Source organism: Catharus ustulatus, chromosome 26 (assembly GCF_009819885.2).
Source record: "Catharus ustulatus isolate bCatUst1 chromosome 26, bCatUst1.pri.v2, whole genome shotgun sequence".
NCBI classification, from domain to species: Eukaryota; Metazoa; Chordata; class Aves; order Passeriformes; family Turdidae; genus Catharus; species Catharus ustulatus.
The window spans coordinates 6911847-7042080 of NC_046246.1; the positions used below are offsets into that span (position 1 = coordinate 6911847).

The 130234-nt window shown below is 60.0% G+C and overlaps 15 protein-coding genes and 1 long non-coding RNA gene across 18 annotated transcripts in view; 11 read left to right on the forward strand and 5 right to left on the reverse strand.

Moving 5' to 3' along the window:
* Positions 1-1631: 1631 nt before the first annotated feature.
* On the forward strand, positions 1632-10184 carry EXTL1 (exostosin like glycosyltransferase 1). The gene is made up of 11 exons (XM_033080654.1): positions 1632-2167; positions 2360-3595; positions 6278-6371; positions 6452-6559; positions 7161-7280; positions 7360-7492; positions 7579-7697; positions 7961-8056; positions 8151-8237; positions 9306-9466; positions 9607-10184. The coding sequence occupies exons 2-11, from the start codon at positions 2661-2663 to the stop codon at positions 10034-10036; spliced, it is 2283 nt and encodes a 760-aa protein (XP_032936545.1). The 5' UTR covers positions 1632-2167; positions 2360-2660; the 3' UTR covers positions 10037-10184.
* Positions 10185-11142: 958 nt separating this feature from the next.
* SLC30A2 (solute carrier family 30 member 2) lies at positions 11143-14945 on the reverse strand. The gene is made up of 8 exons (XM_033081030.1): positions 14896-14945; positions 14554-14753; positions 13831-13977; positions 13483-13636; positions 12863-13019; positions 12619-12724; positions 12394-12528; positions 11143-11362 (listed from the first exon to the last, which is right to left on the reverse strand). The coding sequence occupies exons 1-8, from the start codon at positions 14943-14945 to the stop codon at positions 11217-11219; spliced, it is 1095 nt and encodes a 364-aa protein (XP_032936921.1). The 3' UTR covers positions 11143-11216.
* Positions 14946-16021: 1076 nt separating this feature from the next.
* TRIM63 (tripartite motif containing 63) lies at positions 16022-21165 on the reverse strand. Its single transcript, XM_033080798.1, has 9 exons — positions 20988-21165; positions 20720-20886; positions 19425-19593; positions 19082-19177; positions 18727-18960; positions 18577-18599; positions 16483-16607; positions 16305-16382; positions 16022-16198 (listed from the first exon to the last, which is right to left on the reverse strand). Exons 1-9 carry the CDS (start codon positions 21144-21146, stop codon positions 16185-16187), a joined length of 1065 nt encoding a protein of 354 aa, XP_032936689.1. The 5' UTR covers positions 21147-21165; the 3' UTR covers positions 16022-16184.
* Positions 21166-23209: 2044 nt separating this feature from the next.
* On the forward strand, positions 23210-28666 carry PDIK1L (PDLIM1 interacting kinase 1 like). The gene is made up of 3 exons (XM_033080927.2): positions 23210-23262; positions 25000-25301; positions 27763-28666. The coding sequence occupies exons 2-3, from the start codon at positions 25017-25019 to the stop codon at positions 28501-28503; spliced, it is 1026 nt and encodes a 341-aa protein (XP_032936818.1). The 5' UTR covers positions 23210-23262; positions 25000-25016; the 3' UTR covers positions 28504-28666.
* A 9038-nt stretch (positions 28667-37704) lies between these two features.
* FAM110D (family with sequence similarity 110 member D) lies at positions 37705-40003 on the forward strand. Its single transcript, XM_033080767.1, has 2 exons — positions 37705-37827; positions 38484-40003. The coding sequence occupies exon 2, from the start codon at positions 38589-38591 to the stop codon at positions 39606-39608; it is 1020 nt and encodes a 339-aa protein (XP_032936658.1). The 5' UTR covers positions 37705-37827; positions 38484-38588; the 3' UTR covers positions 39609-40003.
* Positions 40004-40333: 330 nt separating this feature from the next.
* C26H1orf232 (chromosome 26 C1orf232 homolog) lies at positions 40334-41207 on the reverse strand. The gene is made up of 4 exons (XM_033080469.1): positions 41106-41207; positions 40940-41026; positions 40763-40860; positions 40334-40592 (listed from the first exon to the last, which is right to left on the reverse strand). Exons 1-4 carry the CDS (start codon positions 41190-41192, stop codon positions 40334-40336), a joined length of 531 nt encoding a protein of 176 aa, XP_032936360.1. The 5' UTR covers positions 41193-41207.
* A 641-nt stretch (positions 41208-41848) lies between these two features.
* ZNF593 (zinc finger protein 593) lies at positions 41849-43146 on the forward strand. The gene is made up of 3 exons (XM_033080674.1): positions 41849-42067; positions 42497-42559; positions 42674-43146. Exons 1-3 carry the CDS (start codon positions 41871-41873, stop codon positions 42813-42815), a joined length of 402 nt encoding a protein of 133 aa, XP_032936565.1. The 5' UTR covers positions 41849-41870; the 3' UTR covers positions 42816-43146.
* Positions 43147-45427: 2281 nt separating this feature from the next.
* CNKSR1 (connector enhancer of kinase suppressor of Ras 1) lies at positions 45428-52609 on the forward strand. Its single transcript, XM_042780009.1, has 21 exons — positions 45428-45511; positions 45611-45811; positions 46106-46305; positions 46381-46465; positions 46628-46669; positions 46747-47046; positions 47127-47186; positions 47488-47556; positions 48118-48237; positions 48400-48485; positions 48924-49063; positions 49141-49295; positions 49486-49516; positions 49720-49892; positions 49975-50048; positions 50727-50798; positions 50892-50965; positions 51149-51213; positions 51292-51382; positions 51845-52026; positions 52110-52609. The coding sequence occupies exons 1-21, from the start codon at positions 45428-45430 to the stop codon at positions 52299-52301; spliced, it is 2496 nt and encodes an 831-aa protein (XP_042635943.1). The 3' UTR covers positions 52302-52609.
* A 453-nt stretch (positions 52610-53062) lies between these two features.
* On the forward strand, positions 53063-64505 carry CEP85 (centrosomal protein 85). 2 transcript variants are annotated; one of them, XM_033080935.1, is made up of 14 exons: positions 53063-53088; positions 54288-54359; positions 54885-55037; positions 56950-57644; positions 58265-58398; positions 59164-59281; positions 59568-59753; positions 59999-60151; positions 60240-60394; positions 60611-60731; positions 61119-61169; positions 61255-61362; positions 61937-62165; positions 62428-64505. In XM_033080935.1, the coding sequence occupies exons 2-14, from the start codon at positions 54305-54307 to the stop codon at positions 62589-62591; spliced, it is 2322 nt and encodes a 773-aa protein (XP_032936826.1). In that variant the 5' UTR covers positions 53063-53088; positions 54288-54304; the 3' UTR covers positions 62592-64505. The 2 variants fall into 2 exon arrangements, with proteins under 2 accessions (XP_032936826.1, XP_032936825.1); XM_033080934.1 differs by lacking the exon at positions 53063-53088 and adding an exon at positions 53099-53140.
* A 394-nt stretch (positions 64506-64899) lies between these two features.
* Positions 64900-66652, forward strand: SH3BGRL3 (SH3 domain binding glutamate rich protein like 3). Its single transcript, XM_033080973.1, has 3 exons — positions 64900-65082; positions 65303-65470; positions 65762-66652. The coding sequence occupies exons 1-3, from the start codon at positions 64900-64902 to the stop codon at positions 65825-65827; spliced, it is 417 nt and encodes a 138-aa protein (XP_032936864.1). The 3' UTR covers positions 65828-66652.
* A 1116-nt stretch (positions 66653-67768) lies between these two features.
* On the reverse strand, positions 67769-79221 carry UBXN11 (UBX domain protein 11). 2 transcript variants are annotated; one of them, XM_033080972.1, is made up of 13 exons: positions 79091-79221; positions 77205-77295; positions 76891-76991; positions 76125-76176; positions 75187-75263; positions 74641-74755; positions 73138-73355; positions 72085-72162; positions 71204-71318; positions 70007-70110; positions 69777-69850; positions 68941-69084; positions 67769-68320 (listed from the first exon to the last, which is right to left on the reverse strand). In XM_033080972.1, the coding sequence occupies exons 2-13, from the start codon at positions 77290-77292 to the stop codon at positions 68173-68175; spliced, it is 1314 nt and encodes a 437-aa protein (XP_032936863.1). In that variant the 5' UTR covers positions 77293-77295; positions 79091-79221; the 3' UTR covers positions 67769-68172. The 2 variants fall into 2 exon arrangements, with proteins under 2 accessions (XP_032936863.1, XP_032936862.1); XM_033080971.1 differs by lacking the exon at positions 79091-79221 and adding an exon at positions 78371-78404.
* A 658-nt stretch (positions 79222-79879) lies between these two features.
* On the forward strand, positions 79880-81522 carry LOC117007588. The gene is made up of 2 exons (XR_004420174.2): positions 79880-80002; positions 81163-81522. It is a non-coding gene; the product is annotated as an uncharacterized LOC117007588 (long non-coding RNA).
* A 1759-nt stretch (positions 81523-83281) lies between these two features.
* Positions 83282-91880, reverse strand: CRYBG2 (crystallin beta-gamma domain containing 2). Its single transcript, XM_042780010.1, has 19 exons — positions 89907-91880; positions 88981-89028; positions 88782-88900; positions 88343-88520; positions 88123-88262; positions 87918-88044; positions 87609-87644; positions 87397-87524; positions 87094-87220; positions 86675-86817; positions 86469-86595; positions 86348-86380; positions 86140-86252; positions 85898-86027; positions 85033-85172; positions 84825-84948; positions 83956-84114; positions 83488-83647; positions 83282-83370 (listed from the first exon to the last, which is right to left on the reverse strand). The coding sequence occupies exons 1-19, from the start codon at positions 91878-91880 to the stop codon at positions 83282-83284; spliced, it is 4095 nt and encodes a 1364-aa protein (XP_042635944.1).
* Positions 91881-100632: 8752 nt separating this feature from the next.
* LIN28A (lin-28 homolog A) lies at positions 100633-112682 on the forward strand. The gene is made up of 4 exons (XM_033080881.1): positions 100633-100663; positions 101433-101611; positions 110486-110670; positions 112406-112682. Exons 1-4 carry the CDS (start codon positions 100633-100635, stop codon positions 112617-112619), a joined length of 609 nt encoding a protein of 202 aa, XP_032936772.1. The 3' UTR covers positions 112620-112682.
* Positions 112683-117572: 4890 nt separating this feature from the next.
* Positions 117573-127538, forward strand: DHDDS (dehydrodolichyl diphosphate synthase subunit). Its single transcript, XM_033080878.2, has 9 exons — positions 117573-117657; positions 118572-118655; positions 119244-119360; positions 119983-120125; positions 120717-120833; positions 121008-121109; positions 121769-121883; positions 122939-123046; positions 126773-127538. The coding sequence occupies exons 2-9, from the start codon at positions 118593-118595 to the stop codon at positions 127007-127009; spliced, it is 1002 nt and encodes a 333-aa protein (XP_032936769.1). The 5' UTR covers positions 117573-117657; positions 118572-118592; the 3' UTR covers positions 127010-127538.
* A 2164-nt stretch (positions 127539-129702) lies between these two features.
* HMGN2 (high mobility group nucleosomal binding domain 2) overlaps positions 129703-130234 on the forward strand; it is a 3913-nt gene continuing 3381 nt past the window's right edge. Inside the window, exon 1 of the mRNA XM_033080883.1 lies at positions 129703-130000. Coding sequence (XP_032936774.1) covers positions 129986-130000 — 15 coding nt within the window. The 5' untranslated portion in view covers positions 129703-129985. The remainder of the gene's footprint in view (positions 130001-130234) is intronic.

The following is a 130234-nucleotide window of genomic DNA, read 5'->3' on the forward strand; positions in this document are numbered from 1 at the left end:
CGGAGCCCTGGCATCGCCACTGTCGGTGTCCCTGGGGCTGGCACGGGGACAGGGGACCCGCAGGCTGGGGCTGGCCGGGCTGTCACACCCGTGGCCGGGATCCAGCGCTCCGGTCCCGGCTTGCCCGGCCGGCGGGGCAGGGCGAGGGCGAGGGCGGCTCTGCCGTGGCCGCGGATGCCGGGACGGGGTGGGAGAGGCGAGCCCCGACCTGTCGGTGCTGCCGGGCCCAGCCCATGCCCGGAACGGGGTCAGCCCCCCCAGCACCCCCGAATCACCCTGGGAGAGAGTCCTGCACGGAGGTGGTGGGGACAGCTCGGCTGTTTGGGGCCATCTCTTGTTTCAAACAGCCCAGCGGGACTGTGGGGCTCGCCGGTGACCCCCGGGGGTCCCGGTTCTGTGCCTGTCACCAGAGACCCCCGCACTGGGCTCACGGTGCTCACGGGGACCGTCCTTAACGGGGTTCACTGGGCACACGTTCCTGCTTGGGTCCTGCTCCTGTCACCCCCAGACCTCACTGATTTGGGGTCAGGTCAGGCTGGGACCCCCTCTGTGCCCCCGGAGGGTGAACCCCACGGGCTCGTCCCTCCTAACCCTGCCTGGGGTCACCTGCGAGCCCGGGGGTGGCCTTGGAGCCCGGGGGTGTCACCGGGGGAGGTGGCCCCAGCTGTGTTTCTGTCCCTGCTCCACATCGCTGCCCCCGTCCCTTCGGGGGTCCCCCGGGGCACCGAGGGGCTGAGATCTGGGGGTCAGGGTGGTCAGGAGGGATGGACAGAGGGACACAGGGGACACAGGGGGACACAAGGACAGGGGTCTGTGGGGACAGGCGGCACAGGAGACAGGAGGATAGAGGGGACACAGGGACACGGGACGAGACAGGGGGGCACGGGGGGACACGACACGAGGGGGCACAGGGCGTCATGGGGACACGGGGACAGGGAGACACAACGGGGACACAGAGGGACACGGGGGGACACAGAGGGGACACGGGGGGACACGACACGAGGGGACACAGGGGGACACAGAGGGGACACAGAGGGACACAGAGGGACACAGGGGAACACAGGGGGGACACGGGGGGACACGGGGGGACACAGAGGGGACACAGAAGGACACGGGGGGACACAAGGGGGACACAGAGGGGACACAGGGGGGACACAGAGGGGACACAGAGGGGACACAGAGGGGACACAGTGGGGACACAGAGGGGACACAGAGGGACACAGAGGGACACGGGGGGACACAGAGGGGACACAAGAGGGACACAGGGGGACACGGGGGGACACAGAGGGACACGGGGGGACACAGAGGGGACACAGAGGGACACAGAGGGGACACAGAGGGGACACGGGGGGACACGGAGGGATACAGAGGGACACGGGGGGGCACAGAGGGGACACAGAGGGACACGGGGGGACACGGGCAGGGGTCAATCCCCCCCCGGGACCCCCCCGTCCCACGTGGGCGCGGCCACCCCCGTGGGGGGAGAGCCAATGGAGAGCGGGGGCGGGGCAAAGCGGGGAGGGGGCGGGGCTGGAACAGATGCGGGACGGGGGGGGCACGTGGAGGGCGGGGGGGACGCGGGACCACCGGGACCGGCGGGACAGCGGGGACACGGACACGGACACGGACACGGACACGGACACACGGACACACGGACAGCCAGCCCCGCGGGGACTGACAGGCACAGCCAGCTCCGGGAGGGAACAGGGCACAGCCAGCGCTGGGCGGGACAGACACACGGACCGACCAGGGACAGACAGATCTGGGAGGGGACAGGGGACAGACAGTCCCGGGGGGACAGACGGACGGGGAACAGCCAGCTCTGAGAGGGACAGGGGACAGCGGGACAGTTAGCTCCGGAGGGGACAGACAGACGGACAGGGGACAGCCCGGAGAGGGACAGGAGGACAGGGGAGCGCAGCTCGGGTCTTGGGCTGGCATCCGAGGACACACGGGAACAGAGAGCCCAGCGCAGGGACAGACGGACACGGTGACAAGGGGGACGCACCCTCCCGGCCCCCCAGTCCCAGGAGCGGCTCCTCCGCCCGGCGGAGCACCGGGAGCCCGGCCGAGCACCGGGGATGCAACCCGGAGCCGCGGGCAGGCGGCGATCGGGGCTCCGGGACACGGCGGCCCGGCACCCACCCGGGGCCGCGACTGCCCGAAGGTAACGGGGGACGGGCAGGGAAGGAGCGGCGGAGGGAGGGGGCTCCCCGGGCTGCGGGAGGGTTCATTCCCAGCGTTTTATTCCCAAGGGAGCTGGGGAGCGGGGTCCCGCCGCAGGCATGTGTGGAGCCACTTGTGGTGACACGGCTGGCGGCGACAGGACGGTGACGACGCGACCTCTCCCTTTCTCCAGGGATTTGAAGCTGGGTCAAGCGATGGAAATGTCATTGTGGCGGCTCGGGGGCCCGGAGAAGTGAGCGGCCGGGACAGCGAGGCACCGGGCTCTGCTCTGCAGGCGGACACGAAAAACCAGCCCAGCCCTGGGCAGAGCGGGCACAAGTCGGGCTTGTCACAGACCGCGAGGGGACAGGACAATCAATACCTGGGGGCCAGGAGCCGTCCCAACACCCACCCGGGGCTGGGAACATCGGCCTCTTCACCGGCCTCTGGCACCCATCTGAGCCCGATGAGGAGCTGGGGCTGCGTGTGAACCTATGCAGACCAGGAAGAAATATATTTTCCTGACTTTCCTGGCCTCTTGGCTCCTGCTTTTCTTCTTCGGAGGGGATCAGCTGCGCCGTTTCGCTTTCCTTTCCGTGAGGAAGGCAGAGGCCCGGAGGAACTGGCCCCGCTGGACGGATCGCTCCCTCCTCAAAAGCTTTGCGGACCCCGAGGAGCTGCAGAGGGATGGGGACCCCTCCCTGCTGTCCCCCCGGGAGCGGCGGGCGGCGTGGCTGAGCGTCCACAGGAGCGGCAGATGCCGGATGGAAACCTGCTTCGACTTCTCTAGGTGCGAGAGGCACGGCTTCAAAGTGTTCACCTACCCCCAGGAGCGGGGCCAGCCCGTCTCGGAGACCTACAGCAAAATCCTCAGCTCCATCGAGCGCTCCCGCTACCACACGCCGAACCCCGAGGAAGCGTGTCTGTTCATCCTCAGCATCGACACGCTGGACCGCGACCACCTCTCGGGCCAGTACGTGCGGGACGTGGATGAGAAAATCCGCGGATTTGCGCTCTGGAATGGAGGCAGGAACCACCTCATCTTCAACCTGTACTCGGGCACCTGGCCCGGCTACACCGGGGAGTTGGGCTTCGACATCGGGCAGGCCATGCTGGCCAGAGCCAGCTCCGACACGCAGAGCTTCCGACCCGGCTTCGACGTCTCCATCCCTCTGTTCTCCAAGGAACACCCTCAGCGCGGTGGGGACAGGGGCTGGCTGCACCAGGACTCGGTGCCCCCCAAAAAGAAATACCTGCTGGTGTTCAAGGGGAAGCGCTACCTGACCGGCATCGGCTCGGGCACGCGGAACGCGCTGCACCACATCCACAACGGCAAGGACATCATCTCCCTGACCACCTGCAAGCACGGCAAGGACTGGGAGAAGCACAAGGACACGCGCTGCGACAAGGACAACGTGGACTACGAGAGGTGAGGCAGGGATGGGCTGGGAAAGGAGGGGATGCGGCCGTGGGACATCCCAAAATGTTCCTGCCTCTCTCCGGGAGCGTCTGTGGAGGCTGGAGCTCCAGAGAGGGAAGTTTTGGGCTCTCCTGAGATGGAAGAGGTTTCACTGCACAGCGGGGAGCGAGGCGCTGACTGCTCAGGGCTTTCCTGCTCTGAATTAAAGTTGGAGTAATCTGGCGAGAGCGGCTCTTATCTGCAATCGCTGCCACCGCCTCTAATACGATTTCCCTTTTTCCGAACGCTGATGAATGACGCTTTTCTTCTCCCCCCTCCCGCTCTCCCCCAACATAAACGTTTCTCTTGGAGATGAGCCCGAAACGTCCCCCCCTCACTGGCTCCACTGAAAATCCCACAAAACCGGCGGGTCTGTGGGCGTCCCAGTGTGGGCAGCCCCCAGTTTAATTGGTGGTGGTGGGTGGGGGTCCCCCCTCTCCCCTCATGACAAACAGATGTGGTGGCAGCGTTGTGTGGTAGAAAAATTGGGGGTACAAAGTTCTCTGTGAGTTTGGGGGGCTCCGTTCTGTCAGCTCCTCACCTCCCCATCCAACCCACCACCAGTCAGCTGCCCAGTCCAGGGCTGATAAACACAGACCCCATCCCACAGACAACGGGCAGGTCCCCATCCCACTGCCTGGGGACATCCTGGGGACATCCCCGAGGCGCCCGGCTGGAGAGCAGATGGGGAGAGGCCGCGTTGGGCATCATCCTCAAAGCGTCTTAGGAGGTGCTGGGAGGTAAAAGTGGAGCTGGGGTGCTGGCCCTGGGATTAGCCGGGGCTTTGGGATGGGTCAGGCACCGCATGGCCCTGTCTGGAGGGTGTCACCAGCCCGGCAGGGTCAGCACTTGCAGCAAAGTCTGTTTGGGATGGGGCACCGCAGGACAGCGGGGTTGGCAGCCCCGGGCTGTGCCAAGGGACAGCGGGATGAGAATTCCCCCAATCCGCCCCCCCAGGTAATCCCCTAATGCTGTTTGCAAATACAGGGAGATTTGCACCTCTCCCGGGATGGCTCTGGGCAGGATCCATGGGGAACACGTGGCACAGGGCAGCGTGCTCGTGTGTGACCCCGCGCCACCGCCACCCTGCTCGTCCCTGTGGGACACCGGGCAAAAAACCACCGGCACCTCCCCAGAGCCGGCTGTGCCCGACCTCCGGCGGGGATTGATGCCCTCCTGCCCGGAGAGATGTTCCCAGACTCGGACAGGGGCCAGGCCAGCGGGGAGGGGACAAAGTGACACCGTTCACCCGGTGTGCCGGGTGCTGGCACCGTGCAGGCAGCTCGGGGAGCAGAGGAAGGTCCTGCCGGGGGTTCCATCATCCTCCTCACTCCCCAGGGGCTGCCCCAAACAATCCGGGGCTGTTCTGGGATAAAGGGCGGCTTGTGGCAGCGCTGCGGAGCTGCCCCGCGATCGGAGCGGGCCGGGAGAGGCTCCGCGGGGCCGGTGGCTCCGTGCCCGGCCGGAGCCGCGGAGGGGCCGGGCACGGGGAGCGCGGCGGGCGCCGGTCCCGGCTCTGACAAAACAAGGAAGCCCTGACGGCGATTGCCCGGAAACCGCAGCGCGTCAGGAGCCGAGTATTTCCATCGGGAGGTTCGGCCCCGCAGCCCGGCCGGCGCCAGCCTCCCCAGCGCTCCGGAGAGGGCAAAACCGCCCCTCGGGATGGCCCCGCTGCCCACCCAGCCCTGGCAGCGGGAATGGCCCCCCGGAGCTGCCGGGGTCCCCGAGGAGAGGTGACAGCCAGGTCTGGCCCCGGGGATGTGGCTGTCGCTGTCTGAGCCGCTGTCACCCCCCCGGTTTCCCGAGCAGGGGTTTGAGTGTTAACGGGTCAAGGGTTTTGCATCCTTTGGAGGCACTGGGGAGGTTCATCCAGAAGCAGATGTTATTGTAAAACTCTGTGCCTTGGCGTTGGGGCTGATTTCCCACATCCCAGAGCGCCAGAGTGCTCCAGCACCCAGGGAGGTGACACAGCCTCAGCTCCCAGCCTGGCACCACAGGGACACCCTTTCCTTCCTCCTGGCGACAAACACATTCCAAGGGCTTTTTTCGGCCTCCCACCCACCCGGCAGGACCATGCGAGTCCCCCCCAGCCCATCCAGGAGCGGCTGCCCCTCCCCGCGGGCAGGAACAGACGGGGTCTGTCCCGACCTAAAGTCAATATTGGATTTTCCGGCGCGGCCGCAGGGACCCGGCAGCGGCCGAGCCTCTCCCCACACGGCACAGAAGGGGCTTTGACAGCCCCAGGGGCGAGCCCGGGCCGGGGGGGCCGCGCTGCTGGCACCCACTGCCCCCCCCGAACGCTGCCAGGGCAGGCAGGGCTGGTCCTGCCCAGCAAGTCCGGGCACGGCCCAGGAGTCGCTGCAGTTTCGGGCTCGGGGGTTCGGGTGGTGGCTTTGCGTGGGCTGGCATTGCTGGGGGGTGGCAGGAGCTGGGTCGTGCCCTCCAAGGGCGCTGGGGTCCTATCCTGACCCCCCTTCTTTAAGGGATGCCCAGGTGCATCCCTGCATCACTCAGGAGATCTCTGCTCCCACAGAACCAGGGATGCTCAGATCCAAAATGAGTCCAAACGATCCTAACGCTGCCCTGGGTTGGCTCCACACCTCCCAGGAGGGGAAGGGGCCGTGCCTGACCCCCACCCATCTCCCACGCCAGGTTTGACTACCAGGAGCTGCTGCACAACTCCACCTTCTGCATCGTGCCCCGGGGCCGGCGCTTGGGCTCCTTCCGCTTCCTCGAGGCTCTGCAGGTACAGGGTGGGCAGGGGGATGAGGGACCCCCTCACCGGGGTCTGGGGGCTCTGTCCCAGCCTGCGGGGTCCCTCCACAGGCTGCCTGCATCCCGGTGCTGCTGAGTGACGGCTGGGAGCTGCCCTTCGCCGAGGTCATCGACTGGGGCAGAGCTGCTGTCGTGGGCAGCGAGCGGCTCCTGCTGCAGGTACCGGGTCCAAACCCTGCCCCGAACCCCAGCCGAGCCCGGCAGCGCTCCTGGGGGGTCTGACCCAGCCTGGAATGGGGGTCCCGCTCCAGCTGCAGTCCTGAGGCACTGTTCATGGCGGGGGGAAGGTGGGAAGCGTCTTCCCAGGCACAAACCCTTGGGAATGCTGGCTCCATCCTGCCCCAGGGAGAGGAGCAACCCCAGGGGGAGGGTGGCACCAAATCCTCGGGCAGTGGGATGGTTGGGATGGTTGGAGGGGACAGAGGCAAGGAGCCCAGCTGGGGGAAGCTGAGGTGAGGGTCCTGGTGGAGGAAGCTGAGGTGAGGATCCCAGCAGGGGGAAGCTGAGGTGAGGATCCCAGCCGGGGGAAGCTGAGGTGAGGATCCCAGCTGGGGGAAGCTGAGGTGAGGGTCCCAGCTGGGGGAAGCTGAGGTGAAGGATCCCAGCCGAGGGAAGCTGAGGTGAGGGTCCCAGCTGGGGGAAGCTGAGGTGAGGGTCCCAGTTGGGGGAAGCTGAGGTGAGGATCCTGGTGGGGGAAGCTGAGGTGAAGATCCCAGCTGGGGGAAGCTGAGGTGAAGACCCCACTCCTCCCCTGGCTCAGATCCCCTCGGCCGTGCGCTGCATCCACCCGGAGCGTGTGTTGGCTTTCCAGCAGCAGACCCAGTTCCTGTGGGATGCCTACTTCTCCTCGGTGGATAAGATCGTGCACACCACGCTGGAGGTGAGCCCCCCACCCCAAACCCCCCTCCCCAGCTGCCAGGCTCACAGCCGGGTGCTGGGAGCTTCTCGGGCCTCCTCAGATCATCAAGGACCGGCTGGCTCCGCACCGCTCCCGCTCCCGATTCCTCTGGAACTCGCTGCCCGGGGGGCTCCTGGTCCTGCCTGACTTCTCCACCCACCTCGGGGATTTTCCCTTCTACTACCTGCAGCACGGTAGGATCCTGCCTGCCCCGGCTGAGCACGGCAAACTCGGGATGTGCCACAACACCTCAGTTTTCCCTTTCCCACCCTTTCCCCAGGCTACAGCCCCTCCCAGAAGTTCACGGCTTTCATCCGGGTGGTCTCACAAGCAGGGTCGCTGTCCCAGCCCATCCTCAGGCTCATCCAAGCGGTCTCTGGATCCCAGTACTGCGCCCAGGTGGGAGGAGCTGGGTCCCGTGTCCACCCCTGCAGCTCCCAGGGGTCCAGCGGGATGATGGGGCTGGGTCGGAGAGGGGATGGGTGGGTTCAGGGGTGGAGGGGGTGGCTGATGGTGTCACCTTGGGGTGGGCAGAGCTGTGTCCCCAGCCCTCTGGGGGAGGCGGGACCACCTGGGAGTTTATGTAGCTCCAAACCACCATGAGATGGTTTTGGGATGCTCTGGGCTGGAGCAGAGAACCCACCACACCCCTCCCCCGGCAGATCGTGGTCCTGTGGAGCTGCGAGAAGCCGCCGCCCCCGAGCGGGAAGTGGCCCCAGAGCTCCGTGCCTCTGACCATCGTCCAGGGCAGCAGGAAGGTGAGAGGGGCGGGAGGAGGGAAGGATCTGGGGCACGGGCAGGGATCCGGAGCAGCCACCCCACGGCACCGACCCGTCCTTCCTCCCCCCACAGCTCAGCCAGCGCTTCTTCCCCTTCGAGGCCATCCAGACGGACGCGGTGCTGAGCCTGGACGAGGACACCAGCCTGTCCACCAGCGAGGTGCGGCCCCGGGCCCCTCGGGTGCTCGGCTGGGCTGTCCCCGTGTCCCTGCGTCCTGCAGGGGCAGCGGTGACCCCCTCCCGCAGGTCCCCGCGGCGGTGACACCACAGTGGGTGACACGGCAGTGGGTGACACTGCAGGGGGTGACACTGGAGTGGGTGACACCACAGTGGGTGACACTGCAGGGGGTGACACTGGAGAGGGTGACACCAGAGTGGGTGACACAGCAGAGGGTGACACTGGAGTGGGTGACACTGGAGTGGGTGACACCAGAGTGGGTGACACAGCAGAGGGTGACACTGGAGTGGGTGACACTGCAGTGGGTGACACTCCAGAGGGTGACACCACAGTGGGTGACACTGGAGTGGGTGACACCACAGTGGGTGACACCGGAGTGGGTGATGCAGCACTGGGTGACACAGCAGGGGGTGACACTGGAGTGGGTGACACCGCAGGGGGTGACACAGCAGTGGGTGACACAGCAGTGGGTGACACTCCAGAGGGTGACACCTCAGTGGGTGACACCACAGTGGGTGACACTGCAGGGGGTGACACTGGAGAGGGTGACACCAGAGTGGGTGACACAGCAGAGGGTGACACTGGAGTGGGTGACACTGGAGTGGGTGACACCAGAGTGGGTGACACAGCAGAGGGTGACACTCCAGAGGGTGACACTGGAGTGGGTGACACTGGAGTGGGTGACACCAGAGTGGGTGACACAGCAGAGGGTGACACTGGAGTGGGTGACACTGCAGTGGGTGACACTCCAGAGGGTGACACCACAGTGGGTGACACTGGAGTGGGTGACACCGCAGTGGGTGACACCGGAGTGGGTGATGCAGCACTGGGTGACACAGCAGGGGGTGACACTGGAGTGGGTGACACCGCAGGGGGTGACACAGCAGTGGGTGACACAGCAGTGGGTGACACTCCAGAGGGTGACACCTCAGTGGGTGACACCACAGTGGGTGACACAGCAGGGGGTGACACCGCAGGGGGTGACACTGCAGCAGGTGACACCTCAGTGGGTGACACCGCAGTGGTGACACCGTGCCCATCCCGTGCCAGGTGGATTTTGCCTTCCTGGTGTGGCGCAGCTTCCCCGAGCGCATCGTGGGCTTCCCCACGCAGAGCCACTTCTGGGACCCCGAGCAGGGGCGCTGGGGCTACACCTCCAAATGGACCAACGAGCTCTCCATCGTCCTCACCGCCGCCGCCTTCTACCACAGGTACCGGGCCGGGAGGGGCTGCAGGGGCCGGGAGGGGCTGTAGGGGCTGGGGGCCGCAGGGGCCGGGAGGGGCTGAGAGGCCGGAAGGGGCTGCAGGGGCCGGGGGTCTCGGTCACATCCTCACCCCGTTCTCCCCCCAGGTACTACCACAGCCTCTTCACCGAGTACCTGCCCGCGGGGCTGCGGGAGCTGGTGGACGGGCTGGCGGCCTGCGAGGACATCCTGATGAACGTCCTGGTGGCCGCTGTCACCAAGCTGCCGCCCATCAAGGTGACCCAGCGGAAGCAGCACAAGGAGGGGGTGGCCCAGCAGATGGAGTGTGGGGAGGGGGCTGCGGGGACCCCCCCGGGCGGGCAGGGGAGCCCCTCGGCCCCGCGCTCTGCCCCTGCCAGGGCGGAGGGCACGGCTGGCAGCCGGCGTTTCTCCCAGCGCCAGGACTGCCTCAACCAGTTGGCAGACTGGTTCGGCTACATGCCCCTGGTGTCCTCCCGGCTGCGCCTCGACCCCGTCCTCTTCAAGGACCAGGTCTCCGTCCTGCGCAAGAAATACCCGAGCTTGGAGAAGCCGTGAGGCTGCGGGGGTGGCTCCGGGAATCCCGGTCCCGGTGCACGGAGCCCTCCCGGTGCACGGAGCCCTCCCGGTGCACGGAGCCCTCCGGGGCCAGGCGGGCGCTGCTGACGGGGTTTTACTCGTTATTGTGTTTTACCAGTGCAATAAAGGAGGGTGGAGAGGTATGGTGGCTGTGGGATTGGGGGAAGCACTGGGAGCACCGGGAGCACTGGCAGCATTGGCAGCACTGGGAGCTCTGGCAGCACTGGGAGCTCTGGCAGCACTGGGAGCACTGGGAGCACTGGGAGCACTGGCAGCACTGGGAGCACTGACAGCACTGGGAGCACGGGGAGCACTGGGAGCACTGGGAGCACTGGGAGCTCTGGGGGAGCACTGGGAGCTCTGGGAGCTCTGGGAGCACTGGGGGAGCACTGGGAGCACTGGGAGCACTGGGAGCTCTGGCAGCACTGGGGGAGCACTGGGAGCACTGGGAGCACTGGGAGCTCTGGGAGCACTGGCAGCACTGGGACCTCTGGCAGCACTGGGAGCACTGGCAGCACTGGCAGCACTGGGAGCACGGGGAGCACTGGCAGCTCTGGCAGCACTGGGAGCTCTGGCAGCACTGGCAGTTCTGGGAGCTCTGGGAGCACTGGGAGCACTGGGAGCACTGGGAGCACTGGCAGCACTGGGAGCTCTGGCAGCACTGGGAGCACTGGCAGCACTGGGAGCTCTGGGAGCACTGGCAGCACTGGTGGCACTGGGAGCACTGGCAGCACTGGCAGCACCAGTTTTTGGGTGCTCCAACCCTTCCGCTGGGAATGACCCGGGCAGCCCCCCCAGCCCTGCGGGGAGGGAGAGTCCTTCACCTTCCCGAGGGCAAACAGAGGCGCGATAAGAGATGTGTGTGACCTCCCTGCCTCCCTCCAGCTGCGTTCCCCACAGTCCCTCGGCAGCTCAGCACTGCACTGCCTCCCCGGAGAAAGGAAAAGGGTGTTTCAGCTCTTTCCTCCCAGTTCCATAGAAATAGAGATTAGGCTGCTGGCCTCCAACAGGCGCTCTCAGGCTGGCACAGCCCTGGGCCTGCCCTTGGCTGCTGCAGATAGCAGAGATAAAACCCAGACCCAACATCCCCCACACACCCCCGTGTGCTCGGCTTTATTTTTCCACACACGCAAAGTCCCCCGGGACGCGAGGGCAGGAGTCAGTCGCGGAGGAGTTGGCATTCCCGGCAGTCCCGCATCTCCTCGGAGAAGCTCTCCACCTGGATGGTGGTGGTGTGGAAGTGGAAGGCGCCCTGCAGCCGGGAGCTGGCCTCCTCCAGCACCTCCTGCGCGCTGGCAGCCGCGTCTGTGAGAGGAAATCGGGGAATGTCGGGGTGGGGGAAACTGCGACCCTCCCTGCCCGACACTGTGACACTCAGCGATGGCAGTGTGCCCCTGTCCGCTCCTGTGACACTGTGTGCCCCTGTCCCCACTGTGACTCTGTGTGCCCCTGTCCCCTCTGTGACACTGTGTGCCCCTGTCCCCTCCTGTGACACTGTGTGCCCCTGTCCCTGCTGTGACACTCACTGATGGCGATGTGGCCCTGTCCCTCATACTGTGACACTGTGTTCCCCTGTCCCCCTGTGACACTGTGTGCCCCTGTCCCTGCTGTGACACTGTGTGCCCCTGTCCCCGCTGTGACACTGTGTGCCCCTGTCCCTGCGACACTGATGCCGATGTCCCCCTGTCCCTGTGACACTCACTGATGGGGATGTCCCCCTCTTCCCCCTGTGACACTCACTGATGCCGATGTGCCCCTGTCCCTGTGACACTGTGTCCCCCCGTGACACTCACTGATGGCGATGTCCCCCTGTCCCTGTGACACTGTGTCCCCCCGTGACACTCACTGATGGCAATGTCCCCCTGTCCCTGTGACACTGTGTCCCCCTGTGACACTCACTGATGGCGATGTCCCCCTGTCCCTGTGACACTCACTGATGGCATCGTGCCCCTGTCCCCCTGTCCCTGTGACACTCAGTGATGCCCATGTCCCCCTCTCCCCGCTGTGACACTCACTGATGCCGATGTGCCCCTGTCCCCGCTGTGACACTGTGTCCCCCTGTCCCTGTGACACTGTGTGCCCCTGTCCCCCTGTGACGCTCACTGATGCCGGTGTGCCCCTGTCCCCCTGTGACACTGTGTCCCCATCCCCTCCCTGTGACATTGATGCCCATGTCCCCCTGTCCCCGCTGTGACACTCACTGATGGCATTGTGCCCCTGTCCCCCTGTCCCTGCTGTGACACTCACTGATGGCATTGTGCCCCTGTCCCCCTGTCCCTGCTGTGACACTCACTGATGGCATTGTGCCCATGTCCCCCTGTCCCCGTGACACTCACTGATGGCGATGTGCACCGAGAGCAGCGGCTGTGCAGCTGTCAGCGCCCAGATGTGCAGGCTGTGCACGGCCTCCACGCCCCGCACCGCCAGCAGCATCTCCCGCACCGCGCTGAAATCCATCCCTCTGGGGGTCCCTGCGGGGACACAGCCGTGACAGCGCCAGGGACGGGCACTGGGCACCCGTGGGTGTCCGCGCTGCCCAGCACCCCCTCGGGTGTCCCTACCCTCCATGAGGACCAGGAGGACGTCACGGAGGATGGTCAGCGTTGTCCCCAGCACCAGCGCGGAGAACAGGAAAGTGCAGATGGGATCCACGTACTTGTACTCGGGCTGGGAGGGGTGGGACGGGGTGAGGCACTGTCACCTCACCCAGATCCCCATCTGGGGACTCTCTGTGTCACCCTGTGTCTGCCTGGACCCGCTGTCCCCGTGTCCCCAGCACCCCGTTTGCCCCCTCAGCGCGCAGACCTTGAAGAAGATGATGTAGGAGGCGATGAGGACGCCGACGCTCTGCAGCAGGTCCCCCACGACGTGGACAAAGGCGGCGCGGACGCTGGCGTTGGGTTGGTCACCCCCTGCCCCGTGGCTGTGACCGTGGCCAGTCTGGTGCAGAGCCACCCCCATCCTGCGGGCAGGGCACGGGTGACACGGCAGGGCACGGGTGACACGGCAGGGCACGGGTGACACGGCAGGACACAGGTGACACAGCAGGGCACGGGTGACACGGCAGGGCACGGGTGACACGGCAGGGCACGGGTGACACGGCAGGGCCCCGCAGGCTCAGGGAGGTGACACGGCAGGGCATGGGTGACACGGCAGGGCCCCGCAGGCTCAGGGAGGTGACACGGCAGGGCATGGGTGACACGGCAGGGTCCAGGTGACACGGTAGGGCACGGGTGACACGGCAGGGCATGGGTGACACGGCAGGGCACGGGTGACACGGCAGGGCCCAGGTGACACGGCAGGGCCCCGCAGGCTCAGGGAGGTGACACGGCAGGGCCCCGCAGGCTCAGGGAGGTGACACGGCAGGGCCCCGCAGGCTCAGGGAGGGGACAGCCCGGGACAAGGGCCGTGTGGCCCGTACTTACACGATGTTGACGGCCACGGCGCAGGCGGAGGTGATGAGCATCACCCCGCCCTCGATGTCGTAGTCACCCGAGAGCAGGCGCTGGGCCCCCAGGTAGACCAGGACCCCCGTGACCACCCAGATGGAGAGCACGGAGAGCAGAGCCCCCAGGATCTCTGCAGAGAGACCCCCCCGGCATTGCTGCTTCACCCTGAGCACCATCCCCGGCTCCCCGGGGCACAGGGGGGGCACTCAGCGCTCATTCATGGTGCCAGGACCTCGCCAGGGCTCCCCAGGGCACCCCAAACCCCCTGTCCCACACAGGAGGGCACCTCGGGGTGCTCCCACGGCATCCCCAGGGTGGCGTTACCTGCTCGGTGCCACCCGAAATTCATGGTTTTGGTGGGGGGCCGTGAGGACACCCAGAGTGCAAAGAGGCTGATCATGATGCTGGCAAAGTCCGTCAGGAGGTGAGCGGCGTCCGTCAGGATGGCCAGGCTGTGTGCCAGGTACCCGCCTGCGGGGGGACATCGGGGGACATCGGGGGCAAAATCGGGGGGACATCGGGGGGAAAATCGGGGGGCATCGGGGGGACATGGGGGGACATCGGGGGGACATCGGGGGACATCGGGGGGCATCGGGGGGACATCGGGGGACATCGGGGGACATCGAGGGGATATCAGGGGACAGCGGGGGATATCGAGGGACATCGGGGGACATCGGGGGGAAAATCGGGGGGCATCCGGGGGGATATCGGGGGGGAAAATCGGGGGGCATCAGGGAGACATTGGGGGACATCGGGGGACATCGGGGGGACATCGGGGGGACATCGGGGGACATCGGGGGGATATCAGGAGACATCGGGGGACATCGGGGGGATATCAGGAGACATCGGGGGGCATCGGGGGGACATGGCAGGGGTCTGGGCACAGATCAGCTCACTCCCCGCCGCAGTGGGGTCCCGCTGGCTGTTCTGACCCACAGAAAGCAGCAGGGAGCCCTGGAAGCCCCCCCAGCAGGGATTCAGGACAAGAGGGGCTCCGGGCATGGCTCGGGGTGACCCCACGGGGACCAGCCGGCCCCCAGCACTCACCCACGGCTTCCCCCACCATGAAGAACAGGCAGATGCCCGCGGCCAGGTAAAGCTTCCTGCGCGCCCGCTGCTGCTGGCCGCGGTGACCATCGGCCCCCCGCGTGTGGCAGTGCTGGCCACGCCGTGTCCCCAGCTCCAGGGCGGGCTCCTGTCCCCGCTCCGCCTTGTGCCCGTCCTTCAGCGCAGCCCCCACGTAGGACCTGCCGGGGAAAGGGGTGCTTGGGGCTGGGGGGGACTTTGGGGGGCGGGCTGGGCTCTGAACGCTCCCCGGGCTGACCCCACTCGGGAGCCGCACAGCAAAGAGGGGACCCGGCATCCCCGTCCCCCCGGGCACCCCCGTACCCGCCCGTGCCCTCGCTCAGGAGGTGCCGCTTCTCTTCGCCGGGTGCCATCCTCCTCCTCCTCCTCCTCCTCCTCCTCCTCCTCCTGCTGCTGCTGCGGGTCGGCGCGGGTGACCCCGGCGTGTGGCCGGCGCTGGTGGCAGCCGGTGGCCTCGGCCCGTGTGAAGAGCCGGGATTCGTGTGCAAATCCCGGCTGGAGGAGGGACGGCCAAGCCGGCTGCAAAGCGCCCGCGGAGCCTGCCCCAGGCTGGGCCCCCGCTGGGGAAGGGGGAATCGCTCTGGGACCCCCCCAGAGCGTCCCCAGGAGCTGCACACCCGGCCTGGGTGGATGGAACACCCCCAGGTCCCCTCCAAAGGCACACGGTGACCCCAAATCCCTGTTTTGGGGACCCCTCGGAACCCCCCAGTTTAGACCCAACCATGTGATGCATAAACCGGGACCCCTCCTCCTCCTTTCCCCCCGCCCTGGGTGAGCAGAGTTAATTATCCTGGGGCTAATTGCACTTGTGGCTCAGCTCTGGGGGCTGCCTCAGTTTCCCCTCGGCCCTCGCCGAGCAGGACTTACGATTTTGCAGGAGGAAAGCATTTATGGGGTATGTATGCATTTAGGATGTATATTTGCATTTATGGGGTATTTTCTCATCCCAGGTGTATTTTTGAGCTCAGTCAGCAGCAAACCAGCAGCTCGATGCCAAAACCATCCCCATGTTGGGGGCTGGCCCAGCCTGGAGCATCCTCAGCCCCCTCTGTGCCGCATCTCCAGCCCAGGGCGAGCTCTGGACCGGGCATCCCATGCCCAGGAGATAAATCGTGCCGGGTGCCGACCTGTTACATCCCGGGCAGGCGGCCAGGAGCGGCGGCCAGCACTGCCAGAGGTGCTAATGAGGCTGGAAATTAAGAGCTGCACGGGAGGTGTCCCTCTGCCACGCCAGGTGCTGGCAGGGACATCCGTGATGGCACCAGCCTGGCAAACCCATCCCCAGTGCCCACCGCGGGGCTGCAGAGCCGAGAGCGAGAGGCGAGGAAGAAAACAACCACCCTAGGCACCAGTTTTCTTTATAAAATACACAAATTTCAAATCCGTGACAATTATATACAAAAGAAGGGAATTACAAAACGTGCGGAATTTGTCCTGTTTGCACCCGTATAGAAAAGTGTCGTGTGCTGGAGCGGGCAGGGCTCGGAGGCTGCCGGGCCCTGCCCTGTGTCCCTGTGTCCCCCCCATCCCAAATCGTCGCCGGACATCCTGTGCCCGGGGGCGTTTCTCCACCGCCGGCAACGTTGCTGTGGCTACAGGGAAGCTGCTGAGGGAGAGGATGGGGTGGTCAAGGAGGGTTCAAGCTCCCAAAACTCCCCCCTGGGTGCTGGAGGGTCCTGGGGAGTTGGGTTCAGCCGTGCTCTGCCCCTTACCCATCATTGTCCTCTCGGGCGCTGCGTTCTCTTCCACCTCTTCCTCCTCCCCATCGAAGTACTCCTCATCTTCATCTGCTGCAAACGAGAGGTCAAAGGTCAGCAGGAGGCGGCAGGAGCAGCAGTGGGTGTCACCAGCGGGTGGGGGTCGGTGCAGGGGCGTTGGGGGCTCGGTTACCGGGGTCGAAGTCCAGGGCGTGCACGGCCTCGGTGAGGTGCTCCAGGCTGACGGACAGGTGCTCCATGCTCTCATAGCCCTGCTCGATCTTCTCCAGCCGACCGCCCTTGGAGGCCTCCACGATCCTGGGCAGGGAGGGCACGGATGTGTGTGTGTCCCTGTGTGTCCCTGTGTGTCCCTGTGTGTCCCTGTGTGTCCCTGTGTGTGCCTGTGTGTGCCTGTGTGTCCCTGTGTGTGCCTGTGTGTGTCCCTGTGTGTCCCTGTGTGTGCCTGTGTGTCCCTGTGTGTCCCTGTGTGTGCATGTGTGTCCCTGTGTGTGTCCCTGTGTGTGCCTGTGTGTGTCTGTGTGTGTCTGTGTGTGTCCCTGTGTGTCCCTGTGTGTCCCCGTGTGTGTCCCTGTGTGTCCCTGTGTGTGCCTGTGTGTGCCTGTGTGTCCCTGTGTGTCCCTGTGTGTGCCTGTGTGTGTCCCTGTGTGTCCCTGTGTGTGCCTGTGTGTGCCTGTGTGTCCCTGTGTGTCCCTGTGTGTGTCCCTGTGTGTCCCTGTGTGTGCCTGTGTGTGCCTGTGTGTGCCTGTGTGTCCCTCTGTGTCCCTGTGTGTCCCTGTGTGTGTCCCTGTGTGTCCCTGTGTGTGCCTGTGTGTGCCTGTGTGTCCCTGTGTGTCCCTGTGTGTGTCCCTGTGTGTGCCTGTGTGTGTCCCTGTGTGTCCCTGTGTGTCCCTGTGTGTGTCTGTGTGTGTCCCTGTGTGTCCCTGTGTGTGTCTGTGTGTGTCTGTGTGTGTCCCTGTGTGTCCCTGTGTGTCCCCGTGTGTGTCCCTGTGTGTCCCTGTGTGTGCCTGTGTGTGCCTGTGTGTCCCTGTGTGTCCCTGTGTGTGCCTGTGTGTGTCCCTGTGTGTCCCTGTGTGTGCCTGTGTGTGCCTGTGTGTCCCTGTGTGTCCCTGTGTGTGTCCCTGTGTGTCCCTGTGTGTGCCTGTGTGTGCCTGTGTGTGCCTGTGTGTCCCTCTGTGTCCCTGTGTGTCCCTGTGTGTGTCCCTGTGTGTCCCTGTGTGTGCCTGTGTGTGCCTGTGTGTCCCTGTGTGTCCCTGTGTGTGTCCCTGTGTGTGCCTGTGTGTGTCCCTGTGTGTCCCTGTGTGTCCCTGTGTGTGCCTGTGTGTCCCTGTGTGTCCCTGTGTGTGTCCCTGTGTGTCCCTCTGTGTCCCTGTGTGTCCCTGTGTGTGTCCCTGTGTGTGTCCCTGTGTGTCCCTGTGTGTGCCTGTGTGTCCCTGTGTGTCCCTGTGTGTGTCCCTGTGTGTCCCTCTGTGTCCCTGTGTGTCCCTGTGTGTGTCCCTGTGTGTCCCTGTGTGTGTCCCTGTGTGTCCCTCTGTGTCCCTCTGTGTCCCTGTGTGTCCCTCTGTGTGCCTGTGTGTCCCTGTGTGTCCCTGTGTGTGCCTGTGTGTCCCTGTGTGTCCCTGTGTGTGTCCCTGTGTGTGTCCCTGTGTGTCCCTGTGTGTGCCTGTGTGTCCCTGTGTGTCCCTGTGTGTCCCTGTGTGTGTCCCTGTGTGTCCCTGTGTGTGCCTGTGTGTCCCTGTGTGTCCCTGTGTGTCCCTGTGTGTGTCCCTGTGTGTCCCTGTGTGTCCCTCTGTGTCCCTGTGTGTGTCCCTGTGTGTGTCCCTGTGTCCCTGTGTGTGTCCCTGTGTGTCCCTGTGTGTTCCTGTGTGTCCCTGTGTGTCCCTGTGTGTCCCTGTGTGTGCCTGTGTGTGTCCCTGTGTGTCCCTGTGTGTCCCTGTGTGTGCCTGTGTGTGTCCCTGTGTGTGCCTGTGTGTGTCCCTGTGTGTGCCTGTGTGTCCCTGTGTGTCCCTGTGTGTCCCTGTGTGTGTCCCTGTGTGTGCCTGTGTGTCCCTGTGTGTGCCTGTGTGTCCCTGTGTGTGTGTCCCTGTGTGTCCCGGTGTGTCCCGGTGTGTCCCTGTGTGTGTCCCTGTGTGTCCCGGTGTGTCCCGGTGTGTCCCTGTGTGTCCCTGTCCCCTGGCTGAGCTGGGGCACCAGGGCAGGGCATCCCCCCACCCCCCAAACCCTGCCCAAGGGCTTGGATCGGGGAGATTTCCCCAGTTTGAGCACTTACGTTTTTATGAGCTGCTTGGCATTCTGTGCAGAGAGAGGAGGGGAAGGAGGAGGAGGAGAAGAGGGAGAAGGAGGTGAGTGAAGCCACAGCAGCCAGCAGGTTGTCCCAGCAGTGGGACCCCGTGGATGGGGGCAGGTTTGGGGGTCTCACCATGAGGAAAGCGGCCCCCCCGGTCTCCTCGGCCGCCTGGATCGCTGTCTCCACCAGGCGGCTCGACCTCTCCAGCTGCTCTTTGTACTGGCAGATGAGGCTCTGGATGAAGGAGGTCTTGTCCGCCTGCTCCTGCGAGATGCGCTGCAGCAGCTCCGCCTTCTTCTCCTCCAGCAGCGCTGCCAGGGCGTCAAAGCGAGCGCACAGCTCCCTCTTGGCCGCCTCGCTGTTCTCCTGCGGGGACAAGGGACAGGGGATGCCACCTCTGCGTCCCTCCGGCACCTGCAGCATCCCAAGGCTTTCCCTGCCGTGCCCTGCCGGGTTTTTGGGGGGCTCCTTTCCCCCCTTTCCTCACCTCGGTGCTGTGGCAGGAGTCCTCCAGCTGGGAGATGATGGTCTGGATCCGGTCATTCCCCGCCACCAGCATGGAGATGCAGTTGTTCAGCTCAGTCTGGTGAGGCACAGAGAGAAGAAGTTGGAACTCCTGAGGAGACGGGAACTTCTCCCATCCCAACACGGGGACGGGCTGGGCATTGCCTGTCCCCAGCTCTGCTCCCCCACATCCCCCAGCTGCTCTAAATATAGTCTGTGTCCTGGCCAAGTCACCCGGGGGCTATTAATACCCCGTGAGCCAGTCCCGGTGTTATTTGTCACTGTCCCAGCTCAGCACAGCCCCCACCGGGTCCCCCCCACGGCACCTTCTGTCCCTGGAACACGGTTTGCAGAGGGGCCACCTCGCAGTCCTTGTGGGCGCCGAACACCTTGCACATGGAGCAGGTGGGCACCTCGCAGGTGACGCAGTAGATGTTGATCCGCTCGTCCTCGTGCTCCTTGCACATGGGGTGCTCCCCCTTCTTCAGGGGCCTGCTGGAGAGGGTGGCACGGCCACGGTGAGGTCCCCATCACAGTGACATCCACAGCAGGGTGTCCCCACTGCGGTGTCACCCCCATTGCCACCCCAAAATCAGGTCCCCAGGAAAGAGGCTGGATCCTGATGTAACCCCACAGCTGCTGCTTTGGGAGCCCCCAGCTGCTGTGCCCCTGCAAACCCCAGTGTGTCCCAGTTTAAGCCACTGTGGCACTGGGGACGGGGGGGCTGCGATCCAGAGGCGCTGCACCAGTGCCTAATTTTAGCCTCGTGCTGCCTGGATTTATTGTCACCCATCGTGTGACCAGGGTGGGGACACCCAGAAACCCCCGGGGGGGGGTCCCAGACAGGGGCTGCAGCTCAGCCATCCCATCACAGCAAGGAGGGACATGGGGACAAGCCAAGGCTCTGAAACAGGGACAGGCCTGTGCCCCCCGGCCCCCCCGGCCACCTGCCACGTGCCATCGTCCCCGTCCCCATGGTTCTCACACAATATTTACAGCGGTCCAGGCAACTTGGCCGGGGCCTCAGCTCTGCCTCGAGAGCCTGTGACCCCTCTGTCCCCCCCCAGCTCCATGCCTGTCCCCACTGGGGCCCCCCCAAACTGTCCCTCTGTCCCTTATCAGCCTCAGTGCCTGTTGTCACCAGCAGAGCCTGGATTCGTCCCCCACACCTCTTATCTCCCACCGAATGTTCCAGCAACAGCCCTGGGGGGGCAGCAGGACGTGCCCAGCTGTCACCACCCCCCAGGGACCCGCCATCCCCCCCTGGGGACAAACTGCTCTGGACAGAGGGGACAACTGGGCTGGGGGAGGAAGTTTTGGGTGTGGGGAGGAAGTTTTGAGTGGTAGGAGGAAGATTTTGATTGAGGGAGGAAGACTGGAGTCAGGAAAAGATTTGAACTGGGGATCACTTGTGGGAAATGGTTTTCCCACTATTCCCAAAAAAATAGTTTTTTGGGGTCAGAAAAGGGCAAAACCCGACAATCACTGAGCAGAAAGACCCCCAGTGCAATCCCCTGGGGTCTCTGTGCTGGTGCTGGGGCATGAGAGGGGCCATCCCTGTGTCCCTGTGTCCCCGTGTCCCCACATCCCCGTGTCCCCCAGCCACGGCCGCTGTCCCCACCTGGAGCACTCCTGCTTGTAGATGTCGATGATGTTCTCCACGAGCAGGTTCCTCTGCAGCCCGTACACGCCGTGCCGGTCCAGCATCACCTCGTGGCGGCACGAGGGGCACCGGAACCGGCCCCCCGAAATCAAACTGCCCCGGCTCTGCCAGTACGGGTTGGCGGCCTGCGAGGGGGAGACGAACATGGGTGGGGGGTCCATCGGTGTCCCCACGACATCCCAGTGCCCCCCAGGCCGGCGTGGGGACGGAGCGGACCCCGCCTCACCTGGAAGACGTCGTTGGCGCACTTGCGGCAGAGGTTGTGCTGGCAGGGCAGGATCACCACGGGCTTGCTGAACATCTCCAGGCAGATGGGGCAGATGAGCTGCTTCTCCAGGCTCTCCATGGGGCTGCCATCCTGCAGGATACCGGCTTGGAAGTCCATGGGCTCCTCGGTGCTGTCGTCTCAGCGCTCTCGCTGCCGGCGCCCCTCGCCCCGCTATTTATAAATCGCTGCGCGTCACGCGGATCGCGATCGCGCCGCGGTGTCGGGTGTCGGGGACAGCACCGCACCTGTCACACGGCCCTGAGACATCGGCCATCGGTAAACAAGATGGGCACAGACTGTCCAGGAGGCGCTGCCCGCCCGTGCCGGGCTCAGCCCAAACCGGAGCTGCGGGGTAAACAGGGCCACGCGATGTCCCCGACAAAGGGATGGCACATCCTGAACACCAGCACTGCCCCAAAACATCGGAGTGGGGGCACCAGGGCAGCCCCGTGGTCATCAGGACATTGTGATGGTTCCAGTTGCAGAGGGGGTGGCTTGTACAGTTTGTCCCTTTCCCCACCCAAACCAAAACGCGACAACTGCGGTGCAAACGCCTCTCCCTGCGTGCCTGGAGGGGAGAGGCAGCTCTGCGGAGATGTGTCCCCCATGCCAGCGGGGTGTCCCCTCCCCAGGCAGGATCAGGGGCTGGGGGGCTCCTCTGTGACCCCAACACAGCCGTGACCCAGCTGGCTCCGCTGCTGGGGGGCTCCTCTGTGACCCCAAACACAGCCGTGACCCAGCTGGCTCCGCTGCTGGGGTTCAGAGCTGACCCAGAAACGGCCGGAGGGGCAGAGGGTGAGCAACGCTCGCTGAAAACAGTCCCAGACACGATGCCCAGCTGGCTGGCCAGGGGCCAGTGCTGGCCACAGGGAGAGCTGTCAGCACGGGCAGCCGTGCCAGCAGAGGGTAACCCTACCCTGGGCACAGACGGGACGGGCTGGGGGGACAGGGCAGGGCAGGGCGCTGCTGGAGGGGTGCGGGGGGTGCCTGGGTGTGCAGATGTGCAGGTGTGCAGGGGTACACGGACAAACGGGTGCACAGGTACATGGATGTGACACACGGACACCTGGGCAGGCACACGGGGTCGGGGTGCACTGACCCCCTCTCCCCCAGCCAGGGCAGCCCCACAGCTGTCTCGGGGCTCCTTCCGCCCCGGCTCACGTGTGCAGCGAGTGACTGTGCCGGGACCCGCCAGGCACATCTTGCAAAATCGTTCCCGTTCCGGCACTTGGGGCTCTGCCAGAGAGGCCTGGCAGGAGAGCAGGGCTGGCTGGGCACCCGGGAGGGCAGCGCAGCGCTCGGACACTGCCCGGACCCAGACACGACCTGGCCCTGCCCTGGGTGACATTGATTAACTAATTGCTTCTGGACTCGATTAAGGGGATTCACAGGAACGGAGGGGTGGTAATGCCCTAAGCAGCTTTCCGAACCCACAAGGGGCTCGTTGGTCCCTAATTGGCTTGGGACAGCTTAGGCAGGACCCAGGCCACTAATCACCCCGGGATCCATCCCAATTAACCCTGGGGAGTCCAGTACAGGAATGAATCTCCCTCTGCTTGGTCTTCGCAGCGCTCTGAGCAGTAGGTGGCCCTGGCTTCTCCCCAAATATCCCTGTGAGGGCTCTGCAATGGTTGAGGAGACAGCAAGGCCAGTGACAGGAGCCCTGCGCCCCCAGTTCCCGGGCATGGGGGGCACTTCCAGCCCCGCAGCCTGGGGAGGAAAGGGGAACATGGCACAGAACAGGGCACAGAGAGGGGCGACAGCTCTTGTGTCACCGTCACACAAATCCAGAGCACAACCAAGAGCGAGATGGGCTGTACCGATTTTTTCTGGACACCAAGCAATAAATGGCAGAGTCCTGGAATTGTTTGTTTTGGAAGGACCTCAAAGCCCCTCCGGTGCCACCCGTGCCATGGCAGGGACACCTCCCAGCCCCAGCGTCCAGCCTGGCCTTGGGCACTGCCAGGAATCCGAGGCAAAACTGCCAGGGCCTCACAGGCAACAATTCCTTCCTGATTAATAATCAGAAATTTTATTAATAAATTATTAATTAATAGAATTAACATCCACCTCTCTCGCCACGCCCCCTCCACCGACCAATCACAGGGCGCGGTGCCCGGAGTGGGCGTGGTCACGCAATGGGCGTGGTTACGCAATGGGCGTGGCCGCGCTGAGGGGCGGGCGGAGCGCAGCGCTAAGATGGCGGCCGGGCGGCGGCGGCGGCGGCGCTGAGGTAACGCGGATTTCCCGGCCCGGTTCAGCCCGGCTCGGCCCCACATCCTCCCCGGTCCCCGCGGGGGGTTGTAGCGGGGCGGGATCCGCGCTGCAGGTTCGGGGGAAGGGGCCCGGTACCCGCTGCGGCGGGCAGGGCCCAGCGGGCCGGCATCGTCCCCCACTGTGGGGTGAGCAGTGCGCCGGTGCTTCCCTCACAAGCGCAGGTGCGGCAGCCCCGAGCAGGAGGGGTGCATTTATACCGTCCATAATATCCATTATATATTTGTATTATCCCATCATTGCCGCCGTTGCGGCCCAGTGTGGGCTCGGAGCGGGGCCGGGGCTCGGCCCAGTGCTCCCGGCTCGGCCCGGTGCTCCCGGCTCGGTGCCCGCTCGGTGCCCGCTCGCAGCCCGGTGTGCCCGTGTCTGAGAACGCAGCGCGCTGTTTTGCCCTGAGCTGTTTGGGAATTGCGGCTCCTGCCCCTGTTGGGATCTCGGTCCCGGGCTCTGCTCTGCAGCCTCGGCCCGTGCACTCTCCTGGCAGCGCGTTTCTCACACACGTCACATCTCGGTTCAAAACCTTGCTGCAAATGCCCGTCACAGCTTTGCTGAAAGGTTAAATATCTCTGTAGCATTGCCTGAGACTGATGATACCTTTTTTCTCTCTCTTTTTCCTTTTTTTTCCTTTTTTTTTTCTTTAAATTGCCTAAAGCAGTGGAAATACTTGAAAGCTTCCTACCAATAACAGGCCCTTTCAATGTGGTCTTTATTGCTTGACATAAAGAGAATTACCTTTATCCCTGGCTGTCTTAAAGCTATTGTAGTTCTGATCTATCAGTGTGATTTTATTTATTTACTTACTTTGGTTTTGCGTTTCATTCTGTTTGACCAGTGATCCTTGGCTAGCCAAGCGTTTATTTTTTATTTAAATTTATTGCTGTCTGTAGTCAGTGTCCCATTTTGGTTTGGTTGTGTGAAGGTGGTGCTGGTGTTTGGTTTGTAATCTTGTAGGGCAGCGTGCAGGGAGGGTCACAAATCTGCAGCAGGGTTTGGTGGCTTTATTTTTTTTCCCTTTCTTTTTGTGTGTTATGTGTGTCTTGCTCTACATTCAGAGCAATAACTTAACTTTTGTCCTTGCTCTGCTGAGCAAAAGTGAAAGTTAGATGCTGGGTGCAAACTTCTGCAATCAGTTATCCTCTTTAACCTTTCATAGCTGTAGATTCCTCACGCACAGGAGGCTTGGTGAAAAATCCAAAATAAATCGGGAGCGATTGAAGCTTTCTCTTCTCTAAGTAAAACAACTATAACAGAAACATTTGCTCCTGCAGTCACCTCCAGAAAAAGGGCAGCTGATTAAAATCTGTTGCTGGATCAGCTGGGACCTGCTGTGCTCTCCAGGCTGGATGGGGAGCATGCCAGCCTCCTGTTATTCCTGCAGATGCTCGTGGAAGACGCTGAGGCAGAGGAGCAGGAGCGTTCTCTGTAGCCCTGCCTCGGCACCAGACCAGAATAGGTTTGAATTGTTGCCACCTTGAGCACGCTGGGCTGTGTTTGAAATCTTTAAGGAAAAGATGTAATTTCACTTCCCAGCTGGCCCTGGTGAGCAGGTGCAGGTTCATGGAGGAGCTCCTGGAATGTTCTAGCACTGGACCCCCGTTAACGGCGGGGTCTGGGCAGGCCAGCCCCTAGGGGGGGAAAAATCAGCCTGGTTCCTGTGCCTAAGTTTTAGTTGTGTGGGTTTTTCCCCCTTCCCCAGAACCTTTGCTCTTGAAGATGGTGAGTAGCCAGCCTAAGTACGATCTAATTCGGGAGGTTGGTCGTGGCAGTTATGGTGTGGTGTACGAAGCGCTCGTCAGGAGGACCTGTGCCCGCGTGGCCGTGAAAAAGATCCGGTGCCACGCTCCCGAGAACGTGGAACTGGCTCTGCGCGAGTTCTGGGCCCTTAGCAGCATCAAGAGCCAGCACCCCAACGTCATTCACCTGGAGGAGTGCATCTTGCAGAAAGATGGCATGGTGCAGAAGATGTCCCATGGCTCCGGCTCCTCCCTGTATCTGCAGGTACTCCAGGAGGGAGCGGGGTGGAAGGAGGTGGGGCAGCTCCTGGGCTTGAGCTGGGCTTAGTTAGGCCAGGGGGTTGTTTTGCGTTGCTGGCACCCAGAATGTCACAGATCTTTAAAAAAGTGAAAACAGAACGGTCACCCAGATGTTGGGTTTGAAGCTGTGCTGCTCTGAAAGACTCCAGAATTTGTGTTTAATGCAAATCTGCTTTGATAATTTGAGGAAGCCCAGGGGAGTGCAGGCTGTGGAGTTGTTGGCAGCTGCAGGTTAAAGAGTGCTCCTGTGCTTGGAGGAATTCCATCCTGGCTGTTCTTGGAAGAGGAGATCAGTGTCTTGATTTATAGGAAGCCAACACTTGAAATTCTTTGAGAAACAAGAATCAATTGGTAGCACATCCTGGGCTGCTTTTATTTTTCAATAAATAACTATTACTCTCTTCAAGGAGTGGTAAAGGTATAAATAAAGGAATACATACCACTCTAAAAGTGCCCTTTAAGTTTGAAGATGTGTATGTTTGAAGAATAACTAGCTCTGGAAAGACAATCTGATGAATTCCCTTGTCAAGAAGCAGCCCCAAGTATAAATCACCAGGGGTGAAATTTGTGTTTCTGGTTTAAGAAGACAGCTGGGTGTTTGCTGTGTTACCCTTTTCCAACTGGTTTTATTTCAGTTTTCAGTCCCTTCTGTGGTGCTGAACAGCCCTGCAGGTGCTGGGTGCTGTCTGAGCCCCAGATCTTGGCTTTGGGAGCTGCTCCTGGCTTGTTTTCATGGCAGGATTAGGCTGAAATAATACTGGAGAGCTCAGAGCCTTCACCTTGCTGGGTTTGGGGAGCAGCTGGAGGGCAGATGTGCAGGGAGGAGCAGCCAGGCAGGGCTGGGGGTGCTGGGGAGCAGCTGGGCCCTGCCAGGTGCAGACAGGATTGTTGTGCTGCTGCTGCTGCAGGGGAAGGGCAAAGGGCAGAGCTGAGCTCAGTGCTGGGCTCACTTAGAACCAGGCACAGCCAAACCCTCCCCCTGGGCTCAGCCTCTCCTCCTCCTCCAGGTGGAATTGCAGAGCTGAGCTGCTGTGTGTGTGAGGAGGGGCTGCTCCCTCTCCTCATGGGGCTGATGCTCAGTGCCAAATGAACCAAATCTGTGGGGTTTGAGTCCTGCCTCAGCCCTGTCTGGTGTTCTGGCACTGTCAGGGATGTGGGGGTGGATTTTGTTGCCTTAACTCTCACACACCTGCAGGTGCAGCTCCTGTGACTCTGTGCTGCTGCCCTCTTGGCAGAGGAGACTCCCTGCTCTCCTGTTAATCTCACCATTGCTGACTACAAACCCTAAAGAAGGCATTTTTTTAGCTCTAAAATAGATTTACTGTTTAAATTGGTCTGTGATGATAGCTGTAAATTACTGCCATTTTTTCTCTTGGAAAGGTCACTTTTTAAAAGCATTTCAAAATGCCTCTCTGGATATTAACACCCCCCTTCATTTTTGAAAAGCAGTTTGATTTAGTATCCATTGGTTTACTACTAACAGAAATAATTGCAGGACTTTCCTTACAGAGCCACCTCAGAGGAGCTGAAGAGGCAAATGCAGTTGTGTAAACAGGATTAGCAAAAGTGATTGCAGGCTCTGCTTTGCTCTCTGTGTGAAGCAGCTGTAAGAACTGGCTGTTCAACTTGTGCTCCTGGAAATTCCACGTGGATGATGGTGGTGGGAAGGGTGTTCTGTGCTCAGCTGTGCAGATCAGCGTTCTCCTGAGTTCAGGGATCCTGTGTTAATTTGCTGGAATCCATTAACGTGTCAGGAACGGAGGGCAGGCTGTAAAAATCTCTCCTGGATAAACACAGCAGCGTGGCGTTACTTGTGGGACTTTGTTTATCCCGAGAAGCTGTTGGCAAAGTGGGTGGGACAGGCTTTGTCAGGGTGGGACTGTGTCCAGCTGGGACAGATGGGAGGCCAATGGCCACTGGGTATCTTGAAAAATTCTGTTATCAGGGTCGAGCTCTGCTGCTGGGCAGGAGCCTGAGCTTGATATGCTCCACACCAGTGAAGATAAGGAGGCTGGCAAATATATTGTGATTTTTGTTTTTTTTCTCTTTTGCATAAAAACATTTGCATAATGTTTTCTTTCCCCTCTTGCAGTGTCTTGCTGTCTGGATTGTTGGGAGGAGGGTCAAACAGTTCTAGAATGGTCTGGGTTGGAAGGGATCTTAAACCCCATCTCATTTCCATGGGCCAGGGACACTTTCCACCATCCCAGGCTGCTCCAGCCCGGCCTTGGCTGGATCCAGGGGCAGCCACAGCTTCTCTGGGCACCTCTGCCAGGGCCTCACCAGCCCCAGAGGCAGGAATTCCTTCTGTGGAACTAACCCAAACTTCCCCTCTCCTCAAGATCCTGATTTCATTCGTTTTTCCATCACAGCCTTTCCTTCTCAGGCTCACCAGGTAGTTACCACCATCCTTTTCCTCCTTGCAGCTCGTAGAAACCTCATTAAAAGGAGAAATAGCCTTTGACCCCAAAAGTGCTTATTACCTGTGGTTTGTGATGGATTTCTGCGACGGGGGAGACATGAACGAGTACCTGCTGTCGCGCAAGCCCAGCCGCAGGACCAACACCAGCTTCATGCTGCAGCTCAGCAGCGCCCTGGCCTTCCTGCACAAGAACCAGATCATCCACAGGGACCTCAAACCCGACAACATCCTCATCTCCCGCGGCCGGCCGGACGCCAGCGACCCCGAGCCCACCCTGAAGGTGGCGGATTTCGGGCTGAGCAAGGTGTGCTCGGCGGCGGGGCACAACCCCGAGGAGCCCGTCAACGTCAACAAGTGTTTCCTGTCCACCGCCTGCGGCACCGACTTCTACATGGCCCCCGAGGTGTGGGAGGGCCACTACACGGCCAAGGCCGACATCTTCGCCCTGGGCATCATCATCTGGGCCATGCTGGAGAGGATCACCTTCGTGGACACCGAGACCAAGAAGGAGCTGCTGGGCAGCTACGTGCGCCAGGGCACGGCCATCGTGCCCGTGGGCGAGGCGCTGCTGGAGAACCCCAAGATGGAGCTGCTGATCCCCGTCAAGAAGAAGTCCATGAACGCGCGCATGAAGCAGCTGCTCAAGGAGATGCTGGCGGCCAACCCGCAGGACAGGCCCGACGCCTTCGAGCTGGAGCTCAGGCTGGTCAACATCGCCTTCAAGGACAGCAGCTGGGACACGTGAGGGGCTGGGCCACCTCAGGGGGAGCTGCTCGCCTGCCTGGGGCTGAGCCCACAGCAGACTTGAGTTGGCCGGGGTGGGAGACCCCAGGGTGATCCCATGGTGGTCCCAGAGTAGCCCCAGGATGGTCCCAGAGTGATCCTAGGGTGGCTTCAGGGTGTTCCCATGGTGGTCCCAGGGTGTTCCCATGGTGGTCCCAGGGTGGCCCCAGAGTGATCCCAGGGTGGTCCCAGAGTGATCCCAGGGTGGTCCCAGAGTGATCCTAGGGTGGCTTCAGGGTGGCCCCATGGTGGTCCCAGGGTGGCCCCAGGGTGTTCCCAGAGTGTCCCCAGGATGGTCCCACCTAGGGTGATCCCAGGGTGGTCTCAGAGTGATCCCAGGATGGCCCCATGGTGATCCCAGAGTGGTCCCACCCAAGGTGGTCCCAGGATGATCCCAGGGAGATCCCAGGATGGCCCCAGGGTGATCCCATGGTGATCCCAGAGTGGTCCCACCCAAGGTGGTCCCAGGGTGATCCCAGAGTGACCCCAGGGAGATCCCAGGGTGATCCCATGGTGATCCCAGAGTGGTCCCACCCAAGGTGGCCCCAGGATGATCCCAGGCTGATCCCAGAGTGACCCCATGGTGGTCCCAGGGTGTTCCCATGGTGATCCCAGGATGGTCCCAGAGTTGACCCCACCCAGGGTGGCCCCAGAGTGTCCCCAGGATGATCCCAGGGTGATCCCATGGTGATCCCAGAGTGGTCCCAGGGAGACCCCAGGATGGTCCCAGTGTGGCCCCAGGGTGATCCCAGAGTGGTCCCACCCAGGGTGACCCCATGGTGGTCCTAGGGTGGCCTCAGGGTGATCCCAGGATGGTCCCAGGGTGGCCCCAGGGTGATCCCAGAATGGTCCCAGGGAGATTCCAGGTGGTCCCAGTGTGGTCTCGCCCAGGGTGATCCCAGAGTGACCCCATGGTGATCCCAAGGTGGCTCCAGGATGGTCCCAGAGTGACCCCATGGTGATCCCAAAGTGGCCCCAGGGTGGTCCCAGAGTGATCTCACCCAGAGTGACCCCAGGGAGATCCCAGGATGGTCCCAGAGTGATCCCTCCCAGGGTGGTCCCATGGTGTCCCCAGGGTGTCCCCAGGGTGTTCCTGGCTCTGCACTGGCAGGGGGATGTTGCAAGGAGCCAACACTACTTGATTTCCAGCACTCTGCCTCAGAGTGTCTCACACATTCCAGTTTCCTATGTCAGTATTAGGAGCTCTCATGAAAAAGAAAAAAAAAAAAAAAAGATTTGCATGCTGGCAGTGCAAATCGTGAGGCTGTGTAATGTAATCTGTGTAAATATTTATGTAGATGAGTGACTGGGAGTGTGTGGCACTGAAATTGTTTGCTGTGGGTCTGGATGATTGGGGTCTGCTAGAAATCTGGGTGAGGAAGGCTGAGAAAAACCTTCTTCCCCAGGCCTGAATGACTTTATTATTTATTTTTGTTATCTAATTTCAAAGACTTGACTTTGTAAACAAAATTTAAAAAAAGCAATGCAAGGGGATCAGCTGCTTTCAAAGTGCTAACCTGGCTGATCTCAGCACTTGGAGCTTCATGAGCTCATCACTGAGGGAGTCAAATTCAAAATGTGCAGTCAGGTGCTGGCAGGGCAGCTGGCTCATTGATCATTTGATTTTTGCTTTTATTAATCAATTAATCTGCCTTTTCTCAGCGTGCTCCCTGCCCTGTCCACAGTCCCACAGCACCCTGAGGATTTATCACAGAATTGTTTCACTCAGTTTCTGGGAGCGTGGATGAGGGAATGCAGCAGCAGATTCTGAACTCTTCAAAGCTCCCAGCTGGTGCCAGAGCTGGCACAAAGCTCTGGGAAAGTGCCAGCCTGGCTTGACTTTTCCTTAAATTAATTATTATTTTACTTTTCCTCCTCTGAGAGAAGTGATGTTTATTTAAAGGCACAGATGGGAGGATGGGGAGCACAGAGCAGGGTGAGGCTGGGACAGGCTCCTCTGAGCCACCTGACACTACAGCTCTTTGTACCAGCACAACACTTTGTTCTTTTGCAGGGCTGACCTTTCCCATCCAGCCTGACCCTTTGGAAAAAAAAGCAGAGTCTTAAAATTGCCTTTAAAGCTGCAGGAAAGGCTATTTTTCTTTTTAAAAATTCAATTTAATTCCCCCCCTCTTTCAAATCTTAGCTGCAAATGGCTGTAAGTATTTCCTGTTACAATTTTCTTTTTGAATGCTGTTCCCTCTTAGTGCTGGGCAGCAGTTCTGGGCACTCAGTGTTTATTCTTTGAGTGCAGATAAACAAAACTTTTTTTTTTTGTTATTCCTAAAGCAAAGGATTCTGATTCCACCCAACTTGAGGCTTTAGAGGCCACAGGTGGTTCTTACCTGGTGCTGTGTGAGCTGGTGGCTGTCACCCAGCTGCCCTTGGTTTATAATTCTTGTTCTTTTCTTTCACTTCATCATTTTAGGGAGCAATCCTCAGACACACTCACTTTGTTTGTGCCAACTCTGCCTCCCACTCCTCACACTCAGCAGGGCCATTGGATGAGGAAAAAATCTGTTTATAATTCAAATTAAACTTGAGGAAAATCTGTTTATAATTAAAATTAAACCTGGGAGCTTGTCAAAAATCAAGGGGTTCCCCAGGCAGGAGTGATAACCAGGATAACTCTGCTCCCCTCTCAATTTTGGGGTTTTTGACTCCCAAAGTGTTTTCTCTGCACTGATTTTGCCACTTTACAGGTTGGGGGTGCCTGAAAATCCCTCCTTGGTGCTTGTCCTCGCTGTGGGGTGACACTGGTAGTCCTTGAGCTCTGTGTTCTCTTTGATTTTTTTTGTTGTCTGAGGTTTTTTTGGTTTTATTTAGAAAATAAATCCAGCTGTGGTAGCAGCTGCAGGGTCCTTCACCAGCCTGACACGAAGTCAAGACACTTCTCAGCACTTGGGAAAGATTGTTTTTTTGTTTTTCTTTGAAAAACTGTAAAATATATTTTATGGAGAATTTATAATGAGGAAAATTATTGTGTAATTTATTAAGTTCATGACTGTTTTTCAAATAAAATCTTGAATTTCGATGAAGTTTTAGGATTTTTGGAGTGCTGCCCTCCAGGGACAGAGTCCTGAGAAACCCTAGGAGTGAAGGTAAGGAAACATCATTATTTATCCATGACAGGAAAGTGTAACCCTCATTTGCATGTTTTAATTAGCAGTGCTCTGGAAATGCTGTAAATGAGTTTCTCTGGAATTTCTGGCACCCTGTGGGGTCCTGGTGCCAGGAAAGGGGAGATTTTCCCCCCAGGAATGGAAAGATTTTCCCCCCTGGAGATTCTCACCTGGCACTTGTGCTTAAGTCAATGCAGTTTGGATTTAAATTCATTTTTTTTAGGGGATAATTCATTTTTTTTTTTTTAGTAAAGGAGAAAATCCAAAAGTGGGACTGGTTCTGAGAGTGATTTTAAATACAGACAAGCTGAATTTCTTACCCACAAAATGAAGAAAAACAAACTTGATATAGATATATACATATATATATGTGTATGTATATATATAAAATATATGTACTGTACTCCAATATATTTAGCCCAGAGGGAGGGTGGGGAAATCTGCAGGGAAATGGTGCAGAAATTCGATTTAATTAAAGCCCCATCTGGGCAGGGAGAAGCCAAGCTCGGAGCATTCAGGCTCCAGCTTGCCCACCCTCCTTCCCAGGGCTGGGAACTGGGATTTTCTGAACAAACCAAGTGCTCCAGCAGTGTCCTGGGCTGGGAGGGGCAGCCCCAGGAGTTTGGTGTCCTTTGGGCTCGGGTGGCTTCACAAACACCCCGAGCACCTGAGGGGCACGGGGACACCGAGCTGAGCTCTGCAAATGCTGCTCAGGGGCTCTGCAAGTGTTTTGGGGGGATCTAAACCCAATTTTAGGAGCAGGGAGGTGTTAAATGACCTGAGGGTGGGCTGGGAAGAGGAGCCCCAGCCCAGCTCTTCGTTTCAGAGCTCCTTTGCTGTTTTTTGGGATAGAACCAGATGGAATCATGAGTTCAGACCTCTGTCCTGACCCTGGGCTCGCTTCTCTCAATTTTTCTGTCTTTCCTGGCTCTGCCTGTGGTCCCAGCACTGCCCAGCCCTCTCTTGGGGGTCTGGAGTCTTTTTGGGGTTTGGAACATTCACAGGAGCCCCTCCCAGGGACCTGGAGCACTTTTGGGGTTTGGAACATCCAGGGGAGCCTCTCCTGTGAGTCTGGAGCCCTTTTGGGGTTTGGAACATCCATGGGAGCCTCTCTTGGGGGTCTGGAGTCTTTTTGGGGTTTGGAACATTCACAGGAGCCTCTCCTGTGGGTCTGGAACCCTTTGGGGTTTGGAACATCCAGGGGAGCCTCTCCCAGGGGTCTGGAGCACTTTTGGGGTTTGGAACATCCAGGGGAGCCTCTCCTGTGAGTCTGGAGCCCTTTTGGGGTTTGGAACATCCATGGGAGCCTCTCTTGGGGGTCTGGAGTCTTTTTGGGGTTTGGAACATCCATGGGAGCCTCTCCCAGGGATCTGGAGCCCTTTTGGGGTTTGGAACATCCATGGGAACCTCTCCTGTGGGGTTTGGAGCCCTTTTGGGGTTTGGAGCATCCAGGGGAGCCTCTCCTGTGAGTCTGGAGCCTTTTGGGGTTTGGAACATTCACAGGAGCCTCTCCTGTGGGTCTGGAGCCCTTTTGGGGTTTGGAACATCCCCGGGAGCTGCTCCAGGTCCGACCTGCACTGACACGCGGGTGCCTGCCCCGGATTAGGTGCTGGTTTCAGATTTATTTGTGCCCGTTTGAACCCTCGGTATTTTTAAACTCGCCGGACAAGCTCCCAGCCCTGCCCTCTCCCGGAGGAAAGCCCGAGCTCTGTCTGGCTCCTCCCCAGCTCCAGCGTTTGCCCGGAGCTCCGGCCAGGGGAGCTGCTGTGCGCTGGGAGTGGAAGCAGAGAGAGCTGCTGGGGCAGCGGCTGCTGCAGCCCTGCCTGTCCCGAGTGAATTTTTAAATTATTTTTTGAAAGGAGAAATGCATCTGGAAAGAACTCAGCGGGACACGGTGGCTTCTGCTCACCTGGAGCTGTCAGAGCAGGGCTGGTTCAGCAGGAGAGAAAATGGGAGGAGGATCTGGGGCTTGGGGACTTTGGGGACCTTTTCTCACTCTGGAAGTTTCCACACCTGGCCCCAGCTGTGCTGGGTTTCACCCGGGGTTGTTTTGCATGATCAGCTCTGTGCTCCCTTCCAGCCCCACAGAAGAGAGCTCTGAGTAACCTTAAATAAAACCAAGGGACTTGGAGCACCCACAGACTCCAAAAAGGCCCTTGGTGCATCCACAGGAGGCTGAAAATGAGGGAAATCCCTTGCTGGGAGTCACAGGGAAAGCAGGATCTGCCTGGGAGTTTGATGCCAGGAAGGGCCCCTGAAATCATCCCTTTTTATCCCAAAGGGAATCTGCCTTGTCCAAATATTGCAGTTGAACAGCAAGTGCCTGGCAGGTGCTGCAGGGAGGGAGATCACTGGGGCAGGGGTTTGGGAAGAGCATCCCTTGGGAACACCTGGCAGGGAAAGGTGATTCCCAGGCTGCTCTTACTCACCCTGACTTTACCAGAAGAGCTGCTGGGATTCCAGCTTGGGAAATCAAACATTTCCTAATGAACATTTCCTAATGATTCATGCTGCCTGGAGTTAAAATTAAGATCTGTGAGGGAACCCAGGGGCACATCCCTGAGCTGCCAAGGGTTGGCCTGATCCTATTCCCTGCCTTCCACCAGATGCAGCCACAGAGCCCAAAGTTTCCTGCTTTGCTCCTCTCCACGTTTTTTAGAGCTGGTCTGTCCCTTCCTTGCTGTCACTGGGAATTTTTTCCAGTGCCTGCAGAGCTCAAACAAGACCTGGCCCCTCTCATCCTGCCCAGCTTCCACTTTAGCCCCGTTTTCGTCAGCACAGGAGTCCTGGCCCAGCCCCTTCCTGCCCTGCTGCCACTGCTGGGAAGGTTCTGGACACAGCCCCAGGTCCTGTTCCCAGCACTGGAAGGTTCTGGACACAGCCCCAGGTCCCTTTCCTGGCACTGGAAGGTTCTGGACACAGCCCCAGGTCCTGTTCCCATCACTGGAAGGTTCTGGACACAGCCCCAGGTCCTGTTCCCAGCACTGGAAGGTTCTGGACACAGCCCCAGGTCCCATTCCTGGCACTGGAAGGTTCTGGACACAGCCCCAGGTCCCATTCCCATCACTGGAAGGTTCTGGACACAGCCCCAGGTGCCATTCCTGGATCTGGAAGGTTCTGGACACAGCCCCAGGTCCCATTCCTGGATCTGGAAGGTTCTGGACACAGCCCCAGGTCCTGTTCCCAGCACTGGAAGGTTCTGGACACAGCCCCAGGTGCCATTCCTGGATCTGGAAGGTTCTGGACACAGCCCCAGGCCCCATTCCTGGATCTGGACGGTTCTGGACACAGCCCCAGGTCCTGTTCCCGGCACTGGAAGGTTCTGGACACAGCCCCAGGTCCCATTCCCAGCACTGGAAGGTTCTGGACACAGCCCCAGGTCCCATTCCCAGCACTGGAAGGTTCTGGACACAGCCCCAGGTCCCATTCCCAGCACTGGAAGGTTCTGGACACAGCCCCAGGTCCCTTTCCTGGCACTGGAAGGTTCTGGACACAGCCCCGGGTGCCATTCCTGGATCTGGAAGGTTCTGGACACAGCCCCAGGCCCCATTCCTGGCACTGGAAGGTTCTGGACACAGCCCCAACCCGGCTGCCAGAGGGGTGCAGGGGCTGGGGGCTCCCTGGGGGTTTCCTCTGGCCCCTCTCCGAGGGTCTGGGGGCCCAGCAGGGGCAGCAGCTCCTTCCCCCTCCGCTCCAGTGCCACGTTCGCAGCCCCCCGGGCTGGAGCTGGGGATGGAGGGGCCGGGATTGTCCTTGTGGGAGCACTCGGCCCTCGGGAAGGGAAGAGGGCAGCGGTAAAAATAACCCCTGGGCCAGCTCCAGCCCATTGTGGCTTCCTGCGATTTCCAGCCCTTCCCGGGGGGAAGAGGCAGGAACCGGCCGGCTCGGGGCTGCCTCTGACCCTTTCACGGCCACCGGAGAAGGTGCCACAAGGACTTTTCCTCCTTTCCTGCCTGGCAGGACCCTGGCGAGGGGGACTCTTCCTCTTCCTCATCCTCTATATGAGGCTGCTCCCGGCTCTGGGCTGAGTTTGCTGCGGCAGCCAGAGGAGCAGTGAGACTGGAGCATCTTTTCTATAGAAGCTCTTTTCTATAGAAGCCCATAAGCTCTTTTCTATAGAAGAAAGCACCTGGAATTTAACTGCAAAGTGGGTGAAAAATGCTTGAACAGTGGTAGTTAAGAGCCCTTTTTACTTCTTAACCCAGTCAAAGGGCCAGAACATTTGCCTGTAGGGAAAAAGGCTGGCAGTTGCTGGGATTGTATCATAGGGAGCCGTAAGTACCTGCAGGCACTGCAAAGTTGTTAAGTCCCAGTTCAGCCCAAAGACTCCCAAAATACACAAAGCCTGTGTTCTGATTGTGGCCTTTGAAAAGTGATGTGTGAGAAAGGAGGATGCTCTTGGGGGATCCTTTGATGAGTCAGTTGTGGTGTGGCTGGGGAAGTCATTCCCACATCAACCCCCGTGCAGGTTCCTATCAGTGGTGTCTGTCCTTTTCCTTAGGGTACTGAGAATTTAAAACCCCTGGCAAAGGCAGAAGCTTACAGAATCTGAGCAGCAAGGAAGAACACAAAATGTCCTTATTTTCCTGCGGATGGGTCGGGCTCGCTCAGTAAAACCAAATGCCCTCCACGGTTGGTGCAGCTGCTGTGGGACCGGCTCTGGGGTTTTTATTCTTAGGGGGAGTGTAAGACAACGCGTGTTTGTCTGCTCTTGGTTCTCGTCGTGGGTCTCCAGCAGCGACCGGGACACACGGGGGGGTCACCGCGGTGTCCCGCGGGCTGCCACGCGACCGCCACGCGACCGCCACGCGACTGCCACGCGCCCGGCACGCGACGGGCACGCGACTGCCACGCGACCGGCACGCGACTGCCACGCGACCGGCACGCGACCGGCACGCGACTGCCACGCGACCGACACGCGACCGACACGCGACCGCCACGCGACCGGCACGCGACCGACACGCGACCGACACGCGACCGCCACGCGACCGGCACGCGACCGGCACGCGACTGCCACGTGACCGGCACGCGACCGCCACGCGACCGACACGCGACTGCCACGCGACCGGCACGCGACTGCCACGTGACCGGCACGCGACCGGCACGCGACACGCACGAGACCCCCACGCGTGTTTTTTCCACGCGTGTTTTTTCCACGCGTGTTTTTTCCACGCGAGTTTTTTCCACGCGTGTTTTTTTCCACGCGAGATTTTTCCACGCGTGTTTTTTCCACGCGAGTTTTTCCACGCGAGTTTTTTCCACGCGAGTTTTTTCCACGCGTGTTTTTTCCACGCGAGTTTTTTCCACGCGAGATTTTTCCACGCGAGTTTTTTCCACGCGAGTTTTTTCCACTCGAGTTTTTTCCACACGAGATTTTACACGCGAGATTATTCCACGCGAGATTATTATCTTTTTTTGGGTGTTTTCCCTGCTCCCTGTCCATGACTCCAGCGCAGTATTTATGGACCTCCGTGCCGCCTCCACGGGGCCGTGGGGTGCCTCTGGAGGGGCGGCTCCGCCTGCACGGGGCCAGGGCCAGCTCCAGCCCATTGTGGCTTCCTGCGATTTCCAGCCCTTCCCGGGGGGAAGAGGCAGGAACGGCCGGCTCGGGGCTGCCTCTGACCCTTTCACGGCCACCGCAGAAGGTGCCACAAGGACTTTTCCTGCTTTCCTGCCTGGCAGGACCCTGGGGAGGGGACTGCGGTGGGCTCTGCTCCCGAGCTGCCCGCAGCACCCTGGGTGGGTGTGGGAGGAGAAGCTGCTGGAGAGAATCCCGGCCCCATTCCTGACCCGCCTGTGCAGGGGGACAGAGGCAAAAATCTCCGCTGCAGATCCCGAAATCCCGGCCGGCTTCCCGTAAGGAAGAGGAGGGGGAAGAGGAGCTGGCAGGGGCGAGCTGGGGGTGCGGGAGGAGAGGGGTTAATGCTGGGCAGGGCTCTGAAGGGGAATCACGCGGGGCTGGGCCGGCAGGGGTTAATGGGTGGCTCTTCCTCTTCCTCATCCTCTATATGAGGCTGCTCCCGGCTCTGGGCTGGGTTTGCTGCGGCAGCCAGAGGAGCAGTGAGACTGGAGCACCCCTGCATCCCATCCCTGCACCCCATCCCTGCGTCCCATCCCTGCATCCCATCCCTGCATCCCATCCCTGCATCCCTGCGTGGGCTCAGGTGAGCGAGGGCATCCCCACCTGCCTGGCACAGGTCCTGGCACAGGTCCTGCCCTCGGGGCCGGGCTGGGGAGGGTGAGGGTCCCGCGGCTCGGGCGGTCCCAGCCTGGGCTGGGGCTCATCTCTGGGGAGCCCAGGGCCGGACACACCGCGTGCCTCAGTTTCCCCGTCTGTTCTCCAGGGTGGGTGCGGTGTGGAGCCCGTGGGCTGCGTGTGGAGCTGCGTGGCCGAAAGTTCCGGGGCTTTTTGAGCTCTGCTCTGCCCAGCCCCGTGTCCCGCTGTCACCCAGGGCTGGTTCCGTGCTCTCTGCACACGGAGAAAGGGAAAATCTTCCCCCCCAGCCCAGCCCGGCCGTGTGGGGCACAGCTCGGGGACCCCCAAACCCCCCCGCCAGCTCTCCTGGGCTTTGTTCCGCCGCTCGGGAAGACGAGGCGGCTCCGCTGTTTTTTCCTGTTGGAAGCCGCTGCTGGGATGCGGGTGAAGCCGGCGGATGCTCGGCGCTTCTCCCTTCCTGCCCAGGAGCTGCTCCTGCCTGGGCTGCCAGGACTCGCTGCTCGTGTGGCATTGAGGGGACCCTGAGCTCTGCTTCAGCCCCATCCTCCTCCTCCTCACCGCTGCACCCGCGGGGCTGACCCCGACTCTGCTCTCTCCTCCCAGGGCTGAATCCCGGAGTGAAGATCCAGGAGCCTCCCCAGCGGCCCCAGCAGAGCTGCCCGGGCACTCCGAGGGGCACAGGGGGATCAGCAGCGCCGTGCCGGGGCCATGGTGCCCTTGGGCAGCCCCGCTCTCGCCGTCTGCGCCTCCAGCAACCTTCGCCTCGTGGCCCCCGGGCGCGGCTCCCCCCTGGCCTGGCTGAACCGGGGTCCCGAGTGCCCGCAGGGCCCGGGGGGCAGCGGGGGCCGCAGACCCAGCGCCGTGGAGCGCCTGGAGGCCGACAAGGCCAAGTACGTGAAGTCGCAGCAGGTGATCAGCAGGCGGCAGGAGCCGGCGCTGCGGGGCTCGCCCCGCCTGTCCCCGCACGGCCGCCGCCTGCTCGCCCGCCAGCAGTGCGGGGAGCTGTGCCCGGGCTCGGAGCTGGCCCGGGAGGGGCCGCGTGTCCCCCAGTCCCCCGTGTCCCGCCGCAGCGGCAGCCGGCGCCTGCTGAGACCCGACTCGCTCATCATCTACCGGCAGAAACGGGACTGCCTGGGCGGGGACAAGGAGAACACCAAGGGCTCGGGGCTGGTGCGGCGCCTCTTCCAGGGACCCCTCAGACCGCCCAGCTCGCCCCCGGCCAGGGCGCTGGGCGAGGGGCCCCGAGCCCCCCCGAGCCCCGAGCCCCCCATGCTGTGGGCGCCCGCGGAGAAGGACGAGTCGCGGACACCGGGAGGTGACAGTGGCGGTGACAGCGGTGGCATCTTCGCCGCGCCCGGCAGCCCCGCGGAGCAGAACCCCGGTGTCCCCGGGAAGGAGCCGCTGGCTCTGCGGGTGTCGCTGCCGCTGTCGGAGCAGGAGCGATTCTTCAACTACTGCGGGCTGGACCGGGCTCTCGTGGAGCTGCTGGGCCGGGAGCGCTTCGGGCCGGCGGGCTGGGACAGCGCCTCGGTCCGACCCCCCGGATCCTGCGAGTCCGAGCCCGGCAGGGCCTCGGGGGGCAGCGAGGGGGACGCGGGGCCGGGCGAGGAGGAGCCGGACACCCGGCCGGGCTCCGCCGTCTCGGTGGTGGAACGCAACGCCCGAGTCATCAAGTGGCTCTACGGCTGCCAGAGAGCCTGGGCGGCCGCCAAGGAGTCCACGGTGTGAGCGGGGACAGCCGGGCCGGCACCGGGACCGGGACCGGGACACCCGCGTGGCTCCCGCTGGCTGCGCGTGGCCCCTCGCCCTCGCTGGATGTGGCCATGGGCTGGTGGCACCCACGGCCCTGGTGTTGGGGGGATGCTGAAGGCTGGGAGAGCCACCAGACCCTCAGGCTGAGAGTGGTGGGGGCACCTGAGGGGTCGGTGAGCCCATAGCCTCAGGGCTGGCACGCTGCTGTGCCCCTGCTGTCACCCATCTTCTCTGTCCCCACCCGGGGGTGTGGGAGGGACCTGCGGCCCCCACTGACCACTCGTGTCCTGCTGCGGCCGCAGGCTGGGGGTGGGCAGGGCCTGAGACCCCTGTCGTGGGCAGTGCCCACCCCACAGCCCCCTCCTCCCCAGAACAGGGGCTGCTCAATAAATCAATAAATCTGTTTGGGGCTTTTTCCTAGCCTGGCGGTGTGTGTGGTTGTGGGGGATGCCCCAGGGCTGGGGGGCAGCTCCCCCTCCCCACCTTTGGGGTTGTGCAGCTTCAGGGGCCGTGGGGCTGTTGGGGGGTGAGGGCAGGGAGAGCTCCGGGCAGAGCCCAGAGAAAAGGGGAACCTTGGGGGTCTTTTAGTGCAGAAGTGACACCCAAACCCACGGCAGAGCCTCGGGCATGGGTGGGGCGCTGCCCATCAGCAATGGGGGGCCGAAAATAACTTCTGGAGAGTCCGGCTGGTGCATCCTGCTCTAGTTACCCTTGGGGGCGGTTTTATTCCGGATTTCGGCCAGTTTGCCAGCCAGGAAGCCCCAGTGGAAGGCCCCTTCCTCCGGCTCCCGCAGGTCGCTGCCGTCCTCACCCGGCGGCTCCCCCGGGCTCTCATCCGGCTCCGGCGGGGACTCCCCCTGCTCCGGCCCCGACGCCTGCTGCCATTTGGAAGCAAAGAGATCCCAAAATCCGGGTGCCTTCTCGGCGTGGGGCACCTCGGAGGGCTCAGCGGCCAGAGGGCTGCGGAGAGAGCGGGCACGGAAAGGTCGGTGCGGGAACCCTCCCCGTGCGCCCCCTCCGTGCCGGGATCAGGCCGGGGAGGGGGCTGCAGTGATGGGGCGGGGGGCTCGGCAGTTCCCAGGGGTTGGATCCGCGTTCTGGGGTGTCCCCCCCAGCGATCTGTGACTTACTGGTCCGGGCGGGGCTCCGGGCTGAGCAGCTGGTGCTCGTCCTCGCGGGTGAACAGCGATGAGAGCGTCCGCCAGCCCCGGGCACCCACACCCTGCACCTGCGGGGGCAGCGCCGGTGAACCGGGGACCCCCCGGCTCTCAGAGACCCCCGCCCCTCTGCCCCAGCCCCCTCCTCACCTTCCTGGCCAGCTGGGACACGGGGCTGGCTCCCTCCTCCATCAGCGCGGGGGGCTCGGCCGTCTCCATCAGCTCGGGGGGGTCTCCCTGCAAGGAACCCGCGGTGAGGGCAGGGGGAGGGCACGGAGGTTGGACACCCCATTTTGGGGACCCCCCCCCACCCTACCTCGTCCTGCAGGGCTCCGTCCGGCCGCGGCCCCCCCAGGGTCTGCAGCACTTTGGCCTTGTAGAGCCGCCAGAAGCCCTGGGCCATGGCGAGGGGCTCAGCGGGGCCGGAGCCGGCGGGAGCCGCGGGCAGCGGGGCGGGCCGGGCGGGTGACCCGGCGATCCGGTGGCTTCATTAAAGTTTCAGCGGCCGCTTGCACCGCACAAAAGGAATCTGAGCCCGGGCTGAGCCGGGGGCAGCTCGGGGCCGGCGGTTCTGGATACCCCCAAAACCCATCCTGACCCCTCCGCCCCGGCCCCCCGGAGCCCCTCGCCCACGTGGGACCCCCAGGGCTGGGACACCCCCCCATGGTGCCGAGGAGCAGCCGGAGCTCCGCGCTCCCCCCGCCGCGTGTCCCCATCTATAATTGATCACGGACGAAACACGATCAGCGCCGGGACGCGGCGCGCTGAGCCCTGCCCGGCCACCGCAGCCGTGACCGGGGCAGCACGGGGGACACGGGAGGGACACGGCGGGGACACGGGGGGGACAGGGTGACAAATCCCGGACGGTGACACAGCGGGCTGGGGGGATCGCGGGGACACCGGGACCGTCCCGGGGACACCGGGCGGGGGCGTGGCTTGGTTTGAGTATGGGCGTGGCTCTGTGAGGTGGGCGTGGTCACGATCCCGCGTTCGCGGGGTGTGGGCGGGGCGTGCGGCACTGTGGGCGTGGCCCGCAGCCCATCACGCATGCGCAGTGCTGTGTGCGCGGCGTGCGGCCGCCATGTCCCCGCGGAACGGGCGCCGCACCGGAGCGCACCGGGCGCACTCGCTCGCCCGGCAGCTCAAGACGAAGCGGCGCCGGCGCGACCTGGATGAGATCCACGCGGACCTGAAGCCCGAGAACGCCGCGCGGCTGCTGCGGCAGGAGATCGACCCCGACCTGCCGGGCTGCGCCCAGTTCTACTGCCTGCACTGCGCGTGCGTGCCGCGGGGTCCCGGGACGAGGCGGGGGCTCCAGCCTTGGGGTGCGCTTGTCCTGGTCCTGGGGGTCCCTGGGGGTGCCCGGGGAGATGGGCGAGCTGTGCTGGTCCCTGAGGTTCCTGGCCGCTGGGATGGGGCTGTCCTGACCCTGGGGGTCGGGGGTCTCTGGGAGAGGAGTGCTCAGTCCTGGGGGTCCCTGTCCCCTGGGAGGGGCTGCCCTGGTCCCGGGGTGGTCCCTAGCCCCTGGCAAGAGGGCTCTGACCCCTGGGGAATATCTTGTCCTGCTCTCAGGAAGGATCCTGACCCTTGTGAGGAGCTTGTCCTGCTCTCAGGGTGACCCCTGGCCCGTGCAGGGTTGTGGTGGGACCCTGGCCCCTCGGTGGGACCCTCCCCAGCCCTCCTGACCCCCATCCTTTCATACCCCAGGCGCTACTTCGTGGACCTGAACAGCATGAAGGAGCACTTCAAATCCAAGGTGCACAAGAAGAGGTGAGAGTGGGCAGACCCCAAATTCCCGGGTGAGGGAGGGGGTGGCAGGGGCAGTTCTGGGCTGGTCCTGCTCGGAGGAGCAGGTGGGAGCTGCATCCCCTCCGTGCCCCCCAGGCTGAAGCAGCTGCGCGAGGCTCCGTACACGCAGGAGGAAGCCGAACGAGCCGCCGGGATGGGCTCCTACATCCCCCCAAAGAAGGTGGAGGTGCAGACCCAGCCCCTGGAGGAGGTCGCCGAGATGGAGACGTCCAGCTGAGCGCAGGGACAGGGGACTGAGAGGCTGAGTGGCTCTGTAAGGACGTCTTTGTCCTCAGCTTTGTGACAAAAACATGTCCCAGCGCTGCCAGCCAAAGCTGCCCTGCTCCTCCCAGAGCCCCTGTGGCCAGGGCACTAACGAGGAGAAGGAGCCAGCGAGACCCTGGGTGCCCTCACTGAGTGTTCTTCTTCTCCAGAAAGGGACAAGCTGCTTTTTCTCTGGGTGCTGGTGGGACTGCACACTTGTCTGTTTGCTTTTGGAGCGGTTTCTGCTCCATCCTTGGGTCAGAGGTTATTCCGGTGATGCACCCATTAAAATAAGTCAATTAACAGTGTGGCAGCATTGAATGTGAGGGGCGAGGGGACACCTCAGTGTTGTGCTTGCTAAAAGTCCCTCTGCCCTCCTGGCAGGGAGCTCCCATGAAGCTTTTATTTCTTTTTGTGGGAAACATGAGCTTGAATGATCTCTTCATCAAGGACTTGGGTTTGCAGCGAGCAGCTGGGCTGGGCTTGAGAGGGGAGTGCTGGTGTCCCCTTGGTGAGGATACTTGGAGGCTCCTGTCCCCAAAAACTCAACTCCTGCAACTGATTTCATGCTCCTGGAGGGCTGGGGCTGCATGGCATCCTCACCCTCCCTGCCTGGTGTCTGCCACGGCTGCTGCTGGTGCCCCTTAGGGGACACCGAGTGACAATGCCACCAAATTCCCACAGAGTGAGTGTCCCCAGTTCATCCTCCTGCCAAGCTGGGCACTGGGAACGCGCTGGGCAGGGAAGGCAGAGCAGTGACACAGCCGTGCTGGGTAGGGAAGGGTTTATTTCCACGCAGCCTGCCCGGATTTGTGCCCCCAGCCCTGGGGGATGGAGAGGCGCAGCCCAGCGGGGGTGGGAAGGCTGCAGCCGCCATCCCAGCGCCATCCCAGCAGGATTTGCCAGCCCAGGGGACACGTCACGGCCCCGTGTCCCCCCTGCCCGTTACCTAATGGCGCGTGGCGCTGGCCTCATTCCTGCGGGGCTGCGGCCACAGCACGTTCCCATGGGGACAGGGAGGCTCTGTGGCCACCACTGGGGTCCCCAGGCCACTGAGTTTCCGTGGGGGTCGGAGATGGATGCAGCTCCTGGCTCTGCCGTCCCTCTGTCTGTCCGTCCAGCCTCTGCTCTGCGTCCCTCTGGATCCCGATGTGCCCCCGTGCCTCGGGCAGGGGCTCAGCCGGCAGCTCCGGAGCTGGAAGCAGCTTTTCCATTCTCCATCCCAGCTGCCCAGGGTGGGGGCAGGCGGGGACAGGCTCGTCCCCAGAGCATCCATCGCGTGCCCAGGCGTGGTGGAAGGGCTGGATGTGGCGCAGCTCGGCTGGGAAGCGGCTGCAGCCGCAGCTCCGCTCGGGCAGGGGCCGGTGGGTGCAGGGGGACCCCGACACCCCCCAGGGACTGTCCCCACGACCCCCCAGCCCCCTCCTCACGGCTCCGGGGGGGCCTTGGCGGGGTCAGCCATTCTCCGGGCGCTGTAGAGGGACAGGCAGAGTCCTGCGGCCGCCAGCAGCAGGGCCAGGGGGGTCAGCAGCCGCCCCCCCGGGTCAGCCCCACGTCCTGCGGCCAGCTGCATCTGTGGGGACACAGGGGAGCACTGCAGTACCCCAAACCCTGTGGGGATGGGGACAGGGGCCTGGGGCCGTGCCCTGAATGTCCCCATCACACCGGGTGGTGTAAAGGCAATGGGGGCAGCTTTGGGTATCTCAGGGGGGTTTTAGGGTCCCCATCAGCAGCATCGTCGCTGCTAAGGTGGAGCTGGGCCACAGCCGGGAATGGCTGCAGTGGCCAGCAGGCCTGGTGGGCAGCGTGGGCAGCACCCCGGGGTCCCCCAGCCCTGCTCGCCCCTTACCTGGAGCAGACGGAAGTACCCCGGGGTCAGGCGCCGGGGGCGGATGATCATGGCGTGACGGGGAGCAGCGGGATCGGGGTCTGTGGGGCGGCAGCAGCGGGGCTGGGACCCCCCGATCCCAGCGAGGAGCCCCCCGTGTGCGTGGCGGCCCCTCGGGCAGGGCGCAGGCAGCGGCGGGCGCGGAGCAGCAGCTGTCAGCCGCGATCAGCGCCCGCTGCTCCCCGGAGCGGACACGCCGGGCGGGGGGGCCACGGCCAGCCCAGGGTGGATTTGGGGGGGCTGAAGGGCTGGGCTCAGCTGCGGGTGGATCCGTGTGCAGGCCTGCATGGGGCTGCCTCAGTTTCCCCACCCGCACAGGGGTGTGAGTTGTGCTTTGGGTAGGGGGGTGACACCCCAAAAACTCCAGGGCTGAGCAGGGCCTTCCCTTGGGTTCTTCTGGGGGTCTGGGTGGCCTTAACTTAACACCTGGGGGTGTCCCACCGGTGTCACAAGCGCTGCCGGGGCTCAGCCCTCGCTGCCTGCAGCGCCTGGGGGTGACAGCAGTGTCACTTCCCGGGGGTTCCAGCGGCCGTGTGTCACCGTCTGGGCTGTGACTCATTCCTGGGCCGTCCCGGGCAGGCAGGGCGCTGAGCGGCACCCGGGAGCGCCAATGGGGCCGCGGCGGCGGGCGCAGGTGGGAGCCGCGCCCGGGGCAGGTGAGAGCCGCGCCCGCCGCGTTCCGGCCCGGCCCCGCCGCCATGGAGCCCGTGCGCTGCTGGGGCCCCGCGCAGGCGGCAGCCTGGCTCCGAGGTGAGACCCGGCTGTCCCAGCTCTGCGCGGGGGTGTCCCCAGCTTGGGGACATGTGCTGGTGGTGGTGGTTCTTCCCTGCCTGGGAAGGGATGGCCGGGGAGGGAAGGGTCTGGCCATGCCCCCCGTTTAGGAGGGGACCCTGTCCAGCGGGGACATTGGCTGCTCTGTGGCAGGGCTGGACGCGGCGCTGCAGGGGTATCCCTTCGAGGCCTGGGGGCTCTCGGGGCCTGAGCTGCTGGGGCTGGACGCGCAGGCCCTGGAGGCGCTGGGCGTGTGGCCCTTGGGACACCAGGAGCTGCTGCTGGAGGCCACGGAGCAGCTCCGGAACCTGGTGAGTGCCGGCAGCCCGGGCGCTGCGGGATCCCAGGAGGAGCAGGGGGACGTGGGGGCTCCCTGGGCTGAAGGAGGAGGATGTGGGATCACCGTGGGCTGGGTGGAAGGGACAGATGGGGTCACCTTGCGCTGGATGGAGGTGGGGACACAGGGGCACCCTGTGCTCGGTGAAGAGGGGCTCTGAGGAGACCCTGGGCTGGACCGAGGGAAGGACACGGGGCACTGTGGGCTGGGTGAAGGGGGGAATGTGGAGGCACCCAGAGACCACCCTGCCCGTCCATCCATCCCCCAGGACACAGGGCTGGCCAGCACCAGCCTGCGGACACTGACGGAGAGGCTGCAGGAGCTGGCACAGGGCATCCAGAGCCTGGTGCAGGGGGAGCTGCCAGCAGGGGATGCCCCCGATGCCCCCCAGCCGCCCTCCCTCACCCTCCTGGCCCGAGTCATCGACCTGGTCGGGGCTGCCAAGGAACTCTTCTCCTGGCTCAACAGGTCTGGGGCAGGTGAGGGCACCCCTGGGTGCTGGGTGCCCCCCACTCTGGGGGCTCAACTCTGTCTTCCCCCCAGGTATCTCTTCTCCACCCTCAACGACTTTTCGGCCAGCCGGGACATCGTCCTGCTCTGTGCCCAGCTGGCAGAGACGCTGCAGGCGGTGAGTGCCCAGGCCTGGCTGCTCTCCTGCCCCCACAGCTCTGCCAGCTGCAGGGGGGGCCAATCTGGGGTGAGGGGAGATGGGGTGCAGGGGGGTTCCCCACAGGGTCCCCAGCTGGGCTAGAGCCATCCCATGGTGCTGATCCCACACCTTGTCCCCCAGGAGCTGCCTATGGCTGAGAGGAACAGCGGGATCCTGCAGATTGTGAGTGCTGGCTGAGGAGGGGGTGACAGCCCCGGGGGGCTGCCAGGGCTCCCCTCACACCCCGCTGTCACCCACAGTGCCAGCACATCGAGGGCATCTGCCAGAGCATCGTGGGCTGCAGCCCCCCGGCGCTGCTGGACCGCAGGGCTGTGCTGCAGCGTGTGGGGCTGGCGCTGCTCCCCGGCCCACAGGGCAGCCCCCCGATGTCCCCCAGCACCCCAACGCTGCCCCTTGGCCTGTGGGAGAGCCCCCCAACATCCCCTGACACGCCAAAGCTGCCCCCCAGCCAATGGAGCGGCCCCCCAGGATCCCCTGAGACCCCAGCACCGCCCTCTGATCCTCTGGGGAGCCCCCAGGCGCTCCTCAGCGCCCGACTGGTGAGTCCCCTGCACCCCAGTGCCCCCCCTGCCTCGGGACCCCCAAACTCCTGCTCAGACCCCCATCCTGCCCCCACCAGGGCTTTGAGATCACCTCCACCAGCTCCTGCCTGCACTTTGTGTCTGCAGCCACCTCAGAGGTGAGTGAGGGGCTGTCCCTCCCTGTCACCCCCCTTTATGCCCTGTGGGGAACACCCCATCCATGGGATCCTGACCCAGAGCAGGGGGGCTGCCTGTGCCTGACCCCGTGCAGCTCACCCCATGTGTGAGCACAGCCTGGGCATGGGGGAGCCCCCTCTGCACCCCAATCCCAGCAGCAGCCCTGGTGGGTGCTGTGCAAAGTCGGGTTAATGGTCAAACCCTGGGTGGGAGTGGGAGCCTGAGTGGGATTAGGGAGAGAGGGAGGGAGAGAACCCAGGACTGTCCCCCACCTCTGCCCAGGTCCTGGCTGCCCACGGGGGCCACATCCTGCCTGGAGATGAGATCGTGGAGGTCAATGAGCAGGTGGTGGTGAGTCAGGGGGCCAGGGGCTCGAGGGGGCTGCTGGATTGGGCAGGGAGGACATGGACAGGGAGGGGAGGGCTCGAGGAGTGCTGGGGCTGAGGTGGGGGGATGCAGGAGTCATGAGCAGAAAGCAGGGAAAGGTCTGGGGGACACAGGAGCCATTGCCAGGAGGGTTTGGGGGATGTGGGATCTGTGGCTGGGGTGGGTTTGGGGAATGTGGGATCTGTGGCTGGGGTGGGTTTGGGGCATGTGGGATCTGTGGCTGGGGTGGGTTTGAGGGATGTGGGATCTGTGGCTGGGGTGGGTTTGGGGGATGTGGGATCTGTGGCTGGGGTGGGTTTGGGGAATGTGGGATCTGTGGCTGGGGTGGGTTTTGGGGAATGTGGGATCTGTGGCTGGAGTGGGTTTGGGGAATGTGGGATCTGTGGCTGGGGTGGGTTTTGGGGAATGTGGGATCTGTGGCTGGGGTGGGTTTGGGGGATGTGGGATCTGTGGCTGGGGTGGGTTTGGGGAATGAAGCATCCGTGGGGCTGGGGCAGTGTCCCACAGCTCACCCAGGATTTGCAGGTGGGTTGGACACCTGTCAACCTGGCGAGGAAGCTGCTGGAGAAGGGGAACAGGGTGACTTTGGTGCTGAAGAAGATCCCCCTGGACCTGCCCAGCTCGCCCCCCTCTCCCAGGCAGCAGGTGAGTGATCCCAGTGCTCCCAGTCCAGCCCCAGTGCTGCACTGAGCTGTGCTGGGAACCAGGCAGAGATGCTCAGAGCTGGGCATCTCCCATCACTCTGGAGATCCATAAAGCTCTGGGGTCTGTGGTAGGATGGGGCTGGCACTGACACTCCATCCACAGCCCCCAGGAACATTTTTGGATGCTGCAAATTCCCCTGGCACCAGGAGCAGCGAGAGCCCGGGCAGCCCTGTGTCCCTGACCTCCAGGTGAGCCCCATCCCAGCACCCCAGCACCCCAATCTGGCCAGCAAGGAGTGTTTGGGTGCATCCAGGGCCTTTTCCCAGCCCTTTTTAGGGGAGGAGGTGCCAGCAGTGTGGCAGCTGCCTGTGAGCAGCCCAGGAAGCTGCCAGGACTCTTAAGGAATGACAGAAAGGGAGGGGTTTGTAATTCATTCACTTGGTAACGTTTTAGTGGGGTTGGAACTATATTTAGACATGACCCTTCTCCCGTCCCGGAATGGAAAAGCGTGCGGAGAGCCAGCGGTGGTGCGGGCAGCAGCCGGGCTGGGGAGGCCGCTGGAACTGAGCTGGAGCTCTGCCACCACGTCCCCTCCAGCCCCATTCCCGGGGCAGGGAGTGCCCCAGCCCGAGGTTGATCAGGGATCCCGGCAGGTTTGGGGCTCAGGGGTCCCGTTTTCCTCCCAGCGTTGTGGCCGACTTGGACTCGGGAGCAGACTCTGCCCCGGATCCCATCAGTGACGAGGAGCAGGAAGAGGACGAGCAGGATCTGAGGCTGCCCGGGGCTGTCCCAGCTGTGGAGGAGCTGCCAGGACTGTCTGGACAGGGTAGGGTGGGAGCAGAGGGTGTCTGGGGTGGAGCAGTTCCCCCCAGAACAGGCTGCAGCCCTGCTCGCTGTTCCCAGGTGCTGCTGCAGAGGAGGTGTGGGACAGTGGCACCCCCCTGGACACCCCCCCGAGCACCCCTGCTGTCACTGAGCCCTGTGCCACAGAGCTGAGCCCCAGGACAGCCCCCACCACGGGGGCTGGGGGAGCAGAGCCCAGCCAGCTCCCTGAGGAGGTGAGACTAGGGGGGACGTGCTGGGGGGGTGTCAGAAATTCCCCTCTGAGCCCCTGCTGTGGGTGTGTGAACTGGGGGTCCCTCTGGGGGTCCCTAAGGGCTGTGGTGCTGCTGGGGAGGCTCAACAAACACAGCCCTGCCCTCACCCCCTGCACTGTCACTAAAATCTCATCTCCATCTCGCCGCCCAGGGCAGCCCCCGCACGGGACGCAGACCTAAAGGTGAGCAGAGCCCTGCCAGGCTGGGCTGGGTGGGGCTGGGGGCTGTGCCAGGGGGGCTCTGCTCCCCTTTCCCTGCCCTGACACCCCAGCCCTGCTGTGCTGCAGGAGTGGCGACCAGGCTGGGCTGGATGGGGCTGGGGGCTGTGCCAGGGGGGCTCTGCTCCCCTTTCCCTGCCCTGACAGCCCACCCTGCTGTGCTGCAGGAGTGGCGACCAGGCTGAGCCGCCGGCGGGTCTCGTGCCGGGACCTGGGCCGGGTGGACTGCGATGGGTGGCTCCTCAAGAAGAAGGACCACGTGGGGTTCATGGCCCAGAAGTGGAAGCGGTGCTGGCTGGTGCTCAAGGGCCACACACTCTACTGGTACAACCACCCCAACGTGAGTGGGGCACTGGGTGTCCCTGCCTGGGCAGCTGGGGTTTCCTGGGGTGGTGCAGACACGGCTGTCCCTGACCCTGCAGGATGAGAGGGCTGCAGGACTCATCAACGTGGCCACCTACAGCCTGGAGAGCACCAGGGAGCAGAAGAAGAAATAGTGAGTGGGGTCTGGTGGGGGAAGAGGTGGGGATGCTGTGCCAAGGACACGTGCTGGGAGCCACCTGCATGTCCCCATGGGGCTGATGAGATCCCCACAGCACTGCTGGGGTTTCCATGGGGCTGATGAGATCCCCACAGCACTGCTGGGGTTTCTCTGGGGCTGATGAGATCCCCACAGGGTTCCTGGGGTTTCCATGGGGCTGATGAGATCCCCACAGGGCTGCTGGGGTTTCTGTGGGGCTGATGAGATCCCCACAGCACTGCTGGGGTTTCTGTGGGGCTGATGAGATCCCCACAGCGCTGCTGGGGTTTCTGTGGGGCTGATGAGATCCCCACAGAGCTGCTGGGGTCTCCATGGGGCTGATGAGATCCCCACAGGGTTCCTGGGGTCTCCATGGGGCTGATGAGATCCCCATGGGGCTGATGAGATCCCCACAGCACTGCTGGGGTTTCTGTGGGGCTGATGAGATCCCCACAGCACTGCTGGGGTTTCCATGGGACTGATGAGATCCCCACAGGGCTGGCACCTTGCAGTACTGTGCCCACACTCTCTGCACTATCTGGTGGTGCCTGGGATGAGCTGAGGACCAGAGCTGGCTTGGGATGGGGTCTGTAGTGGCTGGAGGGGCTCAGGGCTGGCCCTGTGTCACCACAGCAGCCACCCCCTTGTCCTCAGTGTGTTCCAGCTGTGCCACCAGACATACAAGCCCTTTGTGTTTGCTGCTGAAACCTTGGCTGACCTGAGCATGTGAGTACTGGAGCCAATGGCCAGCACCAGCCCCACCAGCCTGGGCTGGCCTGGACCCTCCTCCCCCTGTCTGTCCATCCCTTCCCTCCCCAGGTGGGTCAGTCGCCTGGTGACGGCCAAAACAAAGTACACACTGGCCCACAAAGATGTGCCAGACAAGGAGGAAGGTAATGAGGCATCCTGGGGTGGGTGGGAGGGGTCCCCATGGGGTCGTGGTGCCACAGCCCTGCTGTGGGACCGCTGGGAGCTTGGCCCATGATCTGGGGGAACGTGACAAACGCTCCCTGAGAGGTGGCTGGGATGATTCTCAGCCCTGGGAGGGAATTTGTGTCTTCTCCCATGGCCTCCAGACTGCTACAGTGAGACAGAAGCTGAGGATCCTGATGATGAGACCCCCAGGCACAGATCTGACTCGGTGAGTGCCCCTGGGGGACACCCTGGGGACAGAGGGACAGAGTTCCCTGTCTCACCTCCTGCTCCATCTCTCCCTCAGCCAAGGAAGAAGCTGCAGAACACCCCAGAGAAGGCTCAGCCCTCCCCAGCCAGCAGCCCCCAGGGCAGTCCCCGGCCCTGCTCCCCCATGGGTAGGTGCCAGGGGGGACATCTGAGTGCCTGTCACTTTGTGTCCCCTTTCTCCTCTGGGTGTGCTGTGACTCTGGGTGTGTTTGAGTGTGAACCATCTCAGGATGAAGAGAGCCTGCAGGAAAGGTGGAGAGGGATTTGTTTTGAGGGCACAGAGTGATAGGGAAAAGGGGAATGTATTTAAACTAAAAAGAGTAGGTTTAGATTGGACATTAGAAGGAGGATCTTCCAGTGAGGCCCTGGCACAGGGTGCCCAGAGAATGGGAAATTTCACTGGAAATGTCCCAGGAGAAACCTGGGAGATACTGGGAGGTGTCCCTGCCATGGCAGGGGGTGCAACAAGATGATTTTTAAGGTCCCATCCATCCCAAACCACTCCATGATCCCACGCCTTCGAGACAGGGGGACCCTGAGGGGTCTCAGGGCTGTGCCCTCCTGCTCCATGCCCCTCTCTCCTTGGCCAGACCCCGCTGGGGAGGATCTGGAGAGCCTGATGCTGTGCCTGAGGCAGGGCGGGGTGTCCCTGATGGGGCAGCGGCGCTTCCTGACGCAGGAGCAGTGCCGGAAATCCTTCCTGCGGCGCAACAAGAACCCGCACATCAACGAGAGGGTGCACGCCGTGCGGGCCCTGCAGAGCACGCTCAAGGTGGGGTCCCACAGCCCCCCTGAACCCTCCCAGTGCCCCCTGGCCGTGGGTGTCCCCCACAAACCCTGCATTGCTGTGGGCAGGCGAAGCTGGCGGAGCTGCAGGCCCTGGAGCAGCTGCTGGGAGAGGCTGCGCTCACCTCGGACGCGTTCAGGCGCTGGAAGGAGGAGCACCAGGAGCTGTACCAGGAGCTGCGGGAGGGCTGGGCAGGGCAGCAGGGCCAGGGGGCTCATGGAGACCAGCACAGCCCCCAGGAAGAGGCAGCTGAGCCCTGACATCCCAGCAGGAGCTGCCCGCAGGACTCTGTGCTGAGGGGCATGGACACATTTTGGAAGGCTCAGCCCCCAGAGGAGCCACCTGCAGGGGAAGTGGCTTCTGTGACAGTCTTAATTTTTCCTAGTTTGCCTTCTCTTGGCTGCAGGCTGGCAAGGGGGGCATTTTCAGCCCCCACTGTGGTGCTGCTGTGGTGCGGCCCGGCCACGGGCTCTACTGTAAATAAAAGTGTTGACAGGGCCTGGTCGTACCGTGGTTTTTCTTGGCGCTGAAATCATAAAATCATGGAATTGTTTAGACTGGAAGAGACCTCCAAGATCATCGAGTCCAGCTGTAAACCCGGCACTGCCGCGTTCCCCCAAGTGCCACATCCAAATGTTTTTGGACACTCCCAGGGATGGTGACTCAACCAGACTGTCCCAGTGCTTCACCACTTTTTCCACTGAGAAATTCCTCCTGACGTCCAACCTCCTCCTCCCCTGGTGCAAGCTGAGGCCGCTTCCTCTTGTCCCGTCGATTCTCCTGCTAAGGAGCTGCGGAGATCCAGATGAATTCCCCAATTCCCCCTTTCCTCCAGACTGAGCCCCCTCAGCGCCCGCCCTACGGGTGCCGCCCGCGGCCACTCTTCCTCCACCAGCGCCCGCCGCTTCCTGCGCGGCGCGGCGGGGGCGGGGCCAGCGTTCAGGCCAGCCAATGAGCTACAGGCAGGGGCGTGATCGAGGAGTTTGATTGGCTGAGATGCTGCTAAGCCCCGCCCTCCCCGCGAGCCCCGCCCCGCCGCCGGCGGAGGTAACGGTCGCGGCGCGCGGGGGTGGCGGGAGAGGCGCGGCGGCGGCGGCAGGTGAGGGACGGAGCGACCCCGGCCCAGCCCACACCCTCACGGTACCGACACCAGCACCACCGGTACCGGCAGCACCGGCACCGGAGCACCGGCAGCGCCGCTACCACACCCGCACCGCACCCCGGACCCTCCAGCCCTGCAGGGAGGGCTCTCCCAGCTCCTCATGGCCTCCCCCCTCAGCGATCGGCTGCCGCCCCTCAGCAGGGACCGGGCCCGAACCCGAACCCGCGGACCCTCAGGGACTGATCCTGAGAGACGGAGCCCCCAGATCCTCAGGGGCTGATCCTCAGGCTCTGTCCCCCCACCCTGCCCTCAAGGACCGGGACCTCCAGCCCGTCAGAAATTGACCTGAAATTGAGCGTGTCTGCCGAAATTGGCTATACCTAAATTGACTATTATAAGCACTGCGTTTATTTCATTTCTGTGCTGAGTGAAATACTGTTGCTGGTTCAGTATCCTGTTGTATTCCCAATGTTTCTCCTGGGTTGTAACATCTGTGTTTATGAATGTTTCCAGGAATTAATGTCTTCCCTGAGCTCTTTGAATCAGTTTAACAAAAATATGTAGCAGCTGCTGGTTGGGTATGGGTTTGTAGAGGCCTTGAATTTCCACTGAGTAGGTGTAAATGGCATTTGCATTATCAGACAGGAAATTCACTGTCTGAAGCACTCAGAAATAGATAAATTAACCCAAAACTCTGGGCAGATAAAGATTGCTGTTCATGGCACAGAAAGGCTCATTTTTGAAGGACTTTTTTCCTCGTGTAGTTGCTCAGTGACCTCTACAGAGGGCAGAAATGATCTGGTTGAGAGTTAAGACTTTTAAAGAGAAATTTTTAGTCTCTGTAGACACAGATTGAGTGTGCAGGTACCGTGGGTGCTCTGTAAATACCTGCCCTGGGGATAACAGCTGAAAAGTGCTGCTCAGTACCTGGAGAATGGTGCAAACAGGAATTCTCCTTTCTCAGGCATAAAGAAAACCTGCAAGGTTTTTTTTTTAAGGTGTTGCTGCAGGGAAAGCACAAATTTTATTGGGAGAAGAAGCCAGTTAAATAGTGAATGCTGTGTTGCTGTGATGAGTAGCTGCTGTGTGGGAACAGGGTGTGGATTGTACTCACTTAAAATAAGATTTTTATTCATTTGTCCAGGTCTCTAGACAGATGAGATGGCTGCTCCTGAGAAAGACCCAGAGCTGAGGCTGCTGCAGAAGAATCCATTGGGTAAGGACAGTCCTTTCAGTCCTTTCTCCAAAGCCCTGCTGCTCTTGGATCCTGTTTCAGTTTCTCTGGGGAGACACGTGGCCCTCAGGATTCTCTACCAGAACCTTTTTTGTTAAAAAAAGTCTTATTTTCTACCCTTGCCTGCTTTTTCAGTAATCATTTGATAAAGAATTTCTCCCTTAATCTGAATCTGGGAGAGTTTTTTAGAGTTAATGCAAAAATATCTCTTTATCTTGCTGTTTGCTGTGCTGCTGCTCTTTCTAGTCAGAGCATCAGCTGGGTGTAATGTGACCAGACTAATCAATGGGAATGTAATTTACAGCTTCTGCATTCTCACTTCCTCACCAAGATTGTTTTTCAGTCTCCTGTTGATGTTATTTGACTTCCCTGTGCTTCCTGCCATTTCCTTTTGCAAAAAAATATTATTTTAACATGAACACAGGGAGTGAGGCAAGGCTCTCTTTGGGGTTTGGTAATTACAAATGGCTTCATTAAAGCATAAATATCCCTGTTTTTATTCTCCAGACCCCAGCAGCTGTCAGAGGAGCAAGTTTTTGGAGAGTGAGTGGAAGACAGAGATGCTGGCTGTGAAGTGCCAGGGCCGCCTGAGCCGCTGCCCCAGCGTGGCCGAGAGTGGGGATGGGGGCATTGGCACCTCCTGCTCAGACAGCACCGAAGGTGATGGGCACCACCGGGTCACACCTGCAGGGCACAGCCTGGCACAATGTCTGAAACCACTTCAAATCCAGATGTGTTGTAGCAGAGTGAGGAGGGGGCTGGCTGTTCCTCTGAGCTTGGTTATTGCCTCACTGCACTGCTTTTAACTGACTCAGAGCCACCTTGGTGGCTTGCTGGCTCTTGAGAGATGTATCAGCAAGTCTGCTGTGTGATTTTTAAATTTTTTTAAAGGAAATAGTTTGTCGGTGCCTTTGTGCAGAAGTGTTTGGCTCTGCAGTGTTAGAGCTGAGAGCTCTGCTGCCTGGCCTTCAGCTGAGGCACACTCTGGGAAATTTCTGCTCCCAGCAATCCTTTCCACCTGATTGTTTTTGTCTTCATTGATTCTCTTTTCAGTAATGAGGGACTTTGGGGTGTTCCTAAAAACACTTCACACATCTTTGTGTTCCAGAGAGCCTTTGGAACGAGCTGTAAATCTTAGTAATGTGCCAGTGAAATGGAGTCTTTAGCAGGTCTGGCTGTTGGAAGTACTGCTAGAAATATTACACAGGCACACGTTAAAGTGTTCCATCAGCCTCTCTCGGGATAATAAAACACCCATTTGGCAGGTGGGGACAGGGAAGGTGATTTCCCTTTGGGAAATAGCCCTGGTGAGTGCTGGTGATGTCACAGCCCTGTTGGGAGAGCCGAGGGTGACCTGCAGCCCTGGCTGCTGCTGAGGCACGCTGAGCTCAGTACATTAGTCAGAAATGTTGTTGTGAGGACCCTCAGCACACCCAGGGAACTGATTGCAGCACCCACACGTGATGTGCTGGACAGGGAACTCTGGTTCCTGACAGTGACACCAGGGGATAAATTTAGGGGCTGTAAAAGGAAATGGTGCTGTCTCCTCTCTTTGCCAAGGTGAACGTGCTTGCAGCTGCCCAGTACCTGGTGTTCTCTGGAGTCCCCAGGCACAGCCTGGCTGAGAGATTTTTGATGAAAGGATCGAGTGCCTTTATTGTGACAGTTCTGTAGCATGATTTTGGTCTCTGCAGAGTCTGATTTGGGCTGTATTCAAACTGTAGCGTTTATTCATTGTTGTGGCAGTGCTTGGAGGGTACAGACAGGTGGGAGGGTGACCTGGAGCATCACATGGGGATGGGCCTTGTGCCAAAGCTGTGAGGAAATCAAGTGTGTGTTCCTGGGGGAAACCTGCAGTTTCTGCAACACAGAACGTCCCAGGACGAGGAGTGGGAAGGGGCACTTTGCTGTTTGCCTTTCTCAGCCCTGGCTGTTGCTGTATTGAAATCTGAGAGTTGCTAAGAATAACCCCGAGTCCCTGCAGCCAGGTTTGGTGCCCTGCTGGCAGGACGGGAGCTCTGTCTCACTTCCTGTGGCCATAGGTGAGAGCCATTGCTCCAGCCCTGGGACAGGCTCGTGCTGTGGTGTCCTGGAGGAGCTGGAAGGTCAGATCCTGGGGGTCAGCGATGTTGGAGGCTCACCATGGGCTCAGGGAAGGCTCCTGTTAGCTCTGCTCTCGCGTCGGAGCCGCTGAGCTGCGGGACGGGCAGAGCAGGATCACGGGCTCAGTGTTCAGATCAGTAAGTCTCAGCCTCTTTATTCAGTATCAAGGACTTGGTTTCTAAACCTGGAGGAAGATAACATTATTGATTCAAGGTTATACTAGAGTAGTTTAAAAAAAAAAAAAGGTTAAAAATATGGATTAAAGTCAGATTCTTGCTGTGGTGGTAGGAAAAGGTCAGCAGGCTCCTGAAACTTGTAGTGAGGGAGGTGTGCCTGAGTCATGCTGCTGTGCTTAGGAGGACGTGTTCAGTGGGAAAGGACCTGGTTTAAAAATCATTTTGGAAAGCTCACTGGAGGATTGTATTTTCAGGACTGTAATTAAGAGTATCACTCTTCTTCTTCCCCCCAGACTTCTGCAATTCCAGTAGCAGTTCCTCATTCCATCCCATCAAAACCCAGGTGACCATTCCAACTGCCCACGTTATGCCTTCCACGCTGGGTGCCTCGCCCTCCAAGCTGTGCCCTGCAGGGGAGCAGGGCTCTGCAAAGCCTGCTGTGCCAGCCTCTGCCCCAGGGCTCACCAGGAACGGCGATTTCAGCGCTGGGAAATCCTCTCAGGTGCCACCCAGGGAGCTGGTGCGTCTGTGCAGGGCTGCGGGGCAGAACGGCTGTGAGCACTCCTGGCCTCCCGCTGCTGAGCACAGGACAGAAGATGCCTGGAAGTTTGACACCCCTGCCATCGAGCAGACCCTTAACCAGTCTCTGTTCCTGGACAGCCTGTGCACTGACCCTCTGCACAGGTGCCAGAAGCTCAGCCCGAGCTCTGAGGCAGGGAAGGACCATTACACGGCGCTGCCCGAGAGCAAACAGGCGCCGGGGGCCAACGGAGCCAGCGAGCCCCGCGATGGGACGTGGCCCAGGGGGAGCAGGCTGATGCCAGCAGGACTCCAGGCCAGCAGCTTCTATTCTAAACCTGTAGCAGCTCCCCCAAGCCGAGTGTGGATGCAGGAAGGCTGCACACTGCACCCCCACCAGGGAGTCTGTGAGCTCAGTGCCTGGAAGCAGCAGCTGGACAAAATGAGGCTGCAGGTGGAGCAGATGCAGGTAGGCACCTGTGACTGTGAATTTGAAACCCTTTCCTGTCTTTGTAGTCAGGAATTGTTGTCCCAGACAAAGAGGCAGGGGTGGAATGTCTCGTGCTTCTCCCTGAGTGACACCAGGAGTGTCCTGATGGTGTTTTTACAGCCTGTGGTGTCACAGGTATCGTTTGACACGCTGCGTGTGCAGAGCAGCCTGGCTTGTGTTACAGGGCTGCACCACCTGCCACATCCAGACCTGAAAGGATAGAAACTGTGAGGAAAAAGCATGCCAAGAGGTTTTAAACAGTGTCTAGGATAGCTTCATTCTGTAATAAAGATATTTTTTTTAAAATGCATGAAACTAACTGCAGTTTATTAGGTGGGAACTGTTTGTTTACCACCTCCCACCAGCTGTACCCTAATGGAGACAAATTGTTTCCAGCGAGCTAGCACAGTGATCTAAAATTATTTGTTAATCTCCAGTTGTGCTTGGGCAAAGTTTCTTGTTCTTGGACATCAACAAAGACTGAAATAGCCGTGCCCTGGCATGCAGATGAGCACACAGTGTGCAAAATAGCTGCAGCCGTGTTGCAATTGCCCCTGTGGGGCACAGACATTCCCTCCTTGTTCTGTCTCCTCTTGCAGTTACAGAATGGAGGCCCCTGCCCCCATTCCTCCATGTACTCCCCATCCCTGCCTGCACCTGACCCAGCTCAGTGGATCAATATCCTCAACTCCAATGAAAATCTGCTCAAGGAGAAGGAGCTCCTCATTGACAGGTGAGGCTTTGATGCTGCCCTGTGGTTTAAAGATTCCATTTCTGTTTGGGAAGTACCAAGGAAGGCTCATTCCTCAGAGTCCCTTTTGCCCAGGTGATCTTGTTTTGTTACAAAGAACAATATAAGAACCTTGGAGAACAACTTGAGCTCTTCTCTCCTGCTTGGAATTAGGATGATGATCCTGAAGGGGTCAAATAAATTAATTTTAGTTCTGGTTTTCTGTGTTTTATAAGGGATAGAGATTTCTGTTCACATCATGGTTATCTGGAATGTCAGAATATCTGCCTCTTGCTTAAGGACTTTCTGGGAGCTCTGTGAGACCTTTACTTTAAATTAGAATTTCGTGACTTTGGGCTAGCAAACAACATTTCTATAAAGGCTAATGGTGTACAAGCTTTTTGAAAAAGTGAGTCCTACTGAAAAATACCTTCAGCATCTGAACTGTAAATACTTTTTCTTCCTTATTTTGGGTCATCTGTTCATTTCATTCCTAAGCTCCAGAGTCAAGCTGGACCCTCCAAAACATGCAAATCTTGTGTGTTTTATCTGTAATCATTGTTGGGAGAAGGGATTTGAAGGGAGGGAAGAAAAGTTACTAAGGATTGTAAAAAAGGTCAAAGTGTTTCTTTGTTTCTCTGAGGCGAGCTCTGAGCTCTGTTTGTGCTCTGCTTGTCCCTGTGTGAGCAGCAGTGCTGTGGTGGCACCGGTGGTGTCGTGCTGCTGCTCTCTATGTTTGGCAGCAGTGAATTGCCTGTTTTGTTGCAGACAGAGGCAGCACATTTCCCAGCTGGAGCAGAAGGTCCGGGAGAGTGAGCTGCAGGTTCACAGTGCCCTGCTGGGCTGCCCAGCCTCCTATGGAGATGTCTACATGCTGAGGATGCAGGTACAGCAGCTGGCAGTGAGAAATGGGTGCTGCATCCAATTATAAATTGTCCAACTATAAATTATCCAAATTATAAATGATCCCCTGTGTGGAGTCATCACCTCTGTACCCCCTGAGATTTCCAGCCCTGAGTCCCTTTGCTTGGATTAAAGCTGTGCTGGTGATGCCAGCAGCTGGCAGCAGTGCCAGGTGCTATTTCAGAGCGTGTCAGATGGGCTGGGGGATGTTTGGGAATTGGGAAGGGTGAGGACACAGCCCTGGGAGTGTTTGTAACCCCCACACTCAGGAGCTGCAGAGGGAGAACACGTTCCTCAGAGCACAGTTCACAGAGAAGACTGAGGCCCTCAGTAAGGAGAACATGGAGCTGGAGAGGAAGCTGGCTGCTGCAGAGCTGGATGTGAAGCTGCTGCGGGAGTCCCTGAAGGAAACGGTGCAGAAACATGCAGAGGAGCTCAAGAAACAGGAGGAAAGGGTATGGTCCTGTTGACTGGAGATGGGAAGGTGTTTTCTTTCTTTCCTCCTGCAGTTAGAAGCATTTCAGTGGCTCTTTTAACCAAAAAAAAGCTTGTCCTTAGCTAAATGAGCAGAAAATAATTATGGGGATCTTGTATTTTGGCATTGTGTAGTGTGCAAAAAGCTAAATGAATGGACTTACAGAAGACTGAAGAATAAATAAGAAATTAAATAAACTAAACTTGTCTGTAACTGTCCCTGCAGGTAAAGGGGAGAGACAAACACATTAATAACCTTAAAAAGAAATGCCAGAAGGAATCTGAACAAAACAAAGAGAGGCAGCAGAGAATTGAGACCCTGGAACGATACCTGTCTGATCTTCCAACCCTTGAGGAGCACCAGAAGCAGAGCCAGAAGGTAAAACTTCCTCTGAGTTGCAATGGTGGCTCTTCAGGTGACTTTTCAGTAGTTCACTTAGTTTACATTTATTCCCCTTTTGTTGCAGCTGAAGGAATCTGAACTGAAGGCTGCTGCCCTGCAGGAAACAGTGCTGGCACTGGAAACTGAGCTTGGAGATGTCCAGGCTGCTTTCAGGGAGCAGGAGCTGCAGCTGGAGACCCAAAAGCACAAGGAGATGGAGCTCCTGTCCACTGTGCACAGGTAGGAGCCAGGGATCAGCTTCATCCTGGCCCTGCAGGAATTGCTGCACAAGGAGGGTGATGCACAGCCTGGCAGGTGTGGGCTGGGATAAAAACAGGCCAGTACTGACATTTGATATGAAATTATTTTTAACTCCTCATATTGTTTCCCCCCTTAAAGTAAGGGAGAGATCATAAATAAAACTGTTTTTCCTCCCTGGTGTTGTGCTGTCTGCAGCTTGCAGGACAAGGTGCAGCAGTATGCAAAGAATGCAGAGAGAGGACCCCCTGGCCAGGATGGGGAGAGGCAGAAAATGGAACATGACTCTCTGAAGAAGGAGTTTGACTGTCTCAGGAAGGTAAGGGGCTGTCCCAGGCAGGAGTCACACATTTTTCCTTCCACTGACTCACACCAGGCACTCAGATGAAATCAGGCACTGAAGCAGCAGTTCCTGGAGTTCCAGACTGCAGGGATCTAAAAGTTGTTCTTGATTTGATAACCACACACTTCTCCAGTAGTGCTGGGGAGAAGTGCAGAATGCAGAAGAGGGCAGAGGAAAACCACAAGAATACAAAGTCTCTGGTCTGGTTTTAGCTGATAAATCTAATGCTGCCTTTTATCCAAGAGCATCTGTGATTAGAGCAGGAAGTGGACAGGAAAGAGGAGATGTTCTACTGAAGGAGAATTCCTGCTGGTGTTACTGGATCTGTGTGGCCAGTTCTGACATCTCTGCTTTTAATTCCAGATTGTGGACAAGAAGCAGAAGAAGATGGAGCAGTTATCCTTGCTAGTCAAGGTGAGAGGTGACAGGGAGGGACCCAGGATTTGAGACTGTGCTGAGAAATGTGTTAGACTTGCTGTGTTCCCATGGTCTGTTGCAGAACCTGGAGGAGCAGGTGGCCCAGGAAGAGGGGACAAGCCAAGCTCTGAAAGAGGAGGCAGTGAGAAGGGAGAATGCTCTGCAGCAGCTCCGGGCTGCAGTCAAAGAGGTCAGGGCTGTTTGGAGTGCCTGGGTAGCACTGAATGAGTGGATTGGCTTCTAGCAAGGCCCTCAATTTAGTCAGCAGCTCAATCCCTCCTGCTCCCTGCTGGTCAGTTGTCCTGTCAGGGCTGTGAAAGGAGCTGGAAAGCAGGAGAGGCAGGTTGTGCCTTGGGAATTTCATGGGGATGGGATGGAGGAGCCAGCTGGGGGCAGCAGAGCAGGAGTGCAAGCACAGCTTGGGCTGAAGGGTTGGGCAGAACCCACTCCCAGGGGCAGCCCTGGAGGCAAGGCCCAGCCCCTGCTGGGGTGCACAAGCTCCTGGAAGCTTTTACTGCACTGGGCACTTCCATGTGGGAGTGACACTGGCTCCTCTGACCTGGAGGGCTGGATGCAAAGCAGCTCCTGCCCTCAGAGCTCCCACCCCAGAGCAGGTGCAGTGAGCATGGCAGTGCTGCCCAGGTGCCCACTGACACCTGTCTGTGTGTGTGTCCAGCTGTCCCTGCAGAACCAGGAGCCAGAGCAGGTGCAGTGAGCATGGCAGTGCTGCCCCAGTGCCCACTGACACCTGTCTGTGTGTCCAGCTGTCCCTGCAGAACCAGGAGCTGATTGAGAAGAACCTGACACTGCAGGAGCGGCTCCGGCAGGCCCAGGTGACAGCCCAGCCCCTGCCTGCTGACACTGCCCAGCTGGCCCAGGAGCTGCACAGGGAGCTGGCCAGCTGCCTGCAGGATTTACAGTCTGTCTACAGCATTGTCACCCAGAGGGCTCAGGGCAAGGACCCCAACCTCTCTCTGCTGCTGGGCATTCACTGTAAGTGCCTTTCCTTCTGAGCCCTTCCCTTCCTGTGCTGTGGCAGAATTAAGTAACTCACACAGAGCATGGAAAGTTCTCTTTCTGGGCTTCTGGCTGCTCTCTCTGTGGTTGGCTTCCTTCAAAGGTGCATGTTGTAATAACTGAATGTTAAGTAGAACCTCTTTTGCAAATGTGAGTTGGTTTTTCTGGCTGACTTGCAAATGTGTGTGATCCTTGCTGAGAACTGCATGTGAGGAAACTCCCTCCTGTGACCCCACAGCTGTGCAGTACCCTGTGAAGGAGAAGGACGACCTGCTGAGCCCTGATGGACTGGCCAAGAAACTGGGGGAGGTAAAACAGCTCCACAAAGAGGTGGAGGAGTTGAGGACTGCAATATCTGACAGATACGCTCAGGACATGGGAGACAACTGCATCACCCAGTAAAGAACACTCCCCAAGTAAGACAGGGAATGAAGACTTGAAACTCTCAGGAGTCTTGTGCTCCTACAACCCTAAACCTATTCAGCACTTTATCATCCCTCTGCTCGGGTACAGGATGTGTGATTTATCTGATCAGGGGGGTTGTTGCCAGAAGTGTTCAGCTGCTGACTGGCTAACTGGGATAATTCAGGGCTTTGGTGTCAGCCTTTGCAGCAGCTTTGATCTTGTGGAATGTGTTTTATGCTGTGTTTGCTGGAGCTGCTGTGGTCTCTGATGCTGGGAGATGAATTCTCACTTGCCTTCCAGGCATGTCAAATGCTGAACATGCAAATGTGCCAGTTAAAATCACTTGTAGGAGGAAATGTATGCCCTGGTCTTGCTGATAACCTCCCTGTGCAGGTCCTGTGTGACCAGTGGGACCAGAGGGTCACCAGGGTGTTTGTGGATATCTGGATTCCCCAGGTGTGCCAGTTACACTGCTGGCATTTACACTGAGGTGCTGCTGCCTTGGATTGATGGAGCAGGACCTGCTTTCCTCAGGTAAATGCAAACAGTGTCGTTCAGCAGCAGGAGTTGAGGAATAAAGCAACACTAAAAGACTCTGGAAACTCCCCCTGGGCACTGTTACCCCAGAAGCCTTAAGCCTTTTGTCCCCCTGAAATAGCACTGGGAGAGGGCTGTGGTTCAGACTGCAGAGGATGTGGATTGATGCTGAAGTGCCTTAAAGAGCTGCAAGAACCCTCTGCCCCAACTCTGCTCTGTGCCTAATGCATCCTCTGGCAGGTGAGGAGCTGCTCTTCCCTCTCACAGCCTTTCAGAGCCATCACAAACAATCCTGGGGAGCCCCAGTTGTTTGTGGCTCCTGCCAGAGCCTCTGTGCCCATGGGGACACTCCTCTGCTTTACTGGGACAAAGCCACACTGGTCCTGCTGTGGAGGGGGTGGCACAGGGACTCTTCCTGCAAGGCAGTGCCCACTTGGGCTTTGTCACAGCCTGTCCCTCCCTCCCTGCTCCTCTGCAGGTAATGGGATTTCTGAATGAATCCCTGTGGGATTTCAGTGTCCCACAGCCCTCCCTAACCCCAGTGACACCACTGCAAGGGTGCAACTTTGGTTTTCATCTTAAGAGCAAGATGCCAAGTTATGACAGGGGAAAATCCTGCTGACATTTGTGTTGTTTGGCTGCTCTTGGTTCTTGTTGGGGCTGTGAGCCCTGGGTTTGGCAGAAATGCTTTTGTTATTCCTTTGTGTTAACGTTTTAAGACCAAATCTGTTTTGTTCTCGGTGTTTGGCCACTGGGGGGGGTGGTGGCAAGGAACTGGTTGGTTTGTCCTGCACGGGGAGCACCCAGCAGTGTCTGTGTGTCTGTCCTGCTCCCCCTGGGTGTTCTGTTCCTGGCTGTGTCTGCCCTAGGTGCTGTGTATGAGCAAAAACTCATTTCCAGGGCTGTTTTTGAAGCCTGACTGCCGGGAGCTCTGCTGGCTCCTGGAGCTTCTTAGGGGGTTTGGGCACCATCTCCTTCTCCCCTTTGCTTTGGGGGTGCAAGATCTCATTCATGGGTGCTGTGAGGGGACAGGTTTGCCTTTTGCCCGTGCAGAGGTGATTCTGAGATGAGTTTGAAGCCACCAGCTGGGCTGCCCAGGTCCCATGTCCCCTCCATGGGGACATATCCTCGGCTCCTCCTGCACAGCTGAGCCCCTCTGGCCCAGAGGGTGATCCCGTGTGCTCTGCAGGGAGAATCTTGGCCCCTTTGCTACAGAACAGCCCAGCCCAGGGGGACAGGACAGTGTTCCCCCTTCCTCGTGTCCCCCCCGTGCTGTCCCCGGTCCCGTTGGGCTCGGTGTCTTTGTCCCGGGCTCTGTCTCAGCGCCTGTTTGTACCGAGTGTTTGGAGTATCAAATAAAGCTGCTCTGACCCACTCGTGCGAGGCCGTTCCTCCTGGGGAGGGTCGTGCTCGGTGCCCGTGTGCCGGTGGGCTCCCGGTGCCGGTGGGCTCCCGGTGCCGGTGGGCTCCCGGTGCCGCTCCCGGTCCGGCGGGGCGGTGGCTCCCGGTGCCGGTGGCGCTCCCGGTGTTTCCCGGTCCGGCGGGGCGGTGGCTCCCGGTGCCGGTGGCTCCCGGTGTTTCCCGGTCCGGCGGGGCGGTGGCTCCCGGTGCCGGTGGCTCCCGGTGCCGGTGGCTCCCGGTGCCGGTGGCTCCCGGTGCCCGTGGGCTCCCGGTGCCGGTGTGCCGGTGCCTCCCGGTGCCCGTGCCCGCTGGGCTCCCGGTGCCGGTGTCTCCCGGTGCGGCGGGGCGGTGTCCCTGCGGAAGCCGCATGCCCGGTGCCGCCGGCCCCATTGGCCCCCGCAGTCACATGCCGGGCGGCGGCGGGGCTGCCGCTCCTCCCTCCCTCGCTCCGTGCGTCCCTCCCTCGGCCGGGCTGAGCGCTGGGAGCGGCCGCGATCGCACCATGAGCACCCTCAAGGTTTACAGCACGTCGGTGACCGGCTCCCGGGAGGTGAGCGCTGCGGGCTCGGGGCTCTCTGTTCCCGGAGGTCTCTGTTCCCGGGGGTGGGTGTCTCTCTTCCACCGCCCCATCCTCGGTGTCCCCTCCCCGTCTGTCCCCAAACCCACCCTGCGGGCGGGGTGGGCGCTGTGCTGAGCCCGGCTGGGTGTGTGCCCGCCCTTGGGGCTCCTCTCCATCTCCCCGTAACCTGCCTTTCCCACCCGGCTTCCAGATCAAATCCCAACAGAGCGAAGTAACCCGAATCCTTGATGGGAAGAACATCAAGTACGAGCTGGTGGATATCTCCCAGGACAACGCTCTCCGGGAGGAGATGAGGGCCAAGGCAGGCAACCCCAAAGCCATCCCACCCCAGATCGTCAACGGGGACCAGTACTGCGGGGTGAGGCTCCTGGGCACCCTGGGCTGGGGGTGTGGGTGGTGTCCTGCCCTTGCTGCAGATGTTTAAGATGTTTTGCAAGTTATTTCTTGTGAGGTGCAGGGACCAGGTGCTGCCAGGATCAGCTGTTTGCCTTGGGAGAAAGGGAGCCCAGGCAGGGGGGTTTGGGTGGCACTGGGGCTGTGCCCACTTTGTCCTGTCATGCTTGGCACAACCCAGGGCTGTGAACCCGTTTGTGCCCTGGGCTCAGGGCCCCTCCTGCCTCGTGAGCGACCCTGTGGCGTTTCCCTGCAGGATTACGAGCTCTTCGTGGAAGCTGTGGAGCAAAACACTCTGCAGGAGTTCCTGAAGCTGGCCTGAGCCCTGCTTCCCTCCCCTCCTGGACTCTACCTGCATTCCTGAGCGCCCTCATCTCCGACCACCTCCACCTGCAGGGTGCCAGCGCTGTCCTGGCACTGCCACTCGTATCCCAGCACAGGGAAACACCCATGACCAAAACTCCTCATTGCAGCTGCCTCTGACTCCCTCCTGCCTAACCCCGACATCATCTCAGAGGGATCCAAAGAAAGTGTGACGCTCTCTGTGCTTGGCCTGTGAGCAGAGCTGGGCCTGGCTCACGGCAGCTTCCAGTGCCTCTGTAAACAGCAAAGCCTCCGGGGCTGTGAGAGGTGCCCCTGGCCCTCAGCCCCCTCCTCTGCCTCCGGAGGGAAGGGCTTAGGGCTGCCTGGTACTTCCCACTTCTCCCAGTTGCTGTTAAATTTGTAAATTCTGCTGCCTCACTTCCTTTTCTTTTCCTTTTTTTCCCCCCACTCTTCATCTCAACTGCAGAGATTATGGCAACTAAGTAAAGGGTTTTTTTTGTTTTTTTGTTTGTCTTAATTTAATGCAAAAATACTGCACAGAATTGGGGGTCTGAGTGCCCACCAGGAGCTGCCTGGGGGAATGGGTGGGGCTGGCAGTGGGATCTGTGCTGCTCTGGCCCCCCTCCACTCTGACAGGCTCCCTGGTGAGCATTAATGGCTCAGGGCTGCCCCAGAACAGCTGATGCTCCAGCTGTCCAATCTTTCCTCTTTGAGTTGGCTTTTTTGCAATCCTGGACCAAGTGCATTTTGTTTTCCTGCCAAAAAGCGAGTTTATAACCAGTGTTGTCTTCCGAGATGCTATTAAATGTTACTGTACCTTTCACAGCGCTGCTCTTGCGTTTCTTTTAAATTCAGTTTTATTTTGGCTACAGGTTAAACATCACCCTACCCATGATTGTGAGTCATTTCCAGCTGAGTGAGTGCTGCTGCAGCCTGACACACAAAGATCTTAACACCTTAGATTGCTGCTGCTAATCAGAGGCTCCCAGGACGTGTCTGAATGTCCTACGGCGCAGTAGTGACAGGTACCAGAGCATTCCTCTCCTCTGTGGTGACAGGGACAGCCTCAGCCACACATGGGACTGCAAAACAAACCCTGGGCACAAAGATTGCCCAGACCAGGATACAGAGGAGCAGGGCAACAGCTGCTCCTGGATCTGCTGCAGGTGGAAAAAAGGAAGGGAGAGCTGTGTGGGCTGAGTCACTGCTCACGGGGAGCTGTGGGAGCAGCTGTGTTTGCTTCCTGTGTTTGAGTTGTGCAGCTCTGCTCACAGGGGTCTGGGAACAGCTCTGGGCACCCCGAGCTTCCACAGCAACCGTGAAATGTAAAGGAAGTGGAAAGTGCAGCTGAAAGAAAGGGTTTTATTGGGAGCCTTTAGTGAGGGCTGGGTCTCTGCGAGGAGGGAGCTGCCAGGAGGCCCTGCCTCAGTGAGTGGGAGTGTTGTCAGCTGGGAGTCAAGTGAGAGCTTGTCACAGCTGGAATGGGAAGAATGTGCTGGGGAAAGGGAAAGGGAAAAGTGCAGCCCTAGCCCACGGGAGAGGGAGGAAGATGCTTTATTCAGGGCTGGGCAGAGACAGGAGGGACTGCTGTCTCCAGTGACACGGTGTCCTGTTGCAGCATCCAGGGAGGAGGAGGGCGGGTTCCTCCAGGCAGGCTGGAGCCAGGGCCCCGCTGCAGCTGGGGGCTGTCCAAGGGAAGGAGCTGTGCACGTACAGGAAACCCAGCAGCAGGATCTCCTGCCTGAGCCCAGCCTGGCTCAGCCCCAGCACTGCAATGGCTCAAGGCCCTCAGGTTTAGCTCCAGCAGAGACCATGGAACGGGGCCTGTTTGTCCCCTGGTGTCACTGCAGGTGAAATCTGCAGCTGTGTGTAGAAAGCAAACTGGCCCTGACTGTGTGTCCATCCTGCTGTGTGCCCCTGGCTGTGTGTCCATCCTGCTGTGTGCCCCTGGCTGTGTGTCCATCCTGCTGTGTGTCCATCCTGCTGCTCCAGAGTCCCTGAGCCCAGCTCAGTAACTACAGAGCAGCTGGCAGGCTCCCCTGGGCAGGGGGCAGCCTGTGTGACCTGCAGAGGGATCAGGAGCCAGCCTGCAGCCCTGGTGAGCTGGTGGAGGTGTCCCTGTGTTGGGAATCATCCGTCCTGGGGAGCAGCAGCCACTGTGTGAGGCAGCAGGATTGGGCCTGGCCTCTCTGCCAAATGGCTGCTCCAAGCTCTTCTCCATCCAGGTAATGGCACAGTGAAACTGAATCTGGAAAGAAAACCTCTCCCTTCTTCCCAGCCAGGCCAGGTTGGGTAAGGTGAGAGGCAGCTCCCTCCCTGTGCAGAGCTGGGGGTGAGGAGCTCTCAGGCTGTTTTCTGGGAGGGGTCTCTCCTCCTGAGCAGCAGGGAGGCGCTGGGGACCAGCCCACATTCCTGCAGGCTCCTGGAGTTGTCCGTGTACACCCTCTGGGGAAAGGTGCTGATGATCTCATACGAGTCCGAGTTTCCACCCCTAGGAAAGAACAGCACAATCATCTACTCATGGGATCCCCCAAGGTTTGGCTGAGATGCTCTGACTGTTCCAGCTGTGGTTATGCAAGAGCAGAGAAAAAGGCTTCCAGCCCAAAGTGCAGGCAGCCAGGCACGGAGCAGCCTGCACAGCTGCAGAGGGGAGGAAGGAGGCTGGAGCATCCCAGCAGCACTGAGCTCATCCAGGGCCTGCAGCAGCAGTGGGAAGAGAGGAGAGCAAGGAGGGCCCTCAGCCATCTGGAACTGTCCCCAACAGGCTGAGGGAGCCCCTGTGCAGCATTAAATGAGTCAGGACACGGAGCTGGCTGAGCCAAGAAAGCTTCCAGCACCTTGGGAAGGGTGGCACAAGTTGGGTGAGTGCTGGAAGGGGGCAAAGGCAGCCATGGGCCTGGATCTGATGGCAATTTTGGGAGGACAGAAGTTGATTTCTGTTGCTGTGTGGCACAGGTGGGTATGAAATGCTCTGAGCTGCTCAGGACCCTGGCACTGCTGCCTGGAGAGGCTCAGCTGGGGCTGTGACCCAGCTCAGGCTGAGTTTGGAGCTCCAGGATCTTTTCTGGGTTCAGCAGAGTCAGGCAAGGAGGGGAGGGGGTCCTGGGCTACCTGATGTGGGCCAGGTGCTGGCGCAGGTCCCCGATGGTGTCCGAGAGCAGCATCCTGAGCTCGTAGCTGCGCTCGCCGCTCTCGGAGCGGATGCGCAGGGTGCAGGAATCAGGGCCTGCAGCTTCAGCCTCAGCTGCCTTCACCCTGGGCATCAGAAAACCCTGTCAGCCCAGAGTGAGCTCCATCAGCAGGCAGAGCCTCCATCACCAAACCAGGGCAGTTTCATATTTGGGAGTGTCCCTGGGGTGAGTGAGGCCCCAGACCAACCCCCTGCCCAACCTGCTGCTGTGCTTTCCAGCCTGAAGGTGCCTTCAAGAGGGTTATGGAGCTTTTTTAGCTTTTTCATTTTAAACCAGGGCTGTCTGGTAAGTATTTTGCCCTACTTCTTTGATTAAAAATAATCTGCTTGGGGTTTTTTTTTTCCATTAGCTATTTGGGTCTTGGCTTGCCAGAAGACTGAGTGGAAAATGCTGTTAGTGAGACCTTCCACCTGGGCATCAGTTTCCTGGAGGGGTTCTCCCATTTAATATGACTGCAGTGAGCTCTTTCAATGGTTTCAAACTGTCAGGCCTTGGTTTGCTGTCAGAAAAACTTTCACATCAATAAGTGACATTTTGACCAACAGAAGCTTTTTGTTAGAGATGTAAAATGTGGCATGTTATGAAAAATGCAGTGGTTTTCCCAAAGGACCAAACTTGGCCTTTTGTCTGACTATTTCTAAGGTCTAAAAGGGGAAAATCCATTTACTTCCTCAGCTGAACTGCCTGAGCTAAACCTGCAGTGATGAAACAGGAGAAGGGAAGATCCTGGCAGGTCAGGGGTGGTGGGGGCTGTACCTGCACCTCTCCAGGGCAGCCAGCCCAGCTGTTTCCACCAGGATTCCTTTGCTGCTCTGCTGCCCATCAGAGCCCTGCAACCAAAGCAGGTGAGAGTCAGGGAGAGCAGCCAGCTGTGCTCTGGTGCAGCCTCTGGGAGGTTACACAGAGCTGAGAGAGGCCCAAGGAGGGGGTGCAGGGAGCTGAGAACAGAGCTCAGCCCTGGGGGTGTCAGGGGAGTCCCCTCGTACCTGTGGGGCCGCTCCAGCCTCGCCTCGGGCACTGCCCACTCTGCCTCTGTGCTCTGGGGGCTTGGAAAGCTCATTGGGAGCCTGCCCCGAGGAGGATTGGGGATCTAGCAGAGCAGAGGGGAGATAAATCCATGTGGGAACCTTTGTGACAAACATTTGGCCCCCAGAAGAGGCTGATTTGGTGACAGGAGGGAGCAGCAGCCGACAGGGAGAGCTCTCAGCACCCCAGCCAGGCTGAGAGCAGCTCTCAGGTTCCTCCCTGTCCCATTTCCTGCCCCACTAAATCTTTGATTGTCAACATCAACAGCGAGAACAGTGAGAACAGCCTGTTCAGTGCAGCTGGGATGCACAGCAGGCAGGTGGCTCTGCTGGCAAAAACTGGCACTGTCACCATTTTTACAGACTTGGACACTTTTCACCTTGTGAGGGAGTATTTGCAGGTGTCCATTCCTTTTTGATTGGACAATTTTTTTTGTTTGTTTGGGTTTTTTTAACTTTTTTTTTTTTTTTACTGCTTGGATAAAGGGGATGTTTAGCTTTAACCTTGAGGTGACTGAGCACAGTTGTGTGTAACCAGGCAAATACTTCTCCTGAGTGATCCATGTGGTGATTTATTTAGTGATGCACTCACAGACCCACTGATTTCTGTCTCCCTGACTTGGATTTCCCAACCCTGTCAGACATTGCTTACACAGACTGTGAGTGTCTAGCAGCAAAATGAGGAATCTGTGACCTTTGGTGCCCCATATTCTGTTGTGAAAGTCTGAAGAGAAACTGTCCCACATTTAGTACAGTTACAGTTGATTTGGCTTGACAATATCAACATTTTTGGAATGAGCTTGTAGGAGAAAGGAGCAGTGTTTGCAAGCAGCTCTCCCTGCAGGGTTACCTCAGCATCCTTTGATGTGGGGAAGGTGGAAGGAGCTTGGCCTTCCACAAAGGCACAGGGCAGATGTGTTTTTGGAAACCTGCTGCATTTCTATTCTTTTATTACTTGTCATGTCTCATTCTTAGCAGGATTGATGCTGAGAGCATCCTGTGTGTGCTGCTGGCTCCCAGCTCCTGAGGCCCTGACCCCAAGTGTTGCTTCCCTTGCTGAGCCCCCCACATTCCCCTCCCACCCCTGCACTGCCCTGGCAGGATTTAAGAATCTCCTCCTCAAGGAGCTGCATTTTTGAGGCAGGTTTAGGATTTTACCTGGGATCTCAGAGGTTTCCTGCACTTGCTTGGATTCTGAGGTACCCACCACGTGGCCAAGGCCAGGAAAACTCCCAGGCAGGTTCTGGAACACCACATCCCTCCTGTCAGTGACCTGTAAGCAAATCTGGCTGTTTCCCAGCTCCTCTTGCTGCAGCAGAGCCCAACAAGCCACAAGCAGCAGAGTAAACCCCAAGTGAAACCAGGGATGCATGGGTTATAGGGAACCAGAATCTCCAGAGCTTTGCACAATCCCCCTTCCCTGTGACTCCTTTCTACCCTGCACAGCCCCCAGCTGCCCTGAGCACGTCCTGCTCCTTGTTGTGCCCTGGTTTTTCTCTGGGGCAGAGGAAAGTCCAGCCTCTGCTGGTGCCTGCTGACATTCCAGGTGCTCTCCAAGCCCTAGATTTGAGTCCTCTGAGGCTCTCTGCCTGCAAAAGTGGCTTTGGCTCTTTGCCATTTCTGAGAAATCAAAAACTGGGACCAAACAGAACCTCAGGTGGCTAAATCCATTTAAACTGTGGCAAAACAAACTCTCATGCCATCCTCTTTAAAAGGTACTTCTTCCATCTCACATTAAAAGCTTTTCCAGGGGAGCTATTTGAGAACTTTCCTCCCTCCTTTTTGTGGCACAGCTCTTACTTTCCTGCCTGTGCTCTTAGAAGGGTCACTGAGGCACAGAAAGCCTCGAACCTTGATGCTCAAACACTTCCTGTAACGGCTGCTGCAGGTGCCCTCCCTGTCCCAGCCACACCTGCACAGCCCCACAACCCTCACCCTCCCCTCGTGGGGACCCTCCAGCAGCTGCCTGGAAGAAAACCTGAGCGGTCTTGGGAAGCAGGAGAGCGATGTCACAGCCAAAATCTGGGTGTGGCACTTGCCTGCAAGGGGACACCGTCAGGGTAGCGTGGCTGCAGCTCAGAGGGGAAATATCCATCCAGGATGTCCTGCAGGCATTGCTGAAACGACAGCAGAGCTCCTGCTCACACCTCGGCCTTTCTGTTGAGCTCAGCACTGCTCTCTCTGCTGGGCTGCTCCTGTTTGTGCTGCTGTGGCACCAAAGACTCAGCATCTCCATCCCTAAAAATGCCTGCACAAGGAGCTCTGCACCAAAGACAGAGCATCTCCATCCCTAAAAATGACTGCACAAGGAGCTCTGCACCAAAGACACAGCATGTCCATCCCTAAAAATGCCTGCACAAGGAGCTCTGTACCAGACACAGCATCTCCATCCCTAAAAGTGACTGCACAAGGAGCTCTGCACCAAAGACTCAGCATCTCCATCCCTAAAAGTGACTGCACAAGGAGCTCTGCACCAGACTCAGCATCTCCATCCCTAAAAGTGACTGCACAAGGAGCTCTGCACCAGACACAGCATCTCCATCCCTAAAAGTGACTGCACAAGGAGCTCTGCACCAGACTCAGCATCTCCATCCCTAAAAGTGACTGCACAAGGAGCTCTGCACCAGACACAGCATCTCCATCCCTAAAAGTGACTGCACAAGGAGCTCTGCACCAGACTCAGCATCTCCATCCCTAAAAATGCCTGCACAAGGAGCTCTGCACCAAAGACAGAGCATCTCCATCCCTAAAAATGACTGCACAAGGAGCTCTGCACCAAAGACACAGCATGTCCATCCCTAAAAATGCCTGCACAAGGAGCTCTGCACCAAAGACTCAGCATCTCCATCCCTAAAAATGCCTGCACAAGGAGCTCTGCACCAAAGACTCAGCATCTCCATCCCTAAAAGTGACTGCACAAGGAGCTCTGCACCAAAGACTCAGCATCTCCATCCCCAAAAGTGACTGCACAAGGCTTTAGAGGCACGGTGGGGAGGCAGAGGTGCAGCTGGGCTCCTGTGCAGGGCTGGGGTGAGCTCAGAAATCCCATCCCCTCCTGGCAGGTGGCTCTGGCTCCTCCTGCCCTGCCGTACCTGAGTGCCGGGGTGCTGGTAGGGCCGGAAGGCTCCGTGTCCCACGACGATCCCGTTCTGGTACAGGATCACAGGGAGGGGCTCTGGCCGCCTCAGCCGAGCCCCTCGGGGCGTGTGCTCGATCTGGGAAATGCCCTCTCCCACCAGCGAGTTCAAATCCTTAATGTTCTCCAGGATTAAATCGAAATCAATCTGGGGTTCACAAACAGCGCCTTGACCTGTGGCAGAGGGATCAGAGAGGGGCAGGGCTGGTGGCTGCACAGATTTCTCTGTATCAATTTGAGGTGTGTTTGAGCCCTGACATTTCTGTGCTTTGCCCTTTTCACACGTCTGCAGAACGTGGTGCAACCTTTTGCTGTGCCAGGTCCACATCCTTGCTTAGACCACAAGGGCAGGGCAGAGGATGCAGCGCTGGGGCTGCAACCTCCGAGCTCCAGAGCAGCTCCTGGAGCCCCAGCTCAGCTCCTGCAGCCCCAGCTCAGCTCCTGGAGCCCCAGAGCAGCTCCTGCAGCCCCAGCTCAGCTCCTGGCACTGCTGATCCTCTCAGGAGCCCTGTGCTGTCCCTGGGCCCTGCAGCATGAGGAACTGCACGAGTTGGATTAACCAGATTGGATCAATGGATCAGGGCACAGGTGCTGAGGAGGTGCCAGAGTAAACAGCAGGGCAGGGACTGCAGGATGTTTGTCTGGCTGTTTGAGGGTGGCAGGGTGAAGCAGTAAAAGGCTTGTGACGAGACAGAGGAATGAAATCAAAAGAGAAAATATCTAAATTAAGTTAAAGTTCTTAGCTGTTCTGCTTTTTTTATGAGTTGCTAAAGGATGATGTGGAAATACCCATGAAAAGAGTCAGTGAGCTGAAACCAAAAGCTGTTTCTGCTGGTCTCCCTCTGTCTCTCCCCTCCTGCATCTAAGGGAAGACCTAGTGTAATATTTGCATGGTGGTTAGGAAGCAGCATTGCCTCTACAGTTCAAAAAATTTTCTTTTTTCTCTCTGTTACCACTTCCTAAGGACACTGCCAAAGCTGCTTGGAGCCCAGACAGCAGAGTCAGGTCTCAATTAAACCCTCACATGGTGGCTGGGAGGAAAAGCAAACAATACTCCCTGATGGAGCCAGGCCCTGTGGGTAAGTTACTACAGCTCCTGTGTACACAAAGCACCTGATTCTCTTTTCCACCCACTCTGTGTCAATGCCATTAGAGCAGCCAAGCCTCAAATGTGCAGGGTTTGTGAATTCTGCAGGAAGCAGCTGCTGTGAGGTCTCCTCCTGAAGGGCTGAGCCATCAGGTTCTCTCCACCCACAAGGGTGTACAAAATACAGGAATATAAAATTAAACCTTCTGCTGAGCTCCTGTGAGATTGCTCTGTGTCTGTGTCCCCTAAGAGGGAAGGGAATGGGAAGATCTTGGCACAGGATCCCGAATTCTGAAGACCCAGATCCCGAGGTTTTGGTGTTTATCTACTCTCCCTTCTCTGAGCATGCAGCCAAGAGTGCTGGTGCTTTACCCAGCTTGCAGAGGCTCCTTGCAGGCAGCTCCTCTTCATCCTGGACTGATTCTGTGTCCTCCAGCTGGTCCCGTGTCTCTCCAACCCAAATCAGACCATAGTCATTCAGGAACCGCTGGGGGAGGAAATTCAGGACAGCTTTGCTGAGCAGAGCTGCAGAAAACTGGAAATGGGAGCCTGAGAGTGCTCAGCTGTGGCTGTGAGAGGCAGAGAGAGGGGTCAGAGGTTTGTCTGGGGCTCCTTGGTGCTGGCAGACAGACAGACAGACTCTGCAGCAGCAGGGAAAAGGGAGGAGGAAAGATCTGAGGTGCCAGAGGAACCTCCCAACACTGCAGGAACTGAGCTTTTCTACAGCTCTGGAAATCAGAATGAAGCTTGCAGAAAGCCCAGGGTCTTGTGTGTTTAAATTCTCCTGCCCTGCTGCTCACATCCAACCTGCTCCTTTCCAGAGGTGAAGGGCTGTGGTGATCAAAGGGGCAGCTTGAAAAAGGCCAAAGATCTCAAACCCGAGGAGCAGCTGGCTCAGGGCAAGCAGAGCAGCCTCACCTCCATCTCCCAGACCTGCCTCTGCAGCTGAAGGCACCTCATTTCCAGCTCTTCAGTGGTGGATGAGTCAAAACCATCTGAAAGAGAAAACCTCATGTTTCTATGCAGGTCCTCAGAGCTGTGGATCACCTGTGTCACACAGGGCAGCACCAGCCTGTACTCAGTGAACTGCCAGGGGACACAGGGGCTGAAGGTGACAACAAACCCTGCAGTGGTTTGATAACAACGCTGACAGACTAAAAGATAGCTGTGAACAGCCCTGAGAAAGTTTTGTGCCGTGGGAGCTGATAAGAGTGGTGCAACCACACGGTGGAAATTGGCTCCCTCAGAATGGAGGAGCCCAAGAGGAGCAGGTGCCCACCGAGGCTGGATGCTGAAATCTTGGCTGGACGGCAGCAGGGAGCAGGAGGAGGAGCAGCCCTGTGTCTGTGGTTTCAGACACTCGTGTTTTGTGCTCAGGAAATGGAGAAGTCACCGCAGCTCTGCACCATGTGCAGCTCAGCCCTGCAGGAAATGTGTGTGGGCTGCAGCTGGGGCTGGGAACTGCTGGACTCAGGGAACTGAAGGGGGAAAGACCTCGGTGACTCACTGAAAGCTGGGCTCAGTTCAGGGCTAGGCTGGACCTGGAATCCCGTGGGAGACTCCAAGTGGGGTTTTTGGTTTCTCTCAGCTTTCCTGCCTGTTTGAACTCTGCACTATTCACTGCTCTTGGCTTTTCTGACCATCGTGTGCCTGTGGTTGGCTTTAAACTCAAGGAAACTCAAGAAACCCACAAATAGGTCAGGAAATGATGTTTGCAGCACTCCACAGTGACAGACAGAACAGAGGCTCCTGGGTTTGGAGCCAAGGACGGCTCAGAGGGGTCCCCAGGCCTGCTCTGCTGCCCTGCCCAGAGCTCTGTACTCTCCCACAGGTGCCAAAGGTGGAACAATTTTTACCTTCTCCTTGAAGAGCCTTTATCCTCTCCTCGAGTTCAGCAATCCTGCCGTCCTTCAGGGGCAGAACAAACAATGACCCGGGTCAGGTCCTGGCCCTCAGCACCTCCAGGCACAGTTTGCACAATTAGTCAGGGCTGCTGCAGGTCCTCTCACCCCACCCAGGCACGGCCAAAGGGTCAGAAGGGTGAATCACCCCACAAACACCTCAATTAGACTCAAATGAGGGGTGGGATGAGCAGAGAACTCCAGGAATAGGTGACCCATCTGCACTGCTCCTGCTCAGACCTGCAGGGAGGGGCTGATCTAGAAACAAAACCAGCATCTCTGCAGCCACTCCTTAAAAAAAAAAAAAACAAACCCAAAACAAGCAATAAAAGATATTTAAGCTTTTAAAGAGTACGTATTATAAGCTTTTAAAGGGTACTAATTGTATCCAGTGATGCACTGGCTGCTCCAGGATGGCTCTGCTGTGTGAACATCTGCTGTTTCAGAAAACAAGAGGGGGAATGCACCACCACAGGGAGAAAAAAAACAGTAATTCTGAAGCCAAAGAGCTGCTGATCTTAGTGCCAGGGAGCTGAGAATCACTGCTGCAAAAAGTCCCAGCAGGGATTGTCCCCTACCCAGGCCCTGCTCTGTGCTTTTGTAAAGGCTCCTTTGGGTAATTAACAGCAGCCACAGATGAACTTCTGAGCCCACACACGGTCTGAGAGGTGAAACTCCTGTGGCAGGGACAGAGCAGGCTCAGCAAGAGGCTGACTTTTACCTTCAGCTGGATTTCTTGTGCTTGTTTCTCTATTTTTCGTTCCAACAGAGAGATTTTTTCAGCCAGAGAGGCCACGAGCTCCAGGTCAGCGTGAGCTGCACCTGGAAGCAGAAATACCTGAGAGCAGGGTTGGGGTGCACAGGGAACCCCACACCAGAAATCCTGCTCTGCCACAGCAGGGAGGACTTTTTGGGTGGAAATCCCTCAGTTCCTGGTGTCACCAGCTCGTTGTGTGTGCAAGAAGGGGGACACAGGCACAGGGGTGTCACCAAAACCCTGATGGCCCAGAACACCAAATCACCGAGGGGATTTACCCTCCATGTTCTTGTCCAGCGCTGTCCCCTGAAGCAGGAGAGGAGGGTGCCCTGCAGGGATTCCTTGTCCTAGGAGGCAGCCTGGCATCTCCTGAAAAGGGAAGGAAACAGCTCAGTGTTAGGACACAGCTCCTCCAAAAGCAGGTAAAGAAATATCAGGGGTGTGCTGAGGGAAAGAGAGGGCAGGGGAGAGCAGGGGGTCCATCAGTGCCATCAATATTCCCAAATTTCTGAGCTCTCCTCAGGGGCCAGGAGCATGGGAAGGGACAATGCCAGCAGCTGGAAGAGCGAACACAATGTGGAGCTTGCACAAAGAGACCAAAACACTTGCACAGAGAGGTAAAAAGTGGTAAAATCGAGTTATTTTAATGAAATAAAGCACAATGCTCTGCTATTAACAGAGCCATCAAACTGCACTGGGAGCAAAATGGGAGTTTTTGCTCTGAAATCGAGTAGGGAGGATGTGTTAAATGGAGCTGTAAAAATAAACGGTGTTCTAGGATGTGGAAATGTCCTGTTAATTGTCTGGCTTTGGACACTTGTAGGGGACAGAGAGCTACATTTATTGTGTAAAGGATGAGAGCAGCCCTACCCTGAGCAAGAATAACAGGGGATAGCATGAAATAAAGCACAGCTGCCTTAACTTTGCTTGGTGGATTAATTTTCTCAATAAAATTGAAAAAGCTGTCCAAAACAAATTCCCAAATTGTACATTTTTGTGTCCCCCCAGTCCATGCACCCTCCTTTCCTGTGCAGAATGGGCAGTTTGAGGGATGGGGGGGCAAAAAGGGGCTCTAAATAATGGAGATAACCAGGGGGTGATGGGGGGGAAGGGCCTGGGGGGGCCTGACAGGGCTGGGGGTACCCGGGGTGTGGGGGGGAGACCCTCGTGGGGGGGGATACCCCAATCTGGGGGGGATACCTGAATGTGGAGGGATACCTGAATCTGGGGGAATACCCCAATGTGGGGGGATACCTGAATGTGGGGGAATACCCCAATCTGGGGGAATACCCCAATGTGGGGGGATACCTGAATGTGGGGGAATACCCCAATCTGGGGGAGATACCCCAATGTGGGGGGAATACCCCAATGTGGGGGGAATACCCCAATTTGGGGGGATATCCCAGTCTGGGGGGGTCCCCGGTCACCCCAGGCTCTCACTCACCCCCCCGCCGCCATCTTGTTTACGGGCGGTTGCCACGGCGACGCAGGGGCAGCTGCGATTGGCCCGGCGCTGGTCACGTGATGGGCGCGGTACCCACGGGAACTACAACTCCCAGCGTGCACCGCGCGCGTTCTCCCGGGACACCGGGACTGGGACAGGACCGGGACAGGACCGGGAGTGCGTCCCATTTTCCTCCTCAACCCCCCGCTCCGCACATGCACATCAGCCTGGCTGAGGCACCTCACGCCGTGCAGCTGCTCCCGATCTCCTCACCTGCTTCCTCCTCACCTGGGCACCGCTCTCACCTCGCTGGTGTCCTGAACTCCACCCGGTTGTTGTCACCATCCCAGGAGCCTTTCCTGGCTGTCCCCACCCCTCCCGCTGCCTCTGTGCTGCTCTCCAGGGAGCAGCTGGGTGTGAGCAGCACAGACCAATTCCCCCCAGTTTGATCTCCTTTGATGGAGGTCACAGAACCCCGGACTGGTTTGGGCTCAGGGGACCTCAGAGCTCATCCCATTCCCACCCCCGGCCAGGAGCACCTTCCACTACCCCAGGCTGCTCCAAACCCTGTCCAGCCTGGCCTTGGACACTTCCAGGGATGTTGGCTGTGCTCCAGAGACTTTTGTTTCAATTTGCCCAAAGACAAAGCCGAGCTGAATTCGGTGAGGTTTTTCTGCTGAAGAGCTCTCGGCTCTGGGCGGAAGCAGACAGGGAGCTCACCAGGATGTGCACGAACCCAGACAGCAGCTGTGTGTTCTCAGCACGTCCCAGCGGCTTTTTTCATTTCAAACCCTCTTCAAATAACCAGAACCCTTTTGTTTCCTGCTGCTGCAGTGTGAGGGAGCTCAGAGGTCTGCTGTGAGGAGATGGGTTTGAGGGGTCAAAGGAAGCATTTCCTTTATTTAGGATCTGTGACTGAAATCCCAAGGGACACCTTGGCTCCAGCTCCACCTGGAGGGAAGGAGGTTTGTTCCTCCCAACCTTGGCTGCAGTTTGCAAACCCTCAGTGGTCCAGGGAGGGTTTTGGTCTCTCTTAGTCCTTGGTGGGTGTGAGGACAGAGAGAGACCAGGGAAAAGCAGAGCCTGAGGAATTTCAACCTTTCCTTGAGCTTCAGGCATGTGCCATTACTTCTTTCTACACACTTGCAAAAATAAACCCATGTAGCCCTTTTTATCCATTTCTCCACTGGTGCCAGCCGTGTTCATCACCCCGTGCTCATCCCTTTACATCCTTTTATCTTAGTTATCTTCAAACTCTATTCAGCAGCTCCAGGAGAACGGAAAATTTCTGTATCCCGTTCCTTATCCCTGCCATCCCACAGAACAGGGATCAGGAGCTGCTCCCACACCAGGGGATGCAGAGAACCAGGCTCTGGGACATCCCCACACCACGCCTGGCACCTTTTTCCTCTCAGCACAGGCAGCAGATGCGACTTCCCCAAACCGCTGTAGGTCTCACAAGCTTTGGGGAAGGGAGGCGTGACTGGTGCGCCGTGCCACCGCCGGCCTTAAAGGCTGGGGAGGGACGGGGAAGTGTCACTGGGAGCGCCCCAGCCCCGCAGAGCCCCGGCCATGCCGCCCCTGCAGCGTGCCCGCCTGCTCCTGCTGCTCGCCCTGCTCGCCCTGTGCCTGGTAAGGACAGGCTGAGTCCAGCCAGCTGTGCCCAGGGGTGGGGAGGGGTCAGCCAAGGGGCCACCTTCTGTTTTCGGCTAAAAATCTCAATTTTTGGTTTTCTCTTTGGCTTTACCCGCTGCTATTTTGCCCTGGAAGGTCCAAACGCTTCCATGTGGTGATTTTTGGAAGGTTTTCCTTCACTTGAGAGCAGCTCTCACCTCTGTAACCCTCGCCCTGAGCTCTGCAGCCCATCCTGCAGCCTCTGCCTTGCCCAGCCGTGCCTGCCCTGGGGATGTGAGCGTGGCTGAGGGGGAACACAAGGCTTTGGTTTCCTTTCCCCTCTCCCCACTGGATTTTATTTCCCCTCCTGCTGGGGGGCTCGGTCCTGGGTGGGTAGGGATGAACCCACCGGCGTGATGCACTTTGGGGCAGCTTTTGGGATCTTTTTTCTCTTTTTTTCCCCCACAACGTGCTGGTAACCGAGCCAGATCCGTCTGTGCTTATTTCAGTGGTGAAGTCTCACACTGCTGCTGGCTCCACAGGGTGCATTTTGGGATCCCCCCTCTGTAAACCAGGCAAAGCGGCAGAGCAGAGTGTTTTGGGCTCCTTTCCTGGCCCCTTCCCATCTCCAGAGGGAGCCTAAGAGGGGTGTAGGACAGTGTGCTTCACAGGGGGACACGGCAGCACTTATCGAGCAGTGTTAGGGAGGGAAATAAACTGCCCTGGAATCGCCACCCTGGCCGTGCTGCATTGCACACACCGCCCCTGTTGGCCCCAGCCCGGGTTGGGGTCCCTCCTGCCCCTGCCCCTCACTTCCAGCACGGGCATTTCCCGCACCCCACCTTGCTCTGCCGCAGGGCTCTGACCCGCCACCCTCTCACCACTTCCTCGCTGCAGCAGAGCAGCAGCCACTCCCTGCCTCCCACTTCCCCCTCATCTCTAAAACCCCCTGGTTAGGAGCCGTTGGGGTCCAGGGAGGGAGGGAGATCCCACTTCCCTCCCTGCGCTGGGACGAGCCCAAAGCCTGGAAGGGGAACCTGCCCGGGGACAGGAGGCTGTTTGTCCTGCCTGGGGTGGGGCACTGGGGGCTCCTTCTGCCCCCACGACCATCCTGTGAGGGCTCTCAGGGCTTTGTGCTGCTCTTGGGAGGGATGTCTGAAACTCTTTTCCTTTCCCAGTGCCTCAGCCAGGCCAAGAATGAGGCTTCTCCTACCAAAGCTCCTGCCCAGAGCAACACCACGGACAGGACCACCAGCAGCCTGAGCCCCCCCTGCGCCAGCCCCCCGCTCCTCTGCATCGCCCTGGGGGTGCTGGCACCGCTCCTGCTCACCCTGCGCTGAGCCACAGGGTCCCTGCAGCCGTGGGGTGACCGTCCCCACCGTGGCACCCCCGAGAACTCCGTCCCCACCACGGCACCCCCGAGAACTCCGTCCCCATCGTGGCACCCCCGGACGGCGCCGCTCCCGTTCCTGCCGCCCTGCGCTCCCCGAGTCCCCCCGGTTTCGGGGAGCCGAGCAATAAACGCGCTGGTGCCGACACCTCGGGCTCGTCTCCGCCTTCTCGCGCTCCGGTACCGGGGCTGACGGGGCTGTGGGGACGCAGCACCGGCCCCTTACACAGGACTTAACCTCGGGGCTGGAGGGGCCGGGTGGGGCCAGGCCCGAGCCGAGGGGTGGGAGCAGGACCGGGACCCCCGAGTGTTCCCTGAGCGTCCCTGAGCGTCCACTGAGTGTCCCCTGAGCGTCCAGTGAGTGTACCCCGAGTGTCCCAGAGTGTCTCTGAGTGTCCCCCGAGCATCCCTGAGCGTCTCTGAGTGCCTCCCGAGTGCCCCCGAGTGTATCTGAGTGTCCCCCGAGTGTCCCTGAGCGTCCCTGAGCGTCCACTGAGTGTCCCCGAGTGTATCTGAGTGTCCCCCGAGTGTCCCCGAGTGTATCTGAGTGTCCCTGAGTGTCCACTGAGTGTCCCCGAGTGTATCTGAGTGTCTCTGAGTGTCCCCTGAGTGTCCCTGAGCGTCTCTGAGTGTCTCCTGAGTGTCCCCGAGTGTATCTGAGTGTCCCCCGAGTGTACCCCAGTGTCCCCCGAGGATCCCCGAGTGTCTCTGAGAGTCCCCCGAGTATCCCTGAGCATCCACTGAATGTCCCCGAGTGTATCTGAGTGTCCCCCGAGTGTACCCCAGTGTCCCCCGAGGATCCCCGAGTGTCTCTGAGAGTCCCCCGAGTATCCCTGAGCATCCACTGAACGTCCCCGAGTGTCTCTGAGTGTCCCTCGAGTGTCCCCGAGTGTCTCTGAGAGTCCCCCGAGTGTCCCTGAGCGTCCACTGAGTGTCCCCCGAGTGTACCCCAGTGTCCCCCGAGTGTCCCCGAGTGTCTCTGAGAGTCCCCCGAGTATCCCCGAGTGTTCCCCAGTGTCCCCTGACTGTGCCCCAGTGTCCCCCGAGTGTCCCCGAGAGTCTCTGAGTGTCCTTCGAGCATCCCCGACTGTTCCCCAGTGTCCCCCGAGTGTCCCCCAGTGTCCCCCGAGTGTCCCCCAGTGTTCCCGAGTGTCTCCCGAGGATCCCCGAGTGTCCCCGAAGATTCCCGAGCGCCCCCGAGTGCTCCGCGGGCTCGGCCGGGACCCCCCGCGCGCAACGCCGACCAATCCCGCGCCGCCAACTCCCGCTCCCAGCCAATCACAGCCCGGCAGAGTTTATATAAATCCTGAGCACACCACTACTGCTTCCGGTCAGGCCCGGCCGCGGCCCCGAGCGGAGGTCCCGCGTGCTGCGGGCTCTGCAGCGTTGAGAGGGTTTCATTTTCTTCAGCGCCCCTTCCTGCCGGGCTGATCTTAACCTCTAAGTCCCTCATGTCCTCCTAGCTGTCCTCCTGCCCGAACGGCTACTGGGGCAATGACAGACACGTACCAGACGGGCGTTTGTTGGTGGCTATTGCAGTCCCCAGCCGGCCAGACACGCCCGATGTCACCTGGGCCCCCTGGGGTGGGGGTACAAGGACAAGGACACGGACACCAACCACCCAGGCAAAGCTGATCCAGACAAGCAGGGCTGTATGTTACACACGTACATAAATACAGTTCTGAGGGAAGAAACACTTGTGGGGAGGGGCTCTGCTGCTCTCCAGAGGGTCCCACGCTGGTTGTGACCGTGGGATTCTTCACGAACGCTGTCCAGGCTCCTCAGGAGGGAGGTGGATGGAGAGGCTGGTGGTCATCCTTCACACCAGGGAGGTGCCTGGGGTGGGCTCTGAGGCTCCTGCCTGGTTTGGGCACGGTGTCCCACCCTGTCCCATGGCACTGTGCCCCTCACAGCACCTGGATGTCCCAGATCTGCGTGGGTCTCTCATCAGCCATGTCCCAAACGATGGCGTGGTCCCGGTCGTAGCTTCGGCCGCCTGCAGAGCGAGGGGAAGGTTTGGGGAGGGCAAACCCCGCTCATGATGGTGCTGAAGGGTCATGGCCAGACCCTCCTTTTTGGGGGAAAGCAGCCCTGTGCAGGGATGAGACCTCACCCTTGACGTCGAGGATCATGTCCTCGAACATCTGGCTGTGGATCCGTCCCCGGGAGTCGACGCTCCAGGTCTGCCGCGGCATCCGTGTCTCGGACCAGAGCACGGCCTTGGCGCCCTTCCCGGCCGGCCCGATGACCTGCAGGCTCATGGTGGGGGCCACCTGCGGGGACACATGGCCAGGGGACACACAGCTGTCAGCACAGCTGGTTCTGGCGTGGGATGAGCAGGAGGAGCCCTCAGTGAGACGTGGGGGTGATGAGGGGGATAAAAACTCCACAGGGAAACCAGAGGTGGCTTCACATCCCCAGGGGAGACTCAGGGAGGAGGATCACCAGATCTTTGGTGGGATTAGAGGCTGGGAAAAGCTGTTATAAACCCTGGAAGAGGGCTGTGGGGTGGGGAGTGCCCAGCAGTGCCTGCCAGGGGCTGTCCTGGTCCCCTTGGTGGCTGTCACACCTGAGCCCTGACCTGGTTTTTGATCAGCCCATCCTCGTAGTACCAGACAGAGCTGCTCTGCTCGCTCAGGCTGGAGACCACCACCCGCCCTGCCTTCATGTCCTCCACATCGTCAGGGACCGAGAGGAAGAGCTCCAGCTTCCTGCTCCTGACGCGGAAATAGATCCGTCTCTGCAACGACAGGGCCCTGCTGTTCGCTCCCAAAATCTCTGCAGCCCCTCCAGGAGCTCCCCTGGCTCCTGGAGCTCTGGCTTCTCCCCGTTTTCCTCCCCCAGCAGATCCCCAGGTCTCCCCAGGGCTGTGGCTGTGACCTGTCCCTCGTAGCTGCCATGGGCACGGCTGGGATGCCATGGATTTTACGAGGCCCACAGGGAGCGTTTCACCACCAAGGCGGCCACTCCCAGGGTGGGGGACAGGAATCTGGGGTGGCAGGGCCGAGCTGGTGGCATTTTCTGTGTCAGAGCTGGTGGCACTTTCTATGTCAGAGCTGGTGGCACCTTCTGTGTTAGAGCTGGTGGCACTTTCTGTGTCAGAGCTGGTGGCACCTTCTGTGTCAGAACTGGTGGCACCTTCTGTGTCAGAGCTGGTGGCACTTTTTGTGTCAGAGCTGGTGGCACTTTCTGTGTCAGAGCTGGTGGCACCTTCTGTGTCAGAGCTGGTGGCACTTTCTATGTCAGAGCTGGTGGCACTTTCTGTATCAGAGCTGGTGGCACTTTCTATGTCAGAGCTGGTGGCACTTTCTGTGTCGGAGCTGCTGCTCCCCAGCTCCCCCAGCCCACCCGAGCAGCTCTGTCTCCATGTCAGCCCCGTGCCCCACGAGGGGTTTTGGGTTCCCCCCGGCGGGTGGCAGCGCCCTGTCCCCTCCCGAAGGTGACACTGACCTGGCGGATGGGGTAGAGGGACCCCACGTGCTGCAGCCCGCTGTAGGTCAGCCAGTTGGTGATCTCGGTGCAGTCCAGCAGCCACTGCCGCCCGCGGAAGTCGCCGTGCTCGCACAGCACCCAGCTTGGGGACAGGATGGCACGGCACAGGTCACCCCGGGCTGGCAGGGGACACCCACAGGGCGCCAGGGCACCGGGGCTCACTTACATCCCTCCTTTGACCCGCACGGACAGCACGTGGTTGTTGAAACCCTCGGCCTGGAGGCTCCGCACCTCGGAGTTGAGCTCGATCTCCTTCCCCTCGAAACACTCCAGCCCGTGCAGGAAGATGGAGGGCTCGGAGAAAAACTGGGATTGGGGGCAAGGGGCAGGAGTGAGGGCTCCAGGGGTGGGGAGCCAGAACTGGGGGTGCCCCTGAGAGGGGAAAATCAGGGGAAGGGGAAGGGGAAGGGGAAGGGGAAAGGGAAAGGGGAAAGGGGAAGGGGAAGGGGAAAGGGGAAGGGGAAAGGGGAAGGGGAAAATCAGGGGAAGGGGAAGGGGAAGGGGAAAATCAGGGGAAGGGGAAAGGGAAGGGGGAAGGGGGAAGGGGGAAGGGGAAGGGGAAGGGGAAGGGGAAAATCAGGGGAAGGGGAAGGGGAAGGGGAAGGGGAAGGGGAAGGGGAAGGGGAAGGGGAAGGGGAAGGGGAAGGGGAAGGGGAAGGGGAAGGGGAAGGGGAAAATCAGGGGAAGGAGAAGGGGAAGGGGAAGGGGAAGGGGAAGGGGAAAATCAGGGGAAGGGGAAGGGGAAGGGGAAGGGGAAGGGGAAGGGGAAGGGGAAGGGGAAAATCAGGGGAAGGGGAAAATCAGGGGAAGGGGAAGGGGAAAATCAGGGGAAGGGGAAGGGGAAAATCAGGGGAAGGGGAAGGGGAAGGGGAAGGGGAAGGGGAAGGGGAAGGGGAAGGGGAAGGGGAAAATCAGGGGAAGGGGAAGGGGAAGGGGAAGGGGAAGGGGAAGGGGAAAATCAGGGGAAGGGGAAGGGGAAGGGGAAAATCAGGGGAAGGGGAAGGGGAAGGAGAAGGGGAAGGGGAAGTCACCAGTGGAACTTTCTTCAAGGAGCGGATAGCGGTGGAGCAGAGGCAGCCCATGGCGCTGAGCGTGGGGTACTCGCCCTCGGACAGCACGTGCTGCTCCCCGGCAAAGTCCTGCCCGTCGAACAGGATCCAGCTGGTGGGGAGGAGCATTCCCAGGCTGACAGAGCCATCACAGCAGGCATCCATCCCTCCTGTGACCCACAGCCCTCCCTGTCCCCATCCCTCATGGCCCCAGCACACCCCACCTGCCCCCTCGGACTCTGCAGGAGCGTGGGACGAAGGCTTCGGGCAGAGCCTCCTGGTCCTCCTCAAAGGCAACGTGATCCCCCAGGAAGTCAGGCTCTGAGAAAAGCAGGATCTGGGGAGGGGGAGCAGAGGGGCTCGGTGAGGGGGCAAAGCATCCCCACAACCCCAGGAGGGGCCGTGTCCCCCTCCCCATCCCGCAGCCCTGACCTTGGAGACGAAGTGCAGGTTGTGTTCCCTGACCTGGAAGCAAGCAGAGCGGGGCTGGTGGGTGTCTGGCCGTGACCCCCAGCAGCCCAGGGGGTGCCATGAGGAGGGGGTGTCCCCTCACCTGCAGGATGGGCTGTGCTGAGCAGATGTGGCAGTCGGTGGCCCCCCAGTCCTCGCAGTTGCGGTACACACCCTTCTCCAGGATGTACTGCTCTCCGGAGTAGTTGGGGCCCTCGTAGGCCACCCACCTGTGGGGAGGAGGTGAGTGCTGGCTCATTCCCCTCCCAGGGGTCCCCCTGGGCCCCCCTGCCCCATCCCCACGCTCACACTCCGCTCAGCACGTGGATGGACTGGGTGACGCTGCCGTAGCCGGCCAGCTGCGTGTCGGGGAGCGCCTCGCTCAGCTCCACGCTCGGGCCCTCCTCGAAGTCCATGGCCTCAAACAGCACCAGTGCTGGGTCAGAGAAGTCCTGTGGGGAGAAGGAGCCCCCCCAGAGCCCCATGGTGTGTCAGGGGAAGGAGCTGCAGGCTGGGCACACACACAGAGCCAAGCTCCTGCCTGGCCTCAGGCACCCAGGGAGGGTGGGAGCAGCTCCCAAACCTTGGCTGGGTGAGTTTGGGGGGTCTCAGCCATGCCTGACACGGGCAGGGAAGGCTCCCTTTGGGGCTGAGGATGGGGTGAGGGTGCCAGGCTCTCTCTGCCCACACCAAATCCATTCCCAAGCCATTCCCATCCCCACTCTCACCGTCCGGATCAGCCGCAGGGACACCAGCTCCTGGCTGTAGCCGCCCCACTGCCTCCAGTCCTGGTACTCCCCTTCCTCCAGCAGGTACTGGTGGCCACGGAAACCTTCCTTCTCGTAGCCAACCCAGCTGTGGCACAGGCAGACACGGGCAGTGAGCACTCCAGAGGGTTTCCACGTGCTGGGGCACAGGGACGCCATCCACACCCTCCCTCCCAAGTGACCACAGCCCTTTCCAGGGGTGTCCATCACCTTCCCAGGCTGTTCCAGCCGGGATTCCAGCCCTGCCCTCCCCGTGCCACTCACCAGCCACCCAGGACACGCAGGGAGCCCACGGTGGGCAGCGCTGGCTCGGGCAGGCGCTTCAGGTCGTAGATGTCTCTGCTGATGGTGAAGCTGCGGCCCTGGAAAGCTGCAGCCTCATAGATCAGCACCTGGGGATGGATGAGAGGTGAAAAAGGTGAGGAAGGTGAGGTGAGAATGGTCCCACAGCCGTCCCAGCCCATCCCAGAGCTCACCTGTGGCTCACCAGGTCTCTCCACAACAGGGCAGCCCTGGAAGGAGAAGGAGCCCCAGTGAGGCTGTGGTGGCAGGAGGGGACATCACAGGGACATCTGCTGCCACCCTTTAAAGCCTGAGCTGGTTTTTGGGTCATTTTCATTCAAGAAGTTCTTTTGAAGCTTTCCCTCACCCCTAACCCACAGGAGCACTTTCCAAAGCCACGCTTGCCCTGTTTCCACACCTTGATCTCACCGAGGGCAACCAGGAGCTGCCAGAACTCACTCACAGCTGGACACAGCCCCCACATCCCTGGAACCAGCACTCACCAGCCTGATGGGATGCATGGAGCAGATGGATGGGTCCTTGGCTCCCCAAGCCTTTAAATTGGGGTACCCGCCCGGCTCCAGCACGTAGGGATCATCATCAAAGAAAGGCTTGGAGTAAAGCAGCCACCTGGGGAACGGGGGGAAGCGTCAGCCCCTGCTCCATCCGTGCTGGAGCCCACCCTGCAGCCCCCCCGGCCCCGCTCACAGGCCCGAGTGGACGATGATGGAGGCGGCGGCCAGCGCCTGTCCCCGCTGCCGGGTGTCCTCGGCCGAGCCGCTGAACCTGAGCCGGGCGCCTTCGCCGTTCTCCTCCGCGAACAGGCTGATCTCGGGGGTGCGGTAATCCTGCGGGAACAGCAGCGTTCGGGGCTCCGGCACCTCCGCTCGGGGAGCGCCGGGGGGCTCGGGAGGGGCCCCGCACTCACCCGCACAACCCTCTTGAAGGAGCCGATGCGGAACGGGCGGCTCCCGCGGGGCTGCCCGCTGTCCCCGCTGTCCCCCTTGCTGTCCCCGTACGCCGTCCAGGGGTTGTCGATCTCCACGTCCCCCTCGGCCAGGACGCACTTGCGGCCGCGGAACCGCGGCTTCTCGTACATCACCCACCTGGGAGCGGCGTGGGGGCAAACCGGGGGGAATCGAGCGTTACCGGAGGGGAATCCAGGATTACCGAGGGGAATCCAGCGTTACCCGCAGCCCTGCGGCCGCCCCCGGGGCACGGCGTGGCTGGGGATGCGCTGCCACCGCCGCGGTAATTAGCGCTTGGCAGGACGGTCACTCCCGAGCGCCGGGCTGTGACATCCCCGGCACGGGCAGAGCTCCAGCCCCAGCCAAGCGCGTCCCCGGTGTCCCCTCCGCTGTCCCTACCCGCCTCGGATGACTCGGATGGAGATGGTGTGAGAGAGCTCCCAGGACGTGGCGTCGGGGATGTCGTCCCAGATCTCCCGTTTCTGCCCCGCGAAGCCGGCGTCGGAGTAGAGGATGATCTGGGAAGGGGTAACAAGGAGGGAAAGTGCTGTGACACCGCGCCAGCCAGCCCCGCCCGGCCCCAGCCCCCTCCCTGTACCTTGCCAGGTCTTGTGTTGATCTTCTCCAAGCCCTCCTTATCCTCCTGCTGTGAAGGGGAGAGGGGACGGGCGGGTGAGGAGCACAGAGGGACATCGGCTGCTGCAGCCATCGCAGCGTCTGGCGCCTGCCCGGCCCTCCCACCGCCCCGAGCAGCCACACCTCGAGCATTCCTGCACGGCTGGGGATCAGCCTCCCGCCTGCCCCCGACCCTCCCGGCACCTGCCCGGGACCCTCCCAGCAGCCGTGGTGGCACCCTCCCATCCCTTGACCTCGTATCCACCCATCCCAGTGTCCTCCCATCACCTATCCCAGTATCCTCCCATCACCCATCCCAGTGTCCTCCCATCACCCATCCCAGCATCCTCCCATCACCCATCCCAGTATCCTCCCATCACCCATCCCAGTATCCTCCCATCACCCATCCCAGTATCCTCCCATCACCCATCCCAGTGCCCTCCCATCACCCATCCCAGCATTCTCCCATCACCTATCCCAGTTTCCTCCCATCACCTATCCCAGTATCCTCCCATCACTTTTCCCAGTATCCTCCCATCACCCATCCCAGTGTCCTCCCATCACCTATCCCAGTGCCCTCCCATCACCCATCCCAGTGTCCTCCCATCACCCATCCCAGCATCCTCCCATCACCCATCCCAGTATCCTCCCATCACCCATCCCAGTATCCTCCCATCACCCATCCCAGCATCCTCCCATCACCCATCCCAGTTTCCGCCCACTACCCATCCCAGTGCCCTCCCATCACTTTTCCCAGTACCTGCACTTTCACCCCGTGGCCTCTCTGACGGGAAGCACAAACCGAGTGTTGGGAAGAGGGAAGGAAGCTCCAGGGTTCAGCCCCCACCCCTGTCCCACACTCCCGGGGAAGGAGAGCACTCCCCAGGGCGCCGTGCCGGATTCACTCACCAGGACGTGGTCCAGGCTCAGGGTCACGGTGCTCTCTGGCTCCTCGGTGACAGGAGGGACAGAGCCAGAGCTCAGAGCTTCCAGCACGGCCATCTCGGGGGCAGAATGGCCACCAGGGCCCAGCCCGTTGTGGCCCCCGAGGCAGGGTGGGTCTGTGGCCCCGTTGCTGTCGGGCAGCTCGAGCAGGGCGGCGCCGGGGGACACGAAGCGGCTGTAGAGCACGCTGTTGTCCAGGCGGGAGTAGGGCTTGCCCTCATCGGCTCCAGCCGCTCTCTGCTCCAAAAAGTGCGAGAGCAGCGCCATGCCCTTGAGGACGTTCCCTCGGAAGAGCCCGCTCTGCTCGGCCGGGCCTCCAGCCACCAGTTTGGCTTTTTCATCTGCTCCCAGCGTCCCCAGGAGCGAGCCCCCCTCCACCCACCCCTGGCCCCCCGCGCCGTCCCTGGGCACCCCACGGAGGGTCCCCCTGGCCGCCCGCTCCTCGGGGCTCAGGTAGGGATTCTCGATCTCCTCCTCTTCCTCGGGGGGCTCCTGGGGCCGCCCCGCGGGGCCCTGGGCCAGCAGCTCCCGCAGGGCCTGGGGCAGGGACACGGGGGCTCGGGGGGCCACCCGGTCCTCGTGGATGGGGGGCAGAGCTGCACAGCGGCTCAGCGCCGAGGGCCGGGGCTGCCGCGGGGCCTTGGGCGCCTTCCTCATCTCCGAGGGCTCCATGTTCCGCAGGGTGTCCACCAACATCTCCATGTCCACCAGCAGCTCAGGGTCCTCCTCAGCCGCGTCCAGGGGGCTCTCAGCTGGGGGGTCAGGGGCTGGGGGCTCGGCGGGGGGCTCTGGGGTGTTCTCAGGTTCTTGGGCTGTGCCCTGGGGGTCTCCTGTGGTCTCATCCCCCTCCAACTCAATCTCAGCCTTTGCTGGTGCTGCTGTTTCGGATGAAGGCTCCGGACCAACGCCCGCCTCTGAGGGGGGGCTCTCGGGGGTGCTGCCAGCTCCCGGGGGGCTCTCTGTCCTCGGTGGCGTGGCTGAAATGCTGCCATCCACGTCTGCCACGCTTCCCTCACCTGCGCCAGCCGCATCAGCCTGGCCAGCGGCGCCTGCCGAGGGCCACTGCGGGGAGCTGGTCAGACTGGTTTGTGGGTCCCCGGGCCTGTCACCGGCCCCCGGACTTGCCCTCACCGGCGTGGGTTCGGCTTGTGCTGAGTCCTTCTCCTCGGGGGATACCTCGGCAGGGAGCCCAGCGGCCTCAGTGGTGCCCGGCGAGTCCTCCCTGCCCTCTGCGGCCACAGCGGAGCCGCTGCCGTCCTGCCCGGGGCTGTCCCGCCGCGGCGAGCCCGTGGTGGCCCCGCCAGCACCGTGTGTCCCATTGGGAGCTCCCCGCGGCCCCGCCGCGTCCCTGCCCGTCCGCAGCACCGTGACCTGCCTGGCCCTGGGCAGGGCGGGGACAGGACTGGGCTTGGTGGCACTCGGAGCACCGGGAGCATCCCCGGGAGCCCCCGCGGGACGCTCGGCCGGGCGGGTGGGCAGCAGGGTGCCGTGCACGTAGCTCTCCCTGTGCACGGACACCTCTCGGGGGGCACCGGCCGGGGAGGGGGAGCCGTCACCGCCGGGACCCCCCTTCCCCCGCTCGTCCTGGCGCCGGGGCCGCTGCGCCGGGGCATAGACCTGCGAGAAGATGGGGCCGTGCGCCGTGAAGTCCTTGAGGAGGCTGAGGGAGGACGAGTGCTCCCGGTGGGTCGGGGTGGAGGGGCTGGAGCCCGTTTTCTCCACGATCTCCCTCTCCCAGGCCTGCAGCAGGAGGGACACGCGGGAGGGGCTCCCGTCCCGGCCCCGAGCGCTCCCGGTGCTCTCCAGGCGCCGCGACACCAGCGAGACCTTCTGGAAGCGGGACCTGCCCTCGGGGGCACCCCCGGCTCCCTGCTTCATGCTGAGCTCCGCGCTGGAGATGAAGGCTCTGCTCTTGCCGTGCCGGAACGCCGGATCCATGCCGGGGACCCGGGCAGGGAATGCAGCGGTCCCCAAACTCCCCGCGCTGCCGGGCTCAGTCCCCGCGGCCGCCACGCTGGGGCTGGCAGAGCTGCAGGGAGAGAAAAGAGTCTTTGGGAGAGCCGAGAACAACCCCACGAGGAGCAGCCCCGGCCCCCAAAGCAGCCCTTTAAAGCCCACAGCCCTCCCTCTGATCCTGCGGGACATTTTGGGAGGATCCCGCGAGCACAGGAGGTGGATTTGGGGCTTCTCGTGCTGCTCCATCCTGGCACGTGTGGGGGCACCGTGGGTCCCTGTGCCTGTGCGGGGCTCTGTCACGCACCGGGGTGGGCTGAGGGCTGTGGCAGAGCCTGCCGGGGCGCAGGGGAGCTGGCGGGGCACAGGTGAGTGTGCTGGTGCGTGCCGTGCCCCGAGCCGCGGGATGAGTCAGGCTGCGCCGAGTCAGCAAACGCAGCAAACAAACAAGCCCAGAAAACACCAGGGAAGCTGCTCCGTGGGGGAAAGGGCCTGGCTGGGAGCGGGGTGAGCAGGACGAGGTGGAGGCCTGAGCAGCAGCATCCCTTGGCCCTTCCCTGTGGCTGCTGCAGGGTGGCATCGCTGTGGTGCCAGGGCTCGGGGCAGGGGACAGGGACACGTGTGCCATCCCTTGGGGGGATGCCAGCAGAGGAGTCCCTGTGCCTGAGTTTTATTGCTGGGTTTGGGATTGGGAAACAGCCGTGCTGGGGAGGGAGCTGAAGGTGCACCCACATCCCAGCATCTCCCAGTTAGGAGCTGCTCGGTGTCACCGCCCAGCTGTGGGGACAATGGCGGGGATTTGGGGTCAGCCCGAGGACAGGCTGACATTGAGGGCCCATCCAGGAATGGGGACACCTCCCAAGTCCCAGGGCTGCTGTCCCTGGGGGACACCTCGGAGAGGACCTCATCCTGCTCCAGCCAGCTGGGATGAACCCAGCACTGGCAGGTTGGGTTTCCCCAGTCCCTGAGGGGATCAGGGGGCTGGGGCCAGGCAGGGAAGTGCTGGGTGCAGGCAGCTGCCTGCCCCTGCTGCCAGCCCGCCGTGCACCCTCCAGATCCTGCTCTCCCCGGCCCAGCAGGTCTTTCCAGAACAGATAGGAAGAGTTTGTGTCATTTCTCCGGAAGGTGATGAGACCTCGTCTGAGACAGCCAGGACCGCTGGAGGCTGGGACCAGCCTGGGTGGGGCTGTGCAGCCACATGGGCACAGCTGGGTCCCCAGGGCCACAGCTGGGTCCCCAGGGCCACAGCTGGATCCCCAGGGTCATGGTACCAGCAGTGGAAGCGGGATGGATGCACTGGCCGTGCCCATGGCCCCAGGACAGCGCAGGGACACTGGCTCTGTGCAGCACCGGGGTGCTGGGGAGAGGTGGGACTTGCTGACTCAGCATCCTGCCTCTCACCTGGAGCTGCATTTCCAAAGAACTCCGGGTCTGTCATTCCCATCCCATCCCATCCCATCCCATCCCAGCAGATGGATCCAGTGCCAGGTGCCACCCTGGGCCCCACAGGTCCTGGGGAAGGGACCCACCCAGAGCCGTGCTCTGCCCCAGCACCCCATTTCTGTTAAATTTCTGTTAATTCCCGCTGCAGCAATGGGTCAAGGACAAGAGGACAAGGCCCTGCAGCTCCCTGGCTGCTGCTGCCGGCCATCCCCGCCTGCCCGGACGTGCCAGGCTGGATCAGCGGTGTTGCCACACTGGGGCACCCAGCACGGCTCTAATTAATTAATCCCCTTTGGCCAAGCCAAGCCAAGCCAAGCTGCTGACCTCGTTTGCTGCCTCCCATCACCCCAAAGGGTCTCCCAGCACCCAAGGCAGGGCACGAGGTGCTGTTTAATATTCAGGAGGGACAGAGGGGCCGAGGGCAGCAGCTGCCGCTGCCTTTGAGCCGGTGACCACGGATTAAGCTGAGCCTGCGGCCACGTTGGGCTGGGCTCTGTCACCGCGGGGTGAGAGCGGACCTGCCACCTTCAGGAAAGTCAGGGATCTGGGCTGGGAGGCGGCTGCACGGGCTGAGGTTCATGGGGAGGGCAGGGGAGCCCCTCTCTGCCCCGAGCCGGGTCATGGACAGCCGTGTGCCCGGCACGGAGCGGGACAGGGGTGACAGGGGAGCCCCGCTGTCCCCTCAGCAGATGTGAAGCAGCCCCAGCTCATCCTGGCCCTGCTTGGGATGCACTGTTGAGCTGAATTACAACCCCAGCAACACCCCAAATTCAGGGACTGAAAGTGAGAGGGTCAGAGCCGGGCTCAGCCCCCACATCCCATCCCCATCCGGCTCTCCCTGCCCAGCGCTGATCCCGGGACCCATCCCAGCATCTGCCAAGCCCAGCTCGGGTCCAGGCACCGGGCAGGGCCCATGGGTGCAGCGGGACGGGAGCAGCGGTGCCCGCCCCCCGCAGCAGGACCGAACCCGTTCCGAGCCAACCGGGTCCAGCCGGGCCGGGCCGGGCAGTGCCCTGTGCCGGGAACCCCTCCCTGCACCCCCGTACCTGCCGGCCGAGGGTCCCACCGTGCCGTGCCGTGCCGTGCCGAGCCGTGCCGTGCCGTGCCGTGCCGTGCCGGCCGTGCTGTGCCGAGCCGTGCCGTGCCGAGCCGTGCCGTGCCGGCCGTGCCGAGCGGGCTCGCGGTGCTGCTCTCTGCACACCGCAGAGCTGGGCGGACCGGCAGAGTCACCCGGAGCACCCAGCCCTGAGCACCCAGCCCTGGCGCAGCGGAGGTTTGGCATTCCTCAGGTGCTGACAGCCGGGGAGCCGGTCAGGCTGGTTCCAGACCCGGCTCCCCCGTTTGCTCCGACTCAGCAGCGCCGGGAGGGAGCCCGGCCGGCCTGGGTGGCTCCGGACCCCACCGCACCTTCATCCCACCGCCCACCCCAGGGAAGGGCTGTGGGAACCTCGGGTGGGACATCAGGGACCGCTTTTGTCCCCGCACCCGCAGCCAGCACGGTGCTCCCAGCACGGGCCGGGCCGTGGGGCTGGCAGGGTCCCAGTGGGGTGTGGGGAGGGACTGGGGGGTCCCCAGGGCTGGGACAACTTCCCGGGGGTCCCTTGTGGAGCCCCCAGCACTGTGGGGTTCCGAATGCGGGGAGATCTCGCAGGTCTCGGGGTCGGGGCTCTCCAGGGCCTTCACACGGGCTTGGGGAGGGAGGGGACATCGCAGTAGCCCTGGGCCACCGCGGGACACTGACCCCGAGGCTCAGGGCCCCATCCGGGCAGGGCTGGGAGCGCAGCAGGGCCGGCACCGCCCGTGTCCTCACCCTGCCCCTCCCGCTCCGCCCCAGCCCGCGGGTGCCCGCTGCGGTGCCAGCCCCAGCCCGGGGCCACCACTCCCGGCTGCTGGCCCAGCCCAGGAGCCTCCCCGGCCACCGCCAGCCCGGCGCAGGTGGCCGCAGTTCGGCTCTGCCTGGGGTGCCCAGGGCCATCCAGCTCTGGGTGACACCGCTCACGTGCTGGGGAAACTGAGGCAGGGCCGAGCTCCCTCTGCGGGTTTTGGCAGGTCCTCTGTCCCCTCCCCTGCCCTTCACCGGGTCCCCAGGGTGGCTGAGCATCCACCCGGGGACTGACTGCGGGTCGCTGTGGCTCGGGCACTGGAGCGGGATGTGTCCCCTGCATCCCCCCGGGCTCGCAGGAGCGGCAGCGCTGGGGTCCAGGAGGGTCCGGCCCGGCCCGGCTGGGTGCTGGGGGTGTCACTGGGTGTCACTGGGTGTCACTGGGTGTCACTGGGTGCTGGGGGTGTCACTGGGTGTCACTGGGTGTCACTGGGTGTCACTGGGTGTCACAGGGTGCTGGGGGTGCCACTGGGTGTCACTGGGTGTCACAGGGTGTCACTGGGTGCTGGGGGGTGTCACTGGGTGTCACTGGGTGTCACAGGGTGCTGGGGGTGTCACAGGGTGTCACAGGGTGCTGGGGGGTGTCACTGGGTGTCACAGGGTGTCACTGGGTGTCACAGGGTGCTAGGGGGGTGTCACTGGGTGCTGGGGGGTGTCACTGGGTGTCACAGGGTGTCACTGGGTGTCACTGGGTGTCACAGGGTGCTAGGGGGGTGTCACTGGGTGCTGGGGGCTGTCACTAGGTGTCACAGGGTGTCACTAGGTGTCACTGGGTGTCACAGGGTGTCACTGGGTGCTGGCGGGTGTCACTGGGTGTCACTGGGTGTCACTGGGTGTCACAGGGTGCTGGGGGCTGTCACTGGGTGTCACTGGGTGCTGGGGGCTGTCACTGGGTGTCACTGGGTGTCACTGGGTGTCACTGGGCGCGTTCAGCGTGTGCCAGGGTGTCCGAGCCGAGCCAGCCCCGCACCGCCCGCGCTGGCCGGGTGTGTGAGCGCTGGGGACGGTCCCCCCACGGCAAACCAGTTCTCCTGGCACCGGAGAAACTGGAGGGACACCGGGGCGAGCCTGGGCTTTGAGTCACTGTGTGCAAAGGGAGGGACACGCACGGGGCGCGCTGGGGACGGGCGGGGTCGGGTTCGGGCTCAGCCGCGCTCCCGGCAGGGACACGGACCCGAGGGAAGTGGAAAAGGAAAAGGACACCCCCATGAGCCCTTTCCCTGCCCTGGGGGAGCAGGGGGAGCCTCTCCCCGTTCCCAGCGGGACCTGCAGGGCTCTGCTCCGGCCACACCTGCCCTGAGTCTCCGGGTCCCAGCCCTGGGGCGGGGGCTGAGCCGGGGCAATCATTGCTGCTGTTTGATGGGCTCTGGATGGATCAGCCAGCTCAGCTCCCTTGGGGTCTCCCCGGCCAGGACTGTGAGGGGGGGTCTCCAGCACCCCAAGAAGATGAGGATCCTGTTTGCCAAGCCACCGGGAGGAGGAGGAATTTGCAGGACAGGCTGGAGCTTTGGGAGGTGAGATTCAGCTGCTGGAGGAGAGGCTCTGCCTTTCCTCAATATCCTGCTGTGCCCTCCTGGCTCCCCCGAGCCGATTTTTCACCCCGGGTTTGCTGTCAGGGGAGTGAGGTTTGATCAGGGGTGGGGGGATTTGAGGGGCAAGGGCAGAGTTGTGAGCTCTGGTCTGAGTGGAGGGCTCTGCAGCCTCCAAGGAAAATCCTTCAGCCATCGATCCCCCTTTATCAGGGAGCAGGAATATGTATGGGCTGAGATCCTGATCAATGCCCGCTCTGCAGCCGATCGATCAGCTGCTGCCCCAGGGCTTTGATCAAACGGAGCTGCCGAATTTGGGCACAGCCCATCACTCCGGGGACAGGACTGTCTGTCCAGCTCTGCCCTCCCTCCCTATGGCACCCTGCAGGGTCCCCTCAGGAACATCCCTTGGTGGGTGCCAATGACCCAGGGAGCCCCGTTTGGGATGGAGCAGGGTGGCCACGCTCCCTGCCCAGAGCTGGGGCACCCACAAACCCCCGGAGAGTGTTTTTGGGGTGTTGGGAAGGTGCTGCCTGGTTAGAGCACCCTCAGATCACCCTTGTGCCACCCCCAGCCCGTGTCCCCAGCACTGGGAGCATCCCTCAATCCCGGCTGGGGCTGTGGGGCGAGCAGGGGGTGTGGGGGGGCCACTGAGGGGGAGGGGCAGCTCCGTGGCCTCCTTTATTGATTGTTCATAGCCAAAGGTCAGCGGGAGCGTGGCAGGGTGGGGAGGAGGGCAGAGGGGTGTGAGGGGCTCGCTGCCAGCCCTGGGGCTGTGCCACGGGGGGCGAGTGCCAGCCTGAGGCAGGGCAGGGTGGGGGCCCAGCGTGGGCTCCCTTTGCACAGGCTCCCCCTCGTGCCTCAGTTTCCCCAGCAGCAGAGGGGCTGGCAGGGCTGGGCAGTGGCCACCAGCGTGCTGGGCTGGGTGAGTGGGCAAGGAGGGGTTGGGGGCTGGAGGGAGGGTCTGTGCCCACAGGAGGGGTGCAGGGGGGCTCGGCCAGGGTTGGAGGAGCTTTGTGCAGCCGGGGGGGCTGTGCCTGTGGGGTGGGCAGGGACAGGGATCAGTTTTCCTGGGCAGGAGCTCTGGAGCAGGTCGGTGGTGACAGTGACAGCGCTGGGAGGTGGCGCTGGAACCTCAAACATCATTTTCCACAGCTCTTCAGTCCCCAGGACCGCGGAGGGGCTCGCAGCACCGCGGGGACGTGGTGCCAGCTCTGCCAGGGCTGTGACCCGGGTGCCCGGGTGTGCTGCCCGTGCCCAGGGCTCGTCCTGCCGGGCCAGGGCTGGGTGGAGCCCCGGGGCAGCTCCGCGGGTCCAGGGACAGCCCTGGGCTCACAGAGCTGCCGCCCTCGCCCCGGCCGTGCCGAGGGGAAGATTTACAGGCTGTCAGAGCCGGGGCCAGAGGTCAGCAGGGGTCAGAAAGTCCATTTCAGTGAGGTCACTGTCCACTTCTTTCAATCTAATGAAGCCATTATTTGTGAAAGCGGCCGCTTTGCCGGCTCTTCCCTTGAAGCCGAGCAGGGCACAGGGGCTGGCTCTGAAAGAACAGGAAGGAGTCCCCTTCCCTTTCGCATTTGCCATTCAACAGGCCCCGAAAACAAACACAGCACACACAGAAATACGGCACAGGCTGCGGCTGGGATGCAAAGGGAAGGGGCTGGAAGTGCCGCGCTCGGGGATGTGGCTGTGACGTGCGGGGAAGTCACCGAGGATGGGCAGAGATCGGGGGTGCTGAGGAAGTCGCTGCTGGCTGTAAATAGTCACAGGAAAATGCCTCTGGGGCTGCTGGTCACTCCTGGCCGGAGGAAGGGGCTGGAGCAGGGTGGGGATCGCTTTCTGAAGGATTCCTTGTGGACACAGCAAGAGCTCGATCCTCAGCACATCCTTCCCCGTGCCCTCACAGCTCTGCAGGCTGTGCCCTCCCCAAACCCCGAGGGAAACGGGGAAAACCGGGAAGGGAAAGGGATGAGTGGAGAGGACTAGAGCTGTATGGAGAGCGGGTTATTTTCTCCTTTCTTGCCTCAGTTATCCCGCAGCCGAGAGGAAAACGAGGATGAGCGTGCAGCCCTTGCAGCCAGGAGAGGGGGCCAGACGCGCTCGGGATGATCCCGGATCGCCACCGGGACCTGTGAGTGATGGCAGAGAGGGGAGCGTGGGCACGGACACACCGTGGTTTCCTTCCTGCCCCGGCCCGGCCCGGCCCGGGGGTTCTGTGGCTGCCGGAGCCTGGCCAGGGATGGGAGTGGGGATCTCATAGGAAACACTGACCAGAGCCTTCCCCCGTTCTGTGCTGCTCCTTGGCTTTGGGAACCGGCTCAGGACTGACCGTGAGAGGCCGCTGGGGTTCCCTGTCCAGCCCGTTGAGAGCAGCGGGAGGTGAGGGGACACCGTGTGACCTCGCGTGTGGCACCTCCCGCTCCTGCTGTGTCCCGTGGGACGCGGATTCACCTGCGGGGAGGGACAGAGCCCTGGAGGCTGGGGAGCCCCCGGCAGCTCACCCACAGGGAGCCTTTACAGGGAAAACCATCCTCTTCCTCCTCCTCTTCCCCTTCTTCCTCCTCCTCCTCCTCCTTTGCCGTCCGTCAGTGGGGGGGGGTTCCAGCGGGGCTGCGGGGAAGGGACAACGAGGAGTCCCCGGGTGTGCGGAGCAGGAGGAGGAGGAAGAGGAAGAGCGGGAGGAGGAAGAGGAAGATCAGGAGGAGGAAGGGCCCGGCCAGGACCATGGCCAGCGGCAGCGGTTCAGCACCAGGGCCAGCGGCAGCGGCCCCGCGGGCGGCCGGGCCCTCCACGCGGGGATTCCCCACGCGGGATCTCAGCGCCAGCCCCGGCCCGGCCCGGGGGTCCCCCCGCGGTGACACCGCTGTCCCCCCGCTCCCGCTGCCCTCTCGGTTCCTCCCGCGCTCCGCTCGGTGCCACCACGCGGGACCGGCCCCGCGTGGCGCGGCCGCGGTGGGCGCAGCCCCCCAGCCCCGGCTCCCCCCTCGGGGGCACCGCGGCCGGGCCGGTTCGGGGACCCCGGGCACAGCTCGGGAGGGGCGGCGGGCGGCGCTGTGCCCCCGCGGCCGGGGCATTGTCCGCAGCCGGAAATGGAGCCGCTGGTCACTCGCCCTTTGTCCCCGCCCGGCCCGGGGGGCGCCGGGCCCCGGCACCGCCGCGGATCCGCTCCCGGGGAGGGGCGGCCACGGGGGTTGCGGATCCCGGGGTGCTCGCCCCGCTGGCGGGACACGGGATGGGGGCGCGGGAAGGCCCCGCTGTCCCCAGAGCCGCCCCCTCCTCGGGGGACAGATTCCCCCGTCCCACCGGAGCGCGGCTCGCAGGTGGCTCCGCTCGTGGGGAGGGGGCGCGGGGAAGGGACGGGGAAGCTCCCCCCGATGTCCGGGGGTCCCTCCTCCAGCCCCCCCTGCCCGGGTGTCACCTCTTCCCTTGACAGGTGGCCTCGCCCCTAAGTGCCCTAAGTGTGGGGGGGGTCAACCCGCGCGACCCCCCCTCTGCAAATCCCTCCCGGAATGTGTCGCTATTAGGGGGGGTTAATTAGGATCACGTGGGGACAGGATGGCGGAGCAGGGCCCGGCGCCCCCCGGCCCCGCGGGTGGGTCCTGGGGGGGGCGGGGGCTGCCATTGTCTGCGAGAATTTGGGAGCCTTTGAAAAAACCCTCCCGCTCCCTCCCACCCCTATTGTTGGAGTGAAGATGGAGTCAAACCTCTCCCGGCTCCCTCTCGGCGGGGTCTAAGCTGGGTTTTTTTGTTGGGTTTTTTTTTTTTCCTCCTTTTTTTTTTTTCTCCTTTTTTTTTTTGGCTGGCCTGATACCCTCAAAGCTGGCCGAGGAGGAGGAGGGAGGAGGCGGTAACAGCCACAACTCGGAATTTGCAAGCGAGTGTCGGGATGGGGTCTGTTTCCAACCAGCAGTTTGCAGGTTAAGTTATATTATTGTCGCAGCCCGCCTCGGCTCCGCGATTATTAATAACGACGGCAGAGCCCGGCTGGGGGGCGCAGGGACCCCCCGAGCCCGGCCCAGCCCGTCCCGCTGAGCCCCGGCAGCGCGGCCGGGCCCGCCGGGCCCCTCTGCCCCGCGCAGCGCTGGGGGCTCCCGGGAGGGGAATTATCGGGATTTTTTATCCCCCCTCCAGCCCCAGGATGACCCCAGAAGTTTGGGGCCGCTGGCGGCTGCTGGGGGCGTTTGGGAGCGGGGGTGGGACGGTGCAAGGGGGGGATGCTGACGGCGAGGGAGAGTTTCTCCAGCATGGCTTGCTGGGGACAGGGGGGTTTCGGGTTGGTATTTTGGGGGAGTTTTCCTCCCTTTTTAAATATTGTTTTCAATATCTTGATATTAGAAAAATAATTTGGCTAATTTTTCGTTGCTCTTTTTGTGTGTGTGTCTAGGATTTTAAACTTTTTTTTTTTCGTTTTTAACATTTTTGAGGGAGAAACGGATTTCGGGCTCCCACTGCACGCACTGCTGGGCCGTGCTGGCAGGAGCTGCCTTCGTTTCCTGGGGTGATCCCCAAGCACACGTGGAGGCAGAGCTCATCTCTCTGCTGCTTTTTTGGGGGTTGGGGATTTTTTTTTTTTGCGTTTTTCAGCTGAGCACCCCGAGCAGGATTTGCGGTTCCTGTGCGGGGCGTGCGGGGCCGGGGGGCACCCGCGGCTCCCCCGGCTCAGCGGCTCCGTGGGTCTCTCGCCAGGTGCGAAGCCGGGCGAGGAGCCGGCCGGAGACTCGCCCAAGGCCGAGAACGATTCGCAGCCGCTGCACGGCTCCGGAATCTGTAAATGGTTCAACGTCCGCATGGGCTTCGGCTTCCTCTCCATGACCGCCAAGGGCGGCGCGACCCTGGACTCCCCCGTCGATGTCTTCGTGCACCAGGTACGGGCCGGAGCCGCCGGCGGTGCTGGGGAGGGACGGGAGCCCCTCCGGAGGATGGAGCTGGGATGGATGGGGACCCCCGGGCCGGTGGAAGGGCCGGCACCGCCACAACCGGGGCTGCTCTCCCGGGACCGGCCCTGAAAGCCGATCCCGAGCGATTTCATCTCTTCCCGTCGTTGTTCCCTGAAGAGCCCCTCGGGGCCGGGGGCGCAGGTGCCCGCGGGGCCGGGCGGGATCCCCGCAGCGGGGACACGCGGGGGGACACGGGGACCGGGCGGGGTCACCCCGGTACCGCTCCCGGGAGCGCCGAGCGGGGCTGGGACACGGGACTGGGACGCGGGACTGGGACACGGGACTGGGACACGGGACTGGGAGTTCTCCCACTGGAGTCATCCCGGGACCGGGAATCTCTGCCCGCGCCCTTTGTCCCGGTCGCGGGTGGCACAAAGGGTTTGTGTCGCTGCCGACCCCGTGTGACAGTGACAGTCCCGTGTCCGGACTTGCCCTCGCTGAGCGTGCCGCGGACGCTGCTCCCAGGGCAGTCGGGGATCGGGGGCTGGAGTTCCTTGGATGTCCCGGGTCCGGATCCGCCGGGGGATCCCCGGGGCTGGGGAAGGGATTTGGGGACGGTGCCCAAAGCGGGGCCAGCGCTCAGAGCCGGCTCTGTGCTGCTCCCAGCTCGGGCCAGCGGCTGCCGCGGGGCTCTGGGGCAGAGTGAGACCCAACGAAGGGGGCACGGGAGTTTTTGGAGCAAACACGGGGGGTTTGTGCCGGGATTGGGAGCAGCACCGCGGTGCCGGCTCGGGGGAGCCCGGGACCAGCCGCGTTCGGTGGCTGCGGATCCTCACGGGCCCAAAGCCCCCCAGGCTGGGTCCGTCCTGTGGGCTGGGGGTGCGGGATGAGCCCCTGGGCTCTGAGGAGCTCCGGGGCAGGGACTCCCGGGGGTCACCCGCTCCCTGCCCACGAGTGGGGGCTCCAGGCGGGACTGGCAAGCCAATAATGGTCAGGGGCGATGCAAATCCCTTCTCCCTTGGCTGTGGCATGGGGTAGGAGCTGCCATCTCGGGCACAGCTGGTTTTGGAGTCAAGGGCTCCGAATCAGCCGGGGGAAAACCGATCCTGGTGTTCTCCAGAGAGCAAATGGGCCTTTGCATGTCAATGTGGCGCAGCGGGACCCAGCGCTCCCGGGGAGAACCTCCCGCCCTGCTCCCGGGGTTTATTGCCCCCAGACAGTCTGGTTTCCTGATTGCTTTTGCTCACATTCCTGCAGGGGAAGAGAATTAGCTGGGGTGTCTCCGGCAGGAGCATCCCAGAGGGATCTGCAGCCTCCCGGTACCCCCAGTTTCTAAGGTCGGGGGAGCCGTGGGATCCCGGAGATTGATTGGGAAATACGGGGAACTCTGGGGAAAAGCGATTTATTTTGGGTGGCAGAGGGGCCAGGGGTGCTGCAGCAAAGTGATTTGCACCACCAGAAGCTTCGGGCTGATGGAGAATTCTCCTCCGGGTCGGGTTTCGCCTCCTGCTCCGCTCACCGGTGGCACAAAGTCTTGGAGGCGCTCCCGGTGTCGCTCCCACCGCAGATCCTCGGAGCGGGATCAGCTCAGGCTCCCAGCGCGGCCTCGCTGCTGTTGGTGGCTCGCAGGGACGTCCCGATGCTGTCCCCACCCCAGAGCTCCTCTCCCGGGGAGGGAGTCAGGGTTGTGAAGGCAAAAGCCACCGAAAGCCACCGAGATCTGGGCTGGCACCGCTCAGGGCTCGCTGTGCCCTGCCAGGACCCAGAGCCCCGAACCCGCTTGGGGCTTAACCCTCCAGAGCCCCTCAAACCCCGCTCGTTCCCCTCTTCATTTACATATGTGAATGATGACCCACAGGAAGTAATTGTGGGAGAAAGAAGGGAATTGGCCTCTTTAGATCTATTAAATCACTTTATTACAGGAACCAGGTCTGAATGGCCCCTCTCTGCAGGGAGCGCGTCTCCATCTCCCTCTGCCTTTATCTGATCACAAAGAGATTAAAATCTCGGCAGGACAGGAGACTAACAGGGCTCCTTGGGGCTGCCTTTCCCTCGCATTGTGAGCTAAAAATGAGGCATTTGGGTTCAAATGCCTCCCCTGGACACTGGAGATGGATTCATTTGGGGGCTGTGAGGACACAGGAGGGATGGAGCAGAGGGGAGCAGAGCAGATCGTCCCGGGGAGGTGAAGGGCTGAGCAGCACCCCCAGGCTCTGGGGATGTTGAGGTGGCAGAAATTGGGCTGGTGATGGTGAAAACCCCCAGGATGCAGTGGTCCCCTCGGGATGCTGCTCCCGGGCTCTGAGCATCGCTCCCAGGAGTGTGGAGCTGCCTGGGAAGGCAACGTGGGGAGAAAAAGGAGAAAATCAAGGCTTGGTGCCACTGGTTGGAGCTGGAGGAGCAGTGGTGACCAGAGGGATTCGGGGTTGGGGTCTGGCAGAGAACAGAGGGGAAGAGGATGTGCAGTGCCTGGAAATCGCTGCTCTCCACAGCTGGGCTCTGCATGCCCAAGCGTTTCTCCAAACCAGCAGGTCTAAATCTGCAATAAATGCAGTTAGTTGGGGTTTTGTTCCTTCTCATGATTTTAGCAAGGAATTCTGCTGGGCACCGTGGGTACCCGTGCCTGATGGGATGGGATGGGATGGGGTGGGATGAGATGGGGTGGGATGGTGGAATTGGCCTTTTGGGACACGGATTTTGGCTGAGCCGACCCGGGCTGTCACCCACCGGTGCCTGTGCCAGCCCGTGCATGCGGCCAGGATAATAAAAATAATCATCCACGTGAGCATGACGTGAGGTCTTTAAAAAAAAAAAATAATCGTGTTTGGAGGCAGCTCCGTCCCTGACTGTGCAGGAAAGGCTCAAGGGACATTTTTTCTGTCAGGGAGGAGGATCCAGCCTTTCCTGCTGCCTACCCCCGGGCTGGGGTGCGGGGCAGGGTCCGGGTTTGGGCTGTGCGGAGCTGGGGGGCAGCGAGGGGAGGGAGAATCCGCCCGGAGCAGCTCCGGGGATGGAGCCGGGATGCTCCTGCAGGGACACGTGTGGGATATCTCGCTTTTCCTGCTGTCCCCAGAGCTGGGCGGGCACCCCAGGGCTGCGCATCCCTGGGGAAGGGATCGTGAAATCGCAGATTAGTTTGGGCTGGAAGGGACCTTGAAAGGTCATTTAGTGCAACCCCCCTGCAAGGAGCGGGGAACCCCCGCAGAGATCCCCCGGGGTGGAAATGCTCCTTGGAATCTCTGGTGGTTTTTTGTTTTTTGGTGGGGGAAGAGGAGGAGTAGCGATTTCTTTCCTTTTGTTTATTTTGTGGATTTTTTTTTTTTTTTAAATAACCGCTGGAATGAAATTGTATTGCGCTGCTTGTGCGCCGCGTCCCGATGGGAAATAGCGAAAGAGAGTGGCTTTATTCCACCCCTGAAACTCCCTCAAGACGCTCACACACACAAAAAAAGCCTCCTGTCTCTGTCTAAAGATTAACTGATGGCCGCAGGCACATCCCTTCCCCCAGCTCCCCCTCCCTGCCCCAGGGACAGAAAACACCCTGGAATGGTCTCCCAGATAATATGGCCCAAATGAATGGGATTGCTGCCGGGATGGAGCCCTGTCCCCGCCGCCCCCAGCTCCAGCCCCGACCTCTCCTTTTCCCCGTTCCCTCACTCCCAGGAATGAGGGGATGGAGCTGGAATCACGAAGATGCTCCGGGCCGTGCTCCTGCTTTAAGACGGGAGCACAAAATTATAACGCAGTTAGTGCCACTGGGAAGTGCAGGAGGGTTTTGGTGGGGAAAAAATACAACCGAGGGAGCTAAAAGGATTTAGGACAGGAAACTGATGGATTAAACTCTGTGGTAGATGCCTTTTATTTTTTTTTCCCCACTCGGAATTGGTATCTAGAGTTTAATTTTACTGACTTGTGGTGGAAAATTAAGAGCAAACGTTGTTAATTTGGCAGGGGAATGTCTTTATTTTGATTTTAGCTGCAATCAGTAGGGGTCCTTAGGGATATCGCACCAGATGATGGTGATGGAGCCGGTGGAAAGGCTTGGAAATGTTTTGTTAAATGCTCTGTGCTCATCGCCCTCCTTATCTCTGCACCAGCCCCGGGGCTGAGGCGGGACCCCCTTTCCCAAGGACATCTCTGGGTGGATTCCTGCCCCAAATCCTTCACCCCTGAGCCCGAACCCGGCACCAGCACAATCCCTGGAGCTGCTGGGAAAAGATTTTCTGTGTGATCTGGGGACAGGGAAGGGCTCTGCCTCTGGGGACAGGGACAGGGCAGGCTGTGAAGGCAAAGGGACATTTCCCTGCTGTCCCTGGGGATTTGGTCCCTGCTCCGTGCTGGCAGAGCCGAAATCTCCTCCTGGGGGTGTTTGGGGAGGGAACTGCTCTGCCAGGGCTGGGGGCTGCCGTGACAACATCCAGTGGTGACAGGGGGACCTGGGCCTCAAGAACGGAGCAAGTGGCAGCCCCTGCACCCTCCTGTACCCTCCTGTACCCTCCTGCACCCCCTGGCTGTGCCCCCGGGGCTGGGGCTGCTTCCCCCGGTGGGCCCTGGGGGCTGCCCTGTATCCCCCAGAGTGGCTGGAAACCGGGAGAACAGGGTGTGGGGGGGACACTGTGGCTCTGGGGACAGAGGATGGGGCTGCACAGTGCCTGAGGACACTGCTGTGGGTGCCAGAGGTCACCACGGACAGGACACCCCCGGTGATGGGGGCTCAGCAATCCCTGGGTGTTTATCCCGACCCTCCTCTGCAGACTGGGGGAAACTGAGGCACGGGCACTGCGGTGGGGGTGGGCGGCCCGAATAGCTCAGGGCAGGGCTCAGAGGTACCCTGGCACTGCCACCAGTGTCCTGCCCACAGCCACCACCCCAGCCCGGCTCCTTTTCCGAGGGATTTCAGTTTAAAGGGCTCTGGAGGTGCAGCGGCTGCTCCGCCCCAGGCCCCTGGACACAAAGATGGTTTGATTGAGTGGCCGGGGCTGCCTGGGAATAAACGTCCCCTTGTGTCGCGCCGGGGACAATGGTGACCCCGGAGCCCGCGGTTCGGGGGGCAGCGCTGGCGTTCGGGGCGCCCCACGGTGTCATCCCTTCGGGACGGGAAATCGGGATAAATGCGGGATCTGTGGTGGGGGATTTGCTGCGTGGGAGGAAGAGGAGGGATGAAGGCACCCATGTGTGGGGGGGACACCCAGCGCTCGGCCGCTCACGTGCGGCGGCTTTGTCTGCCGTAAATAAGCGGGGATGCGGGAAGGGAGGGGAGGGGAAGGGAGGGGAGGGTGGGGAAGGGAAGGGAAGGGAAGGGAGGGGAAGCAGGAGGTGCCCGTTGCAATGTCCAGTGGGGCTGCTGGGTGAAGCTGTACGAGCTGTGCCTCTGTCCCCTGTGTGCCAGCTCTGCCTCTGTCCCAGCTCTGCCTCTGTCCCCTGTCCCAGCTCTGCCTCTGTCCCTGTCCCAACTCTGCCTCTGTCCCTGTGTGCCAGCTCTGCCTCTGTCCCTGTCCCAGCTCTGCCTCTGTCCCTGTCCCTGCTCTGCCTCTGTCCCCCGTGTGCCATCTCTGCCTCTGTCCCCTGTGCCAGCTGTGCCTCTATTCCCTGTGCCAGCTCTGCCTCTGTCCCCTGTGCCAGCTCTGCCTCTGTCCCTGTCCCAACTCTGCCTCTGTCCCTGTGTGCCAGCTCTGCCTCTGTCCCTGTCCCAGCTGTGCCTCTGTCCCCTGTCCCAGCTCTGCCTCTGTCCCCCGTGCCAGCTCTGCCTCTGTCCCTGTCCCAACTCTGCCTCTGTGCCAGCTCTGCCTCTGTCCCCTGTCCCAGCTCTGCCTCTGTCCCCATGTGCCAGCTCTACCTCTGTCCCTGTTCACTGCACGCCCTGATGACCACAAGGAAATCCTCGCCTCGGGCTCCGCTTCTTTAGGGCTGGCGATGCTTTGTGACCCCGAGCCCAGGATCACCCTGCACCCCGGTACCAGATCCATCCCCCCGAGGGAGCCGAGCCCGAACCCCGCGGGCAGCGGGCGGGCCGGGCAGGGCGCTGTGTGCGGAGGGGCTGGAGGGGGTCAGAGGGCCCGCGGCCACGCCGGCCACCCTTCCTCCCCCCGCCGGGGCCTGGAACTCCTGGAATTTGGGCAGCGGGAGCGCGGCCGCCGCCGGCCCTTTGTTCTCGCTGGCCGGTGGCTCCCGGCCCTCCCCTGCGCTCCCCCCCATCCCCAGCATCCCCGGCTCGCTCCAATCCCCCCCTTCCTCTCTTTATTTTTGGGGGGGTGTGGGTGTGTGGAGGCCTGGGAAGGCTCCGGCTTTGTGTGTGGTGTGGGACGGGGGCTCTGGGCCCCTTCCTTTCAGATGCAGGAGGTATGCAGCTAATTCAATGGGCTGCAGTTTGATTACCTATCTGATAACAGAGGAATGCCAGCAATGTGTGTGTTTTGGGAAGGGGGCAGGGGGGATGCGCAGGGACCACCAGCCACTCTGCAGCTCACATCAAAAGGCTGCGGCAGGGGGGGAGCTGGGGCGCCCCAGCCTCTGTCCCCCCTTCCCTGGGGAGGGGGCGTTTCCTTTGGCCTTTTGGCGGAGGGGGCTGGGGGGGTTCTTGTCATCCTCACCCGCTCCTGGAAAATAAATCGCTTCCCCGTCATGTTGTGGCAGCTTCTGCCTCATCCCTCCTCTTCCTCCGAGTGGGGGTGATGGGGCTGGGCTCCGAGCTGGTGCCCGAGGTGTGGCTGAGCTGGGGGGCTCAGCCCGGGGCTGGGGTCCCCCCTGGCACGGCTCAGCTTTATCCCAAAGCTCAGGGCTGAGCGCCTGGGAGTTTTCATCCCTGCAGTGTAAACACAGCTGGGCCAGCTGGGGCTGTAAACGCCCTGAGAGGAGCCACGGGAGGTGCTCGGCCTCATCCCCCGGCTCCAGGGCTGCCCCCTGTGCCAGGGAGAGATGCTCAGCCCCTCCTCACCCCCAAACCCCTGGGGCTGCTGTGGGGATGGGGTGAATTCCCCATTGCCCAAATCCCCTCGCAGACCAGGGCAGGGCAGGGAGGCGCTGAGCCGAGTGCTGAGGGACCCCTGGGATATGCTGAGGCACCTCTGGGATGTGCTCAGGTACCCCTGGATGTGCTCAGGCACCCCTGGGTGTGCTGAGGCACCCCTGGGATGGCTCTGGGATGTGCTCAGGCACCTCTGGGATGTGCTCAGGCACCCCTGGGATGTGCTCAGGGACCCCTGGGATGTGCTCAGGGACCCCTGGGATGTGCTCAGGGACCCCTGGGATGTGCTCAGGCACCTCTGGGATGTGCTCAGGCACCCCTGGGATGTGCTCAGACACCCCTGGGATGTGCTCAGGCACCCCTGGGATGTGCTCTGGCACCCCTGGGATGTGCTCAGGCACCCCTGGGATGTGCCCAGGCACCCCTGGATGTGCTGAGGCACCCCTGGATGTGCTCAGACACCCCTGGGCTGTGCTCAGGCACCCCTGGGCTGTGCTCAGGCACCCCTGGATGTGCTCAGGCACCCCTGGGATGTGCTGAGGCACCCCTTGGATGTGCTGAGGCACTTCTGGGGTGTGCTCAGGCACCCCTGGGATGTGCTGGTGCTTTGGGCACAGAGTTCCTGCATGGGAGATGCTGGGTTTGGGGTGGGCAGCAGTGTTTGGTCACCCTGGGGGTTTGCCAGGGGCAGGGGGTGCTGGAACTGCCCTGGGTGGGCAGAGGTGGCTGTGAGACTCTGTCATGTCCTTGTTGTCATTTGGGACCTCAGAGCTCGGGGTTTGGCTCTCCCTTTGGGCAGCAGAGGCTGCTCAGAGAGCAAAGGGATCTTTGGCCACCTGGATCCCATGCCAGCAGCCAAGGGGCTCCAGGGCGTGGGGGTGACTTGGCCCAGCACTCGGGGTCTGAGCTGGACCCCCAGGCACAGAAAGGGAGGGGGAAAGCAGCACAAAAAGGGGTCTCAAGGGCTGTTCCTCGAGCCCTGCTCTGTTCCCACTTCTCTTGTGCCCACGGACATCCCACAAGGCCTCACCAAGAAAAATCCACTCCTATAACCCAACAACTCCATTTCTTCCCTCTGTGCCTTTTCACGGGGAGTTTCCTGGGGACTCCTGGTGACATTTGGAGCGGAGATGGGGACAGACCGTGCCTCCTGTCCCTGCTCACACGGTGCAGGGAGAATGGGAGAGCAGGGCCCACGTGACGGGAGCTCTCCATGAATGGGGGAGATGCTCCATTCATAAATGCAGGGTCGCGCTGCAGCCGCGCAGGCGTTGGGAATCCCCGGCCGGCAGAGCTGCTCCTCCCTCTGCCAGCAAATTCCCTTTAATTCCTTGCTCATGCTCGTTTTGGCTGTGCTGGCAGAGCTGCGGGAATGCCGAGCTGGAATTGCTGAGCTGGAATTGCAGAGGATGCTCACGGCACAGGGGGTGGAGGATTGCCGGCTGCCTCAGCCAGCTCTGCTCCTTAGATCTGGATTTGTTCTGCTAAAATGGACAGAGCCGCTGGAAGTGCAGTGGGTTTTCCTGTCCCCTCACACCCCCTTCCCCAGCCTGGGTTTTTCTTGGCTCCCCTGATTTGATTGAGTGGTGATAACCAATGTGGTGTTCCTGGAAGGAATGGGAGAAGCTCCCACAGCGATAATCCTGTGCCAAATGCTGCTTAATTAATTATTGCAGCACTTACAGGGCTTGAGCTGAGGTGAGCTGTGCTGAGGGGGCGGCAGTGACAGCTCCCATCTCCCTGGGTTCATATCATTGTGCAAATCTTTGTATTTAGAAAAATCAAACCCGAGGCACAGGCAGAGGGGACATTTGCAGCCCTTGTGCCCAAGGTCTCTGTGCTGTGCCTGGAGATCAGCCCAGCTCTGTGCTGACCCCCTCCTCTCCCTGTGCCCCCAGAGCAAGCTCCACATGGAGGGGTTCCGCAGCCTGAAGGAGGGCGAAGCTGTCGAGTTCACCTTCAAGAAATCATCCAAAGGTTTGGAGTCCATCCGGGTGACCGGGCCCGGGGGCGTCTTCTGCATCGGCAGCGAGAGGAGGCCCAAAGGGAAGAGTCTCCAGAAGCGCAGATCCAAAGGAGACCGGTGAGGGCTGGGGAGGGCTGGGGCTGAGTCCTGCAGGCACTGGGACTGGGCTGAGCCTTGGGGGCATCGGGAGCTGCACCGGGAGCTGCCCCGGGGCTGGGCTGAGCTCTGTGGGCACCGGGAGCTGCCCCGGGGCTGGGACTGAGCTCTGCAGGCACCGGGAGCTGCCCCGGGGCTGGGCTGAGCCTTGTGGGGCACCGGGAGCTGGGCTGAGCTCTGTGGGCACCGGGAGCTGCCCCGGGGCTGGGCTGAGCTCTGTGAGCACCGGGAGCTGCCCCGGGGCTGGGACTGAGCTCTGTGAGCACCGGGAGCTGCCCCGGGGCTGGGACTGAGCTCGGGGGGCACCGGGAGCTGCCCCGGGGCTGGGCTGAGCTCTGCAGGCACCAGGAGCTGCCCCAGGGCTGGGGCTGAGCCCTGCGGGCACCGGGAGCTGCCCCGGGGCTGGGCTGAGCTCTGCAGGCACCGGGAGCTGGGCTGAGCTCTGTGGGCACCGGGAGCTGCCCGGGGCTGGGCTGAGCCTTGGTGGGCACTGGGAGCTGCCCTGGTGCTGGGACTGAGCCTTGGGGGCACCGGGAGCTGCCCCGGGGCTGGGCTGAGCTCTGTGGGCACCGGGAGCTGGGCTGAGCTCTGTGGGCACCGGGAGCTGAGGGGGGCCAGGGCTGAGCCCTGCGGGCACCGGGAGCTGCCCCGGGGCTGGGCTGAGCTCTGCAGGCACCGGGAGCTGCCCCGGGGCTGGGCTGAGCTCTGTGGGCACCGGGAGCTGCCCCGGGGCTGGGACTGAGCTCTGCTGGCACCAAGAGCTGCCCCGGGGCTGGGCACGGCCCGGTGCGATGGGCGGTGACCCCCGGGCTGGGATCGAAGCTTCCTGCGGTGGATAATGAGCAGCAGATGCAGCCCGGTGGGGAAAGGGCAGGGGAGCAGCAGGGGAGGGCAGAGGTCAGGGACACCCCGGGCAGAGCCGTGCTGGGCTGAGGGAATGCTCTCCAAGAGAAGCCTTTCCTTGTGGGAAGGAAATAGCAGAACGTCCTGGCAGCGTGTCCTGCGGTGGGATGGGAGCCCCGGGCAAGGTTCTGGCCAGCCCTTCATCCCCCTCTGCCATCCTCTGCATCCCTCTGCCTGGGGATGCCTCATCCCAGTTTTCCCAGTGGATGCTGTCCACTCCACTTAGCTGTTCTCATAAATAGGTTTTTTAATTAACCAGAAAGGAATGGTGAAAGAAGAGGAAAGAGAAAAGGGTTGTGGCCATCCTGCATGGATGCAGGATTTAAAATGGACACGAGGCAGCTCCCTCTGCTCTGGTGGGAGGGTGGCACCCACGGGATGAGCGCTGGAAGGCACAGCCCTGTGAAAGCCACCCCTGGGGCTGTCCCCACACGATGACAGCTGGGGATGTGAGCTGTTCCTTCGCCTGCTCCTGGGGCAGTGTAACCCCGGCACTGGGGATGGGACACAGGAGCCAGGACACCGATGGAGCCGTAGGTGGGGAGGGGTTCTTGGTGGAACCCCCAACATCCCGATTTTGTCCCCATGTGTGGCTTCAGTGCAGCGGTTTGCTGCCATCTCCTGGGTGCCAGCAGCACCACTGAGCCCCAGCTGTCTGTGCTCTGCAGGGACCGACCCTGGGGCCACCACCTGCCCCAAAAGCTGAGCCCAGCTCTGGCTAAGAAGCCAGGTGGGTCCCAGGCATGGTCACAGCATCCTCCCACCTCATTTTATTTCCCTTCCCCTCACACAGGTGCTACAACTGCGGCGGGCTGGACCACCACGCCAAGGAGTGCAAGCTCCCTCCGCAGCCCAAGAAGTGCCACTTCTGCCAGAGCATCAGCCACATGGTGGCCAACTGCCCCGCCAAAGCACAGCAGTCGCCCAGCTCGCAGGGAAAGCCCGCCTACTTCCGAGAGGAGGAGGACATGCACAGCCCGGCCCTCCTCCCCGAGAGCCGGGAATGATGGTGGGTGGCAGGGACAGGGGATTCCACCGGGGGGAAAGGCTTTGGAAAGGCGAGGGGCAGGGCTGGGGAGGGCAGGCGGCAGTGCTGGCAGCAGGGACCTGGTGTCCCTGCACAGACCTTCCCCGTGCCCAGGCTGGTAGCATCAGGATGGCTTGTTCCAAAACAAGGCAAGGCAGCACCCAACACATTTCATCCCGCTGAAAACCCCAGAAATATTTGATTACTCTTTATCCTTTTCTAAGTTAAGCCAGGCAGTCGTGTCTTGGGGAGGAGGAGCAGAGGGGCAACACCCCAGGGAGGAGCTCGTGGCTCCTTGTTCAGCTTCAGCCAGGCTCGGGCACAGCCGGGCTGAGCTGCAGGAGCTGGGAGGGAGCCTGAGGGAAAGGGAAAAGGGAAAAGGGAAAAGGGAAGGGAAGGGAAGGCTGCTGTGGAGCAGCAGGGAACACCCATGGGCCGGTCCCACGGGTCCCTCTGCTCCTCACCGTCAGGAGGTGTGAGCATCTTCCAGGGAGGTTGGAGGGTTTAGTTTTTCCCTGGTTACTCCACTGCTGACAGCAGCAGAGCCCGGATTTGGGCTCAGTCTGGATGGAATGGATCATCTCTCAGGGCTGGACTAACACCACCTGCTTGTGGGCTGCAGCCTGGGGGAGAGCAAGGCAAAGGAAAATCACTTTATTCCCCCCAGTCCTGCCCAGTGCCAGCCCAGAGAGCACGAGGTGTTCCGTGCAGCCAGCTCTTCCCTCTCAGGCTTCTCCCAGCCTCCAGAACCTCTGCTCCTCCTGCCCTCCCCAGGGACAGGGGATGAGGCTGTCCTGCCTTTGTCCCCCTCCCCACAGCCCTTCCCAAGCCTTGCCTTTATTTATTGGCCCCGGTGGACCCCCCGTGCCAAAGCCAAGGCCAAGTGAAAGCTGCACTAGGACGTGCGTGAATGACGTATCTCTGGGTTTGTTTGTCTTTGTTTTGGGTTTGTCGTTTTTTTTTTTTTTTTTTTTTTAATATAAATATTCTGGTTTTGTATTTTTGTATATTTTAATCTTTAAGAAAAGAAAAGGGAAAAAAAAAAAAAAAGGAGAGAAAGGACATAATTCCTGCAACTTATTCTCAGGTATTCGAGCAATCTCAGGGATAAAATGCCTCTGTAGCCCAGTGCTGGACAGAGAGGAGGGTTTTTTTCTAACAGCACAAAGAAATTATGAAGTTTGTATTGGAAGTGTAGATCTACCTCACTGGATGTTTGCTAGGTGGGCTGACTTGTTGTTGAGCTTTCCCAATGTGTTTTTTGGTGTGTTTGGGATTTGTTTTCTTTTGAACTCTGTGGATCCGTGTGCGGGGATGGAGAAGCCAGGCAGTGCCATGGGCAGGGAGCAGCTGCTAGAGCCTGTGCTGGCTCCCCAGCTCCTCAACTTCTCCAGCCTGGTGGCTTCTGAGGACTGTCCTGTCTCTGTCTCCTGTTTGCTCTCACACCTGATGGGAACACTCCAGTGCACCCCGTGCCTGAGTCCTCCTGCTGCCCAGGGGCTGGGATGTCACAGGCTCCCAGCAGGCTGGGGTCAGTTTGGGGTCCCAGCCCCACCCAGGGGACAGAGGAAGAGCAGACAGTGAGCAGGGAGTGCAGGGAGACAGGGTGACCTTCAGTCCCTGCCCTTCCTCACCCTCGAGCTCAGGGCTGGCTGTCCATGCCCTCCTGGGACGGGGTTCCAAGGGAGCTGCAGCTGCTCCATCTTTTTCTCCTTCCTGGCTTCCCTCAAATGCTGGCCCACCATGGCTGGGGGAACTCTGGATCCCAGGTGTTGGGGTATGAACACTCCTCTTGCAGCCCAGGGGGTGGCTGGAGCCTTCTCAGGGAGGGCATCTGGCCGTGGGCACATTTCCTGCTGGTTTTTAGTAGCAATAGGTTTAGATGTGGGGCAGGGCTGGAGCAGACTGGAGCACCCACTCCATCCCCAGGGATGGGGGACTCTGGGGGGCTCACTGAGGCTGCTGGAGCCCGGTGACCCCCAGCACGTGGGCATTGAGGGGGATGGAGAGCGGCCCCAGCTGCTCCCTGCCCTGCTCCAGTAGTGTAGGGTGAGGTGGTGGTGTCTTCTTGGGAGAGGGGGAAGGACTTTTAGTTCTTGACTAGCAACGGGGTCTGTACAAAACTGCTTCAGGAAAACAGCTTTAGTCTGACGGGGTAAATGCAATAGAGCCTTGGGGGGTGGCTCTGGGCCTCCCCCCAGCACCTCGGCTGTGCCAGGGAAACTGCTGCCCCCCTCGTCCCTGTCCTGTCCTGTCCCTCATCCCTGTCCTGTGTCCTCATCCCTGTCCCTGATCCCTGTATCTGCCCCCCTCATCCCTGTCCTGTCCTTGTCCCTTCACCCCAGTCCTGTGTCCTCATCCCCGTCCTGTGTCCTCATCCCTGTCCTTGTCCCTGTCCCCTCATCCCTGTCCTGTCCCTCATCCTGTCCTGTGTCCTCATCCCTGTCCTTGTCCTTGATCTCTGTCCCTGTTCCCTCATCTCTGTCCCTGTTCCCTCATCCCTGTCCTGTCCTTCATCCCTGTCCTTGTCCCCTCATCCTTGTCCCCTCATCCCCATCCTTGTCCCCTCATCCCCATCCTTGTCCCCTCATCCCTGTCCTGTCCTTCATCCCTGTCCTTGTCCCCTCATCCCTGTCCCTGTCCCTCATACTTTCCTGTCCCCTCATCCCTGTCCTGTCCCTCATCCCTGTCCCTGTCCCCATCCTTGTCCCCTCATCCCTGTCCTGTCCTTCATCCCTGTCCCCTCATCCCTGTTCTGTCCCCTCATCCCTGTCCTTGTCCCCTCACCCCTCCCTGTCCTCAAGAATCCTGTAGGACCTTCCACCCCCTGTTCCCACTTTAATGGTTTGGTGATTTCTCTGCCAGATGTCTTAGTGTGTGTAAATACCTCTGTAAACCTTTTCACTTTCTCTCAGTATTCTCCTTGATTATTGTTTACAAAAACAAGAGGAAAAAATAAAAAAAGAAAAAAAATGGAAAAAAATATAAAATATCCAAAGCATCTAATAGGGTACGGAGCAGGGAGATGGATCTGCTCCCACGCAGAGCTGCCAGGTGGGAGCTCTGTAACCATCCCTGTCCTGGGCTGAAGCAAACAGGGAATCACTCAGCTTTCCCCCGGGGTGCTGGGATCTAAGAAAACAGGGAATTTTATCTGTGGTGGGAAGCCACGCTGGAGGAGATGGGATTGATTCGCATCTCCCTGTTTTCCATGGTGGCTCTTCCCTTCTGTTGACAATAATTAAGTAAATTGCTGCATCATGGCCCACCCTGCCCACGGGCACTATGCATGAGGGACACCGGGGAGGATGGGGCACGCTCAGGGTCCTGCTGTGACACGGGAGTGTTTGAATGTATGAGAAATAAAACAAAGGTACCCCTCACGAGGGGGTGTCTGCCCTGGGGCGAAAGCCTTGAGTCCCGAAAATCTCCACGAGGAGACGGAAGAATGTAATCCATGTTTACTGCTAGCAACCAAAGCGTTCGTTCAAAGCCTGAAGTTCGGCGGAGGGGGCGGATGGTGAAGTTTGAGGGAGGGATGGCTGGGGTGCCTGTGTGAGTGTGGGGCTCGGGGTGAGTTACTCACCCTTCCCAAAGACATTTCCTGGAGTCTCTGCAGCGACATCCTCAGCTCCTGCTGCTGCAGGTTTCCCCCCCTCTGTTCATTGTATTTTTGTTTTTGTACCAACTATGTAAAATGTGGGTTGTTGGTGTTTTTTTTTTCTTTTCTGGAAAAAGTTAATAAAGACCATGGGCAATGGCTGCTGGTGACGTTCTGTGTGTGGTCACTTTTGTTCTGAGGAGGCCAGACCCCAAACAGGGGGTACCAGGGCAGGGGGATTGTGCTGGGAACCGCACCCAGCTCCTGCAGCCCCCCAGCCTGTCACAGGAACACTTTGGGTGTCACTGCTTTGGGTGGAAGGGACATTAAATCCCATTCCATAATCCCACTCCTGCCGTGGGCAGGGACACCTTCCCCTGGCTGCTCCAAACTCCATCCAACCGGGACACTGCAGGGATCCAGGGGCAGCCACAGCTCCTGCGGGCACCCCGTGCCAGGGCTCCATCCCCCTCACAGAGGGACAATTTATTACCAATCTATCCCTGCCCTTTGAGGCCATTCCCTGTGTCCCGTCCCTCATCATTCCCTGGTTCCCTCACGGTGCCACCTCCATCTCTCCCTCTCATCATGGTGTCCCGTCCCTCATCATCTCCCGGTCCCCTCACGGTGTCCCCTCCCGCCATCTCCCGGCCCCCTCACGGTGTCCCCCTCATCATCTCCCGGTCCCCTCACGGTGCCACCTCCATCTCCCGGTCCCCTCACAGTGTCCCCTCCCGCCATCTCTCCCTCCCCTCATGGTGTCCCCCTCATCATCTCCCGGTCCCCTCACGGTGTCCCCCCCAGCCATCTCCCCGTCCCCTCACGGTGTCCCAATCATCATCCCCCGGTCCCCTCACGGTACCGCCCCATCTCCCAGTCCCTTCACGGTGTCCCGTCCCTCATCATCCCCCGGTCCCCTCATGGTGTCCCCTCCCGCCATCTCTCCCTCCCCTCACGGTGTCCCCCTCATCATCTCCCGGTCCCCTCATGGTGTCCCCTCCCGCCATCCCCCGGTCCCCTCACGGTGCCCCCCGCCATCTCCTGGTCCCCTCACGGTGTCCCGTCCCTCATCTCCCCCGGTCCCCTCACGGTGCCCCCCGCCATCTCTCCCTCCCCTCATGGTGTCCCCCTCATCATCTCCCGGTCCCCTCAAGGGGTCCCCTCCCGCCATCTCTCCCTCCCCTCATGGTGTCCCCCTCATCATCTCCCGGTCCCCTCATAGTGTCCCCTCCCGCCATCTCCCCCTCCCCTCACAGTGCCCCCCCTCCCCTCACGGTGCCCCCCCTCCCCTCAGCGCTCCCCGCCCATGCGCGGCCCCGCCCCCGCCGTCGCGCGCCCCCCGTGGGCGCCGCCGTGTGACGTAAGCGGAAGGGCACGTCACCCTCCGGCGGGGGCTGAGGCGGCGCCGCCGGGGCAGGTACCGGGACCGGGAGTGGGAGTGACCGGGGGGCACAGCCGGGGCTAGCCGGGCACGGCGGGGGCCTTGCGGGCGCGGTGTGTGTCCTTCCGCCGCGCGTGTCCTTCCGCCGCATCCCTCCCCTCGCGGAGCCGGCGGAGGCCTAAGGGCTGCCCCGTTCCCGCCGTGCCTGGGAGGGCCCGGGGGGCTGCGGGAGCGGGGTGGCCGCAGGGTGTGTGTGGGGTGTGGGTGTGGGACCCGCTCCCCGCCGGCTCCGCTCGCTGCTGGCGGTGGGACGGGGTCTCGGGGGCTGGATTCTCCCGGCTGCGCCCACCCGGCCGTGGCTGCCGTGTCCCGGGCTCGCCGCCCCGTGCCGAGGCCGTTCTTTGGGTGGCTGTGTCAAACCGCGGGTGCGGGGCTGCTCGCCGTTATGTGCCCGTTAGCAGCAGCGATGGCGCTGGGTGTGCTCAGCCCGGGGAGCGTTAAGAGCTGCAGCAGCAGTCCAAGGTCCAGCAGTGCCTTGCCTTGATGTTGTGTGGCTGCAGCTGTGGGGAGGGAGCCCTGCCCGAGGGAAGAGGCAGGGAAAGCCCGCACGGAGAATGAAGTGGTCGGTGTAACTCGATCTGCTGCTGCCCCTGGACGGTGGGATGAAAGGGAGCCGCTGGTCTGGGCTGTTTGTGCTGGTGGCATCCAGACTGTGGGGCTGTACGAACCAGTGCTGCAGGCTGGAGTGCTCGGGGATGGTCCTTGGTGCAGAATCCACTCTGGTGACACTGCTGGAAAATTCCAGAGCTTGTTTCTGAGCTTCCCCACTGCCTGCTTATCAAAGGGCTCCAGAGCAGCAAGTCAGAGCTGCTTTTTCACAAATGGTTTGTTTGCTTTGGGCTCAAACAATCGCCTTTAACCCCTTTATTTTCATCTTCCCCTTGAAAAAGGAAAGGAGCTCTCAGTAAAAAATGTCGTGGATCAGAGAGGGCGAGCTGACCATCATAGAGAGGTTCTGTGCCAACATCATTAAGGTAAGGGGTGGATTTGGGTGGGTTTTGTGGTGAGGAGCTGGCAGGTCCTTCAGGGTGGAAGTGTGTCTGTGGCTGCAGTGCTCTGCAAAGGGAGCGTTGTTGGCCAGGGTACATTTAGTGCTGGCACTGGATGTGCATCCCTGAGCTGCATCCCAGGGTGGGAGATTACTTAGGCTTAGCCTTGCAAATGAACTGCAGGCAGCGCTTGCCAAGAGGGATTTGTGCCCTTGCTGATGAAGGCAGAGCATGGGAAGGAGGGAGAGAACAGAGATCCTCACGTTGGGAGTTTAAGGAATGAAACTGAGAATTGGAACAAAAGCTCACCAGTTCCAGGAAAATTCTCTCCTTGAGACTGATGGTGCTGCCCTTGTGAGGCCCAGTGAGGTCAGTGGAAAGGAACACTCCTCTTTGTGGGGGAAAACTCTGCAACCTTTTCTTCTTTTCTTTGAAGTTGATTGTGTCTGTGAAAAGGCTCTTGAGCTCTGAAATAAAAAAGGCAGTGTGCCCTGGTCCATGGCTGCAGGGGCTGAGCTCTCTGTGGTGCACAGCCCTGCTCACCTGCTGCTCTCCTGTGCTCCCTTTTTCCAGGCAGGTCCCATGCCCAAGCACGTTGCCTTCATCATGGATGGCAATCGCCGCTACGCCCAGAAGTGCCACGTGGAGAGACAGCAGGGACATTCCCAAGGCTTTGACAAGCTGGCACAGGTGGGGAGGATGTTTTGTGCCCTTGTGGGGTGGAGGTTTGAGCTGGGTTTGCTGCTGGACTGGCATCCTGTGTTCCTTCTCCTCACTGGAGCCAGGCCTGGCTTGGAGCTGATGTTCATCATCAGGATTCACAGCTTCAGCTCCTCCCTCCCTGTGGAATCTTGCAGAGTCATTTTGTTCAGCTGTTTTTTCTTCTGTTTTGCACTCAGTTAAAATAACTGCCTTCCAGATCTCAAGGCTTTTATTTCTGTGAAACAGGTTGACTTTCTTTGAAAAGGTTTTGGAAGGTACACTATTATATAGTTCACAAACCAGTGGTGCTTTTCCTGGCTGGATGAGTGCCCTGTGATGGAGTCTCATCCTCAGGTAGTGATATCCTCCATAGGTAGTGATATTTTCCTCCTGTTCCTTAGAGTGAATCTGAAACTCACATCTAGGGGCTTCAGTATTTTATTTCTTGTGATCCTGGTGGGGAGCCACAGGAAGGTTTTACATGGAGAAGCTGTGTCTTGCTGACCCAAGGAGGGTTTTACATGGAGAAGCTGTGTCTTGCTGACCCAAGGAGGGTTTTACATGGAGAAGTTGTCTTGCTGACCCAACTGTTACATTTTGTCTCTTGCAGACCCTGCGGTGGTGCTTGAACCTGGGCATTCGGGAGGTGACAGTTTATGCCTTCAGCATTGAGAACTTCAAACGCTCCAAGGAGGAGGTGGATGGGCTCATGGACCTGGCCAGACAGAAGTTCAGCCGCCTCCTGGAGGAGCAGTAAGAGAGAATCCCCAAGTCTGTCCCACGGGGTGGGACTGGAGCAGGACATGAATTGCAGGGATGTTACAAGCTGGGAGAGTGGATTAAGTGAGGAGAGGCTGTGCCTGCCTGGGTGGGGTGTAGAGCTCTGTGCATGCACACTGCCCCTGCACATCAGGTTTGGGACAGCTGTGCCTCCAGACCATGGGGACAAGGACAGCTGGCAGATAAACACAGCACAGTCAGAAACACAATGTGCCAGATGTTGTTTTCATTAAATATCAAAGTTTTGTCTTAGTTTTTGGTTAGTTAGAGGTGCCCAGAGCCTATGGTTGTATTGTAAGCTCACAGAAGCAGGGATGCCTAATCTGTGATCATTTCCTGGTCCTTTGGTTATGTCTGTGCTCAGGAACTGCTGTGGGGAATGCTCACTGTGCCTTTATGGAACAGTTTAGGATGGTCAAATCCAGCCAGTTTTGCACACCTGAAAACCATGTGGTGGTTTTGCCTTTCTCCAGTTGCCGGTTTTGCTGAAGCTGTGGGTGGATGTTGGCACTTGTGCAGTGCAGACTGATGTGTTTTCTGTGGTCCCACTCTGGTTGGGTGCAGGGAGAACCTGAAGAAGCACGGGGTGTGCATCCGCGTCCTCGGGGATCTGCCCCTCCTGCCCGTGGATATCCAGGAGCTGATTGCCCAAGCTGTGCTGGCAACCAGGAACTACAACAAGTGAGTGACACTCAGGTTAAGGAGCTGATAGCTCACATCTTCCTCCTCTTCCTGGGGGCTGGGACTTGTCAGACATGCTGCACCTCTTTTTTCTACTTGGTCCTACAAGCACACATGACTGTCATCTGCTGGGCCTTCCCAGTCTGAGCCTTTCACATCCTTTCCTCTCTGCAGGTGCTTTCTGAATGTCTGCTTTGCATACACATCGAGGCATGAGATCAGCAATGCAGTCAGGGAGATGGCCTGGGGGGTGGAACAAGGACTGCTGGAGCCCAGGTAATAACTGCTGGCTTTCTGTGTGAGGCTTTTGGATGAATCCTGCCTGTCTTGCCACTCACACTGCATGAGAAACCTCTCAGAAGCCAAGTGGTTTTTAAATAGATCTCATTAAACCAGTGTGACTGGAACAAATGACTTAAAGTTACTATGCAATGTTTGGCTTTTATTATTTCAGTTGCCATGGTGATAGATACACAACCAAGACAGAAGAGAAATTAGGTCTGTGTCTTAAGTTAGTTTAAATGTGAAGGCAGATTTTATGCCACAACAATTGGCTGCTTGGCTGACAGTCTTAGCTATGAGGTCAAACAACAGATGAATCATGAATGCTGCACTGTTCCTCCACCCTGAAGGAGAAGGAATAGTTTCACTCTGCTCCCTGCTCCAGATGGAAGCCCTCACAGTCTGCTTCCACCCCTGTGTTATGTTTCAAAGAGCATGGAGTGGGATGCTCTGGGGGCTGAAACAGCACTTGGAATAGCCTGTGGAGCAGACAGCAGTGTCTGTCAGAAGGAAGTTGATGGCTGGCTGTGCTTCAGCTCCACCACCCAGTTTTAATTTGCAGCCCCTGAGTTTACATGAAACCCCTTAATTCTGGTGTGTGCCTCATCCACCAGGTCAGGAAAGGGGAGTAATGAGCTGTGTCTGTGTTTCAGTGACGTGTCTGAATCACTGCTGGATAAGTGTCTGTACACCAACAACTCCCCTGACCCAGACCTGCTGATCAGAACCTCTGGAGAGGTTCGCCTCAGTGATTTCCTGCTCTGGCAGGTAAAGTCTGTTTTCTCCTTGGCCTATTCCATCTTTACCTGAGAGTGCTGGTGTTGCACTGACTCCAGGTGCAAGCTCTGAAACTCCTGCTGGGGTTAGCTAACTTCCAGGATGGAACTGAGTGCTGGGGCACCTCTGAGCAATCTGTTTCTTGCAGATCTGTGTTTGCCTAAAATCAGGAATTCTCATCCTTTTGCTCCTCCCCTCACTTTTAGATAATTACTTGTTTGTAGAGAAGAGTTGAGTGGAGTGCCAAAACCCAACTGCCTTTAGGCAACCACATCAAATGTTCCTGTTCCAAATTATTTAATTGGCAAGTTCTCAGAAGTTGTCTGGCCTGAGCTGTGCTTCCCTACCAAGGCATCCCCTCTCCTGCCCTGTTTTTGGGCACACCTCTAGCCTGGGTGGGTGGTGATGCTGTGAAATAACACTTGTGGTAGAGGAGTCCTGTTAAGTGTTGGATTGTGTTAGCAGTCATCACAGGAATGTATTTACCTGAAACTGTGAGGAACTTGGTGGCAAAAATAGGTTTTGACTTGAAATCTTTCATCATCCAGCTCAAGGATATCTTCAGTGCACCACAACTCTTGGCTTCATTAAACAGTTTAAATGCCATGAGTGGGCAGTAAGGAATATCATGAGATGTCATTTGAAGAATGGCTTAAATGTCATGTCCTGATCCTCAGTTCAACTGTTATTCCCTTAGCCTTTGGTACTCCTGTGTTGCTATTTTAGGGTTTTTATAAGTCTGTGATGCTTAAGCTATTAAAAATACCTCTCTGAAGAGACCAGCACAGCATTAGAAAGGATTCTGCTGATGCCTTTGCAGGAGTGGATGCTGGTGTCCCAGCATTAAAAGCTGATCAGAAGGACTCTACACTCTGCAATTTCAGACTCTCCTAGCTGGTTTCTACCTCACTTTAAGTAGAATCTGATAACACAGCTGAGGTAAAACCTTTGTGGGGAAAGTGGCATAGTTTGCCCAACAGAATTGCATCTTAATGACATTTTCTCTTGCTCAGTGATTCAATTGTTGGTGATCTTGCTTTCTGCAGACATCCCATTCATGCCTGGTGTTTCAATCAGTCTTGTGGCCAGAATATTCCTTTTGGAACTTGTGTGAAGCTATCCTTCAGTTCCAGATGAACCACAGTGCTCTGCAGGTAAGGGAGCCCTGGGGGAGTGGAAGGCCCAGCCCCAGGTGTTACCTGCACAGCTCAGGTGAGGGGCTGCAGGGTGGGAGCAGCGGTTGTTAGTTAAGATCTTGTTTCAGTAGCAGCTCATGTGTGGCTCCTCCTGTACCCTGTGGCTTCTACAAGCTCTTGGTGTGTGGCCAGCCTCCTCTGCTTTCAGCAGGACCCAAAAATACCCAAAGTCAGCACTGTCTCTGTTACTCATGGCTCATTCCACCAGCTGCAGCATCTGTCCCAGGCCTCACACACCAAGTGAGCACTCCTGGTCTGCCACAGGGTGGAATCTGCCAGTTCAGCTCAGACACTTCAGCAGTGCTGTGGGCACATGCTGCCTTCACACTGGAGCAAGCAGGGAGTACTCACAGCTCTTCCTGTAACCCCACTGTTGTTTTTAGGGTTTCCTTTCTGGGAGCTGAAATGGGGCTGCCTGAGCTGTGGATAAGTGCCCTCTTTGTGCTGGGTCCACATGTACCTGCTGAAGGGATTGTTCCTATTGCTCACTGACATTGTTCTCTCCTTTTGGGTCTGTTGCTGTGAGCTCTCCCTGGCCTGCTTCTGGTACAGCTGGCCAATTCAGTAGTGAAATAATAGTTTGGCTATTTTTAAGCAAAACAAGTGTGGGTGCTGGAGCTCTTGATGGAGAAATGTGGGGGGCAGCAGCTCATGGCACAGAGGCAGCAATGACTGCCAGAAGCACCTCAGCATGGCAGCCTCTCATCTCCACCAGATCTCACTGCTGAATGTGTCTGTTCCTTAATTATTTGGGTCCTCTCTTTAAAGACAGGCTTTACATTGCCCTTTTCTATCTCCAGGGACCTTGCTCACCCCGAGAGTTGTCAAAGAGATTATAGCCAGTTGTGGTTATGGCTGAATTTAATCAAGTGCAGCCAGTCTGGCAGCATCCAAACTCTCCATGTCCTTAACCTCTTTTGTTCCTATTTCTGGCCCAAGCCTGCCCTTTTCCTACCAGCAATTCATTGTGTTAGTACAAGTAATGGCAGTTCACCTTCTGCATGAAGAGGGGAGCAAAAAAGGCAGTAGTGTTTGTCATTGCCATGAGCTTGGCCTCTGTCTGCAACAGTAAGGTCACTGTTCTGACTTTGCTCCTGGTGCTGGTTTCTGACAGGCAACAAATGCAGCTTCTGTTCCCAGCTATTCTCATCTTTTCTTAGTTCTGGTTGGTGGCTGGATGTGTTCATGCCATGCTATTATCAAGGTTTCTCATTGTCCACATTTGTTCTCTGGTTTTCTCCCTGTAAGAGCCACTTTGCAGCGTGTGAGGCTGCCGTTCTTTCCAGGGAACCCTCACCATTGTGCAAAGGGAGGACTTTTCCCTCAGAGGAACTGAGATTTAGGAACTGGCCTTTCTAAATTTAAAATAGGTGATCTCAAAATCCAAAAGAGCTCAGTAAGCAAATTCTCTGGGTGGAAGGGTTGCTGTGGGGGCCTTGCTGAGGAGCCAGGATGTTTTACAGCAGCTCTGTGTGCTTTGGGAATGTGCTGCTGCTTTTGGGATGCACAGCAGGATGCAAGGGGTGACAAGGTACAGAAACCCCCCTTGGTTTGGAGGTATTGGTTAAAAGATATCCTCCTTCCCTCAGCTCAAACAGCATCACTTTTAATGGCTGCCATTTTACTTCCCAGCCTGTTGCTCAGCAGGACTCCCAGAACCAGCTAGACCCTGCTTTTGGTACCTGGTAGAGCTCAGGAAGGACTGCAGGTGTTGGCTGGGCAGCTGCCCCTGCAGTGCTGAGTCTTTTCTGGGCAATAAACAGAACTGCACTTTGAGGGTGGAAAGTTCTGCTCAACAGGCTGATGGTCCTTGCAGTTCAAGTCAGCCTGGAGTGCATCCATCCACTGGGGATATTTCTGTTCACATTCCCAGCACAACTAAAGCTAATTTGCAGAGCCATAGCTGCCTTGGGCTCAGGAAAAGTGTGGGGATGAGTGAGTCAGGCTCTCATTAGAGTACAGTAATTTCACAATTATAAGCCGCACCATTTTGACTAAAATTTTGGTCTGAACCCAAAGTGCGGCTTATAATCAGGTGCGGCTTATGTATGGACAAAGAATGAAAAGTTGCTGGCACCCAGAAGTGCGGCTTATACTCAGTGCGGCTTATAATCGTGAAATTACTGTACTGCTATTACCGTATTTAGACATAATTCCAAATATTACCATAATTACCACTATTACCGTAATTACCACTATGGGGGCAGCAGGAGAGGTTGTGGGGGCACTCGATTTTTGTAATTATGGTAATTTTGGTGATTGCAGTAATTTGGGTAATTACGGAAATTTGAGTGGAAGAGACAGTATACACAGTAAATTACGGTAGCTGCAGCAATATACGGTTAATTACAGTAGAGCGCATGTGTATACGGGCAATTACGGTAGAGCACGCATATTAGGGTAATTATGGTAGAATGCGCGTATATTCGGGTAATTACGGTAATTTGAGTGCGCGTGTATTCGGGTAATTACAGTAGATGCGGCAATATACGGTAAATTACGGAAGCTGCGGCAATATACGGTAGATTACGGTGTCTGTGGCGATATACGGTAAATCACAGTAGCTGCAGTAATACACAGTAAATTACGGTAGCTGCAGTAATACACGGTAAATTACGGTAGCTGCAGTAATACACTGTAAATTACGGTAATTACCGTAATTCCGGGTATATTGCCGCAGCTACCCTGTTTACTGGAATTACCTTAATTACCCTAATTACCAAAACCACCGTAATGACTGCTATTACTGTATTTAGCCATAATTCCAAAAATTACCGTAATTACCGCTATCACCGTAATTTTACCTTTTATCACACTCTGTATTGTAATCTGCGGCTTACAATCAGGTGCGGGTTATGTATGGACAAAGAACGAAAAGTTGCTGGCACCCGGAAGTGCGGCTTACACTCAGTGTGACTCATAATTGTGAAATTACTGTAATTATTCTTCTTGCTTGTTTGAAAGAGCCGCACTTCCCAAGTGTGTGTGTGTCAGTTTATGTCGCAGTGACCAGTTTTTAAAAATAGAACCTTAATGTTCCTGCCTGCTGATGTGTTTTTGCTGTTGGGAGCTGCAGGCCAGGACGTGTGCAATAAAGAGAAATCTAAAAATGATGTTCTACAACAAAATATTTCAAATACTGGAAGGGTAGACAAGGATGGCTCCTGCTTTTCCTCCTTGCTTTTCCCCTGCTGTGTCTCAAGCCAGAACACTCTTAGATCACAGAAATGTGGGAATGCTGAGCTTATTCCTGCTTTTGTTTTAAAGGATCATGTCAAAGAATTGTCCTGTAAGTCATGGTCTGGAGTCCCCTAACAGCTTTCACAGCCAGGGGAATAATCAAAAATGCTGTGATCACACTGGTGAGGATAACAGTGTGCATGTGTGGGGTTCTCCTGTTGCTGTTCCTCTCTGATTGCAATACCTGAGGGTTTTCCCACAATCTCTCCTGACTTTTATCTGTTCTAACCAGGAGTTAATGCTCTGAGCAGACTCCTGTCTTGGAGGGGAGGCCCAGAAGGATATCCCTGTGGTTTTTGTCACCAGGCTGCCTCGAGGAGGAAGAGGCAGACCCAGAGCATCCCCTGCAGATGGAGGGCCAGGCAGAGGCTGCTTGTCCTGCCCTGCACCCCAGGTGAGCTGAGGGGCCTGGGGAGCTGCTAACACTCCCTGTTTTCACTCCAGAAGGCCAGAGACTCCTACCTGGAGGAGAGGAGGCGGCAGCAGATGGAGAGGGACCAGGCCTACGTGAGCAAGAAGCTGCAGCAGGAAGGGAGCTCGTGCCCCGGGGACTCGCGGCGCCGGCGGACGCTGCTGCAGAGATGCACGGCCCTGCGTGAGGAGAGGATCCAGGGCTTCCTGCAGGCCCTGGAGCACAAGAGAGCAGACTTCTTTGAGAGATTGTGTCCAGTGTCTGCGTGACACAGCTGCTGGGCTCTGGGCAGCAGTGTTCAGAGGGAGCAGGGACTGCTCAGGTCCTGCTCCAGGATCTCCCATCCCGCTGGTCCTGCCCGGGGCAGGGGTGCTGCTGTGAACTCTCCAGGCTCTGCTGCTGCTGCTGAGGAAGGTGGAGCCGTGCTGTGTCCCCTCCCTGCCCTGGGGACAGATAGCTGCACCCTGCCGGGTCCTAGGGCAGCCAGGTGTTCCGGTGACAAGAAGTGAACTGCAGTGAGCCTCCTCCAGTTCTCTGCTTCCTCCTGAGCTGGCCCAGCCAAGCCAGTCCTGTTAAATCAGTCTGGGCTCTGCTTCTCTCCATGGCTTTGCAGTAGGAATCTTCTGTTGAGATCCTCATCAAGAGAGCCCTGCTTTGTGCAGGGGGAGGATTGTTCCTGGTGTCAGGGACATTCCCCACTGCCTCCCCGGGGACAGCATCTTGTGTTTTCCCCACCTGACTCTGCTGGGTTGGATGTATCCACTCCTGGCTTCCAGAGAGCCAAAGGAAGGGTTCTCAGCCTTGCTGTAAAGAAAAAAAAAGCTGCTCCAAAGCTTCAGCAGGTTCTGAGATCTCTCCTGAGCAGTGTACGTGGGGAAAACCCAGGTGCAGAAGGTGCTGGAGCGCCCTGACCTCCTGAGCAGGCAGGAGAAAAGGATTGGTTGGAAATGCAGGAAGGGAAATTGGCTGAACAGAGGTGATGGCTACCATATGGCAAACCCTCTGAGGGAGTTCAGGGAACGAGGGTGGGCGTAATTCAGGAATACAGTAGCCAAAAACCAACCTGTGACCCCAGCCAGAATGGTTCACAAGGGCTGTTTGGCTGATACTGAAGGGAGTGGCCAGAGCAGCTGGGCAGTGTTGCTTGTTCTCAGTTTTCCAGCAGCAGGGAGATGGACAAGCTGATTTCCAAGATTGTTTCTGTCTCTGATTCCTCCTGGTTTCCGTCCCCACAATCAAAATAACTGAACATTTCTTGATTTTTGCTCCTGATGCAAAAACACGCGTGGCACTACCAGCTGTTGCTGGGTTTGAAGTGTTTCTTCTTACCTCCAGGTGAAAACCACAAAATGCAGATTTAAAAGCCTTGGAAGTGCTGCACACTGAGCACTTGGCCTGTGATTGTGAAGAGAAGAACTGTGTAGTCAAACTGGGAATAAAGTATATTCATACCAAAGTTATTTAAAAAAATAACCTGAATGTTTAAAAGTATGTAGAGCTGCTTATTTTAAGGTGTGATGAAGCTGGAATCCAGGTTTAATATAATAATATTTAATCTGTGGCAGACTCCTCATGTGATTCCTGTTAGCCTGGGAATGTTTTGAAGGTTATTTTTACAGTGTAGTGTGAGCAGTTTGTGACACCCCAAAGCCTGCCTGAGTGAAGCTGTGTGCAGGTACCACCTCTTGTGTAAGTAGCAAACGGAATTTAGATAAAAATGTGCTGGTATCTGATGATTTTTAAGCTGCTTTTGCTGTATTTTATTTTCTCCATGTTTCAGGAAACTGTACCCTCCATGAGATGGAAACTCTCCAGTCTGCTTTGCCAGGCTGATGGAGTCTCTTCTGTTCAAAAAATGCATTTTTACCTTAAGAAAAAAAAAAGGTTTTTCATTGTGTTATGGCTCTACAGGTGACAAAAGACACAGTGGTGAGTTTCCACAAAGTACTGGTCCTGTTCCAGGTAAGTGAGTGATCTGATTTATAAAATACTTGTATGGAAAGTTTTAAATTCATTTTATAAAAGGCATTGCTGGAGTAGGGGAGGAGCAGTGGCAGAAGGTCCCTGTTACCTGACTTTGTACAGTTCACCTGCACCAGTTACTCCAGTAAATCCAATTCCAGGTATTTCCCCTGTGAGCCTTCCTTGGTTAGAGGGTGGGGATGAGTTACCTGGGCAGACTCCAGATTTGAGGAGTGAATCTGTGGGAGTAGAGCCACTGGCTCCTGTCAGTGAGAACTGAGCTCCCTCATCAATTTTTATGGGTTGAAAATGGGGGAAATCAGCATGGCTGGAAAAACGTGCAGCTGAGGTCTGAAAAAGCCTGACTTTACCTGGGCAGGGAAGGGGGGAACGCTTGTTCCTCGGGGTGTTTTTCTGAAGGAAGTTCAAGTAAAAAGTGAAGAGTTTGGGGCACCGTGAGGTGGTGACAAAGCCCCTGAGGTGAATTTGTGGCACCTGGGCTGTGGCAGTGCCAGGTCAGAGCGATGGAAGCAGCCCAGCTCCCCCAGCCCCCTGGCACCAGCAGCAGGCACCTGTGTGAATTGATGTAACGTCATTTTATGGCTTTTTAACATTTTTCTCCCTCCAGCTCCCCGTTTTGCCAAGGGAGCCCCTCCGGGCGGGGGGTGCTGAACGAACAGCTCCGCTCACCTGCGCGCGGGGATCGCGGCCGTGGGGGTGTCCCCGTTTCCCTTTCGCATCCCGAATTTTCACCTTTTTCCCCTCTTTTTTTTATTTTTAAATTTTTTTAAATTTAATTTTTCTTTTTTTGCCCCCCACCCCGGCGGGTTTCCCGCGCGCGCGCACGGACGGGCCTGAGGGGAGTGTGGGGAGTGGGGGGGGGGGGGTGAATGGCGCGCGCGCCGCCCCCTCCGCGCGCCCCCCCCCCCCCAACCCCATCCCCTCCCTCCCCGCCTCGGCCCCACCCCACGTGACCCCCGCGGGCCAATGGGCGCGCGGGGCGGCGGGGATCCGGCTGGAACCGGTTGGGCCGCGTCCGGCTCTATATAAAACTTTATAAACACCCGATTCCAATTAGTGGGGTCGGGAGCAGCGCAGCCCGCCGGGTACAGCCCCGCGCACCGCTTCCCCCGCAGCCCAGCGCGCCCGGCTCCTTCACCCCCGCCTCCCTCCCTCGGCCGGCTCCCTCCGCCCCCTCACGCCGCCCGGCGCGCTCCGCTCTCCCTCACACATCCACACACACACACACACACGCGCGCACACGCACACACACACACGGAGCCATGCCGAAGAGAAAGGTACGTGCAGCTGCCGCCCCCCGCTCCCGCTGTGCTCTCCCCCCTCACGGTGTCCTTTCCCCCCCTCACGGAGCGGCCTGTGGGAGGGGGGGGCGGGACTACGCGTTCCCTCCCCGCTTTCGGGGCGGTAACGGCGGAGCGAGGCCTCGCCGGGGGTGGGGGCGGCGCGGGGCCCGTTAGCGTGAGGGCCGAGGGGTCCGGGGGTGCGGGAGGGGCCGGCGGTCCCCGCCGGTC

Coding starts and splice junctions, on each gene's coding strand:
- EXTL1 (XM_033080654.1), top strand. CDS start 2,661: ATGCAGACCAGGAAGAAATATATTTTCCTGACTTTCCTGGCCTCTTGG. Junction 6,560..7,160: donor GCGAGCGGCTCCTGCTGCAG/GTACCGGGTCCA, acceptor CCCCTGGCTCAG/ATCCCCTCGGCCGTGCGCTG. Junction 8,057..8,150: donor TCGTCCAGGGCAGCAGGAAG/GTGAGAGGGGCG, acceptor CTCCCCCCACAG/CTCAGCCAGCGCTTCTTCCC.
- SLC30A2 (XM_033081030.1), bottom strand. CDS start 14,945: ATGGCACCCGGCGAAGAGAAGCGGCACCTCCTGAGCGAGGGCACGGGC. Junction 14,754..14,895: donor CTGAGCGAGGGCACGGGCGG/GTACGGGGGTGC, acceptor TTTCCCCGGCAG/GTCCTACGTGGGGGCTGCGC. Junction 11,363..12,393: donor CTCGGTGCACATCGCCATCA/GTGAGTGTCACG, acceptor TTCCTCTCACAG/ACGCGGCTGCCAGCGCGCAG.
- TRIM63 (XM_033080798.1), bottom strand. CDS start 21,146: ATGGACTTCCAAGCCGGTATCCTGCAGGATGGCAGCCCCATGGAGAGC. Junction 18,600..18,726: donor GGGGGGCCGCTTTCCTCATG/GTGAGACCCCCA, acceptor CTCTCTGCACAG/AATGCCAAGCAGCTCATAAA. Junction 16,608..18,576: donor GCCAAGCAGCTCATAAAAAC/GTAAGTGCTCAA, acceptor CTCCCTGCCCAG/GATCGTGGAGGCCTCCAAGG.
- PDIK1L (XM_033080927.2), top strand. CDS start 25,017: ATGGTGAGTAGCCAGCCTAAGTACGATCTAATTCGGGAGGTTGGTCGT. Junction 25,302..27,762: donor GCTCCTCCCTGTATCTGCAG/GTACTCCAGGAG, acceptor TCCTCCTTGCAG/CTCGTAGAAACCTCATTAAA.
- FAM110D (XM_033080767.1), top strand. CDS start 38,589: ATGGTGCCCTTGGGCAGCCCCGCTCTCGCCGTCTGCGCCTCCAGCAAC.
- C26H1orf232 (XM_033080469.1), bottom strand. CDS start 41,192: ATGGCCCAGGGCTTCTGGCGGCTCTACAAGGCCAAAGTGCTGCAGACC. Junction 41,027..41,105: donor ACGGAGCCCTGCAGGACGAG/GTAGGGTGGGGG, acceptor GGTTCCTTGCAG/GGAGACCCCCCCGAGCTGAT. Junction 40,861..40,939: donor TGTCCCAGCTGGCCAGGAAG/GTGAGGAGGGGG, acceptor CTGCCCCCGCAG/GTGCAGGGTGTGGGTGCCCG.
- ZNF593 (XM_033080674.1), top strand. CDS start 41,871: ATGTCCCCGCGGAACGGGCGCCGCACCGGAGCGCACCGGGCGCACTCG. Junction 42,068..42,496: donor TTCTACTGCCTGCACTGCGC/GTGCGTGCCGCG, acceptor TTCATACCCCAG/GCGCTACTTCGTGGACCTGA. Junction 42,560..42,673: donor TCCAAGGTGCACAAGAAGAG/GTGAGAGTGGGC, acceptor CGTGCCCCCCAG/GCTGAAGCAGCTGCGCGAGG.
- CNKSR1 (XM_042780009.1), top strand. CDS start 45,428: ATGGAGCCCGTGCGCTGCTGGGGCCCCGCGCAGGCGGCAGCCTGGCTC. Junction 45,512..45,610: donor TGTCCCAGCTCTGCGCGGGG/GTGTCCCCAGCT, acceptor CCCCCCGTTTAG/GAGGGGACCCTGTCCAGCGG. Junction 46,306..46,380: donor CTCTTCTCCTGGCTCAACAG/GTCTGGGGCAGG, acceptor TCTTCCCCCCAG/GTATCTCTTCTCCACCCTCA.
- CEP85 (XM_033080935.1), top strand. CDS start 54,305: ATGGCTGCTCCTGAGAAAGACCCAGAGCTGAGGCTGCTGCAGAAGAAT. Junction 57,645..58,264: donor TGCAGGTGGAGCAGATGCAG/GTAGGCACCTGT, acceptor CTCCTCTTGCAG/TTACAGAATGGAGGCCCCTG. Junction 62,166..62,427: donor TCTGCTGCTGGGCATTCACT/GTAAGTGCCTTT, acceptor GTGACCCCACAG/CTGTGCAGTACCCTGTGAAG.
- SH3BGRL3 (XM_033080973.1), top strand. CDS start 64,900: ATGCCCGGTGCCGCCGGCCCCATTGGCCCCCGCAGTCACATGCCGGGC. Junction 65,083..65,302: donor CGGTGACCGGCTCCCGGGAG/GTGAGCGCTGCG, acceptor CCCGGCTTCCAG/ATCAAATCCCAACAGAGCGA. Junction 65,471..65,761: donor ACGGGGACCAGTACTGCGGG/GTGAGGCTCCTG, acceptor GTTTCCCTGCAG/GATTACGAGCTCTTCGTGGA.
- UBXN11 (XM_033080972.1), bottom strand. CDS start 77,292: ATGCCAGGCTGCCTCCTAGGACAAGGAATCCCTGCAGGGCACCCTCCT. Junction 73,356..74,640: donor AAGGAGCCTCTGCAAGCTGG/GTAAAGCACCAG, acceptor CCTCTGCCACAG/GTCAAGGCGCTGTTTGTGAA. Junction 72,163..73,137: donor ACCAGCACCCCGGCACTCAG/GTACGGCAGGGC, acceptor CTGTCGTTTCAG/CAATGCCTGCAGGACATCCT.
- CRYBG2 (XM_042780010.1), bottom strand. CDS start 91,880: ATGGATCCGGCGTTCCGGCACGGCAAGAGCAGAGCCTTCATCTCCAGC. Junction 87,645..87,917: donor CCATGCATCCCATCAGGCTG/GTGAGTGCTGGT, acceptor TTCTCCTTCCAG/GGCTGCCCTGTTGTGGAGAG. Junction 83,371..83,487: donor CATGATCCTCGACGTCAAGG/GTGAGGTCTCAT, acceptor CTCGCTCTGCAG/GCGGCCGAAGCTACGACCGG.
- LIN28A (XM_033080881.1), top strand. CDS start 100,633: ATGGGGTCTGTTTCCAACCAGCAGTTTGCAG. Junction 100,664..101,432: donor TTCCAACCAGCAGTTTGCAG/GTTAAGTTATAT, acceptor GTCTCTCGCCAG/GTGCGAAGCCGGGCGAGGAG. Junction 110,671..112,405: donor CGCAGATCCAAAGGAGACCG/GTGAGGGCTGGG, acceptor CCCCTCACACAG/GTGCTACAACTGCGGCGGGC.
- DHDDS (XM_033080878.2), top strand. CDS start 118,593: ATGTCGTGGATCAGAGAGGGCGAGCTGACCATCATAGAGAGGTTCTGT. Junction 120,126..120,716: donor AGCCGCCTCCTGGAGGAGCA/GTAAGAGAGAAT, acceptor GGTTGGGTGCAG/GGAGAACCTGAAGAAGCACG. Junction 123,047..126,772: donor TGAACCACAGTGCTCTGCAG/GTAAGGGAGCCC, acceptor TTTTCACTCCAG/AAGGCCAGAGACTCCTACCT.